The sequence below is a fragment of the Crinia signifera genome, chromosome 1 (genome assembly GCF_055691185.1).
Source record: "Crinia signifera chromosome 1, ASM5569118v1, whole genome shotgun sequence".
Taxonomy (NCBI): domain Eukaryota; kingdom Metazoa; phylum Chordata; class Amphibia; order Anura; family Myobatrachidae; genus Crinia; species Crinia signifera.
In genome coordinates, this window is record NC_139217.1 from 266027921 (window position 1) to 266172099 (window position 144179).

The 144179-nt window shown below is 44.6% G+C and overlaps 3 protein-coding genes across 10 annotated transcripts in view; 2 read left to right on the forward strand and 1 right to left on the reverse strand.

Moving 5' to 3' along the window:
* Nucleotides 1-54569: 54569 nt before the first annotated feature.
* On the forward strand, nucleotides 54570-93741 carry DAZAP1 (DAZ associated protein 1). 8 transcript variants are annotated; one of them, XM_083182899.1, is made up of 14 exons: nucleotides 54571-54710; nucleotides 56925-56942; nucleotides 58627-58667; nucleotides 74320-74486; nucleotides 76042-76107; nucleotides 76313-76426; nucleotides 79394-79442; nucleotides 81577-81659; nucleotides 83746-83899; nucleotides 88312-88341; nucleotides 88433-88582; nucleotides 88678-88854; nucleotides 89200-89258; nucleotides 93259-93395. In XM_083182899.1, exons 1-13 carry the CDS (start codon nucleotides 54682-54684, stop codon nucleotides 89235-89237), a joined length of 1116 nt encoding a protein of 371 aa, XP_083039025.1. In that variant the 5' UTR covers nucleotides 54571-54681; the 3' UTR covers nucleotides 89238-89258; nucleotides 93259-93395. The 8 variants fall into 8 exon arrangements, with proteins under 8 accessions (XP_083039017.1, XP_083039025.1, XP_083039034.1 ...); XM_083182908.1 differs by having other exon boundaries at nucleotides 88445-88582; XM_083182873.1 differs by lacking the exon at nucleotides 89200-89258 and having other exon boundaries at nucleotides 93259-93741.
* A 27429-nt stretch (nucleotides 93742-121170) lies between these two features.
* RPS15 (ribosomal protein S15) lies at nucleotides 121171-126120 on the forward strand. The gene is made up of 4 exons (XM_083182946.1): nucleotides 121171-121292; nucleotides 121782-121867; nucleotides 123177-123411; nucleotides 125975-126120. Exons 1-4 carry the CDS (start codon nucleotides 121290-121292, stop codon nucleotides 126086-126088), a joined length of 438 nt encoding a protein of 145 aa, XP_083039072.1. The 5' UTR covers nucleotides 121171-121289; the 3' UTR covers nucleotides 126089-126120.
* Nucleotides 126121-141908: 15788 nt separating this feature from the next.
* The window catches only part of LOC146074629 (gap junction beta-1 protein-like), a 5517-nt gene continuing 3246 nt past the window's right edge, over nucleotides 141909-144179 (reverse strand). The window contains exon 2 of the mRNA XM_083182958.1: nucleotides 141909-144179. This exon is cut by the window's right edge and continues 478 nt beyond it. Within this exon, the coding sequence (XP_083039084.1) occupies nucleotides 143963-144179 (217 nt within the window). The 3' untranslated portion in view covers nucleotides 141909-143962.

Sequence of the window (144179 nt, forward strand, 5' to 3'; positions counted from 1 at the left end):
AAAGATGGGACATTCGTATTTGTATTTACAAATACGAATGTCTACACCATCGATAGGATACGACAGGAATCACCATTCAAAAGAATGGTGGTTCCTGATTTACTAAGCAGCTGTATTGATAATACGGCTGCTAATTGGTGTAAAACAGGCACTAAAATACGACAGGAAAATACACCTTGATCAGTCAGATCCGTGCAGGCTTTAGTGTAAAAAAAATAGAAAAATAAATAAAATAAAAAACAGCGTGGGGTCCCCCCCACAGCTGTAACCAGCACCAGGCTGAAAGAGTCGGGGCCGGTGATTAAAAATCAGGGAACCCGACAAATAGGGGTTCCACGATTTTTAACAACCAGCCCCAGGATCCAGGTCCGGGGCTGGTTCCCAAAATACGGGGGACAAAATTACTAGGTTTCCCCCGTATTTTAAGAACCAGCCCCAGGCCAAACCAGCCAGCAGGGTAATGCCACAGCTGGGGGGAAACTTTTTATACAAGTCCCCCCGGCCAAAGCATTAACCCTCTGACCAGTCAGCCTGGCCAGGGGCCCTGGGGGAGTGGGGACCCCCCCAATAAAGGAGTCCCCCCCCTCCAGGACTTACCTGACCAGGCTGAAGCCTGGTGCTGTCCCCGGTGGCCCTGTGCGGTGGCCACCGGGCTGATACTGGTGTAAAAAATATGGTGCGATTTTAAAAAGTGCGAAAAACTCATTCTATTATATGTCACCCTTTGTGTGGTATTTTTTAGTTTTTTGGTGGGGGGAGGGGGGCAGCATCAAATTACTGCCTTGCACCTCTCCCTCATGTGGGTACCGACACTTTGACACACATGCTGTATATCATCACACACACACACAGGGGGAAATTTACTAAAGGAAATTTGTAAAAAAAATAGGTGTATTTGTATCCAGAACCGAAAATACGGCAATTCGTATTTGTATTGATGTGCTATCAATACGAATACGAATTGCCGTATTTTCGGGATAGTAAATGTCAAAAATAAGTATATTTCTGGATACAAATACACCTATTTTTTACAAATTTCCTTTAGTAAATTTCCCCCACAGTATCACACACACTCACTGACTGGTCCCCAGTCCACACACACACACACTCACACACTCACACACACACACACACATTACCTTCTGGATGGGGACCACAGGAGCAGCTACTGCAGACTGCAGAGCCAGGGCCAGGTAAAGTTGGGGGCGTTGTCTAATCACGGACCCCCTTGGCCACGCCCCCTTCCGAAAATGCTCTTGCTGCAGCCGTAGCCCGGAAGCAGGTACCACTAACCAGCCAGGGAGTGGGGGCACTTAGAGGCACTTGCTGCTGGGGGATCAGGGTAGGGTACACACCAAAGCACCGTGGGAGGAGCTGCGTGTGGCCGCGCATGCGCAGCAGCCCTCCCGCTGCCATTTTTAATCTGGGCAAAACACTGTGGTCACGGTTGAGCGGTCCACGGCCCAGACAGGGGGGGGTGGGGAGCAGCCAGTTCTGGGGTCTTAATGGACCAGCCCACCGGGATATGGCCCGGTTTCCCAGTGGGCCAATCCACCTGTGCTGGGATGTGTAGTTTCACAACAGCTGGAGGGCCAGAGTTTGGACATGCCTGATCTAAGTCTTCACCTCCATACTTTTCCTTGAGATATACTTCCCTAATTTGCTGCCGCCTCCTTGAGGCCTCCAGGGAAAGCAGGGAACAAGCCCACTTTCCCAGGGCGCTGGGAGGACCACCTGATTTTTTGGAGCCTCCATTCTGGATTGTTAGGCATGTATACCTTAAGGGGTTTAAAAGTGGGTGTGATGTTTTGCCTGGGGTGCTGAGAAACCTTACACCGGCCCTGCTCCCAGGAAACAGCTGACTACCACCAGGGCTGGTGCTAGGGTGTCCGACGCCCTCCTGCAAACCATACATTTTGCACCCTTTCACATTGCCATTGCAACAAGCTGCAGCCCAATTGTGGGAGCGTATGCAACATGCGATCCTATGAAGGATCTCGGGTGCATGTACATGTATGCTTACACCATCTCAGTGCTGTGTCCGCAAAATGTTGCAGGCACTAAAGGTGCCCATACACGCTGCAAGAATCTCATACATTATGAGCTAGATCGCATCGCGCTGCATGCATGCAATGTGTGTTCAATGCGATCCGAAAGCAGTACAAAAAGTATGTGCAGCACATACCTTTTGTACTGTGCGATGCCCGCAGGAGTGCAAATCGCATCGCACGCTGCTATTGCAGCGTGTATGGCCACCTTTAGGCACATAACCCAGCCCATTATTTACAAAGTGTCTAAATTAATATAAAAAAAATCTACAATTATTAAAAAATTGGTTCTAAACATGTATAATAAAAGAGTCACTGTTCTTTTGCTGTTTAAGTCTTGTGCAGACCCTCTTCTTCTATCTGCGCAGGCATGATGCTGAGGAGATGGAAGAAGAGGGGAGGAGATAGAGGGGGTGGAGTGTTGAGGACTGGCAGTGGCACTGGCACAGCACAGAGAAGAGGGAAGGAAGGGGATGCGGCGCCGCTGCCTGTTCGTCATTTGATTGACAGCTGACAGGCGCAGGGAGCAATGGGTAGGGAGCGGATCCGGACATGATATGTCATCCAGGCATTCACAGACAGTGCTACATGCCTCAGCGCAAGTGTCCATGAGGAAGAGGGGGCAGGTCGGAGGAGGAGGACAGTGTGTGCACAGTGCAGGGAGCTGCTCAGCCTCTCCAAACTGCCGCCCGCTGTCAGACAGGCACTGCGGGCGGCATGCAGGCTGTGTGCACTCACGGTGCAAGGAGCAGCTCTTTATACTGCCGCCCGCCTGCTGTCAGACAGGCACTGCGGGTGCGTGCAGGAGGCAGTGACAGTGAGGGCTGAGGCAGCTTTAGCAGAGCAGGGAGGTAGACAGCGCCTTTTCAGCATAGCGCCTCCCTGCTTTGCAGGAGCTGCTGAGTGGGTAGCGCCGGCCCTGACTACCACACTGATGCCTACTTCCTGTCAATCACCTTGCGATAGTAGGCTTTAATCGCAGGGAGGTCTCGCACATGCATACTATGGGCCATATGCATGCATTGTCTATCAGCCGACGTGCAAATTTGCAGCCGCGTCAACAGGTCTGAATTGACCCCATGGGTGACAAAGCAGCACCCAGCCTGGGAACCACAGTTGTAGTATGTTGTTGCTAAATAAATTGATCCCTGATAAATGGTAAATGGTAACTGTTTCTATATAGCTATTTCTACAACATTCTAGATTTTAAGCAGGTACTGTATGAGCATCTTTATAGTATATTTAATCTTACAAACAGTAGTGGCAAGATAGTCACTGCATTATAATATACTAGAGAATAATGTTAAAAGCATAGATGACATGGTATGCGAACACATTGGGTAAGAGTTAATTTAAACCAGTTTTGATTTTGCAGTGTAAATGATTGCTGCTTTAAAAACTGGAGATTTCTTACCAAATCTCTCACTTTCTGAATCTCTCATCCTATTAATCACACGTTATTTTGAAGCTGTATGTGCCCGAGAGCATAAATATTGCATTTTTTTTAGGAATCCTTCAACTAGAGTACACACCACAACTGTGCAGTCTTTAAGATGGATCTATATATATATATATATGTCATTGGAGTTGACTTTGAAGTAATGTCAGCACCATCATTTCATGTTTTGGAGCATCTATGGAAAATAGAATGTATCGTGAGGTGAACAATGGGACATTCACAAGAATAAAGCATATATATAGCATTTACTAACAGCACATACCAATGAATACAGCATCGATAGAACATAGTCATATATGGCCATGATTTCTCTGGTGGTGTGCTCATTTACTATCATTCATACTGCTAAATTCAGCTGGTACTTCAGCAGAAAATATAACTGAAAAATACTCCTAATTTTCCAGGCATATTTGTCTGAAGCATGCAGGGATGAGTCCGATCCGTGCATAGGTGCCGATTCTGTGGGTGCTTGAGGGCCCGAGCACCCACGGAAATTGATGAGTAGCCACTCGCTCAGCAGCGGCCCACTCGCCCGTGTCCCACTGCACTCCCCCTCCCTCGTCTCTGGCACAGGTACTGTGTGGGCATTTATGTACCTGTACTGTGTGGGCATTTATGTACCTGCACTGTGGGGGCATTTATGTACTTGGCACTGTGGGGGGGATTTTTGTACCTGCACTGTGTGGGCATTTATGTATTTGCCACTGTTGCCATAATTTGAATATTGGAGACAACTGTGCTGCGTAATATAAATCAGTATTATTTTGTGGCCACGCCCCTTTCCCATGAAGCCACTCCCCTATATTTTTGGCTTGAGCACCCACCAGCAAAAACATAAATCGGCACCTATGGATCTGTGCAATTCTTCTCTGTGTAAAAAAGTAGAAAAATAAATAAATCATTTTTTAAAAAGGGCGTGGAGTCCCCCCTCCCAAGTATAACCAGCCCCAGGCTAATTGAGCCAGTCCTGGTTGCAGAAATACAGGGGGAAAAATTGGATATTGGCCCGGTCATGGTTCCCAAAATATGGGGGACAAAAGGATTAGGGGTTCCCCGTATTTCAGAAACCGGCACCGGGCTCAAACAGCCAACGGTGTCATTCCACAGCCAGGGGACACTTTTTACACAAGGTTCCCCCGGCCAAAGCCTGATCACCCTGGTCGGTCAGCCCAGAATGGGTCCATGGGGGAGTGGAGACCCCCCCCAATAAGGCCCCCCCCCCTCCAGGGGAACCTAGGGCTGACTCTACCACCCCTGATGGAGTTAAAAGTGTAAAAATTAGAAGAAAAGTATTGGGTTCTGTTGTGGAACTACAAACCCTAGCAAACCTCTCCCGGCATGCAGGGTCTTGGAGAACCACAAGTCCCAGCATGAGGGACATTAATGGGCCCGCTGGTTTTTGTAGGTCTACAACAGAACCAACACACACACATAATGTAATACAGGTGGGCTAAAGCTACATTTGTATGAAATCTATAAATTTATTTATATATATATATGTGTTTATAATTCTGTCCAATGGACCGGCACTCCGTAAACAAAATGTAATATAACCTGGTTGCCTTCCTCCAGTTCTGTGTAGAGCTGTATTAACAAGGGGAAGATGAGGCGGCACTCCAAGGGTTTAAGAAGAGACTGACACGGCTGTGTTCTGTATATGTATATGTGTTTATATATATATATATATATGCAACAAAGATATAGAGTGCGCCTTTGTGTATGTCACCACCACCACCATAAAGCAGGTGTATATTTGACACTTTTTCGTAGTTTATACAATTTATTAAAAATAAGTAAAACAATTTTTCAGCAATATTTCATTCTTATGTAGTCATGTTTTCATCATTCCAATGACCCAACGCGTTTCGTCGCTAGGACTTCATCAGGGGTACAAAAAATGACTCAATAGAAATAAGCTTTCAGCTTAAAAAAGGAGACTGGTTCTTCCTTAGATCTTGAACCGGTTAAGGTAATTTAAAAATCCGCAGCGATGTTGAATGGGGCAAAATAAGGTGATGTATGGAGAGGAAAATTCATCTGTCCTCTCACAGTAATGTGTCTCTCCTATCGCACCACTCCAATGCCTGCATATATATTAAATATATATTAAATATTAAAAAAATAAATATATATATACAGTATATATACAGTATATTACAGTATATTTTTATGTGCTTACAGACAACAGAAGGGTGAAATTAAACCAACAAACAAGACAATATATCATATATTATTATATATACACTGTATTCTGAAATGAAATATATATTTTCAAATTATCCCTCAACTGGTCCACTTGCATCAAGATACATATATACTAGAAACTATATGAACCTGAAAACCAGGACAGTGCGCGCCGAAGACGCGCGCTAAAAATTTAGGGCATGGGGTTTTTTTTGGAGGGGGGGGGGGGGGGGGGAGAAGTGGTGTGGTCACATAGTAGTATCAATTCACATTATAGCACACACCGTAATGCCCAGTACACATTACAGCACACACCGTTATGCCCAGTACACATTCCAGCACACACCGTAATGCCCAGAGCACATAACACCACAAACCGTAATGCCCAGTACACATTATAGCACACACCGTTATGCATGGGCGAATTTAGGGGTCAGGCCACCCCTAGGCACAACATTTTTGTGCCCCCCCCCCTATTTTAATGTAATCATATATGTATATACATTGTTATTTATATATTTCATAAAAATGTAACTATAGCCCACCTTAATATTTTTTTAAGCACTGTGGACTGCTCACTGTACGGAGGACCCGGAGGGAGGGAGGCACTTATTAGTACAGTGATTAGCACAGTGTCTCCATCAGTCTCTCTCCGCCTCACACACTGTGACTGACTGAGCGCAGGGAGGATCTGTGCTCCGCTCAGCTTAGCTGCTGGATACACAGCAGCCAATAGACTGTGTGTGTGTAAAGTAGCCAATGGGCGGGAGCCGGCAGCAGTGAGCCTGAGCCATTTCTGGACGCGGAGGGGGACCGTCGGACCCAGCCACTAAGCGGTGATGTAATGTGCATGGCAGAGTGGGTGGGCAGCGGCGGGTCACGAGCGGCGCTGCCGCCGACATATGATAATTCATGTCTGGAGCGGCAGCGCTCGTCACTCGCCACTGCCCACCCACTCTGCCATGCTCCTATTTAACAGAATGTCAGCCTGCCTGCCGCCCTTAATTGATGCCGCCCTGAGGCCGGTGCCTCACGGGCCTAGGCACAAATCCGGCCCTGCCATTATGCCCCCCAGTACACATTATAAGCAATGGTTAATTGCTGCTGCCACTGGATAGAACACTGTCCCTGAATGATACACAATATGCCACACACTGCAATGTCCAATATGTCACAAACATACATCCCAACACTAGAGGTAGAGGGTTCACCTACTACCGTGGAACTCCTGCGAGGCTACATCCCCCATTTTTTCCGCTATGAGGGCATGGTCAGCTCTCTAAGAGCTGTAGCCACATGGGGTGCGGCCATGGAAAATGGAGGTGTGATACACATATGCCCCCAATAGTGCAGTGCCAGATACACATGACCCCAAAAGTGCAGTCCGTGATGCCCAATATACCTATGCCGCATACTGTGATGCCCATTATAAATATGATCCGCACTGTGATGCTCCATTATACATATGCCCCTCACCTGGATGCTCATTATACATATGCCACACACATGATGTCCATTATACATATGCCCCACAACGTGATGCTCCATTATACATATGCCGCACACCGTGATGCCCATTATACATATGACACACACCGTGATGCTCCATTAAACTTATGCCACACACATGATGCCCATTATATATATGCCCCACAGCGTGATGCTCCATTAAACATATATGTCACACACATGATGCCCATTATACATATGCCCCACACCTTGATGCTCCTTATTAATGAGCATCAAGGTGTGGGGCATATGTATAATGGGCATCATGTGTGTGGCATATGTTTAATGACTCATTAAACTTTAATGAGTCATTAAACATATGCCACACACATGATGTCCATTATACATCAGTAGGTATGCAGGCTGGAGTCAGACACAGTTTTAAAATTAAACATCGATTACCAGATGCAGGGAGATGATTGGGAGGAGCAGCGGCGTTGATGGCATGTCATGAGGCATGAGGGAAGGAGGGAGGAATAAAGCGCGATTTCTAGCGCTGGAGATGGGAAGGCAAGTGCTGCTGTGTGCTGTTCCTCACTTGGCGGCAGGAGGTCAGATAGGCCCTTATTCTGATCTGTGCGGCCAGATCAGAATATGCGGCCAGGACCGTGCAGGCGAATCCCCGCCTTCCATACGGATCGCCACCTCCGTCCGTACGCGGATATGTGGCGGTCCGCATGAAAGTGGACGGGGATACGCCTCCTCCATCTTTGGAGCAGCCCCTGCATTCGATGGTCGCCGACCATCGAATGCAGGGCCGCACGCTCCACCAGCTCCCGCCACCCTAGACCACACGGACACTTGTCCGTATGAAATCATGTATGGGGGCGGGCAGCTGACATCCGGCGATGTCAGATGCCCGCCCCCTACACATGCGTCACGGCTTCATTACCATGCATACGCCCAGCGTTTGCATGGGAACGCCCATGAAACGCGGGGCGTATGCATAGGGTAATGAGGCTAAGTAGCCCTTCACGCCCCTCTCCGCCCCCTGTGCGGCGTCTAAAAAAAAACGTACGGCGAAACCGCTTGCACATGCGCAGAGTGACCTCTGCACATGCGCAGACGACAAACATCGGCGGTACGACCGCAAGCGGAAAACACCGCACCGATCAGAATAAGGGCCATAGTGACCTCCTGCCTCTCCGCCGTCGGGAAGCGCTTCATCGCTTGACGGCAGGAGGTCACTATTTGGAGGTAAACTTTACCGTAAAGTAAGTGCCGAGCCACTGAGCACCCGGCGAGCTACCCGTCGCTCGCAAGCGACGGATTAGCGAACAGAAGAACATTGCTACAATACGGCGGCCCAGCAGCGGGACTCGGGCTACATCAGTCCCCGAAACCCCGCTGGCTGTCTCCCAGACCTGACAGCGCCCCCCCCCCTCCAGTGCCCGGTGCGCGTGACCCCCCAGCCCCCCCCCTAGTTACGGCCCTGCATACAGTAAAGGAGGAGCAGGCTGGGGGACATACAGAGAAAGATGGTCAGGCAGGGGAATATACAGTGAATGGGGGCAGGCTGGAGGAAATACAGAGAAGGGGGGGCAGGCTGGGGAATATACAGTGAAGGGGCAGGCTGGGGGACATAAAGTGAATGGGGGCAGAGTGGGGGACCATTCTGATGTGATTAATGATTCAAAGAATGTCAGGCTGAATTGTAGGACCCCCACATTTTCACCTCACCAAAACTGGCCCTCGTCGCAAAAAGTTTGGACACCCCTGACCTAGACCCACGTTGACCTTGCTACCCGTTGACCTAGTGTTGTCGGCCCAATGCTTGTAGACCTAGTTGTTGTAGACCTAACAACCCACACCCAATCTCTGAGGGCACTAATAACAGGTATAATTCTATAGACAATTAACGAGTCATTTAAAAGGCTTTAATAAAATGAAATTTACAGTCAAATTTACAGTGTGTCATGTGACCTCTGGCTCCTCCGGCCACGCTGCACGATGATGGCCTTGGGCACGCCATGAGCGTGAGTCTGAGGATCATAAATGACTGATTGGCATGCAGTTAGTATTCTCGCCGGGCATTACAGTAGGCTGCACAGCCTGGCCGGCCAACCTATTCCAGATCTGCACCCACAGTCCCGGCTCCCGCCGCAGCCATGTGTCTCTGTGCCCTCTCACCTGCCTGGGCGGCACTAAGCCCAGGCAGGTGAGCCTCAGCCAATGAACCAGGCCGTGGCCCCATTGGAGGACTGATTTGGAGCAGGCAGCAGCCAGCAGCTCACGATGAGCTCAGCCTCAGACCACTTATTCATTTACCAAATGAGTGAGGACCTCAAGGATGCTGGGGCGGGCTGAGCCTGCACCAGGTTTCATGTTAAATACAAGGTTGCTGAATGTCCAGCTAGTTCTAGTGTGCCCCCCCTGGCTATCACTGCCCCAGTAACAGTAGCCTGTGTTCCAGGCTTCACCAATGCCCCTGCTCTAGGATCCAAACTGCTCCTGCCCTCAACATGAACCCTCTCTGCTGCTTCTGCTGCCCTTAATGATAGAGCATGCAACCCCAGTCATAGAGCATGAAACCCCTGGTAAAACATGAAAAACCTGGCATCAAGCAAGAAACCCGTACCAATGAGCATGTAGGTTAATGGCACTTATGTGGCATAAAATGTAATAAGCATTCGGGTGTGTGGTGTTATATGTAATGGGCATTACAGTGTGTGGCATAATGTGTAATGGGCATTATGGTGTTTGGTTTGGTATAACATTTAATGGACATTACGGTGTTTGGTATAATGTGTATTAGTATTATGGTGTTTGGTATAACATATAATAGGCAGTACTGCCGCCGCAGGAGCCCCCCACCAGGCAGTCACATAGTCAGCGTCCTGTTCCCAGTAAAACCACCGCTGGAGCCCCCCCACTGGGCGGTCACACAGAGCACGTCCTGCGTCCTGGAGACCTGACCGACATCACCACTGGACCCCTGGTAGGTCTCTGTCTTGCATCCCCGCGGTCCCGGTCCCTGCATCCCCCAGTCTCTACCTCCTGTTCGTGCTTCCCCGCTGTCTCGGGCCCTGCCTCCCCACAGTCCCTGTTCTGCGTCCCCAAATTTTGGCTCAATCTGTTTGACATTATGTAAACTTTGTCTCAATTCATGTGGCATGACATGAATTTTGGCTCAATCCGGGTGGCATGACCTGAGTTTAGCATATGGGAACACCCAGCGTTTTATGGGCGTACCCATGAGAATAATGGGCATTCTCATGCTAATGAGTCCATGATGGACATGCAGGGGACGAGCCCACTTACCCCCAAGTGTATATGCATATGTAAGGTTGCGTAGAGCAACCTTACATATTCGTGCACCTTCCACATCTTTCCATGGTCGACGACCATCGAAAGATATGGGAGGGTCACAGTGGCATGCGAATGGATGTTTATGTAAAACATCCATTCACAACCATTGCGAATTCGCATCCAAACGAATGAACCAGAATAACACCCCTAGCCAGAAGCTCAGAGAGCCGCTAGCCATACCCCCACAGCGACAAAAACAGGGGCATGGCCTTGCGGGAATAGGCAAGGCCCCGTGGCACTAGGCCACGCCCCCAAAATTTCCGGGATCCCTCTTCATGCCTGGCCGTGTTGGGAGGTATGGATATATATATCTATAGATATCTATAGATAACATGAGAGAACCACACTCATTGATGGTGATGTCCACGGGTGCACAATCCTGAAGAGAATTTTCATATGAACCGTATATACTCATGAGACATATACCAGGCAGCACACTTTTGCCAGGGAGTGATTAGAAAGATTGTACCCAGAAACCCCCCCAGGAGTCTAAGGAACCACAGCTGAAAGCTGAGGGTCCCCTCTTTCCAAGGATATAAGAATTGTAAAAATCAGCCCTTGGGAACCGGAGATATCTGACTTCAAAGCAGTGGTCCCCATCCAAGCCTGTTAATTGCTCTTCCCAGTCAGATATTTTAGGTTCTGTCTGACTTAGCATTTTTCTGAGGGTATATTCCAAAAGCCGGGACACTTCCCCTTTGAGGGACTCTAGTAGCTTGTCTCTACTGTTCCCAGAACCAGAGATATTAGCTGTCAAGCAGCTGGTTACTGCTCCAGCTCCACACACCTGGTATGTAGTTTTATATACTCGTTGGCAGATTGCTCTGCCTCCTGTACTCTGATCCCCTAGTCCCCAATACCATGTGGTAGGTGGGATTCTCTAGTTTTTCCATTCCAATCTAAGAAATCTATTTCTGGGAACTGGAGATATCTGCAGTCAAGCAAGCTGTCCTCCCACCAGAAAATTATGAATAATGAGCCCACTCCACTATACATCCCTCCTCTGCATATTAAACATCCCCTACCACCCTGGAAGTTATGTATCAGGGCCCCTTCATTCAGCCCAATGCCCCCTTCTCCCACCCCATCTCCCACCATCTGTGCAGTAAAGGGGTAATTAGTGGAAATTACTGATCCAGGCCCTACATGCTGAGCGGTTCATATAATACCCTCTACCACCCGCGGGACATCAAAGCTTCCCCACCCCTACCGCTGGAGGATCGGTAGGGGCCCCAATACATTGCTATGCCCAGGGGTCATACACTGCGGTTGACGCCCCTGTATGTATGTATGTATGTGTGTGTATATATATATATATTTATTATTATTTATATACATTTGGTCTATCTATAATACTTATTTAACTGACTCGGCATATACTGGGTCACCTAAGTGTCCATCTCCGTGCTTTGCTCCCCCCCTCTGGAAACCCCCTTCTGAAAATCCTGCGTTTGCCACTGCACATGTACTAACTCCATACCGGTTTGGAGTTAATACATGTGGGACTACAATCTTTCTGGTCACTCCCTGGCAAAAGTCCCTCTCAAGTACAGAAAACTTTACAACAATTGCGCTGGATGACTCTAGGCAGCCCACACTTCACAGAAGAGGTTTTGACTGTCCCTCTCAAAAACTGTGCACAACAAGAGATGGTTGTGAAGTGTCACTGGCGCTCAGAATACTTTTAATTTAGTCCAGAAACACTTACACTATATTTTTCTGTGCAAGCATACTTCTGAGGAAGGAACGGGAGTTCCGAAATGCATTATGCCTATGTCCTCGGCAGGAGGAGAACTTTTGAACGCACCACGCACTTTACCAGGAGTGAACACCGCCAGAATTCGTTTGGGATCCCCTTGAACAGAGAGTCCGGAACCTTTGCCAGAGGAGGATTTCCAGAACTTAGAAAAAAGGGTTTGGTCACCAATGTGACCTTTAGAGTGCGCCTGGGAGGAGTTGAGAAGCCAAGGCAGCAGTTTCAAAATTGGGTTGTCAATCCCAAACAATGTATAGCAGGAAAAAAAATATAAAAAAAAACATTATGCAGACAAGAGGTATATTGTACAACAATATACCCATAGTCTGATATACATATGTATACTGAGAGGCCCATCATCATTTGCCTCCCCTCCCCCGGAATTACTACAAAACCAGCTACCCTACCCCCCTTGTCCGTCTCTATCCTCTGTCCCTCCCTTTTCCCTCCCTTTTCCCTCCCATCCCTCCCTCCCCATTCCTCTTGCCCCAATATATCCACATCTTCCTCGCCCCCCTTTTTTTTTCCTCCTTATTTTTCCTCCCAACAAAATAATGAAATTATAAATATATATACCCCAGAATAGTAAGTTGACTAAAAAGAACAGTCCCTTTTTGCACTGTAACTCTGTTTATTTAAATAAATTCCTAATATATCAAAAATTCCCATTATGCAAAAATGCAAGTATGCACAAATTCTGACTACGGAAAATCTTGTTAGGCTACATTATATGCCATTTAATGATGTATACTATATCTAATCCAGATATGAAAGGCCATTACTCCATATACAGTAAGAACGGACCTGTTCCTAATATGAGAAGTGTAAACAGATACACACGTCCAAATATCCATTCTTATTCCTGTACTAATATTGTTTATAACATGCTATGTGAGTTACTCTGTTTATACATATTTTTTGTATTGTACTAAATGTCTGATAGTATACTAAATTGAAAAAAATCTCATCTGACCCGATACATGTATATATATATACCATCTCTATATATATATTCTTCTATATGTGTTTTCTAAACAGTATTTCACATGCTCAATCTATGTCCCTGAATAGAACTATACCCAATTGATATGAAGAATCCCGAATGATTTTGATTATAACATTGTACAATCGCACATGCGCTCTCCGAGTAAAAGGATGTATATAGTATGGGAACCAAAAGCCTCCTTGCTGTATCCCCAGAATAAGGAGGACATATAAATAAGTAACACCCAGCAACACCTTAGGAAGAGTCCGGGAATAAACTGATCCCGTTGTGTGGGACCCGGAAGTTCTCTTTCCGCCATATTTGAGAATGTCATAGCAGTTCACAGTACAAGCCTGAATACATAATACTGGTGGAACGCATGTGCGGTTCACCTGACCCTGGCACTGTATAAATAAATAAACTGTATTTTTTGTATTTTAAAACACTCGTTTGCGAATCAAAAGGTCACCATCAGCTATAGCTTTGTCTCCTATTCATGATGATTACCTTATATGTTGAATTTGCACATGAGATTAGCTCACATCAATTAACATGCAACAGGTGGTAATTGTTATCTCCATTGGAGAAGGTATAAAAACACCACCCCATTATACCAGAAGCATCACCTTGATAAAGCTTATACAGCGAAACGCGTCGGTGAAAGAGACCCAGGACACCCACAGCTAAACCTGCAGATACAATTCAACCCTGTGACCGGACCAGCCTCTTGAAATCCATCCCCATCAGCCTGCCACTTGGGACCTCACCATCATACACCAGGTAGAGCACCTCCAAACATCTGGCGCTCCCTGGTCCCCAACAACACTATTCCAGGTAGAGCACCTTTCTAACATCAAGGAGCTCCCTGGACTGGAGATCATTTCTCTCCTAATAAGGCTTCCAATTGGGACATCAATATAGAGGCATTCTAGGAACGGACTCGGGACTGTGCAGCATATTGTGGGTGACTATACCTCTCACACATCACGCATTGTGGTATCAATGTTTTTATAAGATATGTAATCCTTTTAATTTTATATTTTACTTCTTATTAAATTTATCATATATTTTTTACCATTACCTGTTGCATGTTTTAGTTTGAGCATGGTTTCACCCCCCCTTTTTTTTCCTGATTTCCAGAACTTGGTTGGTGAGACCTGGATAAGGCTGTGGACAACTTTATCACGCATTAGTGATTACATGCTTGTTTTAATCCCCTATTTGTGAGTGCAATGTATAAATAAATCTTTTTCCCATTTCCAAGTGGTCTTGCACTACTGGTGAATTTCTATTGCAGATTGTCAATGAGAATATGTGGTGAAAAACGAATTTAAGGACTTAGAGAAGGACACTTGCACAGAAAAATATAGAGTAAGTGTTTCTGGACTAAATCAAAAGTATACTGAGCGCCAGTGACACTTCACAACCATCTCTTGTTGTGCAAAAGTCCCTCTCAACCAGAAAAATCTATTTGGAGCATTTGCATGTTATTTTTTCCGTTTCATCAATGTGGAATTTTTCCTGATTTTAATCAATGAAGAACCTTTTGAAAAGGAATCATTGAATCTAATAAATGAATTAATTTGAATCATCCCCTGATGAAATCGTCAAGACTAAATGCGTAGGGTTTCTCAAGCATCCATTTTATTGGAAAAATCACATGTGCTTTGTTTTATATAATTGTTTTTACAATATTGTGATTCTAATGCAAATAAAAATGCAGCATTCCTCTATGTATAAGAGGTTTTTACCTGAAAAGGTGGTGGTTTCATCAATATTCATAGTAGCGCACTCTGGCCCTTATTCTGGTTGGTGCGGATATTCCCGCTTGCGTACGGGCCGCCGATGTTTATCTTCTGCGCATATGCAGAGGTCACTCTGCGCATGTGCAGGCGATTTCGCCGCAAGGATTCTCTATACGCCGCACAGGGGGCGTAGAGGGGCGTGAGGGGCTACTTATCCTCATTACCCTATGCATACGCCCCGCGTTTCATGGGCGTTCCCATGCAAACGCGGGGCGTATGCATGGTAATGAGGCCGTGACGCGTGGGTACGGGGCGGGCATCTGACATCGCCGGATGTCAGCTGCCCGCCCCCATACAAGATTTCACACGGACAAGTGTCCGTGTGGTCTTGTGTTGCGGGACCTGGTGGAGCGTGCGGCCCTGCATTCGATGTTCGGCGACCATCGAATGCAGGGGCTGCTCCCACCATGGAGGAGGCGTATCCCCGTCCAATTTCATGCGGATCGCCACATATCCGCGTACGGACGGCCGTGGCGATCCGTATGGAAGGCGGGGATTCGCCTGCACGGTCGGAGCCGCATATGCGGCTCCGGCCGCACCAACCAGAATAAGGGCCTCTATTATTTGTGTATATTTATCTATCTATTGCCCCTTACTAACAGGGGGGCCTCATGGAGGTGTCACTGGTGCTCTATAGCACATTCAGGTACTTTTTTCATAATATATATATATAGATTCAGTTGTGCTCATAAGTTTAAATACCCTAGCAGAATTTGTGATTTTCTGGCCATTTGTCAGAATGAATGATAACTCACAAACTTTTCTTTCACTCATGGTTAGTTGTTGGGTGAAGCCAGTTATTGATAAACAACTGTGTTTACTCTTTTTAAATCATAATGACAACAGAAACTACCCAAATGACCCTTATCAAAAGTTTACATACCCTGGAGATTTTGGCATCATAACTTCCACACAAGTTGACACAAAACGGGTTTGAATGGCTACTAAAGGTAACCATCCTCACCTGTGATCTGTTTGCTTGTTCAGGAGTTTCTGGTCTCCTGAAAGACCCTTGTATCTTTCATCCAGTACTGCACTGACGTGTCTGGATTCTGAGTTATGGGAAAAGCAAAAGAATTGTCAAAGGATCTGTGGGAAAAGGTAATTCAACTGTATAAAACAGGAATGGGATATAAAAAAGATATCCAAGCAATTGAGAATGCCAATCAGCAGTGTTCATACTCTAATTAGGAAGTGGAAAATGAGGGATTCTGTGGAAACCAAATCACGGTCAGGTAGACCAGTAAAAATTTCAGCCACAACTGCCAAGAAAATTGTTCGGGATGCAAAGAAAAATCCACAAGTCACTTCAGTTGAAATACAGGACTCTGAAAAAAAGTGATGTGTTTATTTCAAGATGCACAATAAGGAGGCATTTGAATAATAATGGACTGCATGGTCGAGTCGCCAGAAGAAAGTCATTACTATGCAAATACCACAAAGCATCTTGCTTACAATACTCCAAACAGCACAGAGACAAACCTCAAAACTTCTGGAACAAAGGCCCTTATTCAGGTTGGATCGGGCGGTCGCATGTGCGGACGGACCGTCCGAAAGGATCGCTTACTCTTTCGGTGAGCGTGAGTCCGCCCACAGAACATCTGCACACGGTCGGTGGGAAAAGCCAGCAAATGGGGAGTTCATGCATATGAGCATACGCTACCGTGCTCGGACGTATCTCATCCTTTTCGGTCAGAAACTGAGCGTGTTTCTCTGATCGTAATAGGAAGCGTACGTCCGGTCATGGTGGTGTACGCTTCACATATATGGTCCAGCAATGATTCCATTTGAAGTTACCTTCTAACCTGGACCGTTGGGGTGCCTTGAGGGATTCAGTATTGAATCCCGGCGGTCGGGATCCCGGCGTTCAGAATCCTGACGCCGGAATCCCGACAGCCGAAATGCCGACAAGGGGGGGACGTGGATCGCCCCCCCTTGCGGGCTCGCTGCGCTTGCCATGCAGCGGGCCCGGTGCCTCGCTACGCTCGGCACACTAATTTATTCTCCCTCCAGGGGTGTCGTGGACACCCCAGGAGGGAGAATGTGTCGGGATTCCGGCGTCGGGATTCTGAATGCCGGGATCCCGACCGCCGGGATCGTAACTGCATCCCGCCTTGAGGACTGTGTTTGGGTTCCTGTGCTGAATGTGATGATACAGCCATAATTGTGTGTCCCAAAAAGAGGAAAAAATGTGTGCCCTAACTCACCTTACTGTAACATGTCCAAAACTGTGGCCATTAACCATGTGGATGTCGTTTCCCTCAATGGGTTGCAATATGTAATAGTTTCATGATGTGTTATGGAGTCCACAATCAGGAAGACGCAAACTTATAGTGATTCATATCATACCAGCCACAATGCTAACTTTTCACTAATAATGATGTGTGGTAGCAGAGACCAATACATATGTAGTAGATACAATTTTTTTTATTTTAGAAATTTAAGGTGGCAGGACTTCAAGCGTGCCCTGAAGAGAAAGCTTACTGACCGGTGGAGGCACAGCCTGTCCACCGGGTGTGGTGCGCGTTAATTAGCCGACCGATTACAGCCCTACTCAGCCGGATGGTCTAAGAATGCTAGGGAGCAGTTTTTGCCGGACCGATGGTTTAGAGGCAAAAGTGTCCCGACCGCTCGCCGAACCAAGCGGATGCAGCTCTGTGTAGTTTGGGTACATGCCCCCGTGTACGCCCAGTTTCACCCTGTTTTCTAGCCTCTCCCATAAAAATGCCCAAAATATGGCCACTTTGTCCATCTATGATCGGACTCGTCTTTTTGATCGGCGACTCTGTCTGCTAGTGGGGTGCTGTCGTCGCACATGCGCATTGCGCAAAAATGCAGTCCATCGCACACGTAGCGGACCGATTCAACCAGAATAATCTCCAAAGTCATTTGGAGTGATGAGACCGAAATTTTACTTTTTGGCCACAATCAAAATGTTATATTTCGAGAGGAGGAGGTGTGTCTAAGATAGACAAAGGAAGAACAAAGAAGGGTTTTTGGGGCACACTTTTAAGTAATTTCTAAGAAAGGAAAGAGGAGCGCTCCAAATAGTGCTTTATCTTTTATTTTTCAGAATACATTTAAAATATCCGACATGTATGTACAAGTTGGTATCACGTACCGCAAGAGACGGTTAGGCACAACCGCGGGTGTTAAACAGCGTGAATCTTACTGCCCCAAACAGCGTTGTACTCGGATCTGAGAGCTCTCACCACTCTCTTGTCCAACACGGAATTCTGACCGACCAGCCCTCTGACGAAGTCCTTGTGACGAAATGCGTGGGGGCGTGGCCTGGCGTCGGTCAGAATTCCGTGTTGGACGAGAGAGTGGTGAGAGCACTCAGATCCGAGCAGCCTGCTTAAAAAACAAGCAAAAGTGATTACCCATTTAAAGGAACTCTCACTACAGGTGGAAGGAATTGAGACACCTGACTCTCTGTTGCATACAGGAATACACCCTGTATCGTTTTGATCCTTACACAGTTTGAATATTTATCTTTGCGCATTGTCATTTTTTTCTATATATATATATTATATATATATATATATATATATATATATATATATATATATATATATATATATATATAGAGGAGAGGGTCGGCGTCACTCTGGGCTTTAGTCAACAATGTCAAAGAAGGACCACTGGAGACCTGGTTTGAACTGCAGTTCAAACCAGGTCTCCAGTGGTCCTTCTTTGACATCGTTGACTAAAGCCCGGAGTGACGCCGACCCTCTCCTCCATATACGAGTATGTTCACCCGTACCCATTTCGGAAGGCACCCGGCCAGTACCACTCTGTCTGTTACTGAGTGCCGGTCTCCCACAAGTCTATATATATATATATATATTTTTTTTAACGATTGTGGTATTAGCGCCTTAACCCCTCTCAGTCTACCCTTTTTCCCTGAGTGTTAATAATTAATTTTAACACAGCTTAAGAGTCTTTTCTTAATTCAAGTCTTTATATAAGCACCGTCCCTCCTCTCCAGGGTGGCAGCTCTTCTCCTATGTGTTTCCTATCCTGGAGCACTTTTAAATTGGATCTGTAAAAGAGATGAGAAACAGCGCCTCCTAGTGCAGTATCTTCAAATTTACTTGATACCCTTCACCACAAGTGAGAGTTTTCACCCCAACAAATTGAAGGAGTACCGTAAGAGGTGGTCCTCAACCACCTTTTTAGAGCCTGTTTGTATAATGCCCTCCCAGGCAGATGTTCACCGTCCTGGTTACCGACTTCTCATGGAACCTTAATACACCCCACTGTTATACTCCTCAAAACAAGTGGGTGTGCATTAAAAAAGCAAAAAGGAGATGATAGTGTAATATATCAAACAACAATTTTATTACACCACACAGCGACAACTCAGTTGCCCTTACAATGTTTAAAATGAAAAACAGCTTATCTGAAGAGTGCTCGGCCAGCACTATTAAGGTCAGTCAATGTCCATAAAAGATATCCCCAACGCGTTTCGTCCTCCGCACATTACTGCTGGACTTCTTCAGGAGTGCCTCAATGCTAGCATGACGATCCCCATATTTATACCTCCATTAATTCCCTCAATTACACAGTAACGCCGGACACCGGGTATAGAACTTCCGGTTTCCGGGTCTGTGAGGCGCACATAGAACGCACGCGTCACTTCCTGTGACGCGCGTCACTATATTCCCCCTATTGGAGCGCACATTCTCTCCGTGCGTTCTCTTATTCAGCTGTATGTGTCCGGCTAGTGCACGTCACTTCCTGTGACGCGCATCTACCTATTTCCGGCAGCTGGAGCGCACAATAAGACTTCTGCGTTCCAGCTCCGGAGTTTACTTCCGGATAGCGGCTTATCAGTACTCATCTGGCATAACGTCAGATCGCTGTTACTAGGTTACTCACAGACGCCAAAAGACACACCATTTTTAGCCACAATAATCTTATACCGAACTCAGATCTTTTTAGCAGTTCCTTAACGGAATTCATTTTATTCACAATTCACAAAATCTTTTACTCTGCGGATCTCAGTATGCACAGGAGGGTTAAACGGTCACAGTGCCTACCTCCCCGCATAATTATCCACCAATATATTGCACAAGATAGTTTTGTAGATATAATACATATGAATAATAATAATAAATATGACAAAAAAATAGTTTAAAAATAGTTTAAAAAGGCCGGACAAAGTTCCCCTCTTTAAAATGTTATACCAAGAACTAAATATTAAAAAGTATTAAAAAAGTATAAAAAGACTTATAAACTCATCATAAAAAAGGTGCAATCTCATAGTTATCATTCAGGCCATTCGGTGTTAAAGTGTCAAGTGCGTGAATCCAGAACATTTCCCTTCTGGACAGCAAATTCTCTCTATCACCCCCTCTGGGGCCCAGTGTTACATGTTCTAGTACTTTAAATGTAAGGTCCTCCACCGTCCCATTATGATATCTATTAAAATGTTTTGGGATCGTATGTGTTTCTATTTTATTTCGGATTCCTCTTACATGTTCTTGTATACGCAGTTTTAATTGTCTCTTTGTTTTTCCCACGTACTTCAATCCGCACTTGCACTCCAACATGTATATTACCCAGCACGTGTTACAGTTAACGAGGCTTTTTAATTTGAAAGACTTTGACCCATCTGAGCTTGTAAAACTTTTCTGGTCTCGATGTGCAAATTTGCAGATGTTACATTTAGTGCATTTGAAAAAGCCTTTCACTTGGTCCCAAGCATTAGTTTTCATAGGTTTCTTCTTTGCCAGCATACTGGGTGCTAGTTTATCTTTAAAATTACATGCTTTTTTAAAAACTATGTCTGGTTTGGCTGGTAATATTTTATTTAAAATGGGATCTAATTGTAACACATTCCAATGTTTGTTGAGTACCTCTCTTATAAAATTGGCCTGTGAGTTAAAAGTGGTTATAAAATTCAACCCATCTTTATTCTTGGTTTTTGATTTGTACTGCAGCAGATCATCCCGGTTGAGTGTTTTTGTCTTTTCCAGAGCTTGACTCATTACCTCTTCCGGGTACCCCCTCTCTCGGAACCTGTTCGTATATATTTCCAGTTGTTCATCACACACTGCTAAGTCTGTGCAGTTCCTTTTAATCCTTGTGAACTGAGATAGTGGGGTGTTGGTCTTCCATTGTTTTTTATGACTGCTTTTAAAATGTACATAAGAATTGGCATCCACTTTCTTAATATAGTTCTTGGTGGCAATTTTCTTCCCTTCTTTCATTAATACCAGATCCAAATATTCCAATTGCTCTTTGTTGGTCTGGTAGGTAAATGACAAATTGTAGTCATTCACTTCAATCACATTCATGAAATCTTTAAAATTCTCCTCTGTGCCATTCCAAATTATTAAAATGTCGTCTATATATCTAATGTACAAAACTATCTTTTCAAAAAATGGGTTATGTCACACGTAGCCGCGACGGAGCGCGGCGGGTACAGTACTCACCCGTCCGCGCCCGCCGCCGGCTAGCGTGTGCAGGCTCCGGTCTGCGGTGTGCGGGTAGCGGCAGCTCTGGGTAGGGATGGCAGCAGTAGTGGTGCCGGGAGGCCGGCGTCGCCATCTTGGTTGAGGGCAGGAGACAGATTGGCCCAGAGTGGAGGTTCCCTCCTCATCCTGTGCTGACAGCCAATGGCAGCCATCCCCTGGGGATATAGGGGATCTGCCTAGGCTGTTCAGTGTCAGTGCAATGAGTCTTTGGAGTCATTCACAACTCCTAGCTGATTCCCGGATCCTGGCTCTTTCTCTCCTGACTCTGGTGCCTTGCTCCCTGCATCTTGCTACAAGGAAGTTTTCTCCTGACACCAATGCTGCAAGTCCTACCTAGTGCTTGTTCCTGCTTGTGTCCCAGAATTACCCTGCACAGCTTCCCGCTGTCCTCCTTCATACAACTCATTCATTCCATCATCTTTCAGTCATCCGGATCCATTTCTTCTGTCATCAAATCAACCTCCTTCCGGATCCTCATCTATGTACTCTGGCTCACCAAGTATACGTTTCCAGATTTCCCTGCCCGTTATTAGTATTGTGCTGGACTCTATTTAATTTATTCCAACTGTCACTTAAAGAAGTATTTGAGTGAAGTTTATCATTTATGAAATCCGTTATTAAACCTGCACGTTTCAATCCTACTCCTCCTGGTCCGTCTCCGGTTCCTGTGCACCACACGACTCCATCCAGCCCTTTAGCCGTGACAGTTTGCACTGACCCGATGGAATCGGGTGAAGCACAGGCCTCCATGACGGATGTTCTTCAAGGCATCATGGCTCGATTGGAACAAGTAGAGACTACCCAGCGTCAAGTGGCTCAATTTCTCCAGACCTTGTCATCACCTCAGGCGGCTCCCTCAGTTTCAGCAGCACCAACCTCCGGAGCTTCGGCCCCTGCTGCTCCCCCTGGGCCAGCTGCTCCTCACCAGCTACACCTGTCAACCCCCAGTAAATATGACGGGTCCCCGAGGGGGTGTCGAGGATTCCTGAATCAATGTGACGTCCATTTTACCCTCCAGCCTTCCAATTTCCCCTCTCCCAAGACTCGGGTGGCTTACATCGTGTCCCTACTGGCGGGTCCAGCCCTGGAGTGGGTGTCCCCCCTTTGGGAGCGTGCGGATCCCATCCTCAATAACTATGAAGAATTTGTGGCCTCCTTCCGTCGCATCTTCGACGAGCCTGGCAGAGTGTCCTCCGCAGCCACGGAGATCCTAAGGATTCGTCAGGGCAGTCGCCCAGTGGGACAATATGTCGTACAATTTCAAACCCTGGCTTCCGAACTCAGATGGAACGAAGAGGCTCTCGTTTCTGCCTTCTGGAACGGCCTAGCCGGGCGCATCAAGGACGAGTTAGCAACTCGCGATTCTCCTTCCACCCTGGCTGAACTCATTTCATTATGTAACAAAGTCGATCTGCGACTCCAAGAACGCCAACTTGAGAGGAATCGCTCTGATCGCCTTCGCCCTCGATTTCCTTCCAATGTCGCACCAGCCTCCAAACCAACCCCGCCTCCTGCGGTGTCAACAGATGAGCCCATGCAAATCAACCGCTCCCGTCTCTCTCTCGAAGAGAAGTCCCGAAGACGGCGAGAGAATCTATGCATGTACTGTGGCTCCTCAGCTCACTTATTGGCTTCCTGCCCGCTGCGGCCGGGAAACGACCGCTCCTAATCTCCCCGAGGGAGGTCCGATTAGGAGTCTTGCTTCCATCTCCCTCTTCTTCTGATTCCACCATTCCGGTTACCCTTGTGTGTCCCCAAGGGAGAAAAAGAGTTCAGGCCCTATTGGACTCTGGAGCAGCGGGAAACTTCCTTTCTTCTTCTTTTGTTACCCAACATGCCCTGCCTGTGCAACCCCTGGATCACTCGCTGGTTCTCACTGCAGTGGATGGGAGTCGAATTCGTAGTGGACAAATCACCCATCAGACCACCCCGGTGACACTGCTCATAGGAGCTCTACATCAAGAGACCCTCGAATTCTTCATTCTTCCACAGTCCTCACACCAAATGGTCCTGGGCCTTCCCTGGCTCTCCAAACATAACCCACACATCGATTGGACCAATATGGAGGTCAAGGCCTGGGGAACAGATTGCCAGTCTACTTGCATTCCTCAGATCCTTCCGGTCTACCAGACCCATCCACAACGTGAGGGTAACTGTCCTTCATCCTCTTCAGCTCCACCCTTGTCGATACCCGCACCATATCGTTCATTTACAGATGTATTCAGTAAAGGTGGTGCCGACACCCTGCCTCCTCACCGTCCTTGGGACTGCCCGATAGAGCTGGTGGCCGGGAAATTCCCTCCTCGTGGCCGCATCTATCCCCTGTCGCTACCTGAGACTGAGGCCATGTCCTCGTACATTCAAGAGAACTTAAACAAAGGTTTCATTCGACCATCTACTTCTCCGGCCGGGGCCGGGTTTTTCTTTGTGAAAAAGAAAGATGGCGGTCTTCGGCCATGTATCGACTATAGGGGCCTGAACGACATCACCATTAAAAACCGCTATCCCTTACCCCTTATCGCAGAACTATTCGACAAGATCAGAGGGGCAGCAATCTTTACTAAATTGGACCTGCGAGGGGCCTACAATTTGATCCGGATCCGTCCAGGTGACGAGTGGAAGACGGCTTTTAACACGCGCGACGGCCACTATGAATACCTGGTGATGCCCTTCGGCCTTTGTAACGCCCCCGCTGTCTTCCAACAGTTTGTAAATGATATCTTTCGGGACTTGCTGTACCACTCCATCGTAGTCTATCTAGACGATATACTCATCTTCTCTCCAAATCTCCAACTTCACAGACAGACAGTGTCCGAAGTCCTACGACGTCTTCGCCAAAATCAACTGTTCTGCAAGTTGGAAAAGTGCGTTTTTGAGGTCACGTCCATTCCATTCTTGGGTCACATTCTCTCCGCCACTGGGATAGAAATGGACCCAGAGAAGGTGAGAGCCATCCAAGACTGGGCAGCCCCCACAACACTCAAAGGAATTCAGGGATTCCTAGGGTTCTCAAACTATTACCGGCGATTTATCCGGAACTTCTCTACTATCGCTGCTCCCCTCACTGCTCTCACTTGCAAGGGAGCTGATCCAAGCCGATGGTCGCCAGAAGCATCCTCTGCCTTCCAGCAGTTAAAGAGAGCATTCATGACGGCACCAATCCTCCTCCAACCAGACCTCGACAGGCCCTTCATTCTCGAGGTGGACGCATCCTCGGAAGGGATCGGGGCCATCTTGTCACAAAAAGGTGAGGATCAAGAATTACACCCTTGTGCCTTCCTCTCCAAAAAATTCCTCCCAGCAGAGAAGAATTACCCCATCGGGGAACAGGAGTTGCTTGCAGTCAAAACTGCGTTAGAGGAGTGGCGATACCTTCTGGAGGGGGCACGACATAAGATCACCGTGTATTCAGACCACAAAAATCTGTCCTTTCTTAAACAGGCTCAGTGCCTTACTGCCCGCCAAGCCCGTTGGGCCATGTTTTTTGAACGCTTTGATTTCCAAATTAAATTCCGACCTGGAACCACGAATACTAAGGCAGACGCTCTATCCCGCTCCTTTGAGACGACCTCTGACCTAGAGACACCTCCTCGTCCAATCCTCGATCCGCTGGTCTTCGCCCAAGTAACCGTACAGCCATCTCCTCCTCCAGGTAAAACGTTCGTTCCCCCCGAACTTCGCAAGAAAATATTGTCATGGGCACATTCTTCCCGCTTCGCAGGGCACGCAGGAGCACAAAAGACCTTGATGTTCCTGTCACGTTCTTATTGGTGGCCAACCATCCGCCACGACGTAACCAACTTCGTTGCCTCTTGTGTAAGATGTGCTCAGCATAAAGTGCCCAGAACAACTCCCGCTGGTCCTCTCCGCCCTCTAACCATTCCCACAGAACCATGGACCCATCTGTCAATGGACTTCATTTGCGAACTACCTCCCTCAAAAGGTCATACCGCAATCTGGGTAGTGGTCGACCGATTCTCGAAAATGGTCCATTTTTTCCCACTAAAAGGTCTCCCCTCTGCTCCAGTACTGGCTCAGCTATTCATCTCAACCATTTTTAAACTTCACGGACTGCCCAAAGAGATTGTATCCGACCGCGGAGTACAGTTCGTTGCAAAGTTCTGGAGAGCTCTCTGTGCCGCGGTACAGGTCAAACTCAAGTTTTCCACTGCCTTTCATCCCCAGACCAACGGCCAGACAGAACGGGTGAATCAGGACTTGGAGGCCTTTATCCGACTGTTTGTCTCGTCTTCCCAAGATGACTGGGTGGATCTTCTCCCGTGGGCAGAATATATGCATAACAACTCCTATCACTCTTCCTCCGGAACCACCCCCTTCTTTACAGTATTCGGCAAACATCCACGATCTCCGGATTTCTCAGAATTATCCTCTTCCGAAGTCCCTGCAGCAACCACTTCATTACAACGCTTTGCTAAAATCTGGTCGGATGTCCACACCGCTCTTCTTAAATCTTCCGCCCGATACAAGAGGATGGCAGACAGGAAAAGAAGGGCAGCGCCCAGATTGAAAGTCGGAGACCGGGTATGGCTGTCTACCCGCCATATACGCCTCCGTCTGCCCTCTATGAAGCTGGCTCCCCGGTTCATTGGGCCATACCCTATCATCCAAGTCATTAATCCTGTCGCTTATAGACTTCAACTTCCTCCTTCCCTAAGGATTTCGAATTCCTTCCATGTGTCCCTCCTCAAGCCTTTAAGGTTGAACTCTTATCAAAAGAAGATTCCCAAACCGCCCAAGATTAACTCCGAAAGTGGGGCTGAATTCGAGGTAAGACGCATTATAGACTCTCGTTGCCGCAATTCTCGTACCCAGTATCTGGTGGAATGGGTTGGGTTTGGTCCCGAAGAGAACTCTTGGGTGGATTCCATTGATTTGCACGCTCCAAAACTGGTAAAGCAATTTCTCCAGAGAAATCCGCACAAGGCCCATAGGCGCCCTGGGGTCACCCTGAAAAGGGGGGGTACTGTCACACATAGCCGCGACGGAGCGCGGCGGGTACAGTACTCACCCGTCCGCGCCCGCCGCCGGCTAGCGTGTGCAGGCTCCGGTCTGCGGTGTGCGGGTAGCGGCAGCTCTGGGTAGGGATGGCAGCAGTAGTGGTGCCGGGAGGCCGGCGTCGCCATCTTGGTTGAGGGCAGGAGACAGATTGGCCCAGAGTGGAGGTTCCCTCCTCATCCTGTGCTGACAGCCAATGGCAGCCATCCCCTGGGGATATAGGGGATCTGCCTAGGCAATGAGTCTTTGGAGTCATTCACAACTCCTAGCTGATTCCCGGATCCTGGCTCTTTCTCTCCTGACTCTGGTGCCTTGCTCCCTGCATCTTGCTACAAGGAAGTTTTCTCCTGACACCAATGCTGCAAGTCCTACCTAGTGCTTATTCCTGCTTGTGTCCCAGAATTACCCTGCACAGCTTCCCGCTGTCCTCCTTCATACAACTCATTCATTCCATCATCTTTCAGTCATCCGGATCCATTTCTTCTGTCATCAAATCAACCTCCTTCCGGATCCTCATCTATGTACTCTGGCTCACCAAGTATACGTTTCCAGATTTCCCTGCCCGTTATTAGTATTGTGCTGGACTCTATTTAATTTATTCCAACTGTCACTTAAAGAAGTATTTGAGTGAAGTTTATCATTTATGAAATCCGTTATTAAACCTGCACGTTTCAATCCTACTCCTCCTGGTCCGTCTCCGGTTCCTGTGCACCACACGACTCCATCCAGCCCTTTAGCCGTGACAGGTTATTACTGTATATGCTCTTCTGTTCCCAACTTCCCATATGTAAATTTGCGAAGCTGGGTGCAAATACAGTGCCCATGGCAGTTCCGCATACTTGGTTAAAAAACTGCTCTAAAAATTTAAAATAATTATGACTCAGAATGAATTTGATCAAAGTGCAGATGAATTCCTTGTGTGAATTCTCCAGTTCATTGTCTGAATCTAGGAACTCTCTGCATGAATTGATGCCTTTGTCATGGTCAATCGAAGTATAAAGCGATTGCACATCCACCGTTGCCCATAAGTATCCGTCTTCCCATTCAATATCTTTCAACATTTGGAGGACAGCTGTTGTATCCTTAACATACGACTTTAGACCCGGTACGTATTTTTTCAGAAATATTTCTACATATTCAGAAAGGCCTGCCGTAAGGGAATTGATCCCCGCCACTATGGGACGCCCTGGCGGATTCTGCAGTCTCTTATGAATCTTAGGCAAAAAATAAAAAATTGGGATCACTGGATGGTTTTTTATCAGAAATTGGTATTCATCTTTGGTAATTATTCCTCTATGTAATGCCTGCACCAAGATAGGTCTTAATTCATCGAGATATTCGGATGTGGGGTCTTTCTGTAGTTTCAAATATGAGTTCTCATCGCCAAGGAGTCTGGTTGCCTCATCTTCATAGTCCTGCCTATTCATAATGACCAATCCTCCCCCTTTATCCGCACTTTTCAAAACAATGTCCTGATTATTTTTCAGTGCTTTGAGTGACCCCCTCTCAAAGTTAGTTAAGTTATTAAATTGTTTAGATTTTTTCTTAACATTTTTCATTTTTAATTCCCTGCTCACTAGCTCATAAAAGACATCCATTTGCGTACTTTTAGATTCTAGCGGATAAAACTTTGATACAGGTTTCAAACCAGATTTAGAGCTTATTTGGGGGATTTGTGTTTCCTGCTCCTCTTTTTTGGCGAAATGTCTCTTCAGTGTGAGCTTTCTCATGTATTTATTGAGATCAGTGAATACTTCAAAGTCATCCATATTTGAACTGGGGGCAAAGGATAATCCCTTGCTTAATACTGATACTTCCATGTTGGTTAAAGTATGACTTGAAAGATTATAGATCCCTCCATCCCCCATGCTATAACTATTTAGTTGAGACTTTATTTTAGATTCCTTTTTCTCTTGTATTCGGTTAAGACCCCTTCCTCTTCTTCCTCGTCTTCTCTTGACCTTCGTTTGAGCGGTGTTGCTCGATTGACCACTTCTTTGATAATCGGTATTCGTGCTTGTGTGCTTCCAGAGGCCACTACTGGTAAAAAACTGGCTGGTCTTACTTCCTCTGGTTGGTTCCTCAAAGCTTCAAAGCGATTCCTGGTTTCTGGATAACCCCTCTTCGGTGTGTGATTTCTGTTCTGTGTTGTCCTCTGTCTTTGGGGGACAGTTCTCCAGTCCTTGTACTTCCTCTGATTATAGTGGGATGTCTCCGTGGGTATAAACCCATTTTGGTTCCCATTCCATTTCTTTATTTTATTCGTGTCATAGTCATGCTTATCTCTTTTATGTTTCTTTTCTTTTAAATGTATGACCTCTTCCTCAATTTTCTCTAGTTTTTTTACTAGAACCGTCTCATTGATTTTAAAATCCTCACTGTTCTTATGTTCCTCCATCTCCACTTCTTTTGCTTTCAGTTCTTGTTCTAATCTTATTAGATCACGATTCTTTTCATCCACTATGAGTTTCATCAGTTTAAGTGAGCACTCATGTAACACTAAGTCCCATTGTTTGGTAAATTTATCGTCTGTACTAGTGAACGTGGGTTCCTTCTGTACCCTTAATCCTCTCGGGATCCTGTTACACTTAATGTATTGTTCCAGACTGGCGATATCCCACCATGTCCGGATCTCTTTTGAGAGGATTCTTTCCATTTCCCAAAATTTATCATCCAGGCTTTTATTGGCCTGGGGTAGCATTATATTACTCTCACTAAAAATTCTCTGACAGACATCTTGTCTCCTAGAGACTCCTGCTCGGGATTGAAACAGACTCATGTTATTATGTATATATACGTATATAAGGGGACCTCTCCTATCTACCTCTATCCCAGATTCTTGATAGGTGGGGAAGGCTGCTAAAAATACCCTTTTTGGATACAGTTGTAAGCTTTTTAACGATTGTGGTATTAGCGCCTTAACCCCTCTCAGTCTACCCTTTTTCCCTGAGTGTTAATAATTAATTTTAACACAGCTTAAGAGTCTTTTCTTAATTCAAGTCTTTATATAAGCACCGTCCCTCCTCTCCAGGGTGGCAGCTCTTCTCCTATGTGTTTCCTATCCTGGAGCACTTTTAAATTGGATCTGTAAAAGAGATGAGAAACAGCGCCTCTTAGTGCAGTATCTTCAAATTTACTTGATACCCTTCACCACAAGTGAGAGTTTTCACCCCAACAAATTGAAGGAGTACCGTAAGAGGTGGTCCTCAACCACCTTATTAGAGCCTGTTTGTATAATGCCCTCCCAGGCAGATGTTCACCGTCCTGGTTACCGACTTCTCATGGAACCTTAATACACCCCACTGTTATACTCCTCAAAACAAGTGGGTGTGCATTAAAAAAGCAAAAAGGAGATGATAGTGTAATATATCAAACAACAATTTTATTACACCACACAGCGACAACTCAGTTGCCCTTACAATGTTTAAAATGAAAAACAGCTTATCTGAAGAGTGCTCGGCCAGCACTATTAAGGTCAGTCAATGTCCATAAAAGATATCCCCAACGCGTTTCGTCCTCCGCACATTACTGCTGGACTTCTTCAGGAGTGCCTCAATGCTAGCATGACGATCCCCATATTTATACCTCCATTAATTCCCTCAATTACACAGTAACGCCGGACACCGGGTATAAAACTTCCGGTTTCCGGGTCTGTGAGGCGCACATGGAACGCACGCGTCACTTCCTGTGACGCGCGTCACTATATTCCCCCTATTGGAGCGCACATTCTCTCCGCGCACAATAAGACTTCTGCGTTCCAGCTCCGGAGTTTACTTCCGGATAGCGGCTTATCAGTACTCATCTGGCATAACGTCAGATCGCTGTTACTAATTATGCGGGGAGGTAGGCACTGTGACCGTTTAACCCTCCTGTGCATACTGAGATCCGCAGAGTAAAAGATTTTGTGAATTGTGAATAGAATGAATTCCGTTAAGGAACTGCTAAAAAGATCTGAGTTCGGTATAAGATTATTGTGGCTAAAAATGGTGTGTCTTTTGGCGTCTGTGAGTAACCTAGTAACAGCGATCTGACGTTATGCCAGATGAGTACTGATAAGCCGCTATCCGGAAGTAAACTCCGGAGCTGGAACGCAGAAGTCTTATTGTGCGCTCCAGCTGCCGGAAATAGGTAGATGCGCGTCACAGGAAGTGACGTGCACTAGCCGGACACATACAGCTGAATAAGAGAACGCACGGAGAGAATGTGCGCTCCAATAGGGGGAATATAGTGACGCGCGTCACAGGAAGTGACGCGTGCGTTCCATGTGCGCCTCACAGACCCGGAAACCGGAAGTTCTATACCCGGTGTCCGGCGTTACTGTGTAATTGAGGGAATTAATGGAGGTATAAATATGGGGATCGTCATGCTAGCATTGAGACACTCCTGAAGAAGTCCAGCAGTAATGTGCGGAGGACGAAACGCGTTGGGGATATCTTTTATGGACATTGACTGACCTTAATAGTGCTGGCCGAGCACTCTTCAGATAAGCTGTTTTTCATTTTAAACATTGTAAGGGCAACTGAGTTGTCGCTGTGTGGTGTAATAAAATTGTTGTTTGATATATTACACTATCATCTCCTTTTTGCTTTTTTAATGCACACCCACTTGTTTTGAGGAGTATAACAGTGGGGTGTATTAAGGTTCCATGAGAAGTCGGTAACCAGGACGGTGAACATCTGCCTGGGAGGGCATTATACAAACAGGCTCTAATAAGGTGGTTGAGGACCACCTCTTACGGTACTCCTTCAATTTGTTGGGGTGAAAACTCTCACTTGTGGTGAAGGGTATCAAGTAAATTTGAAGATACTGCACTAGGAGGCGCTGTTTCTCATCTCTTTTACAGATATATATATATATATATATATATATATATAAATACACACATAATGTTGTGAAACAATTATTTAATAATAAAGAACAATAAAACAATTGCTACCGATTAATCACTGCGTCTAGGGCGAAAATGATTGACGTGTGGTATCCAACTAGAGATTATACAAAAAGTGGAAGCATACAATCCTGAATATTAATAATCAAATATAATTTCATACATCTCAATGACATGGATTGCAGTCATAGACACTTTTAATATTGAGGGCACAGTGGAATTAGTTATATACAGACATCTACTCCTCCCACTCCCGTGTCCAAGACTTCTCTCGCATTGCCCCCCTGCACTGGAACAACCTCCCGCCACCCATCAGGCTTTCTGATTCCCTAACCTCCTTCAAGCACTCCCTCAAAACCCACTTTTTTCGACTAGCCTATCCCTCCTCCTAACCTCTTTTGATCCTCTTATCCTGCCTCCAATCCCATCCGTTCCTACTTATCCTATTGTTTTTCATTTGTCCACCCACCTCCTTTTAGTATGTTAACTCTTATGAGTAGGGCCCTCCTTCCTCACGTACTCACCCTACCTCTTTACCTCACCTGTTCTCCTGTCCTGTTCTTCCCTTCCTCTTCTTCATCTTATATATCTTAGGAAGATTTGCTCCCCCCCCCCCCCGGCCGACCAATTATCTCGGCTTGCGGGTCACTATTGAGTCCGATATCAAAATTCCTTGACCAATTTGTGCAACCTCTTATTCAAAAAGAAGCAACCTTCCTGAGGGACACCAACATGCTGTTGGAAAGGGTCCATGAACTCACTGACCTTCCAAGGAGTGTCCTATTATGTACCATCGACGTCGTGTCGCTCTACAAGAGCATCCCGCATCCAGAGGGCCTCAAATCTGTACAAGATTATATCACAAATCATCCAGAGTACCATGGTCCACATCCAGAGTTATTTATGGGATTACTGGAGATAACATTTAAAAAAAAAAATTCATGTTCAACGATGAAATGTTCCTACAACGCCAGGGCTGCGCCATGGGGTCCCATGTGGCCCTGGCGTTTGCCATCATCTACATGTTCCAAACGGAAAAAGAACTAGTCCTAGACAACCAGAACTTCATGAAGCATGTTAAAATCTTCCTAAGATATATAGACGACATACTAGTCATCTGGACGGGCCCAAAAGAAGAGTTTACGTCCCAGATGGAATAAATTAATCTGGTACACAAATCCATCAAATTTACCTATGCATGCAGTAATAAATTATCTGGATGTTCTGCTAGCTTGGGATGGGGAGAGAATCACCACGACTGTCTACCACAAGCCCACTGATTGCAACAATTATTTGCATGCTACTAGCCATCACCCAGTGTCGTTGAAGAAGGGACTCCCCTTCTCCCAATTCCTAAGGGCCATCAGGATATGCCATAACACCCAGACCGCCGAAAAAGAGATTGATAATATGATTGACACAATTCCAAGCAAGGGGGTACAATGCAACAGAACTCCTAAAAGCTAAAAAGAAAGCATTCGAACAAGGCGGAGCAAAAATCGACAAAAAGGGCAAAGACAAGACAACCAAAATGATCTTCCCCATGAATTTTATGTCAGAGAGCAATTCCATCGGCAACAAGACCAGAGAATTATGGCCTATTATCAACACAGATGCACAAATAAAACCACTGGTCAATTCAAGAGTGATGATAGCCCACAAACGGGGCAAAAACTTGAAGGACTTACTTGTACATAATGATGTAGCATCTCCATCACAAAACCTAGAGGCTCATTTTTTAAGCAAAAAACATGGATGCTATAAATGCATCGGATGCACTACTTGTAGGTATATGGAGCCTGGACCATTTATATACCACCCTCATTCTGGCAAGAAAATCCAAATCAAGCAAGTATTGAACTGTCAGAGTAAATTCATCATCTACGCTTTGGCTGCCCGTGCAGCCTGGTCTGTATAGGTAAGACCACCTGCAACATCAGGACCCGTATGGCACAACACAGGATGGCAATTAGAAATGCCCTAGAGGGGAAAGAAGCCGACCAACCGGTCGTAAAACATTTCAAATTACACCAACATCCACTGGTATCCTTGACCCATAATGTGATCGACCAAGTTCTCCAGTCGAAAAGAGGAGGGGATAGGGAGAAGAAACTCCTACAACTCGAGGCACAATGGATACATTGGCTGAACACCGTGGCCCCGATGGGACTGAATGAGCAATTGTCCTTTTCTTGATTTTTTATAGGACACTAATGGTCTCTAGTACAGTTGCAATCTGGTCCAATTTTCTCACCAGGCATACCCTTCCCCTTTTAGTGAGGGTAAAGTCTTTAAAGTTAAAAGATCCTCTTTTCTTAATGTTTCAGCAACTCGGCACCGTGCCTCCTATTTCCACTCTTTATTCTCTCCATAGGAGTCCAGTATACAATAGAGACCGTATAAGCCCTTTCTCCATATCTAGGAGTTCTAGCCACACAACATGCCGGATTGTTGAGATTGTAGTCAACATAGTATTGACATATGCCCTTAGTTTTAAGTGGGCTAGTAGCCCATGGTAATTAATTAGATAATCCTGCATAATAGGGAACAATGTTAAATGGGCCATAAACCCCCCAAAACACCCTTGAACAGTGAAATGTCCCCCCAAAAGTATTTTACGCCACCCCACGATCAACGCAAACCCGAAGCGTGGCGAGCGCAGCGAGCCCGCGAGGGGCGGCGGTACGCGTCCTCCGACCTTTTCATACCCCCACTATCCACGTCGGCGTGGAGTTGAGAATAGAATAGTGTGGCGAGCGCAGCGAGCCACCGAGCCCGAAGCGTGGCGAGCGCAGCGGATACCTGTGAAGCCCGCGAAGGGACGCGTTTACCTGTGATGGTATCCGCGTCCCCTCGCGGGGCTCGCTACGCTCGCCACACTAGTCTATTCTCAACTCCACGCCCACGTGGATAGTGGGGGTATGAAAAGGTCGGAGGACGCGTACCGCCGCCCCTCGCGGGCACGCTGCGCTCGCCACGCTTCGGGTTCGCGTTGATCGTGGGGTGGCGTAAAGTACTTTTGGGGGGACATTTCACTGTTCTGGGGTGTTATTGGGGCTTTCTGGCCCATTTACCATTGTTCCCTATGATGATTTGGTGAAATTGAGGTATTTAACATTGTTCCCTATGAGAAATCGGGGGCATCGCGGGTACATTGAGCCATTTAACATTGTTTCCTATGAGGAAATCGTGGGCATCGCGTCTGGACCATTTAAGGCTTTTTTAGCAGCATACGACGCGACCGACGCGATTTTGACTATTTTCAATGCATTTCAATGGGAAAATCGGGGGTATCGCGTCGGTCGCGTCGTATACCACTAAAAATGACACACGATGCCCGCGATTGTGGCCGTGCTAGGAAACAAGTACCGAACATTTAACTGTGTAAAAACTTGGAAACGGTTTCCTTTTTTTATCATTTCCTTCCCTGTCTCTTTCACATACATATTACCCTTATATAGAATTGTTCACATAGATCTTATCTTTATTCATAAATACACATTGCTAGAGCAATTATAATACACACAATCTTATGTGACACAAACTTCCACCCCATAGAAGAAATTATACCCGCTCAGTTGACACAGACTGACCATGTTGATTTATTGCACTCACTAATGCACATTTGTCTTTATTATTAATCAGTACATTCACCATGAACTTGTATGCGGCAGCATGGTTTTGTAAAAAGTCCATTTGTTATATTCACAGCACCATGGAGTCATGTTGCCTAGGCAACCAACCGGAGCTGAGTCTGAACGATCGTGATCTCTGACAGCGAGACCTGCAAGCCAGCCGGAGTTTCCCAGTCCCGGCGGCATGGGGCGTCCCCATGGCAACGAGCGGCTGCACGTCGGCGGCATGACGGCATCAGCAGGCGCCGCTGACGCACCAGATGCAGCGTGAGCCAGGTGAGACAGAACACTGCATAGGCAGGTAAGGAGGAAGCCAGAGATCTGACGCATCAGGCAGCGCCCGGCGGGGGGAGGGGCTTCATGACACAGGTGCAATTGATTCACCCTGTTATCTCTGTATATAACCAGTGTATGTTCACTCATCTCACTGTATGTGATCTGTTCTTGAAAAAAGTCACCCGACTGAAACGTTGGACACCACCACAGCTTGAAATTATTCTTATTGTGGTCACATTCTCTTATGCACCCTGTTTTAGCTAAGACTCCATAGCTTATGTTAACCATTTCCCTAGATGATTAGTGACAGGTGTGTTGGTAACTGCTCACATATAAAAGCATAGTGTGCTGTGAGCTTTAGACCAGATAGCATGCCTGGAATCAAACATTGATGTGATAGCTACTGTATGTGTATCGTAGCCATTTTCAGCGATAGTGTTAGGACCTGCAGAAAAGCGGGGTCCCGTGAAGGGGGCTGCAGGCTTAAATGCATTGATCAATTCATGAACCAAATCTCCACTATTTATTATCAGTTAATTTAGTGTGTGCAGAACCCCTACAATGTCTGTTTAAACAATGTGGTCACAAGCCATAGGGCACCCCAAAACTAGGAAAGGTGAGTGCCGATGTTTAGTGTATATATTGTATATTTTTTAAATTGGTCTTATTGTGGTCACATTCTCTTATGCACCCTGTTTTAGCTAAGACTCCATAGCTTATGTTAACCATTTCCCTAGATGATTAGTGACAGGTGTGTTGGTAACTGCTCACATATAAAAGCATAGTGTGCTGTGAGCTTTAGACCAGATAGCATGCCTGGAATCAAACATTGATGTGATAGCTACTGTATGTGTATTGTAGCCATTTTCAGCGATAGTGTTAGGACCTGCAGAAAAGTGGGGTCCCGTGAAGGGGGCTGCAGGCTTAAATGCATTGATCAATTCATGAACCAAATCTCCACTATTTATTATCAGTTAATTTAGTGTGTGCAGAGCCCCTACAATGTCTGTTTAAACAATGTGGTCACAAGCCATAGGGCACCCCAAAACTAGGAAAGGTGAGTGCCGATGTTAAGTGTATATATTGTTTATTGGATTAATTTTTTAAATTAATCTTATTGTGGTCACATTCTCTCATGCACCCTGTTTTAGCTAAGACTCCATAGCTTATGTTAACCATTTCCCTAGATGATTAGTGACAGGTGTGTTGGTAACTGCTCACATATAAAAGCATAGTGTGCTGTGAGCCTTAGACCAGATAGCATGCCTGGAATCAAACATTGATGTGATAGCTATGTGTATTGTAGCCATTTTCAGCGATAGTGTTAGGACCTGCAGAAAAGTGGGGTCCCGTGAAGGGGGCTGCAGGCTTAAATGCATTGATAAATTCATGAACCAAATCTCCACTATTTATTATCAGTTAATTTAGTGTGCAGAGCCCCTACAATGTCTGTTTAAACAATGTGGTCACAAGCCATAGGGCACCCCAAAACTAGGAAAGGTGAGTGCCGATGTTTAGTGTATATATTGTTTATTGGATTAATTTTTTAAATTAGTCTTATTGTGGTCACATTCTCATACACCCTGTTTTAGCTAAGACTCCATAGCTTATGTTAACCATTTCCCTAGATGATTAGTGACAGGTGTGTTGGTAACTGCTCACATATAAAAGCATAGTGTGCTGTGAGCCTTAGACCAGATAGTATGCCTGGAATCAAACATTGATGTGATAGCTATGTATGAACCAAATCTCCACTACTTATTATCAGTTAATTTAGTGTGTGCAGAGCCCCTACAATGTCTATATATATATATATATATATATATATATATATATATATATATAACACAAAAGAAATGAGAAGGAGCGCACAAATGAGCACAATATAAAACCAATTTACTAAAAGGTGTATAAGCTCACATACATGTAGGCAAACAACAAACGGCATGCAGGATATTCGCCGCTCACACGGCACACAGTACGAGGGACCTGGGCATGACTCCAATGGAACCCGCACAGAGGTGACAGCGGTGGCTTTCTCCAAACAGCAGATGGACAGGCGAATGCAGATCCGATATGTACTATGAAGTCCTATGACGAAACGCGTTGGAGCGTGATCATCTGACGTATCGGATCTGCATTCGCCTGTCCATCTCGCCCCCGAAACGTTGAATAAAATGTTCACAGAGTAACCAGCGTTTTCCAGTCCCTGAGTGCCGCCGTTCACAAGGAGCATATACAGTGGGTATCACCCCACCACAGGAAGGCACCTGAGCAAGACACCCCTCTCATTGGGGCAACAGAGTGCCGGGAACAAGTTTGGATATACATATATATATATATATATATATATATATATATATATACATACAAGCGTTTTGTGCCCGGCACTCACTTGTTCCAATAATTTCTTGCTGGGGGTGCCCTCACATGGCCTTTGCAGGTCCCAGATAAACCTCCATAGTAATAGCGGCACTCCTCAGACTTTTTGAAGGTAATAAAAATCCTTTATTGGCGCCCAACGGCGTTTCGGGGTGTATCCCCCCGTCTTCAGGGACTTCAAGAACAAGTGATATATACAAATCAAACATTTATATAGCATGTGTGACAATCAAAAAGTAAAAAAATGAGTGATCTCACCTATCCGGCGTCGCCGCCGGCTCCGGGTGCTCCACGCTGGCTTCCCCCGTCGCGTCCAATACACGTGGGACGGCGGCGCCGCACAGTGACGTCACTCCGGCCGGGACTCGTTGTTGCTAGGCTACGCCTGCAGTTGTAAACAAACGGCAGCCATTCTTTAAGCAGAATGCGATCCCTGCACATGATAAAAAACATTAAAGAGTTACTGATTAAAACATGATGATAAAGTTTAATTGGTTAAAAAAACAATACAATATTAAAAAATAAGTGTAAACAATGGACTCTCACCGGCTGGAATGGTCCACTATACAATAGCAGAAAAGGCATAAAAGGCATCAGATGCCTTGATAAAGGACACATAAGTCTGAAACGCGTTTGCAGAGGGGACCTGTGGACACTGGACAATACACCAGGACTGGAAGATTTACAGAAAGCATCCAGGGACGCCTGTGGTTTTGTGATCTTATGCGCTGTATGTCTGCTATTGTATAGTGGACCATACCAGCCGGTGAGAGTCCATTGTTTACACCCATTTTTTTATATTGTATTGTTTTTTAACCAATTAAAAACGTATTTCACCATTTTGGAAGTATATCTCTCTGGTTCTTCTATGTGGAACGACTTGGAGACGATTGAAGTATCCATTGGAATCATATCACTCCCTCAGACCCAAAGTGTGAATAGTCCACCATTGATTTAGTGGACCACAGCACGGGGTACGGTTTTCAACATATGAAATCTAGGTGTGGTAGAAACTGCTTTTGAAGATATCACACTATATGTGGTTTTCTCTCTCCTTTTATGTCACATGACATGAGTAAACATCAGAGACATCTGGGAAGGAGTGGAGTTTGGACACATGAATATAGGGAGCGCTTGAAAACACTGTCTGTATTTTTTCTGTACTTGTATATTTCCAGTGTGTTGGGTGATACACTTACCGGACAGTTTTAAGCTTGCTCCCAAGCGCAGTGGTTTATCTAAAAAAAATTCCTTTGACATTGCACCCAAATATAGTCCAGGGTTCCCACACTTATTAGTGTGAGATGTGAGGCACTTGCCTAAATAACAAGTATCCAAACTTTGTTATAATTTCAAGGGTTTTAATCCAATCGTGTGATTGTGCTGAGATTATCTCCTTTCATATGCTCCAACGTTTCGGTCCCTGCCTTGGACCTTTGTCAAGGAGCTTGGTATAAAGGAGTTTGAGATGTGCAAGCTCGGATTTCAGAGATCCGAGCCCCCACGGATGTCATCATTCCGAGCCCGATTCCGAGCAGCGCTCGGAGATTCCCACCTGACTCGGTCCGTCCGCGTGATTAGAACGTCATCTCCCGGCGTCGGATTTCGCGAGGCTTTATAAGCAGCTGCCGCGCGCCCGCCATCTTCACTCCAGTCAAGTAGTGGGTTGGGAGAGGGTGTGTTGGTGCTGCTGCTGGGGCTTAAACTTGAGGTTGAGCTTTTGCAATCGCTGGTGCTGTCTCTCAGTGCTGCTGTGTAGTCTAACTGTGTACTTGTAGTACTACTGTCTCCTCTGTGTGGTCTACCTCTGGTGTGCTGCTGTGCTGTAATTAATTATTTTATTTGCTGGGGCTGTCTCCCTCAGTGCTGCTGTGTACTCTGTTCTCCTCTGCTTAGGAGAACAGTCTAACTGTGTACTTGTAGTACTACTGTCTCCTCTGTGCGGTCTACCGCTGGTGTGCTGTGCTGTAATTAATTATTTTATTTGCTAGGGCTGTCTCCCTCAGTGCTGCTGTGTACTATGTTCTCCTCTGCTTAGGAGAACAGTCTAACTGTGTGTACCTGCCTGTAGTACTACTGTCTCCTCTGTGCTGGGGCCTACCTCTGGTGCTGTGCTGTGCCATTTATTATATATTAATAATTAATTATATTAAATAATATATATAGTCCACTGGTGCTGCCTGTACTGAATCTGCCAGTATTATTTAGTTACTCAGTCCACTGTTGCCACTGACAGTGCTACTGCCTACCTAGTGTACCTACCTAGTACATACTAGGCTGCTACAGGTAAATCTAATTTAATTCAAAAATAATACTTGTGCTGTGTGGGACTGTAAAAAAGAATTACATGCTGCTGGTGCACTGACGTGTGCCACTGCCAAGCAGTACATAATAATTAATTATTATAAATTCTATAGTAGTATTGCTGACGTATCTATCTACCTGTCTTGTGCCTAGTAGTACTGTCTTATCTACCTGTCTGGTGCCTAGTACTGCCATATCTCCCATCTGGTCTGGGGCTCACTGCCTAATAAATACTGCCGTATATCTACCTGTGTGGTCTGGGGCTCACTGCCTAATAAATACTGCCGTATATCTACCTTTGTGGTCTGGGGCTCACTGCCTAATACTGCCGTACCTGTCTGGTCTGTGGCTCACTGCCTAATACTGCCGTATCTACCGTCTGGTCTGGGGCTCACTGCCTAATAAATAAAATACTGTCGTATATCTACCTGTGTGGTCTGGGGCTCACTGCCTAATACTGCTGTATCTATTGTCTGGTCTGGGGCTCACTGCCTAATAAATAGTGATGTATATCATCTACCTGTGTGGTCTGGGGCTCACTGCCTAATAAATACTGCCGTATATCTACCTTTGTGGTCTGGGGCTCACTGCCTAATACTGCCGTACCTGTGTGGTCTGGGGCTCACTGCCTAATAAATACTGCCGTATATCTACCTTTGTGGTCTGGGGCTCGCTGCCTAATACTGCCGTACCTGTCTGGTCTGGGGCTCACTGCCTAATACTGCCGTACCTGTCTGGTCTGTGGCTCACTGGCTAATACTGCCGTATCTACCGTCTGGTCTGGGGCTCACTGCCTAATAAATACTGTTGTATATCTACCTGTGTGGTCTGGGGCTCACTGCCTAATACTGCTGCATCTGTATAACTGCCTGCTGGTGCATACCCACTGACATATATTAATTGCACTCCAGTGGCGCTGTTCTGTGACATAACTCCGCTGCAATGCCACTCTTACATGAGCCACGTGTTTGTGCCGCACACTTGTGTGGCTTAGCATAGTTATCCAGCTACCTCGGTACAACCTTTTGCCCTAAAAACAATATTGTGAGGTGTGAGGTGTTCAGAATAGACTGGAAATGAGTGGAAATGAATGTTAGTGAGGTTAATATAGCGTTGGAGCAAAAAACAACACCCAAATTCTGCGATTTTAGCAGTTTTTATGCTTTTTTAACAAAAAAATCAGAACCCAAAACCCCAAAACATCCAAACACAAAACACTTAGGAGGTGTTTTGCCAAAACCCATTAGAACCCAAAACCCTAAGGTAATCAGAACCCAAAACCCGAAAAGTGGCCGGTGCACAGCTCTAATATATATATATATATATATATATATACACACTTGCTTGAAGCTCATTTTAATCTCACCAGTACATTAGTGCATTACAGTGGGTACAGGTCGACGTTTTGGTCCAGTGCAGGACCTTTTTCAAGACCCCCTTCCTGCTCTCTCCAATGTGTAACTACCCCAAGCCTATAGTGGACCTTATATAGCAGCCAGTAACACCTGTCAGCCACTCCCCCCATGATTAGGGAAACATGTGTGGTTAATTATACTCTGCAACTTACATTGAGCCACATATACCTTTTGCAAGTCGCACTAATGAATACCAACACTCAAATTTATATACAGAACAGAGCTGCTACAGATATATTACCTTCTGTCTTAGTTTATAAGGCATCAGCGTGTCCCCCGGCGTGCGTTCCACAGGGCGGAAGTGTTCGGTCGGAACTGCCCATACGCGCATCACTTCCGGTTTCCTCTGCCTTACTAAGCTCTGTGGAACGCACATCAGCATACCTCTGCGTTCCACAGTGCGGACGCTACATATACATTATGCTGCTCTTTACTCAGGTGCATATACTTATGCGCTGAACCGCACAAACATTGTTTCTGCGTTCCACAATGCGGGGGCTGTGTATTACATAGCAGCTGGAACGCACGGCCATTACTTCCGCGTTCCATACGATATGAGCCTCAAATCCATGACAATGTGATTATACCCTGATACACCCATATTATTTTAGGGCTACTTAACCTTTATCTCTACTATGAGCCATATATTGGTATTACTATCACTATATCTAGATTATGTTAAGGCTGATTCCCTTTTAACACTATAGTTCACTGTATGCCATAACTAGGTCCACATTATAGGCACCACCACTGCCTAATAAATACTGCCGTATATCTACCTTTGTGGTCTGGGGCTCACTGCCTAATACTGCCGTACCTGTGTGGTCTGGGGCTCACTGCCTAATAAATACTGCCGTATATCTACCTTTGTGGTCTGGGGCTCGCTGCCTAATACTGCCGTACCTGTCTGGTCTGGGGCTCACTGCCTAATACTGCCGTACCTGTCTGGTCTGTGGCTCACTGGCTAATACTGCCGTATCTACCGTCTGGTCTGGGGCTCACTGCCTAATAAATACTGTTGTATATCTACCTGTGTGGTCTGGGGCTCACTGCCTAATACTGCTGCATCTGTATAACTGCCTGCTGGTGCATACCCACTGACATATATTAATTGCACTCCAGTGGCGCTGTTCTGTGACATAACTCCGCTGCAATGCCACTCTTACATGAGCCACGTGTTTGTGCCGCACACTTGTGTGGCTTAGCATAGTTATCCAGCTACCTCGGTACAACCTTTTGCCCTAAAAACAATATTGTGAGGTGTGAGGTGTTCAGAATAGACTGGAAATGAGTGGAAATGAATGTTAGTGAGGTTAATATAGCGTTGGAGCAAAAAACAACACCCAAATTCTGCGATTTTAGCAGTTTTTATGCTTTTTTAACAAAAAAATCAGAACCCAAAACCCCAAAACATCCAAACACAAAACACTTAGGAGGTGTTTTGCCAAAACCCATTAGAACCCAAAACCCTAAGGTAATCAGAACCCAAAACCCGAAAAGTGGCCGGTGCACAGCTCTAATATATATATATATATATATATATATACACACTTGCTTGAAGCTCATTTTAATCTCACCAGTACATTAGTGCATTACAGTGGGTACAGGTCGACGTTTTGGTCCAGTGCAGGACCTTTTTCAAGACCCCCTTCCTGCTCTCTCCAATGTGTAACTACCCCAAGCCTATAGTGGACCTTATATAGCAGCCAGTAACACCTGTCAGCCACTCCCCCCATGATTAGGGAAACATGTGTGGTTAATTATACTCTGCAACTTACATTGAGCCACATATACCTTTTGCAAGTCGCACTAATGAATACCAACACTCAAATTTATATACAGAACAGAGCTGCTACAGATATATTACCTTCTGTCTTAGTTTATAAGGCATCAGCGTGTCCCCCGGCGTGCGTTCCACAGGGCGGAAGTGTTCGGTCGGAACTGCCCATACGCGCATCACTTCCGGTTTCCTCTGCCTTACTAAGCTCTGTGGAACGCACATCAGCATACCTCTGCGTTCCACAGTGCGGACGCTACATATACATTATGCTGCTCTTTACTCAGGTGCATATACTTATGCGCTGAACCGCACAAACATTGTTTCTGCGTTCCACAATGCGGGGACTGTGTATTACATAGCAGCTGGAACGCACGGCCATTACTTCCGCGTTCCATACGATATGAGCCTCAAATCCATGACAATGTGATTATACCCTGATACACCCATATTATTTTAGGGCTACTTAACCTTTATCTCTACTATGAGCCATATATTGGTATTACTATCACTATATCTAGATTATGTTAAGGCTGATTCCCTTTTAACACTATAGTTCACTGTATGCCATAACTAGGTCCACATTATAGGCACCACCAAATACAAACAAACATGAAACATATACATTAAAAACATCACATAGTGTGTATACCGGACGCAATAATCACACTTTACATATCACAAATAACAACACAGCTGAACAGCGCATAATCACAAAAAGACACTCAAAGGGTTAACCTCATTAAGCCCTTTAGGGGCAATAGTGTCCAGTCTCATGATCCATTTTGCCTCCTTCCTCAGGAGCAAAAGTCTCCGATCACCCCCTCTCTCCAGGGGGGGCACCCAGTCAATAAGCATGTATGTCATGGCAGACACTGATGTCTAAGTTTGAGAAAGTGGGCTGCCACCGGCTTATCAGTTGTAGACGTGGCATAAGCAAGTCGAATTGAGGACCGGTGTTGGTTCATCCTCTCTCTAAAAGTCCTAATTGTTTTTCCCACGTATATGAGCCCACATGGACATTTAAGAATATAAACAACATGGTCCATAGTGCAGACCAAATGGTGCTCAATTTTAATCTTCATTCCCAAATGTGGGTGGCAAAACGTACTGCCCGTAATTAGGGCCCTGCAGGTCGTGCATTTCAAACACCTGAAGCAGCCTGTCTTCTTCTTCAGCCAGTTTTCTCCTCCGCGTGTATACCGCATATTCGGACGCATGAGAATGTCCTTAAGGTTTTAGCCCCTTTTCGCCCCAATCAGGGGGGGAACACCGGCTATCGCTTTAAAGGCAGGGTCAGTTGCCAATACTGGCCAATGTCTCTTGATAGAACTGGTGACCTTATTGTACCCACTATCGCACTTCATTACCAGCGTCAGACGATCTTTATTCGCTCTGGTCTTCCTGGAGGCATCTGGGTTTGCGTAGGTTCCTCTGGCTTTCACCAGGCTACGACTAATGTCTAAATTTCTGTAACCTCTCTCCTTGAAGCGGTCCTTACATTCCTCTAGTTGTATCTCTGCTTGGGCAGGGTCCAAGTTGTTACGAAGTACCCTGAGGAACTGAGAGACTGGCAAATTTGACTTTAGCTTCTCTGGATGGTGACTGCTCGCCCATAGCAGGGCATTCCTATCGGTGGGCTTTCTAAAGAGGGTGTATTCCAAATGTGAATGTCTGTTAATCACAGTAACGTCCAGAAAATCTATTTTGCAAAAATCGGCATTAGCTGTGAACCTAACTGGACTTTCCAACGAATTCAGCTCCTCCACCATCTCAAAAAAAGACTCCTTTGTCCCCCTCCAATTTACAAATAAATCATCGATAAACCTTTTGTAATGCACTATTCTTTCAGCGTACCTTTGCAAAATGTGGACTTCATATTCCGCCATATAAAGGTTGGCAAACCCTTGCGCTAAATTAGAACCCATCGCAGTACCAGAGGTCTGTATAAAATACTCCCCCTGGTACTGAAAATGGTTAAGCGTAAGTACTTTATTAATCATGTCACAAATAAATTCAATGGGCGGTCCTTCTTATGGGCCACGCACCAATGCCCGTCGTACGGCCTGTATACCCACATCATGGGGTATTATTGTATACAGGGGTTGTATACACTCTGGGGGAGGACCGGCACTCAAGTCCCAAGTTTTCTGCTGTGCCTTCCATTGGAATTAGTATGTACTATAATCCAGTTACATGGGTCGGCAAGCTCCTTTAACTCATCCAGTGCCTGGGGTGTCCATTCAATGGCTTGAAAAACCAAACATAAACAGCGGGTATATATTAGAATGCACTCACCAGGACTAGATTATGCTTAAAAGAGTTTAATTTCTCACATGGGTTACAGCGACAGTTGTCAGGTCATGTGTTGACGTTTCGCCCGCGCTCTGGCGGCCTTCCTCAAGACACCACCAATATCGCCACCAGCAAGCAAGCCCAGCTGTCGCCCCTCTGGACCACCATTAAATAGCCAGCAGTAATGAATCACTCATAGGTCTCCTCCCCTCATTAGCATACAGGCCGGAAATGACGCATAGTAAATAGTACCTAATATATACACACACACATATATAAGCAGAAAGCATCTCCCCAGCAATGCATCATAAAGTAATTAACATACCACAAAGCGCTGAACCGCTCACTCTGATTCATGTTAGCATCTCCCACCACACAGAGGGGTAGATTTATTATAGCGGCGCAACTGTCCGTTTTTTTGGGACGGCCTGGCCCCCCTCCTGGGGCCGGCAGTGTCCTGCGGCAGGGGGGGCAGTTGGGAATCCCCCCAGCATGATAGAATAGACGATGTGCAAAGACAACATAAATGGGGCGTGGAACTAATTTGCATTGCCCACACCCCTATTTACACAGGCCATGCCCCCTTTTTGAGCGCTCCCTCATCCCAACTTCAAAATTTGGGAGGTATGATCTATCTATATATATATATATATATCAGTGGCGTAATTTTGTCCCAGTTGCCCAGAGGCAAGATAAATATTAGTGCCCTCCCCCCCCCCCACACACACACACACACTACCTTATATAAATGTATGTATATTATGTTGAAATTAAAAAGTGTTACATCTATGGACATGGTAGGAGGGGGGAGGCAAAAGAAGCAATCTTGATGGCATTCAATTAACTGATTCAAACTTGTAGGGGAGATGAGGTGTTTAGATAGAAATCACAGGGGCTAAATCTCCGCAATACATGAACTATATCTCAACTATTTATTATTGTAAATGAATATAGTGACTGCAGAACCCCTGTGAATTATATATATATATATATATATATATATATATATATATCCAATTTGAAAAAACGGCACTCACCAGGGCTTTTGAATATTCACAGGTAAATAGCTGGATTTTTATTCCATATCAGGAAACAGCAATTCAAACAAGGGTCAGGTCGACGTTTCGACCACGGAACGTGGCCTTACTCATGACCTCCTCATGCAGGACAAGACAGATAAATCCCTATCAACAGGCACCAGTATTTAAGGACCAGACGGTCCCACCCACTAATCAGCATCCTATCATGGCAAAAACCCTTATTAAATCTATTAAACATCGTGTGTGTATCACCAAAGGCAAACAATATGTCCATACATAAATCGCAATCGTCATATATTACTTACAGTTTAAAAATAGGCACAACGCTGTTCCATAAACCCGGCTTCTAGCACACCTTACTCGGCGTGCGTTCCATCTAACCGGAAGTCACGCTATCATGCGTGTAAATGACACGGAACTTCCGCCTCAGTCCACAAACCAGCTTGCGCGCCACACAGCCCAACTGTGAAGCGCACCGCCATTTTTACAGCGCATAATACAACAAAAAGCCCTTTCATTTTAACCAAGCGTTCCATACTCACACCATGGAACGCACGGCCCTTATAATATTGCACTAAGCCCGATAGCACATTATTTCGCTGGTGATCTCACACACGGTACTCTTATACTTTATTCATATTAACCATAGATTTAAGGCACCTGAAAAGCCCCAATACTGGTACCTGTTGTCACATTAAAAACACAAAAAACTATCGATATATATACACACCAATGGTCCATCATCGATAGCGCAGCCCCCTATCCCACCATCGGTGTTAATTGGGAACCTGCGATACCGAATCTGACCATCGGTAACATACATCTACAACAGGCCTCCAACACTAAACTAGAAAATTGAAAAAATCAAAAAAAAGATGAAAAATATTTTTTGAAAAATATTGTGAAAAATATTGAAAAAAAAATTTTGAAAAAATTCCTGAAAACAGTTCTCTCACTCATCTCTCTGAGAACTTGTAACAATAGTTATAGCAGCGGTTCAGGCTAATATCTTCTCAAAAATTGGTTCTTAAAGGCTCAGTTTTTAGAGGAAGATGCCCAGGTGATTATACTAATTAAGCCCTTTAGGGGCTACAGTGTCCAGTTCATGAATCCAGCAGGATTCCCTTTTCAATGAAAGTAGGTCCCTGTCACCACCCCGGCGTAGTGGAGGTACCCAGTCGATCATCATATATTTTAACATCGACACTTGGTGTCCCTTCAGAACAAAATGTGCAGCGACTGGTTTATCAGTCTTCCCCTTTTCGTAGGCCAGACGTATGTCGGAGCGGTGTTGTGTCATCCTTTCTCTGAAGGTTCTCCTCGTCTTCACGACATACATCAAACTACAGGGACATAGAAGGATATACACCACAAAGTCTAACTGGCAGTAGAGTCTATGTCGCAGCTGGATCCTCTTTCCTGTTTGCGGATGTGGAAATGATCCACCAACCATCAGAAACCTGCACGTGGTGCATCCGAGGCATCGGTAGCACCCATTCTTACGTGCAAGCCAGTTTTTATCACCACCAGCTTTGACATCATCCATACTGGCATTAGTGCGGTACAACAGATCTTTGAGATTAGACCCTCTCCTTATGCCTAATAAAGGCGGTCCATTTCTGGCCTTGCTGAGATCTGGATCGGTCTTTATTATCTCCCATTTCTTTTTAATGGAACGTTGTACCGTGCGCAATCTTGTATCACATTTGACACTGAACAAAAGTCTATTCGTCTCCTGCCGTTTCTCTCTTATAGCTTCCCTAGCAATGAGAGACTGTGCCCTGGTGAGGCATTTATTAATTGCACCCAGTCCGTAGCCACGTTCACTGAATCTTTGTTTAACCTCCTCAATTTGGACAGCCGCCAGGTCCCCTTTCCGAGTTATTTCTTAGGACCCGCATAAACTGCGAAACTGGCAGACTGTTCTTAAGGGGCTCAGGGTGGTGACTTGTCGCAGACAAGAGGGTGTTCCTGTCTGTTGTCTTTCGGAACAGTGTATGGGCAAGCCTCTTATCCTTCTTGAACACATGTACGTCCAGGAAGCTCATTTGTTGTGGGTCAATTATAGCTGTAAATCTCACCGGGTTGTTGAGCGATTTAAGACTTTCAACCATAGTCAAAAAAGATTGCTCACTACTCTGCCAAATAATAAAAATATCGTCGATAAATCTGCGATAATATCGAATGTGGGGCCCGAACACTGGCATGATCTGGGTACGCTCATAATCATCCATGAAGATATTCGCGTACCCAGGCGCCAGGTTCGAGCCCATCGCAGTCCCAGACCGCTGAAAAAAGAACTCCCTGTTATACATGAAGTGGTTCTGTTCTAATACAATCTTTAGCAAAGACAAAACAAATTCAATGGGTGGTCCTGAGTATGGACCTTTGCAAAGACATCTCCTAACCGCCTCCACACCGTCACCATGTGGGATGACGGTGTAGAGGGAGCTGACGTCCATCGTTGCCAAAAAACAGTCATCAGGAAGTTCACCAAGGGCCTTCAACCCCTCAAGGAAGTGACCCGTGTCACGTATGTAGCTATCTAGTTTGCTAACACATCCTTGCAAATAAAAGTCAACCAGTTGTGCAAGTGGCTGAAGGACCGAGCCCCTGGCCGAAATTATCGGCCTGCCCGGTGGGTCAATGAGGGACTTATGGACCTTGGGCAGAGTATATAGTATTGGGCAGACTGGGTGCTCAACAGATAAAAAACCGGCCAGCACCCCGTCTATCCAACCACTGCCCAAGGCCATAGATATCAAGCAGTCAACCTCTTTTTTAACCTTCATCATAGGGTTGTATGAAAGTTTCTCATACGTGACACGGTCACTTAATTGTCTCTGAACCTCTTTGTCATATTTCACCAAATCTTGGAGGACCACAGCTCCTCCTTTGTCTGTCTTCCTCACTACTATACTGTAGTCCGACCTAAGTGTCCTCAATGCTTCTCTTTCGGCTCCTGTCAAGTTATCAAAAGATATTTTGTCACTAACAGCATTCACATCCTCATTGACCAACCTTAAAAAGGTTTTGATGTTAGGATTATTCGATACAGGGTCAAAGGTGCTGGGAGATTTAAATTTCACTCTCTCATTCTCACCCTGCACACTATTGAACATATCCCTGTCTTTATCCTTAGAAAAAAACTCATTGAGTCTCAGCTTCCTACCCATTTTGTAATGGTCCACAGACCAATCAAAACTATCAAACTTACACGTGGGTACAAAGCTGAGACCCTTTGAGAGCAAAGATGTTTCTGCAGTGGTCAATTGGTGACTTGATAAATTAAATATCAATTCTTGCTGGCCCGTTTCCTTCCCCTTTGGATGCTTCCTCTTCCCGCCCCTCCTCGGGTGCGGTCTGCTTTCTCTGGATCTAATTTTTGCGCCCTGGTCTTCACCCCTAAAAAAGCACCTGTTGGTGGTCTGGAGCCAGCTGCTTCAGAATCAGATGCTGAGTTTGAGGTGGTTGTATCAAAATTATATTCTCTTTGGAATCTCCTCTGGCGGAATCTAACCGGGCCTCTCCTTTGGTCACCGTCGCCGGATAACCACTTGTACACAGTATGATTTTTATAATCCTGCTCGACTATGTCGAGTTTCTTCCTCTTAAAGAGGATTAATTCCGCTTGGTATTTTTCTATCTGTGTACCCAGTTTTTCCAGCCAGGGTTCGGTTTTATCAGAGATCAATACTGGTGTATGTTCAGCATCAAATTTAGTAATCTCCTCCTTGACTTTAACCAATTCTACTCCTACTTCCTCTACCACAAGGAGTAGGAGATCAAGGGAACATTTATTCAAAATGCTACACCATCTACTGCAGAAAATGGGATTTCTGCGACCTATCGTGGGAATATTTGAGATCCTAAAACCTCTGGGGATACGTTTTGACCGGAAGTATTTGGACAGAAACTGTCAGCGCAGCTTTAATTCTACTTCCCTCCTTTTTAATCTATTCAGTTTATTATAAACCTCATTTGGAGTTAATTGGGGCAAAGAATTGAATTCCAATTGATCAAATAAAACATGTCTCAATGATAACTGTACATTTTCAGCATCGCTTAATAATGTATCACTGAGGAAGCCCTGATTAGTCGACATTATACAGTTAATTGACAAAATCTACCTGGAGCCTTTACAAGCCTGAAGATACCAGGTGGACAAAAACCACAATCAAGACTAATTAACAATATACTATACACAAGACAAATACATTAATTACATAAATTGGAGGCCTGTTATATACAAAACATATTAAAACCGCTCTAGCAGCCACCCAAAAAATTGGGAAATATCCTCAGTCCCATGAGGAAAAAAGTAACATTATAAGCATTCGTGGCAGAGTAGCAAACAATGTCCTTTAGTAGCAATAGGTCCAAGGGCAGCTTTTCAAATGAATTAAGCAGTCCAAGTTGCAGGGTGCACAACCAAAAGAGAAAAAGTCACTTTCACTCCTTTTATAGATACTGGATTGGGTCAGCACACACTTAAATATTCTGGCATACGCCTGGGATCGCACATCAGTGGTACCTCGTTGGGGCCACACATATATATCCAATTTGAAAAAACGGCACTCACCAGGGCTTTTGAATATTCACAGGTAAATAGCTGGATTTTTATTCCATATCAGGAAACAGCAATTCAAACAAGGGTCAGGTCGACGTTTCGACCACAGAACGTGGCCTTACTCATGACCTCCTCGTGCAGGACAAGACAGATAAATCCCTATCAACAGGCACCAGTATTTAAGGACCAGACGGTCCCACCCACTAATCAGCATCCTATCATGGCAAAAACCCTTATTAAATCTATTAAACATCGTGTGTGTATCACCAAAGGCAAACAATATGTCCATACATAAATCGCAATCGTCATATATTACTTACAGTTTAAAAATAGGCACAACGCTGTTCCATAAACTCGGCTTCTAGCACACCTTACTCGGCGTGCGTTCCATCTAACCGGAAGTCACGCTATCATGCGTGTCACTGACACAGAACTTCCGCCTCAGTCCACAAACCGGCTTGCGCTCCACACAGCCCAACTGTGAAGCGCACCGCCATTTTTACAGCGCATAATACAACAAAAAGCCCTTTCATTTTAACCAAGCGTTCCATACTCACACCATGGAACGCACGGCCATTATAATATTGCACTAAGCCCGATAGCACATTATTTCGCTGGTGATCTCACACACGGTACTCATATACTTTATTCACCCCTATATATATATATATATATATATATATATATATATATATATATATATATATATATATATATATCCAAACCAAAAGTGTTATATAGCGCCCTGTGTATTGGTCAGGATAATTCCTGTCTTTCCTTTACAATATCAAATGGACCATAAATAATTTCAAAGTAGAAAACATTTATTTAAAACATTTAAAACAGAAACCTCATAATATCTTATGAATGGTTCTTCTAATACAGGTGTATTCTTGGTTTATGGATCACAAAAGTAGTCAATGGTTACCCAACGCGTTTCGTCTCTTTATGAGACTTCATTAGGGGTGTAAATAGTATTGTAGTGAATCTTTTAAATTCTCTAATCGACAGTCTAGTACGATTGTAGTGGTAGTTTATCCGGTTAGATATTCAAAATGTATACTTATTATGTCTTTTAGTATCGATAACTTTGTTGATTAGTAGTGTATGTTCAAGCTGTTTGGCTACGGTAGAATTGGACCCGATTATCTTTAGTTTGAGAAATGATATTTGAGAAACAAACGGTGTCCGATAAGGGATTTGTAGAACTTCTATTAGAATCTTCGGATATTAAGATACCGTTAATAGAGATAGTTAGCTCTAAATCGATGGTCGGTTTTTAAGTATTGAAGTGTGGTCCCATTAAAATATAATCAGGGATGAACTCAAGTTCTAATATGCGATCTCCTTGATGTATATTCGATGATCTTAAGTATGTTCTAAAAATCTTAGGGCGATGGGCGGTGCCCAATTTAAAATTTGTGAAACTTCTATTGGAATGGTTAGGGTAATTATATACCGTATAGTGAGATAATTCACTCTAAAAGAGTGGTAGGTTTTTTAGTATTGAAGTGCAGTCCCCTTATAATATAAACAGGGAAAATCTCCAATATCCAAATTGCGGTCTCCTTGAAGAACACAGGAGTATGAATGTGGTCTATAATAAAAGGAAAATGACCTTTCTGGCTCCTGGAGGTGTGTGCTCTCCTGTGTCCAAACACCAAGGTGTTTGGACACAGGAGAGCACACACCTCCAGGAGCCAGAAAGGTCATTTTCCTTTTATTATAGACCACATTCATACTCCTGTGTTCTTCAAGGAGACCGCAATTTGGATATTGGAGATTTTCCCTGTTTATATTATAAGGGGACTGCACTTCAATACTAAAAAACCTACCACTCTTTTAGAGTGAATTATCTCACTATACGGTATATAATTACCCTAACCATTCCAATAGAAGTTTCACAAATTTTAAATTGGGCACCGCCCATCACCCTAAGATTTTTAGAACATACTTAAGATCATCGAATATACATCAAGGAGATCGCATATTAGAACTTGAGTTCATCCCTGATTATATTTTAATGGGACCACACTTCAATACTTAAAAACCGACCATCGATTTAGAGCTAACTATCTCTATTAACGGTATCTTAATATCCGAAGATTCTAATAGAAGTTCTACAAATCCCTTATCGGACACCGTTTGTTTCTTAAATATCATTTCTCAAACTAAAGATAATCGGGTCCAATTCTACCGTAGCCAAACAGCTTGAACATACACTACTAATCAACAAAGTTATCGATACTAAAAGACATAATAAGTATACATTTTGAATATCTAACCGGATAAACTACCACTACAATCGTACTAGACTGTCGATTAGAGAATTTAAAAGATTCACTACAATACTATTTACACCCCTGATGAAGTCTCATAAAGAGCCGAAACGCGTTGTGTAACCATTGACTACTTTTGTGATCCATAAACCAAGAATACACCTGTATTAGAAGAACCATTCATAAGATATTATGAGGTTTCTGTTTTAAATGTTTTAAATAAATGTTTTCTACTTTGAAATTATTTATGGTCCATTTGATATTGTAAAGGAAAGACAGGAATTATCCTGACCAATACACAGGGCGCTATATAACACTTTTGGTTTGGATATTTGCTTTTTGATCTCTCTAGTAGGGGATTAAGTGTTATCAAGCGACCAATACAGCATAGCGCAAATTCTGGAGATATTGTACATTATATATATATATATATATATATATATATATATATATATATAGAACTAGAAGGATTTTGAAAACAGGCGCTTCATAGTGCAGTAAGCGTTTTTAAAATTGTATTTATTCAGGTGAAAATGAACAATAAAACAGGGATAGGGTAGACATACCAGAATGAGCGGTCTCGACAACCGCAGTACATACAGCATAAACGTGGTGCAGGGCACCGGAGATACGGAGCCGGTGAACACTCAATGCACCTTCTTAGTAACTTCGATGACGAAACGAGTTGGGGCGTGGCCTAGCGACGTCACTACTAAGAAGGTGCATCGAGTGTTCGCCGGCTCCGTATCTCCGGTGCCCTGCACCACGTTTATGCTGTATGCACTGCGGTTGTCGATACCGCTCATTCTGATACGTCTACCCTATCCCTGTTTTATTGTTCATTTTCACCTGAATAAATACAATTTAAAAACGCTTACTGCACTATGAAGCGCCTGTTTTCAAAATCCTTCTAGTTCTATATATATATATATATATATATATATATATATATATATATATATATATATTTATTTATATATAGTTCAACAGTTTGCAAACTATAGATAAACACAGTTACAGCTGGTGCCTGGTGGCCTAGAGATTTGACTCCAGAAAAATGGCGTCTTTCCTGCACCCTGGACAGTAATTACACATTGTCCTCTAGTGTACAATAATTCCCTGCAGTGTGCGCTCTACGTGTACGTGATGACGGTGACGCTGCCCCCTGCCTGGAAACCCCGTAGCCTCGCGCTGTGTTACCGTTGGTCGGAGGAGCTAGTGCTGCTGAGAGAAGCGGCAGAGACACAGAAGCGGCTGAGGAGAAATGAACAACCAGGGCGCGGACGAGGTCGGGTGAGTAGCTGAGGGGTGAGGGAGCCAGGGCAGCTGGACCCGAAGCGTAGGATGGGGTAACTGCGGGGGTAAGTGCTGTGACCCTGAGAAAGTGTGAGCGGCTGCGCGGCCTGGGCGGGCAGGAAAGCCCGACTGAAGGCAGGCCGTGCCGGTGATTAGGCCTCCGTGTTCCGGAAGACACGAGGGAAGGGCATAAGCCATGGCCAACTGCGCACCAGCTGCTTGCTGAGCACATGTGCCGGGGGTGTGAGAGACATAGGCGGGTGTTACAGGGCCCCCTCATTCACCCGGCACCCGCGCCCGGCTTGCAGCACGCGCCCCCTGCTTTGCCATTCGGCGGCCGGCGGTGTGTGAGGGGAGCATGGCTGCAGTAGGTGACTGAGTAGCCCAGGGCTCCATCCAGCCCAGCACATCCAGATTCTTACGGGAGACCTGCTCTGTATTTGGCTCCGAGGTTTTGGCTTAATAACCGGTCTGACGGGTTCTTCCATTGTTTGGCAATTTACATCTGCGGCACCTGTTTATTCTTCTGATGAGTAGGAGGTGTAGGACCTGCACACACACACGGTGCCCAGGCAGCCCCATGGGGAACCCAGAACTGTGCGAGGGGTGGCCCACGGGACTCATTCTCCTATTCCCAGCACTATTATCAATGTAATCCCCCCCTGGCTTCCCTAATGAGGCAGAAGGCACACATGATTGTTGCTTGACTATTTTTGGTTTGTTTTCTTTATCACCTGCTGGTTGTACATCTAGTGTAAAGCATAAGGGCATGTTTTTCAGAAACAAAACGCAGTTGTAAAAGAAAATTAAAATTATATTGTATCTTATATTGGTACATTTTTATGTACCTGGCAGTTTCTGCTTACACAAGCAACAATCCAATCTGCTTAAGATCTTAATATGTATACTTTAGAGCAGAGAAGGGAAAGGGGGGATATGATAGAAACTTTCAAATATATCAAGGGCTTTAACAAGGTACAGGTGGGAGACATTCTTCACAGGAAGAGGAGCAGCAGAACACGAGGACATGCACTGAAACTAGAGGGAGGAAGATTCAGGGGAAATTTGAGGAATAATTACTAAACAGAAAGCGTAGCAGATAAGTGGAATAGCCTACCATCAGAGGTGGTAGACGCGAATACAGTAGAACAATTTAAACATGCTTGGGATAGGCATATTGATATCCTTACAAAGACATAAGGATCAAATATGGTTTGAGGTAACATGTTTAAAAAAAGGGGCAGACTAGATAAGCCAAGCAGTTCTTATCTGCCGTCAAATTCTATGTTTCTATGTTTACCATAGCAATTCAAAAAATGTGGTATTAAAAGAATCTAAACTATAGTCGTTTACCAATACAGCACTTTAAAGTATGTTATTTAGAAACACATGCAGCTGACAGTGTAATTTTACCCAAAACTACTTCAGGTTGAGAAATGTAGACTGAAAGATGGGCAGCTACCTGATCTCTACCATACAGCATCCCTTGATGCCCCTATATTACCCAACCAAAGATTTTCTATTTCCTTTGGGGTCCTGGTGCACGGTCCCTTGCACCGTCCCACCCCTGAATGCCCCCCCCCCCCCCCCCCCCCCCCCCCCCGCTCAAATGCTGCCAGACTGTTCCTGATGCTCAGGCAGTAGCTCGCTGCTGTCTGCCCACTTCTGCCATCTCCATGAGCATTGCACACCAGGCCGCCTGCTTTCAGAGGCATCCCAGCTAAACGCACACCCCTGCCCTCACTGGTAAGTGAATGTGCGGCGCAGCCTCCTTGGGGGAGTGCGGGTAGTGGGGCGACATTTTTTAATTTAAAATTAGGGATGCCAGCTTATGTATATTATATGTATGTATATTATATCAGACCTCAATAACCAAATTAGTGTGCCTATTGAGCAACCCATACATTATCACAAGGTTCATCCAACATGTATTATAACATAGGCTAGCAACAAAAGAAGGTCAGTGCCATAGCTTAATCAAAGGTTTTCTTCGGTTCAGATCATGGTGTAATTTATTTTCTGTACAACAATCAAATATAACAAAGCAACATGAAAGCCTCCCACACTATTGTCTTTTTACATGACCAGTCTACAAATTGATATATGTGACATTTATCCTACCGTCATGTACAGGATATTTGTGAAAGCTTTACCATTCTGATTTTTTTCTGTTAAAACTTAACTCATTGTTTTTTTTTTTTTTTTTTTCAGAGAAGATGATTGTAAAATGTAAGTGTCTAAGTAGGCACATGGGTCCATGAACTTATCAAAGATTGTATTGGCGAGATGTTATAGCATTTAAGGTCACTGCAGTTGCGAGACGCTAGGCAAATTATTAAAGCAGCAATCATTTCTAAGGTAAATGATTGCCGCTTTGAGAAAAAGTAGTTCAGTCAGCATTCCACACCTCTGGTAGATTTGGGCACTATAACATTCCACCATATGTGTTTTTGACCAAAAATGTATATATTTTGGGTCCAAACAAAGAGGGGTATGGTGGTGAGCCATGAAGCTACAAGTAACTGTTTATCAGCCATAATCATAATTACATTTCCAAATAGGTGCATTTGGGGATCCACAACTAATTGTCTCATTTATACCCAGAGTTGGACTGGTCCAAGGGGAACTGGGGTAATCCCCAGTGTGCCCATCTAATGCAAAGCCCCCTACCATGTGAGGAGTGTGCCCGTCTGACTGTATACAAAGTAAGACAACCAGACAATGACAGGTGGTGATGGGCACCATCCAGAAATACTATTGCAGTTTCCAGAAATCCAACAAAACAATGCTATTTTTTTTTTTTTATAGTAGGTCATGTCATACATTTCCTTAAACAAAATTATAATTAAATGAGCACTTAGATACACATTCCAGCAAGTAACGGAGAGTTTCCGTCAAAAGGGGGGTGCGTTATCTTGCAAAAGCATAGGTTGTGCCAGGACATTAGTTGGACGGCTTTTCTAAGGTTAGTTTTGGTGGATTCTGGCAGGGACTTCACATATGGCAGCCAAATTGCAAAAAAACTTTTTTGGGTACTTGTGTACTAGCACGGCGCCCACGATATTTGGTCGCACGACATATCGCATTGCATGGCATACACCCGATGCAAAATTGTATAAGCCCCCTATACGATGTTTTATTGTATAAGCACCCTAATGGGGGCTTACAATATTCAATGCACCCCCACTATGAACGTGAACCCGAAGCGTGGCGAGCGCACGCGTATTACTTTACATGTATTCCGTGGGGCTCGCCATGCTTCGGGCTCGGTGGCTTGCTGCGCTCACCACACTATATAAAATCAACTCCATGCCAACGTGGATAATGGGGGTATGAAAAGGGCGTAGGACGCGCACCGCTGCCGCTCGCCACACTTCGGGTTGGCGTTGATAGTGGGGGTGCTTTTAACATATTAAGCACCCAACACGTTTAACTTATAGGGGCCACTGTTAACGTGGGAAAACCCATTAGGGTGCTTATACAATTTTAAATCACATACCATTGTATATGCAATAGAATGGCATACAATTCGATGGTATACAATTTAAAATTTCATACCATCGCATGCCTTATGGTTTGCGATGCGATGGGCGCCGTCCTAGTACACAAGTACCCTTTTTTGCCTTTGCATCTTTGAGTGACATCTCCAGCCAGTCCCGGCAATGCTAGTTTAAGGAAAATGCTGTTACTCGCGACTAAACAGCCACACACAGTACTAGCATTCTACAAATTAGCGGGCACTGATTAAAACAGCTCTGGGAGCTCTCTCCCGGCGCTATTCACAGCATGGCGCATATAATTAATGTCCCTTGCGACTTTGGTTGAGGGTGACTGACATATAGTAGTGGTTGCCTTAGATCTAATGTTCTTTAAATCATGCTAGAAGGTAATTTATTTACCCTTTGTTTTGCAGAAAACTTTTTGTTGGTGGCCTTGATTGGAGTACAACGCAGGGTGAGTGACCTAGTTTTAAACGTCTTTTCTAAAATTGTGCAGCTGCTGGTGTCGAAGTTTCAAATTTTCTAAGAACAGGTGGTTTTGTGTTATCTTTTTAAGAAACCATTACATTATTTCTAGTGCACTTTTTTGTTAAGTGTATATTAGAAATTAATATATATATATATATGTATATGTATATATATATATATATATATATGTGTGTATGTATGTATGTATGTATGTATGTATGTATGTATGTATGTATGTATGTATGTATGTATGTATGTATGTATGTATGTATGTATGTATGTATATATATATGTATGTATATATATATATATATATATATATATATATATATATATATATATATATATATATATATATATATATATATATATATATATATATATATAGACTTTGTTTGTATGCCGGGCACACCTCCGAAAATAATCAACTTTGCAGGTGCCTTCGTCCAGGGGTAGATACAGACTTCGAAATGACGCGGCACTCCAGACCAAACAATCGGTGCAAAAAGACTTTATTTTTCAAGCAGCAACGTTTCAATACGTGGGTATTTTCTTCAGGCTTAACACACAAGTGAATGAAACTATATTTATAGCAAACAGGTGCATCCTGCGTCAGTGGGACCACCCACCAGCGCAGCCACGTACAGGTGAGATTCCACCCCCTCCTCTGCCTCAATGCGGCTGATTGGCTGGGGTCTCACCTGAAAGTGTCATACAGGCAATCAGTGATAAAAATACTGTGCAAAAAGCAAGTTTATAAAGTACATATAGAAAAGACTAACAAATATACATTATTTAAAAAGACATCTCCAACAAATATATAGAAAAGGTTTATTATCTAGCCACCATATCCTACCCAACAATTATATAGAGAAAAAAGCGCATATGAATATGCGTAATACACATATATCTTTTAAACGTGTATGGTGAACATATAATAATTTTAGTGATGTCTGCATATTCAACAGACCAATATGAATATAAAGAAGAAAAAATATATACAAGATAAGAAAAAATATATAGGTATACAAGGGGGAGAACCTACTACCAAGTGAAAGACGAAAGTAGGGAAATACTGGTTCTCAATATGACTAACTGCCATCAAGTCATGAAATATAAAATTATTATATACACACAAGGATTTTTTGAGATCAAATATCTTATTTGCTTATTTATAAAAGAACATTAATGCCTGAATATTCATTAAGTCCCCGCGGGGATACCGTACCCAATCTAGCTATCCAGCGTGCCTCACACTTTAATAATGACAGTCCCCTATTTCCACCTCGAAGTGAGGCTGGAATATGGTCTATCATTCTATACTTTAAAGAAGACAGATTGTGTTTAGCCTCAATAAAGTGGCGGGGGACCGGCTGGTCACTCGACCCTTTACTAAGTGCAATGCGTATCGATGATCGGTGTGCTGTCATCCTTTCCTTAAAGGGTCTCTCGGTTTTCCCGATGTAGGAGAGCCCACACGGACAAATAATTTGATACACGGTGTGTGTGGTGTTACATGTCAACAAATGTCGAATGGGTATCGGTCTCCCAGTTTGGGGATGATTAAATGAGGGAGCCTCATTTAATCATCCCCAAACTGGGAGACCGATACCCATTCGACATTTGTTGACATGTAACACCACACACACCGTGTATCAAATTATTTGTCCGTGTGGGCTCTCCTACATCGGGAAAACCGAGAGACCCTTTAAGGAAAGGATGACAGCACACCGATCATCGATACGCATTGCACTTAGTAAAGGGTCGAGTGACCAGCCGGTCCCCCGCCACTTTATTGAGGCTAAACACAATCTGTCTTCTTTAAAGTATAGAATGATAGACCATATTCCAGCCTCACTTCGAGGTGGAAATAGGGGACTGTCATTATTAAAGTGTGAGGCACGCTGGATAGCTAGATTGGGTACGGTATCCCCGCGGGGACTTAATGAATATTCAGGCATTAATGTTCTTTTATAAATAAGCAAATAAGATATTTGATCTCAAAAAATCCTTGTGTGTATATAATAATTTTATATTTCATGACTTGATGGCAGTTAGTCATATTGAGAACCAGTATTTCCCTACTTTCGTCTTTCACTTGGTAGTAGGTTCTCCCCCTTGTATACCTATATATTTTTTCTTATCTTGTATATATTTTTTCTTCTTTATATTCATATTGGTCTGTTGAATATGCAGACATCACTAAAATTATTATATGTTCACCATACACGTTTAAAAGATATATGTGTATTACGCATATTCATATGCGCTTTTTTCTCTATATAATTGTTGGGTAGGATATGGTGGCTAGATAATAAACCTTTTCTATATATTTGTTGGAGATGTCTTTTTAAATAATGTATATTTGTTAGTCTTTTCTATATGTACTTTATAAACTTGCTTTTTGCACAGTATTTTTATCACTGATTGCCTGTATGACACTTTCAGGTGAGACCCCAGCCAATCAGCCGCATTGAGGCAGAGGAGGGGGTGGAATCTCACCTGTACGTGGCTGCGCTGGTGGGTGGTCCCACTGACGCAGGATGCACCTGTTTGCTATAAATATAGTTTCATTCACTTGTGTGTTAAGCCTGAAGAAAATACCCACGTATTGAAACGTTGCTGCTTGAAAAATAAAGTCTTTTTGCACCGATTGTTTGGTCTGGAGTGCCGCGTCATTTCGAAGTCTATATATATATATATTTCTCTTTCAATGGTCCTGGTGACACAGCTCAACACTGGGATGTAGGAGGGTCCGAAGGAGCCAGGCACCTATCCTAAAGCTTTAGAGGGTAGGCTCCTCCCCTACTGCATCCCTGGACTCTTCAGTTCGTGTTAGGTGCCCACTGGAGTGGGTGCTATTCTAAAGGGCTGCAGGAGCAGCCGAAGAATTAGAGTAGTTAGGGGATTTTTATTATTTTATTAACTATTACCCTAGCTAGGTAGGCACAGTGTGAGGATTTTCATAGTGAATCCTCACACTGCTAGCGCAGCAGGAGCTGACAGAAGCGCGTCCTGTCAGCTATCTGTGCACAGGGTAGACGCTGTCTGGTCTCCCTGTGCTGCGCTCATAGCCTCTATTAAGAGGCTGCCTGGGCTCCGGAGCTGCCTGAAACCGGCTCCACAGTTAGGTGGGGATCATGGGGGACAGGCGCTCCGTGATGGCGGCGGCCATTTTATGCGGAGCTTACACGCTGAGCTCCTGACTGAGAGGACAGCAGCGCTGTGACAGGCATGTTCCAAGTGGTCCCCATTTGAGGGGGAGACACTGGAACAAGGAAATCCTACCTAAGGAGCGGCTAGCTGGGGGTGGTTGGCGCCAAAAGGTCACGGACCCCGCAGCAGCAGGGACTTTGGTCTCTTCCTTCACTCTGACTTTGGCGCCTTTCAGAACGCTTGCAGCGGAGCTGAGCTGGCGAATTGATCCTGGCAGAGTGACTTGGATTTCCTGGGCATCGCTTCCCCGCAGAGAAACCTACAGACAGCTAAGTGACTGGGTGCATTGACTTTGTATAAGCGCTTGTACAATTGTTTGCACTGTATATACTGATAGATATACAATTATCACTTGCATCATGTCTGAGCATCAGGCTGTGGTTTTGGGGGAGGGAGCCCTTAATGCACTGAGCGCGTGCAATGTTTGCACACAAAAGTTTGTCCCTGAGCAGATGGCCAAGGGGGGCTTATGTATTACTTGCGCTGATGTGAGACCCATGGGCAGCGATCCCCATAGGGCAGAGCATATGGAACCTGCGTGGGCCAGGGCCCTAGGCAGGTCAGTAAACGCTTTGGTGCAGCTTTTGGACAGGCAGAGTGATGGGCTGGTAGAATCACAGAGACCTATGCCATCATCTCAGCAGTCGTCTGGCTCCTTGCCTCTTACCCAGGCAGATCCTGCACTGATTCAGGTGATGCAGGATACTGCAAAAGGGATTAACAGGTTCAGTGAAATGCTGGACAAAATGGATGATGTGGCAGGGACCCCTAGAAGGTCTTATGCTTTAACTACTGTGGTAGATGAAGAGGAAGGAGAGTATACTGACATCCCCTGGGATCAGGGTGATGATTTGGAAGAGAACTCTGCTGCTGGTATAGAGGATCTCATTGTAGCTGTGAAGCAGGCTTTAAAGCTGACTGTGGAGGATAAGACTCCTGTTAAGGGTGTTTTTAAGCGACAGCGGAAGGAGGCTGTTACTTTTCCTTCAGATGAGGGGTTACAGGAATTATTAGAAGGAGCTTGGAAAACTCCTGATAAGAGGCTTCAGATGCCTAAGCGATTCCTTAGTCTGTACCCCATGCCAGAGTCTCATGCGGTGCTCTGGGAAAAGGTCCCAGTGGTGGATGCTTCAGTGGCACGTTTGTCCAAGGCTACTGTATTACCAGTACAGGGCGGTGCAGCTTTCAAAGATTCTGTGGATAAAAAGCTGGAGGGAAACCTCAAAGCTATCTTTGAAGGGGTGGGGTTTACCTTACGGCCCCTTATTGCTTCAGCCTGGGTCTCTAAGGCCATGATAGAGTGGGCTGGTGAATTATGCACCGTGCTGCAGGCTGACCCTGGTGCATTACTGCTTGCAGAAAAGATTAAGGCAGCAGCAGAATATGCAGTGGAAGCAGAGGAGGAAGCTATTAAAATGGCTACCAGAGTGTCCACAGTCTCCATTAATGCCAGGAGAGTGCTTTGGCTTAAAGCCTGGGAAGCAGACAATGAGTCCAAGAAGGCTCTGGAAACATTAGCCTTCAAAGGAAAGGTACTCTTTGGTACCGAGCTAGAGGAGATTATAAAACAGGCCACGGGCGGCAAAAGTACATTCCTGCCGGCCTCCTCAGCAAAGCAGATGTCAAGATTTTCTGCTTTTAAGCCGTCCTTTCGGCCCTCCCCTAGAGGTGGTGCGTCCTTTCGAGGACAGTCTTTCAGGGGAAGGTTTCAGTCCTCTAGAGGCAAGACACAGAAGTCAAAATTTGGCTCTTTTCACAAGAAGCCAGCCACAAAAGGAGAGGATAAACCCTCTGCATGACTGTCAGGGGCTTCGCCCGACAGTGACAAAAGTGGGGGGGCGTCTCACACTCTTCAGGGACGCTTGGACTGCTTTAGGCCAGGATGCCTGGGTGTTAGATATTATAACACAGGGTTACAAAATCCCTTACAGAGGGCCGCCTCCGAAGAGGTTCATCCCCACATCCTTACCAAAGGAGGCACGGCTTCGTACAGCTCTTGTGAGAGCAGCTCACTCCCTTTTGGAGAAAGGGGTGGTTACACCAGTCCCCAGGGCAGAGTGGAAGAAAGGCTTTTACTCCACGCTGTTCCTGGTGCCCAAACCAGACGGGTCTTTCAGACCAATACTAAATTTGAAATCCCTAAATGTTCATTTATGGGTAGACCATTTCAAAATGGAGTCCCTACGGTCAGTACTCCTGAGTCTGGACCAGGGAGAATTTTTGGCGTCCATGGATGTCCAGGACGCATATTTGCACGTTCCTATACACCCGGAGCATCAGACCTTATTGAGGTTTGCCATAGGAGACCTGCATTTACAATTCCGGGCGTTACCCTTTGGGCTAGCAACCGCGCCAAGGGTATTCACAAAGATAATGTCAGTAATGGCGGCGGTGCTGAGGCTCAGGGGAATCACAGTCATACCCTATTTGGACGATCTCCTGTTCAAAGCAGAGTCAGCAGTCATGCTGCAGAGTCACTTGGCAGAGGCCATCAGTTTTTTGCAGGCTCACGGCTGGATTTTAAATTTGCAAAAATCTCAGTTGGTACCGTCGCAAAGGCTCCAATTCCTGGGAGTCATACTAGACACCCATCTTCATCGGGTATTCCTCACGGAGGTAAAGGCCAGGGATCTGGTCACCCTAGTCCAGGAGATTCTCAGGGCTCAGAGCATTTCAGTATGGAGGTGCCTCAAGCTCCTGGGGAAGATGGTGGCGTCATTCGAGACGCTTCAATTTGCCAGGTTCCACTCTCGGAGGTTCCAATGGAACATCTTGTCAGCCTGGTCAGGAAACACTTTGACCATGAAATCCGAGATGATAGTGCTGTCTTCGGACACCCGAGAATCCTTGAAGTGGTGGACAGAAATAGATTCCCTTCAGTGGGGTCGGTCATTACAGACCTGGGACTGGTTGATAGTAACTACCGACGCCAGTCTCAGGGGCTGGGGGGCAGTAGTCCTGGATCTCAGGCTTCAGGGCCTGTGGACGGCAGAGGAATCAGCGTTACCAATCAACATCTTGGAGCTGAGAGCTGTCTGGAAAGTGATTTCCTTGGCGGGAGACAGGTTACAGAACCTCCCTTTGAGGATTCAGACCGACAATGCCACAGCTGTGGCGTATCTGAATCACCAGGGAGGTACACGCAGCAGATTGGCCATGTGGGAGGTGTCCAGAATCTTCCTATGGGCGGAACAGAATGTTCCAGCTGTATCGGCTATATTCATCCCAGGGATAGAGAATATAGAAGCCGACTTCCTGAGCAGGGAGGAGCTCAAGGAAGGGGAATGGAGCTTACACCCTCAGGTGTTTCACCAAATCACTTCGAGGTGGGGAACTCCGGATGTGGACCTGATGGCATCCAGGATCAACCGTCAAGTGCCCAGGTTCTATGCCAGAACAAGGGATCCACTAGCGGAGGCAGTGGATGCCATGACTATTCACTGGCAGGGAGATCTCCTTTATGCATTCCCACCTGTACCAATGTTACCGAGACTTCTGAAGAAAATACAAGGGCAGAAGGTTCCAGTGATCTTAGTGGCCCCAGATTGGCCAAGGAGATCCTGGTACTCGAGGCTTCAGAGGTTGTCTGTGGACTCATGGCGTCTACCTCTGAGACCAGACCTTCTAAGACAAGGCCCATTCAATCACCTGGATTCAGATCGATTGATTTTGACGGCCTGGCTATTGAAACCATCATTTTAAAAAGAAAAGGGTTTTCTGACGCAGTAGTACAGACGATGATAAAGGCCAGAAAAGCTGTATCTTCGGCAAATTATTATAGAGTCTGGAAGACTTACATTCGATGGTGTGAGAGAAGAAAGGCTCATACATCTCATTTTAAGCTATCAAGAATGATGGAATTCTTACAAGATGGTTTTTCATCGGGCCTAAGCCTTCAGTCACTGAAGGTGCAGATCTCGGCCTTGTCCATCTATTTCCAGAAAAAGATAGCCATTTTGCCGGAAATTCAAACTTTTTTACAAGGAGTATCCAGGTTGAAGCCTCCATACAAGCAACCAGTGGCACCTTGGGATCTATCACTGGTTTTGGAATGCCTTCAAAAGGCACCTTTTGAACCTTTAAGGTCGGCTGACTTTAAGTTTCTTACGTGGAAGCTAGTGTTTTTGTTAGCAGTAGCATCTGCTAAAAGAGTTTCAGAGTTGGGAGCTTTATCATGTAAATCTCCCTTCTTAATTTTTCATGATGACAGGGCTGTTTTAAGAACAGTGCCTCAGTTTTTACCGAAGGTGGTATCTACCTTCCATTTAAATCAGGAGATTGTTCTACCTGTGTTTCAACCCCCAGAGGGTTCTAAGAAAAGGGACAAGTTGAGAACTTTGGATGTTGTGCGTGCCTTACGCATATATGTGGACAGAGTGAAGAGTGTCAGGAAGACTGACACATTGTTGGTATTGTATGACGTACACAAAATTGGTTGGCCTGCATCTAAGCAGACTATTGCTAGGTGGTTGCGGTCTATGATAGCCTTTGCTTACACCAAAGTGGGTAGACCAGTACCGGCCAAAATAAATGCGCATACCACCAGGTCAGTTGCCACCTCTTGGGCGGTTCGACATGGGGCCACAGCGGAGCAGGTTTGCAGAGCTGCCACTTGGTCATCTGTTCACACATTTGCCAAATTCTATAGATTCCATGAGTTCGCGTCGGAGGACGCATCATTCGGGCGAGCAGTGCTGAGAGCTGCAGACCTGAGCGTACCCTCCCAAAGGACCGGCTCTGGAACGTCCCAGTGTTGAGCTGTGTCACCAGGACCATTGAAAGAGAAAAAGGGATTTTTGTAAGAACTTACCGTTCGAATCCCTTTCTCTGATATGGTCCTGGTGACACAGCGATCCCTCCCTTACGCTCAGTAAGTATGCCAGAATTTCATGATGTTCATGTTAAAATGGTTAAAAGTTAACAGTTTCTGTTATAAAATGTGCAGATAATGTGCAGGTGTTTGTACTGAGTTAATGTATTCCAGTGGCTTTGAAAGTTGAACTGAAGAGTCCAGGGATGCAGTAGGGGAGGAGCCTACCCTCTAAAGCTTTAGGATAGGTGCCTGGCTCCTTCGGACCCTCCTACATCCCAGTGTTGAGCTGTGTCACCAGGACCATATCAGAGAAAGGGATTCGAACGGTAAGTTCTTACAAAAATCCCTTTATATATATATATATATATATATATATGTATGTCCAATAAAGAAGGCACACTGACAATACCAGAACTGGTGTTTAGAAAAAAAAGTGCTGTATTGGGCATAAGCAGGCAGAAGCTCTGCTACATCGAGCGCTTTCGGGGATTCACCCCGTCTTCAGGATAGCAGCCCACAATCGTAAAACAACAACAGTGTAACCCATCCCCGATCCCCACCTAAATAGTAAACTAATTGCTCACCTGTCCAGGCGCGCGTCCCCAGTCCTCGCTGCATGCAATGCCGGAAGTCCTGTGTCCCGCACTTCCTGGTGTTCTGCCAGTAACACGGTCCTGTTCGCAAGCCTTGCGTTCCAGGGCTGTAGCTTCCGCGTGTCACCAGGTCAGAGGGCACCCTATATATATAAATTTCTTTCGCAATAATTATACTACACATGTCTGAACTGAATAGTGTGGAACACATGCACTGTATTTTAAGTAATTCATTGGCTTCTGAGCTTCAATGAATTAACCTGTATTCCCAGCAGAGATGGCTATTGGCCACATTAAGAATGAAATAGATGCACCTTACTATACCTTGCTAGTGATTGAATGTTATTAACCCTTTGAGTGCCAACATCTGTGAGGCGCAAAAATATTTGCAAAAAAATTCCAGAGTGGCTCATATTTGTCTTATGAATTCAATAAAAAAAGTTGTGTAATAAAACATTATTTTTCATTCGGCCTGTAGTGGATGCTTGGGTTTTTTTTTGTAGTCAGGGATGGAGCACCAGGCACCAAGGAGAATACATTTCTTTGGAAGTGAATAGAATAGAATCAACCTTATTGGCCATGTGTGCGTGTGCACACTAGGAATTTTTTGTGGCTATACAGTGGAGCATCAAGCAGGGATGAAAGGGGGGGGGGGTACATTACATACATCACATTGAGACATTACATGCGGGGAACAGTGCCAAGCTGCACAGCGCCCAGGCAGCCATCAGCGGTGCCACTGGTCGCTGCAGCAGCCAGGTAGGTAACAGTATGAGCAAAGACATCGCAGTTAAAGCCTAGACAGTATAGTTATCACACAGGGGACACAAGGTTACATATGGCTGAGTGCACAGATCCTAGGCAGCCATTTGCGGCGCCAACTACATGTAGGAGAACCACAACAAAAGAAGGGATCAACAGCACACAATAGGATGGCCCCTTTAGGCTGTGGTGGTGGTGGTGGTGGGGGGGGGGGGTGTCAGTGTGTGAAACATTGCCGGGGGGGGCTACGGGGGCCATCCTCCTTCGTCTCACCCCACCTCTGGCTGCGGTCCTCTGGTCCGATGCAGTGGGGGCAGCATCCTGCCATTGCCAATGGGGGAGCGCTGCCTCATCCTGCATCGGGGGCCACAGGCGCGTTCACGCTGGAGGGGGGGGGCACAGCTGCATCCTTGCCGGGGGGCCTCCTCTGGATCTTGAGCTGTGGCTGTGGGCCTCCTCTGACCTCCTCTCCCGACTATCTCCGCTCTATCTGCGGTCCCCTCTCCAGATCTTCTTGCGCAGCGGCCTCCTACGGGCTCCCCTCCTGCTGCTCGCTCATCACTCTCTACGTTCTCTGGATCTCTGGGTAGCCAGGGATGGGAGCTCCGGGTGATGGAAGCCATGAGCCCCGCAAGTGTGCGACCATCCATGTGCAGCCCATAGATCCCCCCCCCCCCCTTACAACCCTTTCTGTGCTCCAGAGACCTTTTTATTTACTTGCTGCTTTGAGGAACAGGGTGCCATTTTTAAACAGAACCTGGCCTCTGCGAACACTGCTCTCTGCCGGCCCACTGCGGATGTTCCCTTAAAATCTGACTGGGGCTACTGCCTTCATCAGCAATGAGGAAATTGGATTTCGGCTAGCAGCTTTGCACCCTCCAGTCACTCCTCAGGTACTTCTCAACCGGTGGAACTGGCTTGGGTCCAAGGCCTGACCCAATCTGTACAGAGTTTTGTACAGGTGTCATATTCTCTGCAACATGCTTTAGGTGCCCTACCCTTAAGCACTACTGTACAGCGTGGCACCTCACATGCCTTAATTAGGGAAGGATCTACAACTGAGGATTCCTCAGATAAAGAGCCTCAGGCAGACGCACTGCTTGAGGATCATGCCCCAGCTGAGGATGTTACCATGATGAGGATCATATGACTCAGGCCAGGGTGGATAGTCTCGTTAAATCTATTTGGCTAATCTTAAAAATTAAGGACACCAATTCTCAGCCTCCTTCTAAGGCTCTTGTTTTAAACTGAAAAAGATGGATCCAGCGGTATTTGCCTCCAAAGTATCGGCGGCCATTGTGGCAGCAAGATGTGCTCTTTGGCTCAGGTATGGAAACCCGATAACTCGAAGTTGTTGGAAGCCTTACCATTCTCCCTATCTGTACTCTTCGTGCTGGAATTGGATAAGATTATGGCTTCTATCACTGCTTCAAAATCAGCTTTCCTTCCTTCTAGACAGTTAAAAATGAGGCAACAATACTTTTTTGTTTCTTTCGGCCACAAAATAAGGTGAGAATCCAGCCCCCTGCAAGGATTCAACCCTCCTTCTCAAAGCCACAGAAGAACAAGCCCTGACAAGGCTGGGCTGGTCGTCGCCAAGCCCATAAGCAGGCTGAAAAGCTTGCTGCCTGACACCAAAATCCCGTTCTCTGCTGTCTCGAAGGTAGAGGTCAGCTTCTTCAGTTTGCAGACAATTGGCTAAACTCAACATCGGACTCCGGGGTGTTGGGTGTGATCACTAAGCTATTCCTTCACGTCTAGGCCTCCGACCCAATTCTACACCATGGGTCTTCCAAAGGACTCATTGAAGGCCGCCGCCCTTGAGACAGCCATCTCAACTATTAGTCACTGGTAATAATTCCTGTTGTCCCAAGCAAATGGGAACAGGTTTTTATTTAAATCTCTTTATGATCAGCAAACCGAACGGCTCATTCTTTCCAATACTTAATCTAAAGAGACTGATCCTTTTTCTTCGTGTGCCAAATTTCGGATAAAATCCCTCTGGTCCATTCTACACTCCATTGTGCCGGAAGACTTTATGGTGTTCCTGGATGTACAGGACTCGTATCTCCACGTGCCCATAAGACTGGCACACCAGTGTTTCCTCTGGTTCGCGGTATTGGATCAGCACTTCCAATTTCAGGCCCTACCATTCAGCCTTTCGACAACCCCCTGCGTTTTCATAAAAGTAATGGTGGCTCAACTTCACCTTCAAGAGGGAAGAATTCTTCCCTATCTCAACTACCTTCTCCTCTTGGCTCACTCAAAGATTCTTCAGTCTCATTTACAGTTAACGATGGACCTACTCCAATCTCAAGGTTGGTTGATCAATTGGAGGAAATCCAGCCTCACCCCAACTTCCATGATACACCTATGAGCGTCCACAGACACACACAGTCTTTCTAACCTGCAACAAGAGGATGGAACTGCAGACCTTGATACGATCCTTTCTAAAACACTGCAAAGTATTGATCCACATGTGTATGAAGGTGGTTGGGAAGCTTGTGTACAGCTTTCCCATGGTGGAGTTTGGCCAGTTCCACACTCGACCTCTCCAACTTGCCCTACTGGGGCGTTAGAATCGCTTCCATCTCAAGACACAGTTGCTGATCTTGTAACGGGATATTCGAATCTGTATCTCTGTAATGGTGGCTCAATTCGTCCAATCTCACCAAAGGTTGCTCGTGCGACAGTCACAAATGAGTGATGGTGACCAGAGATGCTAGCCTGCACGGATGGGGGGCGGTGGTGGTGGAGAATCACTCCTTTCAGGGGCGTTGGTCCTGCCACGAGGCCACCCTTCCTATAAATATCTTTTTATATATATATATGTGTATGTATGTATTGCCAATCGGGGACGTTGCTTCACTACAGGTCAGTGCGCATCCAGTCAGACAATGCAACGGGCATTGCATACGTGAATCACCAGGTTGGCACAAAAAGCTGATCAGCAATGAGAGAAGTCGCTCCCACTCTGATATGGGCTGAAAACCATTTACTAGCCTAGTCGGCATTTTACATTCCCGGGGTGCTAAATTGGGAGGCAGCTTTTCTGAGTCAAATGTTCACTCGGGGATGGTCCCTTTTCTGTCAGATCTTTGGGGTCATCCTCAGATGGACCCAATGGCCTCCCAACATAACAGGAAGCTACCCTCTTACGGCTCCAGATCAAGAGACCCTCAAGATTGTCTGGTAGATGCCCTGACGGCTCCTTGGTTGGAGGATCTACTTTTGTGTATCCACTTCGGCGTGGAGATGATTTTATAAACCCCGAAGCGTGGCGTACTTTACATGTATTCCGCGTGCCCTCTCGGGGTTCGCTGCGCTTGCCACACTTTAAAAAATCAACTCCACGTCGGAGTGGATAGTGGGGTATGAATAGGTCTGGAGGGCGCGTAACGCGGGGCATGCTGCGCTCTCCACACTTCGGGCTGGCGTGGATAGTGTGGGTTTCAAATGGAGGCATTTGCCAGTATGCAACATTGAGCACTGGCAAATGCCTCCTTTATTGTGCATGAGACACACTTGCGTCCGCATAACCCACTTTGTGCAGGAGACGCACGTGCTAACTTACCCAGTCTCCCTGCAGCAGACACGGGCAGGGTTGCTGTATCCTGCCGCAATAATTACTGAGAAGCAGGAGCGTCTGAGATGCACCTGCGTCTCAGACAGCTGGAGCGCCTCTCTGCCGGCACCTACATGATCCCCTCTCAGCCCGTGCAGGGGATCTGGCGGTTACCGGCGCTGTGAGAGGCGCTCACTAGGCTTGCCGGGGACAGAGCCATGAACGATGGGGACAGAGCCGGGCTACTGCTGAGTCACTGCGCTAACTACGCTAGGCAGCCTTTGGGCTACACTGACAGCGTAGCTTAGCCTACGCTGAAAACGTAGCGTAGGCGGGCGCTGTGCTATTACACAAGTACCCATGTTTCAACTGCCGACCTTCGGTGGTTAATTTAGTTGACCCAATGACTCATACCCCACACTGACCAGAACTGAATTGCCCCAAATGCATTACAGCCACTGGGAATGTTGCTGCATAAGTGTTTGCATATAAGAGTTTTGTGCCAGGCAAGGAATGGTATTAGATTATTATGAGGATGTTTTCGTGTCACCACATCCCCATATTTAACTTTCAAGAGGAGTATTGTTAATTGGGTACTTGTGTATTATAGCGGCGCCCCCGATGTTGGTCGTACTATGTTTTTATCGCATTGCATGCCATACACCCGATGGCATGTAGTGTCCCCGCTAGGCTGTTTTAGCAGGGCGCTGCGCCCTGCCCGTTTTTTAAAGGGCAGAATGCGCCCTGCCCCTCTAGCAGCGCCCCGCTAAAACAGCCTGGTGCCTGCCCGACTCCTTGCACGGGGAAGCCCAGCGCCGCCTTAGACTGCGATGCCTAGCGCTTCCCCGGCATCAAGGCACCTTCCCCCTGTGGTGACAGCATCTTCAGCGCGGTCGGGCCCGCCCACTTTAGTGACGCCGCCGGGCAGGCCCGCCCACTTTACTGACGCCGCCGGGCAGGCCCGCCCACTTTACTGACGCCGCCGGGCAGGCCCGCCCACTTTAGTGACGCCGCCGGGCAGGCCCGTCCACTTTAGTGACGCCGCCGGGCAGCCAACCCGCAAGGGGCGATGTGACCGACGCGATTTTTCCGGCACGGCCACCCCGATGGAGATCGGTGTGGCCGTGCTAGGAAACAAGTACCGAAAATTGTATAAGCACCCAAATGGGTGCTTACAATGTTAAATGCACCCCCACGCCACCCCTAAACCCCCCCCCCCCCCCCCCCCAACATTAAACGTGAACCGGAAGCGTCGGCGTGGAGTTGAGAATATAAAGTGTGGCGAGCCACCGAGCCCCTTCACAGGTATCCGCGTCCCCTCGCGGGCTTCACAGGTATACGTGTCCCCTCGCGGGGCTCGCTGCGCTCGCCACACTTTATATTCTCAACTCCACGCCGACATGGCTAGTGGGGGTATGAAAAGGTCGTAGGACGCGTACCGCCGCCCCTCGCGGGTTGGCTGCGCTCGCCACGCTTCGGGTTCACGTTTATAGTGGGGGTGCATTTTAACATTGTAAGCACCCATTAGGGTGCTTATACAATTTTTAATCGCATCGCATTGTATGCCATATACAATGTCATACAATTTTAAAATTGTATGACATTGTACAACATCGCGCGATATCGCATACCATCATATGCCTTATGGTATACGATGCGATGGGCGCCGCTATAATACACAAGTACCGTTAATTATTTGTGAACTCAGTACTTCACTTTGTACATTCAATAGCTGGAGTGTTCTAGTTAATCTCAGTAATGTGTACATATTGCAAAAAGATGTGCACTGGTTGTACATTTTGTCTACCTACATGGATCTGTTAATCTGATTTGAAGGTTCCTATGCCTGTAGACCTTCAGCAAAGTTTGGCACACATACAATGCAAACACTGCAAGAGTATATCTGGCTTGTTTTGTTTGTTTTTCTTTAATACCTTAAATCTTTTTGAATTTTTGCCCTAAGTACTTTTGATGTTCTGGACAGGCATAAGAGCGTGACATAATGTGCTTATACTTTTACTGTAATGTTACCTGTTAGCAATGGTGGGACTACACTCCTGTGGGAAAGGAACCCAGTGATGCAGCAAATGTGTCTACAGATAAATGTCACTACAGATAAATCTCGATCAGTGCAACGGTATAGACCAGAGCATTTCACTTAACACACATATTTTTTGCTCTCATCAGCTGCATATTGGAAATAGAAGGAAGGCGTAAATACAATTTAACAATGAAACTTGTGAAATGAGTGAGTCCCACCTGGCAATATTGTAGAGGGGGCATCTGTGGCTATTTCTATTGATTGCATTGTTGCTTTATGTGGGCTCGAGTAACTGCAGGACACATCTCTGCTTGCCTTCCTAGAGTGCAAGCAGAAATGCTCCCTTAATTTGCCTAGGGCCATCTAGGCAAAAATAAATGCTACGATCTTTACGTGCCAGTAGTCAATTGCGGGTCATTTTTTTTTTTTCCATGTTGGCAATGTTGTTGGGGAGTTAGGAAGGTCCCTTGACATCCATTTTAACTCTATCTTAGTTTATGTTCTTGAAATTGTTGGTAATTTGAATTTTATTTTAGTAGTGCTTTAATCGTGAATGTCATTCCAATGGAATCTATTTTGTTTGTTAATGATGGCTATGGGTACATTCATAATTCAAAATTGACTTTGTCCCCCACATGCTTTGTACAGAAACCCTGCGCAGTTATTTCTCCCAATATGGTGAAGTCGTAGACTGTGTGATAATGAAAGACAAAACAACTAATCAGTCAAGAGGCTTTGGATTCGTAAAATTTAAAGATCCAAATTGCGTTGGAACGGTCTTAGCCAGTAGACCTCATACATTGGATGGCAGAAATGTAAGTATAAATCTGTAGCATCAGGTTGTTGTGTCAGATACCCATTTCACACTAAACCCACGTTGCAGGTTATACAGATTGTGACCCGGGTTTAACCTTTCATATTACCCAGGTCGAATTGCCAGGTTGGTCAACCCAGGTGATTAGCTGTTGGCCTTTCACACTGCATCTCGACCCGGGTCATACGTCGCCGTGTCCAACACAGCATTAACCCGAGTCCGAGGTGTCATGTGAAAGGGGTATAAGAGTTGGTTGTTTTATTACTGTTCTGGTTACTTGAATTTACAGTGACTTTATATTTAAAGTGAGCATATGGTAAGATTATATATGAATTTTTAACATGGTAAGTGTGTGATTTATCTTGTTTCTGTTTATCACTGTTCCCGAAGGAATTATTATAGGCCCCATACCAACCAGAAATAAACGGTGCATTTGGCAATCGCTATAACTAGTGTTCACAATAGCTTAAAAGAACACTATTTAGAAATGAATGTGTTCAACCAGGTAAATGCAGGAAACCCATGTAAGCTGAAATGTGTATGGTGATGCTTAGGTATACTAGAGGTTTATGATCAGTTGTGCTTAGTTCCCAATAGTATATGATCACTTCTCTTCGAAACAAAAGTATGGTCTGGGCCACAGACCATTAATAATCAATCTTTGGCATCACTACGAGAAAGTAACCATCTTTTGTTTGGAATACGTTAAATACAATAATGCTACACAACTGGTACTATGTACAATATGGATAAACCAAGAGTAGAAGGGTTTCTTCGGATTTGCTTCAAAATTCTGCCTAGTCATGGCTGCTTTCAGTTAAGGCTATATAAAGCTTGGGTGGGGGCTCTCACAAGCCAGCCCTGTATAGATGTTTCCCTCTGGACCTGGGAGATGAGTACATTTATCTGCACCTTATTGTGTTGGATATAACTGCACAGTGTACAAACTCCTGGCGAATTAAGACCCTAGGCAGGTGGCTGCAATAACCCTAGGGAAGGGGGGGGGGGGGGGGTATTGCGCTTACTTGGGGAAAAAAATAAATATCTACAATAGTGCATTGATATCAGAATTAATTATGCACATTAAAAAAAAAGCATAATGGATGATTTAGCACGGTTGTAGAAATTCAGGGGCTCTGGCTCCACCATTTTATTTTGAAGACCTATTAATGGCAATGTTGCAGACCAGCTTCACCATCTAATAGAGCATAGACCTTTGTTTTACTGGATGGTGCAACCGCCCTGCATTTGTACATCATTTTTCATTTACATAACAAAGGTTGATATTTGTAAAGTGAACTGATCCACAGATGCTCTTCGATTTTATATTTAACATAATATATATGTTCAGTTTAGTGGTTCTTATTGCTTATTTTTATTAGTGTTTACTTTGGTTTTAAAGGGCAGACTCAAGGTTGCTTGCATTTTTTTTAAGAGCAAGTCAGTATTTTTCAAAATTTACCACCTCTATTAGTATATGTTTAAAATCAGTGGTTATGAGCTTCAATGCTAACTGTGAAATCAGGTGTATTGATAGAACAATACTTTAATTACAGATTGATCCAAAGCCATGTACGCCCCGGGGAATGCAGCCTGAGAGGTCGCGGCCTCGAGAAGGATGGGTAAGAGTTGCATGTTCGAGAACATTATAATCATTGAATGGTGACTATGGAAATTAAATGTAGAACAATATTTGTATTTCAGGCGTTTAATGCTGAAGTTGAATGAAGAGCTAATATTTTTACACATAGCTCTTGTTTAAGTTTGCATGATTCAAACATGAAAGTGAGTGTGTGACTCGGAAATGTGTTTTGTTTACTTGTACAGCAACAAAAAAGTCCCAGGGCTGAAAACAGTAGGAGTAACAAGATTTTTGTTGGTGGAATACCCCACAACTGTGGCGAAACTGAACTTAGAGATTACTTCAAGCGTTTTGGAGTGGTAAGTCCATTTGATAATTTGTAGATGAGTGAGGTGTTGCTGAGGATACCACCTACCATTGACACTTTATTTTAACAACTTCACTTACCAGAAATATATGGTTTACATACCATATATTTTTCTCTTATGATAGTTATCACTGTATTTGGCATTGTTTAACTTGTGCATTGTCAATAATTTGCTTATGTGAAATGTACGAAAAAAAATTTGGGTATTTGCCAGGGCAAGCAGTACTTTCCCGTGTCCTGTCTCAGTGTGAAAGGGTCTTTGTGAAATTCCCAGGTGTTATGCCCTGGGAATCAGACACAGATTTTTTGCAGGGTTTTTCCTGGATAATACATGGGTGTATGGCAGTGTGAACAGCACAGACCCGGGGTTTTCTCATAAAATGCAAAATAGCTAGTTCATTGGGGGATGTAATCATGTGATACAAATTTCCCAACACCCAATCAAATTCCACACACTTGTTGGAAGGCAGACCATGGAAAGCAGTGTGAAAGGGGCAGACACGGGAAATTCCCGGGTCTGAGGTGCAGTATGAAGGGGGTCTGGAAAAAAAGGAATAAATTCCTTTTGGAAGGAATTGCGCTAGGGAGAGTGAGAGCAGCTTGATGTTATATGGCAGAAAAAAGTACAAAGTTTAACAAGCGCTAAGGAAGAGGGGGTGGGTGGGTACCGTAGATATAGAGTGGAGAAAATAGATAAAGTAATGGTAAAACTGAAAATAAGTAAAATTATAAATGAAGGGGGTCTGTTGAGCTGAGAAGCTCTGTTCCCCCTCCAAAAATCCAGCAAGAAAGTTATTGGTATTCAAACACTGTTGTAAAAGCACATCAGCATCACACATACAGGTACATACTAGGACAGGCATGTCCAAACTATGGCTCTCCAGCTGTTGTGAAACTCCAAGTCCCATCATGCCTTGCCACAGTTTTGCTATTAGGGAATAGTGTTCCTTCTAGGAACTAGGGCGGGAGGGGGTCGTACCGGGTCTGCCGGCGTCACTGTTTTGGGCGTGCCCGGGCCGCCGACGTCACAAGAGGCCGGCGGCGTCACGCACAGGGGCGGGCCCGGCCGGCGGCGTCACGCACAGGGGCGGGCCCCGGCTGGCGGCGTCACGCACAGGGGGCGCATCCTGGCCACCCGGACGGCTGTACACTTCCGGGAAAGTGCCGGGCATCGCTAAGTACATTGACGCTGGGCTTCCCCGATCACAACAGAGGGGACAATGCAGGCTGTTTTAGCGAGGGGCAGGGCGCATTTTGAACTTTAAAAATCGGGCAGAGCGCAGCGCCCCGCTAAAACAGCCTAGCGGGAACACTAGGGAATGTTAATACTATGGCAAGGCATGCTGGGGATGTGTAGTTTCACAACAGCTGAAGGGCCATAGTTTGGACATGCCTGTACTAGGGTTTTGTCAGGAGCCAATTAAACTAACCCTATATTTTGGGAGTGTTGCAGGAAACTGGAGTAACCCAAGGGAATTTGACCCCCTAGCATTTACACTATTGTATTTTCCCAGAAAAAAAGCTTCTGAACCACATATCCAATGTCAATTCACTTGAAATACAATTGGGGTGTCTGTATGGGCCTATTTGGTTTAAATTATCTTTTGAACTATAGGGACCATGTGTATTTAATTCTCTTTTGAGGTTAAGCGTTTTAAAATAACCACCATTCACAATGTGGCCCTTTTCCATTCCTCCATAACCCACTGCTTCCCTATCACAATAGCGCTCACTTCAGTTACCTCACGTGGCGGCCATTTTGCCATAACTTGCTTGGGTCCTGTCTTTTTTTATTTTTTTTTTTATTATTGATGATGGGTTCCAGGAGCAAAATAGTTTGAGAAACCCTGCTGTAATGTTATACCCCTTTAAGACAGAAAAGTCTGAAAATCCCGGCAAATACATGGCATTTCAAATGCTGTGTCATTTTGCCGGGAGCAGACTGACCCCCCTTCACACAGAAGAACAAATTACCGGGTTGAAAATTTCTACCCAGTAATTTGCTGAATAACACTGGTCAGAGACACAGGATTTATGACACGGGTATGCCCTTTCACACAGAAAAAGGACCCGTGTTATTCACGAAATTACCGGGTAGAACTGCTTCACCCGGTAATTTCGTTTTCTGTCTGAAAGGGGTATCATAGAGTTCATATTTGAGGCCCAAATAGAAGTGATATTTCCACTCAAGTCCAGTGATCTAATGGCAGTATGGGCCTGGTTGAAAACTTTTAAGAGCTATTAATACTGTTGCAGCTATCTAGTCAGACAGAGGCACTTCCATTTTTTTTAGAAACCTAGCTGTTCAAGGTGCCACACTGGGTGCTGATACTGAGAGATATTGGAATCCACCTATTAGGGGTTAATTAAGGGTTCGTGTGCAGGCCGTGCCCTGATATACCCTTGTTTTGCTAGAAAGCTGGCATTGGCTTCCAAGACAGCCCAATTTAGCAACCTCTTAAGAGGGCATGGACAAATGCATGATGATTGGGCTGATGTACCCACTGTTTACATCGCTCATTCGACAACTCATTGTTAGAGGGTGGGACAGGCCCTAGTAGTGGTTGTTGTTGAGCTCTGGTTACGTAGGTCTAGGTTTATTCAGCAAGTTGCTGTTTCTGCTGTTGCTAATTCAATCATTATTTTTAGCATTCTATACTCTGTAATTTTATTTATGGTTATTCTTTTGGCTATATGACCATATAAAGACAACCCAATATGCATCTTTCGTTTCTCTTTATATATTATATATATTTCTCTAGGGTTATCGGAACAATTTGGTCCACATCTTCCTTGATTTTACATGAGAATTAGTGTTCCAATTATATAGTAATTTATCCCTAAACTCAATATTTAATTTTATGGCAAGTAATATGGAGCTATGGTTAGGGTCAACATGTGTTCTGGAAGTGTGTGCAGATTTTTGTTTAATTGTATTATATTTTCTTGTGTTTTACAGGTTTCTGAAGTTGTGATGATTTATGATGCTGAAAAACAGAGGCCACGAGGTAAATGAAGGCTGATTCATCTTTCCAATTTCTATCATTCTCATCATTTAGATGGCAAACAATTTTACATTAATTAAAGCTTTCCACATTGCCTGTCTGCACATGCCCAGGGATTAATCCCTGCTCCATTCTGCATTGGCAATGTTTTCCTATTCTGTACAAACTGACAGCATTTGTAAATTGAACTGGAAATGATGAAATGTATAATCCGCAGGTCTACTTCTGCTGCAGGATGCATTTGGGTCATTTGCAAGCTGTGACGTTTGTGTCTCAGACATCTGACATTTTTCACTTTACATAAACTTTTTTTTTCTAGCTGCCATCTTTGCTTTTTCCTTTGTTACATATGGATGGTCCTTCTGAAATAGCAACACACCAATCAGAATACCGGCTATTCTGCATTGTGTGTTCGGACCATTGTGCAAGTGTCCCTTTGATGTAGTCTGTTATAAAATTCCCTCCTGAGCCCAGGTCACATGCTGGTACTGGCCACAGTACATCCATCGCCTGTTCCATGCAAACAGTCAAAATTGTTTGCCTTCTCAATGCCCTCCTAATCATTTCATCATTAAGACCCATATGGTTGCGTGCGCCTTACATTTTAAGCTAAGCTAAGTTTATAGTTTGTTCATTTTACATTCTTACTCATGTAAGTTACAGTAAAGTACAGTATTGTTAAGTTTGTTTTTGTTTGACTGTGATTAATGTTATCTCTCTAGCTTTTTTTCTCTAGGTGTTTAAGCTGTCACTCAGGTACAGGCCAGTTCTGTTAGATAAGACATGGGCACGATGAGTTTGGGGTGTAAATGAAGTGTCGGCTATATTTGACTACACGGTCTGAGCTGTTGTGGCTTTTTTATGTATTTTAGGAACTATGGTGATTCTTTGGCTTCAAGGTCCATCTACTTTTGTGTATTTCAGCAAAGCTTTAAACTTAAACAGGTCTAGTCTAGGTTAATTTTCCCTGTACTGTTCCTTCACACACTCCAGTTATTCTATGTTGTTGTTTTTTTTTTTACATTAAATATTTTGTTTAAATATCGAACATTGGGGTAGATGTATTATAAAAAAAAATACTAAAAAAAGCAAGAGTGATGGTGATAAACATTCAACCAATCAGCTCCTAGCTGTCAAGTTATAGGCTGAGTTTTAAAAAATAGCAGCTGATTGGCTGGATGTTCATCTCACTTTATCACCCTTGCCTTTATCTCATTTTAACGCTTAATACATCTCACCCATTATTTGTAAATGGCAAGAAAGCGTGCTGATGATCTGTTACACCTGTGTCTTGTTACTCAGCATTTTACACAACAGATGAAAGGAACTCCAGTTTATAGTAACTTTCTGGATGTATGTTTATACTACTGACTATAATAGATTTTATGCCTGGTTTCACTTGACCAAGAGTTATAGATACGGAATTGATGAACTGTTTAAGAGCTTGACTTCGAAACTGACTTGATATCACTGGTTTTCTGCGTCATTCAGTACAAGTTAGTGGTTTAGGTGCAGCCCTGCTGTTGCTTCATTTACACCTCACTCCCTGTAGTGTGGGAAAGGCAAACGTCCTCTACTGAGTATTATTTTCATATGTTGCTGCTGACTGCAGGTTTTATCCTGCTGGTTCTCAGCTTGGCCTGTATCTTTGTGTATTCATATAGCTTTTTCTCCAATACAGACTCTGGGCTTTCCCAACACTGTTGGGAAAGCTTTGACAGTCCTTAACTGTTATAGATATTGTAGCTTTGTTTAACGCTTTAGAACAATATATGGCTGCTGTCAGCACTAGCTGCAAGTGAAATGCCACCAAGGGGGAAGCAGCAGGACAATGCAGCGACTTCACAGCACTTATTCCTCACTAAGGCGGTGAGGAAGAAACACTTTGATTTAAAAAAAAAAAAAAATGCTTTCATTTAATCAGTCACTAGGGTAACGCTTTGCCTCCTGTGACTAGAACAATTATTTTTATTCCACCTCTTCAATTCTTATCACAATGCTTACAAGAAAGCTGTGCCTGGATTTGCTACAACCTGTTCCTGCTGCTGAGGCCTTGGTTCTGCTCCTAATACTGTTCATCATCCTGTTTTGTGTCACAACACCCTGCTACCTTGATTCACTCTTCGTCGTTGGCTAGGTTTTGGATTTATAACTTTCGAGGACGAACAATCAGTGGACCAGGCTGTCAACATGCATTTTCACGACATCATGGGCAAAAAAGTGTGTAGTTGTAGTTTTATTTTACCTTAAGACTGAACTAAGTCTTGGGTAGCAGTCTGTCCTTGGTGATTGGCCAGTAGTATATTTTGCACTAGGTAGCTGTGGGGTGGAAGCATAGACCATTATATTTATGGTGTTTGACAAGAATAGTGTGAGGTTTAACATTTAATTTATTCAGAATCCAGTGACTAATTTTCACTTCACGTGTCACTGGTGTTGTGTCAGGAAACATGGCCTTCAATGACATTCTGCTACCTGAGGCTTGGTTTGATGCCACTCCTTCTGACGTCATGTGTACTTCAAATTTTGACTAGGGGTATGGGCTTTAATACCTGATCTCTTAGTTTTACTTATGTTTTCAATTTCTTAGACCTCAGGAAGGACTGGTTGCTGTTATTGTTTCATTATTGGGTCACTTACTGTTAATTTTTGGTAAAAAGAAAAAAATGTTTTTTAGTAGTTTAACCATTCTGCAGTAAGGTGATCTATTCATACTGTGTTGTAGTTCCATCTCCCACATAAAGAACTTTTAGTGAAGTTTAGGCACACAAATAATTACAAGTTCCAAAGAACCTTGTGTTTCTTGTAGGGCAGTCACCTATGTTTGTCCCCTTTTACAATATAGATTGGGTGCAGCTTACATCAATACATTTGATAAAATTTCAGTTTGTTTGCAACAAAAGCTTATTTTCTATGTTAGACTTTGTTTAAGAAATAAGATAACAAATATATCCTTTAAAATGGAAATTCCCATCAATATTTGAAAAGCATTTTAAAGACTATTAAACACAAGTGGAAGTTTAGACCTGTGTGGAATATCCAACGAAAAATTAGTTCCAAAAGCTTTTATACATTTTGTCTGATGGCAGGGATATCTGTCACGCTCCAGTCCCTGCCTCAGTCTTTCCCCCAAGCAGCAAGATTACTTGCAACTACATGTATCTTTTTTAAGTATGTACCAATTAATGAGAAGACCAGTCTGTATAGTGAAGAAGCATATGGTAGTTTTTTTCTGGTCTCTTCTAGATGTTTCTAACCTGGAAATTTAACCAACAAAAAAAAATGGTACAGGTTGAAAGTGAACAAAGACATTGGAAACCCTGCTGTTTACCCTTAGTGTCAGACCCTAAATAAGTTCAGTTTTGGGACCATGTTTCAATATTTTGGTGCCATTTGAATTTTGTTTTTGACAAAATAAATTGATTTGGAGATGTGCTGGCATTAATAGTAACTTTTTTAATGGCACTTATTTCTTCAAAATGAGTACAACTAGTACAGTGGAAAACATGGTGCACAGGCTACAGCAAAGTCCAGATATATTAAGTCTATTTCATGTTGTCCCTATAAAACTCCAGTTGAACGCTTTTCCATGCATGGATATACAACACGTAAAGAAAACATTGTTCTGCTATAATCTAATGTAAACTAATTTCAAAGGAAGCCGCTTTTTAGTATCGCCAACATACATTAAGGACTATAAATCACCCGGGTAACAACACAGTATGAAGACTATGCTTCTTATTGACCAAACTGTCCATTTTGTATTACTTGCATGTTTTGTTTACTTTTTTGTTAGATATAGTGTAAGATTCTCTTACCACATCCATTCCCTCTGACATTATTTGCGAGTTAATTAAATTGAGATTCTTAAAGCGTTAGCCTGGGGAAGGTAAGTCTTTATCTTCCATTAGTTATTTCTGGTACAGCCAATCAGCAGTCTCCCTAGAAACACTCCAACTCCATCCTCTTAAGAGATTCTCATATCACATGGAGTGCACTTGTATCTTTTTCTGGTGAACACCAATAAAAATGCCTTAGCTGGACATCCACAGGGCTGTACCTGAATATGGTTTTATACTTGTATTTTTTTTATTTATTTATTTTGAGCCATGTTAATAATCCCTAGTTTACCAAACAATTTATCAAGCCATATATTGTACATGTTAAGTATTTCACTGACCCACCTATTTATATATAATTAAAGTAATAAGCTAAGTTTAGTTGTAAGTATAAGTTTGGGTACAGTGGGAGGGGAGAGGGCAGGAACCATTGAGCTATTCTTTGACCACTTTCTGCCTTTCTTTAGGTGGAAGTGAAACGTGCGGAGCCTCGTGACAGTAAAAGCCAATCGCCTGGTTCTCCAGGATCCAACCAATGGAGTAGTAGAGCCATGCAGAGTGCAGCCAATGGATGGACAGGGCAAACTCCTCAGACGTGGCAGCAGAGTTACAGCCCTCAGGGTAAGACTCCGGGAATTTTATTAAATACATTTTTAAGAGCATGAAGGGTATTATCTGGGCTCCCATGTTAAATGCACCCCATTTTTTTCATACCCCTACTATCCAACTACGCATGGAGTTGATTTTATATAGAGTGGCGAGCCACCGTGCCCAAAGCGTGGCGAGCGGACACGGTCTCATAAGAAAAACGGGAGCCCAGATATTGCATAAGTACCGAATGAAGTTTAGGATGTTATACCAAATTTTACTTATCTGCTTTGGTAACAGTAAAACTTTAAATATGAAATTGCATAAATGACTTTTGGGGAAAAAAAACAGAATGGGAAATATTTACCCTTATGTTAAATTCTTCAGTTATTACACAATAATTAACACTTTATAATTAAAGCAGGATGGTCATACATTAAGTGCCGCAAGGGATCCGCAGCACCCAGTTAGAGTACATAAAACAAGAACCAGTGATTGACATTTTAAGACCGTATAAGACAAATGCAGGTCATATATACATATATGCCCAGACAACACTGAACTATGTGGCAGAAAACCAGGGGATTTGATGCTTTCTATGGGACTATGGAAAAGGTTTAAATTAGATAAGAAAATGCTTATGAAGGAAGAGAGGGCCCTGCATGTGAGAGCTTACATTCTAAAGGGTAGTGGTGGAAGAATTAAAATGAAAACATATGGTCAACAAGACATGTTTAAGTAATGGAGAACTACATTTTAGTTTTTTAAAACCATTAAGATTACACTGGAATTAGTACTTAATACCCAGTGCCTTAAATATTTTGATGGATCGGAAGCCCTTATTTTTGATAAATGTTTTACTGGACTGAACTAGACAGTCACACATACTTGATTAAATAGGGCAAGCAGTAGTTTGACATTTAGCAAAATAATGATTATTGGATGCTTAGTGGCTACAAGTAAATCATTCTCTGACTTTTTACCTTCCCTTGGACTACATTTATGTTTGGTTTTCCTGCTTCTGCCTAGTTTTTGTTATAGCCTTGTTTGTGTCCATATTATATACTGTATTTCTCCACTTAATGGTTTTCTAACCAGCTCTTTTGCGGATTTTACTTTTTAGGTAGCATTAGATCTAAGTAGCATACTGCCATTTATCATAGTAGTTAAAAGCCCACCAAAATGATGCCCTAGTACCAGCGCAAGTATACAGGTGTATACAATAGCTCAGTAATGTTTTTGTTATTTGGTGGTTTAGCAACACTAACGTAAACTTGAACTGTTGCTTAAGCGGTGAAACCGGAATATATAAAATACCTTAAAATGCATTATTTGGATAAATATAAAAAAACGTCTGGTGCTATATTTTTAAGAGCAGAGAAGGACCCTCTTGAAGGCCAAATTTTACATCTGTAATTCATATGATAGTGATCTATAGCCAAAAAATAGGAAAAGGGCAGTGGTGTACTTCAGCCTTTCATCAGGACTGGAAAACCTAAAGGCATAACCTCTGGTAAGGGATAAAGGTGCCCATACACTGTGATGTACACTGTACCCTTGAGCTGCCTGGGACCTACATCACGTGCGGTCATTTCCCTAGCGGTGTATCGCATGCACCCCTCTCCCTGCCGCTGGGAGCGGGGCCAAGTCAGTGGTCGAACAGGCAGCGGTTCTGACCTCCGTTTCAGTTCCAATGCACTAGTACCTCAAACACACCCGATTTTAAGGGTTAAATCGGACAAGTGTATGGACACCTTAAGAGGTCAGTTGAAAGGGCTGAAGGACTCCGCTCACTTACTAGGCAGTATCCGTGTAAGGCAAGAAGCTGTTCTTTGAAAGACTATAATCTAATCTGTGCTGGTCCCAAGTAAGGGGCAGAGCCAAAAGCCTGCCAAAGTTAAGTCTCCTTTTGCTTTAAAAGAAAAGCCTGCTTTTATCTGACCAGAGTACCATAGCAATGATTTTATATTTCCTACCCATTGAAAGCAGTAGGGATGTTTATTTCTTTTGTATATTGTCTGTATTTTAGTTTATTCTCCTAATTCCTGTTTTACCCACTGTCCATTGTATTCTGTCTTTGTAATGTCTGACAAAAAGGCTGAATCCTCATCTTCACCTAGGCAGGTGGTATAGCAGGAATCTGACTCTTACCTGAAGAATGCAAATTAACAGAAGATTCTTCTCTTAAGGGCTTGAGGCAGTGTCACACCCTCAATCAGAACACATAGGATCTAATTTCTCTTACAGTTTCTTTTGAAAGACTCAAATTTTTAGTCCATGTGGGCCTAACCTGATAGAAGGTTTAAGATCTTAAGCCAATTATGATAATTTTTTATGTCTTAACAGCAGCAACATGCTCCAAGACCAATAACCATTTATATTTTAAATGCTGTCCTGCTTAAAGATATCTTGGATAGGTGTTAAAAAGCCTTTTTAACATCCTTTTTTTGTTTTTGTTGTGATTTATATACTTTGTAGATCAATTATGGCTTCTGCCTAATTAGTCCAGTGATAATTGGTGAGGAAAGCTTTCTAGAGGTCTATATAGGTTGAGTATCCCCTATCCGAAATGCTTGGGACCACGAGCATTCCGGGTAGGGGAATTTTTCGGTTTTTGGAATACATTTTTTTAGCCATACTTACCTGTCCCCTGATGGTGTGCGGTGGTCCCTAGGCGTCCACGCAGTCACAGGGCGTCCACAGCAGACCTCCGGCATCTTCTCCAGGGTCTCCAGCGGTCCCAGGAATGCATTGCGCGAGTGTGTGCGCGCACCGGTGACGTCACCGGCACGCGCGCACACACTCCCGCAATGCATTCCTGGGACCGCTGGAGACCCTGAAGAAGATGCCGGAGGCCTGCTGTGGACGCCCTGTGACTTGGTAAGTATGAAAAGAGGGGATGCGGTCATTTGGTCTACTGCATTATGGTAGAAAGTCATTAGGTCGACATGACTCTAGGTCGACATGGGAAAAGGTCGACATGATTCTAGTTCGAAAGGTCATTAGTTCGACAGGTCATTAGTTCGACAAGGTCATTAGTTCGACATTGTCTATGTCGACATTCACAAGGTCGACATGGAGTTTTTCACTGTTTTTTGAGCCAACATGTGCCGACAGGCGGTATTTCAACCCCTACCATCCACTAGGGCGTGGTGGGAGAATAAAATAGTGTGCCGAGCGCAGCGAGCGATGCGAGGGGATGCAGTGCACTTTAAACTGTGTCCATGTCGACTGTGTTGACATTCAGGTAAAAAAACAGTGAAAAACCCCATGTCGACCTTGTGAATGTCGAACTAATGACCATGTCGAATTAATGACCTGTCGAACTAATGACCTTTCGACCTAGAATCATGTCGACCTTTTCCCATGTCGACCTTTTCCCATGTCGACCTAGAATCATGTCGACCTTTTAGCATGTCGACCTAATGGATTCGACCTAATGACTTTCTACCATAATGCAATAGACCAAATGATCCCAACCCGAAAAGAGTCTTAGTGGGGTTAAAAAAAAAATATATTTTTCGAATGATTCCAAAAACCACAGTTTTTGGAATAATTCAGATAAGGGATGCACGGATACGGGATACTCAACCTGTACTCCATTAAACTCAGAATTAAAGCCTTGAATGTTGGCCATTATTGTGGATTAGTATTTTGGCCTCAGCATGACAGACCTTTTAAAGGTGCTCATACAAGTTGTGATAACGCATCGCATTGCACACTGCTTATCGCAACGTGTATGGGGGGCACCTTTAGACATGAGGCTCACCCAAAAGAATACTGGATTCCCTTAGGTGGAGCCATCACCAAAGGAGTTAAAACTTCTTCCTGGCTGCAGCACAGGCTCCTCCTCCCCAATACCCTGCCTGCAGCCCCAGCAAGCCAGTTAGTTTGACAGTTCTTTCTAAAAAAAAAAATCTAGGTTTTGGTCCTTTCAGCTTTTAGGAAGACCAGGGAAAACTACTTTGCTATATATGGATGCCCACAAAAGGAAGACCAACCTCAAGCATTTACATCTTGTTTCACCATGTGGAGTAGACTGGTGTCACGATGAGTATCGGTCTATTACAGGGGACCGCATTTGTTAAACCTGTGTAATGTAGCATCCCCCGCGCACCATCCTCCAGCCGCCCTGCTTCCTTTTTGATTCCGGCAGCCGCCAAGATCGAGGCGTCTGTATGCCCCTTTAGATATCCGATTGACTTGCTTTTAACTTGATCATGTTCTGAATGGATTAGTGTTAAGCCTTTAACTAGTTATAACGTGGCCAGCTCAATAAAGACATTTTTTAAATGTATAATATATACTATGTACACTCAATAATAGAACTTTATGTATGTTCAGAAGATTTTTTGATACTTTTCTAAATGACTTGACATCCATTTTGCATTTCATGGTGTGTGCCACTTACTAATTTTTTTTTAATTTGCTTGTTTTACCCTTAGGTATGTGGATGCCAACAGGACAGACAATTGGTAAGTTATCAGCCATACGTTTTTAAAATGATTGTATGACTCGGGCAATTCACTTCATCCTCTCCTACCTTCTTGGTTCTTCCTAATGTAGTCTTCTCCACAGGCGGGTATGGGCCTACTGCGGGCCGGGGTGCTCCTCCTCCACCTCCGCCTTTTACTCCCTTCCTAGTGTCAACTCCTCCTGGAGGCTATGCTGCACCACAGGCCTTTCCACCGGGATATGCAACGCCACCTCCATATGGTAAGTGACATATTTATTTACTCTTATGACAGACCCTCCTGTAAGGGAAACTAATCCCCAGCCATCCCTGTATATTTTTCGCTGTGTTATTGCAGGCTATGGCTATGGCCAACCCCCTCCCCCTCCTGATCAGTTCGTCCCATCAGGAGTTCCTCCACCGTCTGGTACTCCTGGAGCAGCGCCATTGGCGTTCCCTCCACCCCCAGGGCAGTCAGCTCAGGATCTCAGTAAACCCCCTGGTGGTCAGCAAGACTTTGCTTTTAGCCAATTTGGTAAGTGGTGTCCTTGTACAAGTTCTGTCCCTGTTTATGTCATTTGGGTTTGGCTGGGTGGGCTGACAGTCTCTTGAAACACAATCTGCTGCCCAGAGAACTTGCTTGGAGCCTTACTTGTGTTTTATTAAAAATGTACATTCGAGACTTACTGCCCTTTCATCATATATATAATACACTCCCATGTCCGTCCCATCCATTACCATAAAATCAGAGTGCACCACTCCATGTCTAACCTTGCCATGCACAAAGCCCATTGCCTGGCTGGGTGGGATAACAGGTTGGGGTTGTAGTGCATGCCTTAACCATCCCACGTAAAAAGCCTGAAGAAATCACTCTTTCCAGGAAATGCCTGCTTTGTGAAATTGTCCGAGTGGATTTGAGCTCTCTGAAGGACAAAAAAGGTAAGAGATGGTAGGTAGTGGTAGAACATCCACCCTGATTTGGAGGCTTGTGGGCATCGCACACATTTACAAAAAGCAGTCTGACCACCAGCTGAAGTGACACAGGCATGTCCCAAACAATTCATGATACCCATATCTCTAGAAATTCTAAAGTGTAACGAATGTTTTCTGCTTGGATATCTTTTTACAAATATTATTATTTTTTTTTTGTTATTTAATTGTTGACTTTTTATTTTTGTCTACATTGCCGAATATTAGTGAGATCACTGTGTCCCAATGACATTTGGATACTTACATTTTAAACTGCATTGAATCCTTTGCCTGAGTGAGGATTGTAGGATAAGAGCCATGAACCCAAAATGTATAAACTACTATTAGTAAGCCACAGGTATAGAGGAGGAGGTATGTTTCAGAGCGACTATGTATTTCAGTTCTGTGTTATACACATTTCTACATGGCTTCGGTAAACTTTCAGCTGAACTTCATAAAAATAACTACACTTAGCCCCACAAATGATAATCCTGAGCAACAAAGCCCAAATGTTGTTTGCCTGTGGTACAGGCAGGATCTTGGGGGATCCACAACAAGATAGCATTAACACCAGTGTAAGTTACTCTTGGCTACTGGTTTTGTATATTTATTTTTATTATTGTTTTGGTATGAGTAGACTTCTCCTTAAACCTCACCACCTGACTCTATATACATAGTATGTGCTTTTTGAGGTTGATCTAATTATGTATTTTTTCAAAATATATAATTGCATAGTGTCTGTAGTAGATAACATTTTTAGATTGAAATAATCTGAAATCCTTTATCTTTAAGCATGGTTTAGAGCAAGCCATGATATGGTTAAGAGGATTAGAGTTTGCTACATATAGCTATTATGAGACAGGCAGACCTTAAGGTGCCTACACATGGTGCGATGGTTGCCATGATATGTGCCATTAATCTTCATAAAGACTTAGATATTAAATTGGGAATAGTTTTAAGATGTAAAACCGAAAAGTGTGACAACAGGTCGACCCCAAATGGTCAACAGCTACAAAAGGTTAAGTTGAAAATGGCTGACAAAAAAAAAAAAGTCAACAAAATGCTTTTTTGTATTTTGTATTTTTCACTAAATATGTGCCAAATTTGTGGAAACACGTACGCTCACAATGTTTTGGACCATTTCACACGCTCTGGTTTTGACCGGATGACAATAAGCCGGACGGGTAAAAGCAGTGCTGAGATTATAATTAATAGTGAGAGTTTAAGGGTCCTATCACACGTGCTGGCTGCCATGTAGCAGCCGGATCTATCCCCTGAAAAGTGCAGTGTCCATGTTAGCATGATGGTGACTAACACAGGCAGGTGGGGCCTTTCACATACACACCGTTTTTCAGTGTGTAGCTGCAGCTCTTCCACGCCCCCCACTGTGACATTACATTGAAACCCTGCCACAAGAATTAATATGACAAGCATAGAAGAAGTATATAAGTATTTTATGTATTTCTTATAAGCACATCATTAAGTCTGGCTAAAAACCGGTGCATGTGAAAGGCACTGCCATCCGGCAAAAATAACAGACGAAGTTTGTCTATCTTCTTGCTGTTTTTTCAAAACCGGAGTGTGTGAAATAGCCTTTCAGGTTACTGTTCCCAATATTACGCTGGATACACACTATAAGATTATTTATCCAATCTCAAACAAAGGGGAGGAGACCTGGCCTACAGTCAGGTTACATTTGTTAAAATTCACAAGGTGATATGCAAGCAGAATGCTGCCAGGATTAATGGCAATAACCTTAAGTACAGTAGACTCTGTGGTATGTAAAATAAAGGACATGTGCAGTATTATGCAATCCTGAAAAGAGAGGAAGGAAACTGTATAAACAGATTTATTAATGCACATAAACTTTTTACTGGTGACAGTTATTATGCACAGTTTGGCGTGAAAAGGGGGTGAGGTTTTGAGGTGACAGCCTAGCAAGGCTGTGAGTCTGAGACAGTTTAAATAAACCTCAGTGGTGGTAAATGGAAGTCTGCAAGCACAGACAAAGTCACTCTGAGCCGGGAGGAGACTTATGGTGTGTACACACTGTCAGATGTGCCTTCAGATACTATCCACGATCCGATCGGATAGTATCTGAAGGCACATCCGATTTGCATACAAGTAGTGCAGATATGTCTTTTTATATGCATCTTCACCGATAAATTCCTATTGAAGTATTTTGAGTGCCGCCTCTATGTCCGCAGGGAGCACACCAGCATACCACGGATTGGTGATATATATTTGATTGACTGTCTGTTTTTTACTTTAGATCTAGCATCGGTATACCACCAGAAATAAATATTTTGACCCTTTATAGCAGATTTTTCATTTATTTAGACCCTTTATAGCAGATTTTTCATTTATTTAATGTGAAGTGTTAATTTTTAATCCCATTGGTGCCCGATGGTGATCCATAAGTGCACATTTACTAAGCAGTAGATTTACAAAACTTGATTTTTACATTATTTTACTAGCCATATTTAAAAAAGCAATAATACATACAAAATCAGGCCAATTGTTTTGGATTTCATGTTGCCTTTTTTTAAATACAGAATGCTGAATTTGTAAGAATCAAGTGTTTTGTACACTGATTAGTAGAAATGTCCCATAGGGGGTATTTATCAAAGCCAGGAGAGAGATAACATTGTTAAAGTACCAGCCAATCAGCTTCTCTCATTTTTCAAACGCAGCCTGTAAAATGTAAGGTATAACCGGATTTTATGTCACATTTATATCTCCATTGTGCACTTAATTAAATGCCCCAGTTAGTTTCTCATATTTAGATAATTACAGCAGTCCCACTAAACAATAATAAAGTAGTCATGTGGTGATTAGTGTCCTGCAGGCAACTGTTAATGTTTTTACTTCAGCTCATGGCTTTGGTGTTTCCCTCTCCTTATGTGTATGTCTACTAGAGTAATTATTTTTACTATTTGCATGTATATAACGTTTACAACAGTAGAGTGTAGCTTTGATGTACCGGACCTTTGTGTTAAACTGCCAGCAGTGTAATAGCTGCACAACAGTCTCTTGGTGTAAAGCTAAATACAGTGGGATCAGCAGAAAATGCATTAGAGCTTGACCTTTGTTACTAATGTACAATGTATTTAGGACAACATTAGCCCAGTTCTCACACACAAGGGGAACGTTATAATCGGCCAGTGTGTATCATGTGGACATAGTATAAACTTTGCTGTTGCATTTAAAATCTACGTGTTTGGTATTTAGTGGGACAAACAGAATCATGTAGATTAAAAAGCTATTTTCTAGGGTACTTTTTTCAATTCTACGATTTGTAACCTGGAGAGAAACCATATAAAACAGTGATTCTCAACTCCAGTTCTCAAGTCCCACCAACTGGTCATGTTTTGAGTTTGCTGCGTCAATAATTATCCCCCCTCCTTTCACTGACGTATATTCCCAAAACCTGATGAGAACCACTGAACTAAGCAAAGCCCCAATTAGGTGTAAAAAGTGTGTAGGTCAGTGACCTGAAGTGAGCTGAAGATGTGAGCACCAGAGTACATGGGTTGTGTGTTTTGGAATTGAGCTTTGAAGGGTATTGGCTGCCCCTTCACGGTTATAGACTGGAATTTGCTGATAAGCCATATGTATAACATCAAGTAGATTGGCTTGTTGCAAAGCTGCCAGACTCTGAGCTTTTTAAAATTCCTTACTACAAAATAGGAGGGTTAGAACCATTGAAAAAGAAAAGGAATTTTTAAGTGAGTAAACCAAAAGAAGTTTGCCTGTAAGTTGTTTTTTATGCTTAAATGCTGGCTACAATGGCTATATGCTGGTAAAAGTGATGCAGACCAAGGTGCAGGAAAAACTTCATGCATTATGTAGTTTTTTTGCATCTCCATCTATTCCTAGTTTGCAATTACTCCATAGTTTCTTGCTGAAACTGCATGAATTTGTTACCTGTATAAATGCCTAATCTTTTCTTTTTCTTTTTTTACTATAGGATATGGACAGGATATGAGTGGGTTTGGACAGAGTTTCTCTGACCTCAGCCAACAGCCCCCCTCTTATACGACAGGACCCACTACACCAGCATCGGCAGGCCCGGCCGCTGGGGGGAGTGGCTTGGGACGAGGGCAGAATCACAATGTGCAAGGATTCCACCCTTATAGACGTTAACATAAGGGAAACGTGTGCACAGTGGAGACTAGGACACATCCACCTCTGAACTTGTGACAATCGCCTGGTGAAGACACATCCTGCTAGTAGAGACTTGTGGAGGTTGTAAGTTTGAAGGAAAAGCTGTGGGTGTTTGGACAAGAGTTTTTCCATCACTTTTGACCCAGCAGCACAAATAAAGCCAATGAGTCACTGGTTCCAAACAGGGTTTTGAAAACATCTGCAGCTTTAATGGAACTCTTCAGGTTTATTGGTTCGTTTTTTTTTTTTCTTTTTTTTTTTTTTTTTTTTTTTTTCTTTTTTCTTTTTTTTTTTTGTTTTTTTTTTTGAGGGAGGGGGGGGGGGGATTTTTTTCTGAGCCTTTGTTTTACCATAATTGTAGACTTTTATGTTTAAAGATATAAAATATATACATTTAAAGATTGTGAATTTTTTAAAAGAAAATTTTCTACTATGTATGCAGGTTTATTTTTTAATTTAATGGCAGGGTTTCCGGTGACACTGGAGTTCAGAAGAATTTTAACTCCTTGCTTCTAAATATATTTTTTCTTTTTAATTTTATTTTACTTTGGGGGTTGTGGGTTGTTGAGTGCAATAAGTCAACATCTCCGAATTACCCAATGAATTCCTACTGAGTGTAGTTCTTGATTTTGTTACTTGACATGAGGCAGAATGCAGGGAACAGCCACCTGCTCCAAAGTCACAATGCAGAGACTTGAGTTGTGCCCCTTGCTTGTTGCATCTCTTTTGCAGATTTTGTTCGGGGTAATGGAGCCATCTCTAGATGTAAATTCCTCAGGCTGAAGGTGTGCAGTGCATTTTGCACTAACTGGTGAATACCTCCTGGTTTGAATAAAGAAAATAAATCCTTTTGGATTAAAACTTGTGTTCTTGTGTTTTTTTTCTTGTGAAGTACTCCGATATTTTAATAGCTGTTTCTAATAAATGGTTTTACTACTTGGATACAAAACCCTTAAGTTAACCAAGAACATATACAAATCATAAATGATAAACTAAAGCCTCGTACATACTTGGTGTGTTTGCCAGTGTGTATAAGGAGCGGCTATGTGAAAATCGCTCTGTGCATACATACTGAGTAATTTTTCGCTCCTCCCAGTGGTTTTCACAGGGGGTGAACCACTTTTCATCATACAAGACTATGGAAAGTGGTTCAATTGGCTGGTAAAGCAGCCTGATGGATCGGGATAATACAGGAGCACACATCAATGCTCATCGCAGGGGCATAAACACTGGTCGGTTGTGTGCTGGAAGCAGCTCAAAACACTGAAAATTAACTACTTTCAGCTCAAAATCCAGTGTGTATGGGCCTTTAAGATGTCATGTAAATGGGAGGATAAAATTCTAATTGCTGAAGATTCTACATTATACCAAACCATTTATTACATCAAAATTGGAACATATAAACCTAGTGATGAAATAATTATGCAATTCGGTCAGTGTTTTTCTGAGGTCTTCAGAGTCCCCTCAGCAAATGCAGATACTACAGTGGAGGCTGGGGATGGTCGCATGCACATGGAGCTCCGATTCCCCCATCCACGGAGCTCCAACATCCCCGGCCTCCGAAACAGCGTGGTGGGAGAGGGCAGGGGCAGCGCTGTGGCCCTCCGGGTGCGAGTGCAGAGAGCCCCTGGCGCAGGACGGCCAGTGAAGAGCAGCACGGCGGCCTCTCCGGCAGCACCATTTGCCTGTGTGTGGGTGCTCCCCCTCCGAAAGAGGAAAGGAGCAGGGCAACCAGGCCAGAGACGCGGACCCCCGGCATTGAGCGCTGAGACAGAGCCCCTAGCGCAGGATGGCCAGGTGCAGGCAGGCAAAGGGCACAGGGACTGTATCAGCTCCAGCTGTAAGCTCCAAAGGGAGGAGGTATGGCTACACCACCTCAACCCGGCCTCACGGACCTCCCCCTGACTTCCCCCGGCCTCAGGGACTCCCGCTCCCCTACCCCCTCCGCCGCCACCACCCACGCTGGCTCTGCCTCCAGTGAAGATGGCCTGTTGTGCCTTTCTGCTGTGAGCAGCATGAGCAAGATGGCGCCGCAAATGGCTGCCTAGGAACTGTGCACTCAGCCACATACACCCCTGTGCCTCACCTGTCTTGTGCACTGCACAGCAATGTATATCTGTACTGTCCCTGCTGTATTGTTGCCTGCCTGGCTGTTGCGGCGACCAGTGGTGCTGCCTAGGCGCTGTGCTGCTCGGTGGGTAGCTGTTCCTTGTTTGATAACTGTACCTGCTTGTATTGTTACCCACCTGGCTGCTGCAATGACCAGTGGCGCTGCTGACGACTGCCTATGTGCTGTGCAGCTCAGTGAATATGTTCCCTGCATCTATAACCCCCAGGGTACATCTAGCCTATACCTGTATGTGTTCTGTATATCTGTACTGTCGCTGTTTAACTGTACCTAACTGGCTGTTGCACAGCAATCCAAATCAAATTCCTGGGATGCACAAGTATACCTGGCCAATAAAGCTGATTCTGATTAGGGTAGTGCTTGATCATATTATACAATTGTCTACATAATGAGGGAGTAGTTGTTTTACTAATACAATGTATACGCACAACACTGCTCCCCCACTAAACCTTTAGTGCTCCTCAAGGACACAGTTGGGGAACCACTGTTGTAAGCATTTGTGAACGCTAGATTCTAAATAGCTTCTATTTGTTTTATTTAAGATTTTAAGAATTTTATGTTTTTTTTTTTTCATTTTGTGTGGCCCTCATCCATTCATAAAAGTTGTTAAATGGTCCCATACCTGAAATAATTGCCCACCTCTGATCCACAGCATTTTAAAATCTAATATGCATGCAATTTTGTCCACAGAGGATTATGTACATTTACAATAAATGTAACAATCTAATTGAGGGGGTGTAAATGCATATGCCTCATGGAACCATGTGATATTCACAGTCCAAGTTTCCATGGCTTAAGGACATGTCTTAAGGCCCCCCATACACTAGTAAGATTTGGCTCCAATTTTCCCGATCCCCATGATCGGGCCGAGAAATCGGCCCAAATAGAATGTTTGACATAACCTCTGACCTGATGCGCATCTGGTTGGACTCTACAGATTGAACCTGCTGGAGGTTCAACCTATCAGATCAGGCTCATCGCGGGTGCTTTTTAGCACCCACAATGTGAGTCCAATTTGTAGGTGTAGGTGTACACACATGTGCAGTGGCAGGGAGCTGGTAGCGGCAGGTGTGGGGTGTGAAGTGGCTGCAGAATTTAAAAATCTATTTTCAAAAGACTAGCTGGCCGCCGATTGGCTGAGAGAATTGTCAGCCAATCAGCTTCCCGGGAGTTTACATGCAATAAATTTCATGTAAAATAAGAATCCGCTTTATTGGCCAGGTGTGCTTGCGTATACTATGGGTTTGTTTTCGGTTTGCTGTACAACAGCCAGGAGGGTAACAAGTAAACAGTATACAATATAAACAGGTGTGGGAACATGGCAGATCAAGGGGTAGATTTTATTAAGCTCAGTGAAGTGATAAAGTGTCTGATTATAATCACCGGCCAATCAGCTTCTACCTGTCATTTTTCAAACCAAGTCTGTAACTTCACAGGTAGGAGCGGATTGGCCGGTTATAAGAAACAGACTCTCTATCACTTCACCAAGCTTAATAAATCTGCCCCCAAGTGCAGATTGTCCTTAAGACAAGTTGGACTAGTGTATGGGGCAGCCTAAATTATTCAAAGATAAGCATCTGTGATACAAGGGAATAAAACACAAGACATTGTTAGGTTTCAGTTATTTGGTCCCATCCACATTGTTGGTACACTGATGTGCAGAATTCAGTTTGCTAATCCAAGACGTTTGCAGTGGTAAATGCAACATTCTGAATCCTATGGGAAAAGCCAGGTCCAAAGGTTTTGTATTGCGGCAACTCACAAATGATGAGAAAATGTGTTGCATATCCCAAGATGCAAATAAGGGGGTGGGGCCAGACCTGTTCCTTCCCTAAAGCTGGCTACACACTAGAACCGCAGTTCTCAAACTGTGGGTCCTGACCTACTCAGCATGGGGTTGCGACTCCATTTTGCTGACTGTCAGGCTGATGACTTTTCTAATCTCAGTCAGTGATTCAAGGAGTCTGAAAGATCTGTTGAATTGTCTGCAGCGGCGTAGCTACGTTTTGGGGGCCCCCCGCCGCCCATTCAAACCCCCCCCCCCCCCCCCCCCAATCCCCTGCAGCCTTACCTTTCGCGCTGGTCCCGGCGGCTCCGTTCTTCTGCTGAGGACCACCACAAAATGGCCGCCCCCATACAGCAGACCGTTTCAGAGAACTCTGTGCTAAATGGGGGTGGCCATTTTGTGGTGGTCCTCAGCAGAAGAACGGAGCTGCCGGGACCAGCGAAATAGGTAAGCCTGCGGGGGATTGGGGGGAGGTGTAACTATAGCACCGCAGCTCCCGGCGCCCCCATATGCACAGTGGCGGGGGCTGCGGTGCTATAGTTACGCCACTGATTGTCTGTTATTTTAGCCTCCTCGCATCATGTTGTGCCTCCACATTGCTGCCATGCATGTGCTGTTGGGGTCCCGTAATTATTTTTATTGTATAATGGGGTCCCAGAGCAATATAGTTTGAGGACCCCTGCACTAGAACATTATCTGTCAAATCTTTCTGTTTGGCAAAAAATTTTTTAGTATATGGGAGCAAATGACTATTAACCATTTGCTACCAAAGGCTGAAAAATACGCAACAATGATCATTTTTAATTGGATTTAACCAATTTGAATGACCTGTTCTTCAGTGTTTGGGAGCACATGGTTAATTTTCATTCACACCCATACATCTCCCAGGCCGACAAGCATTAAGGTTGACTGCTGAAGGTCGACATGCATTTCTCATCCTAACCCTCTGTTTATGCTCACATTTATCCCTGCTGTGTCTGCCCCTTACCTTTTAGAACAGTGGTAGCCAACCCTAGCCCTCGAGAGCTACCAACAGGTCACATTTTCAAGACAACCTAGCTGCTGCACAGCTGCACTCATTAATCACTGACACATTTTAAAAGATCCACAGATGGAGCTAATGAGCTCACTTGTGATTCTGTGAGGAGACCTGCAAAACATGCACTGTTGGTAGCTCGAGAGGACTAGGGTTGGCTACCCCAGTTTTAGAATGTAAGCTCTAACGAGCAGGGCCCCCTCTCCTCATTTCTAAGAATATATCTCTGCAACTGTTCTAATTGCATCGGTGTCCGCTCTGCAACTGTCTTTTATTTACCATGTACCTGTCCTTATTTGCATTTATACTGTAAATCACTATTTTCTTGGTTTTTTTGCTCATCTATGTATTAAATTAGGTATTTGGTTGTATTGCGCTCCATTATGGGGTGGGGATGAGTGGGGGAATTGACGGATTGGTTGGTGCTGCAATCTGGGGTTTGTCCACAACCCTATAGGTACTGGTATGTGTAGATCGATTGTGCACTCATGCGGGGTTGGCGGTGCAGGTTGGAAGGGCGGGGGAGAGTTGGGCAATAACGATTAGGTCAGTTTGGGGGTGAACGATTAGGTTTATTGAATGTTATTAGTATTGGGGTATGGCACTCCAAATGGGGTGCTGGAATCACTGTGGTCGTCACCACAGTGTCATATGTCTATTGTCAGGCGCTGCAGAACCCTTGTGGCGTTATATAAATAAACCAAAATGACTGGCGGTTGACCTGCATGAAGGTCGAAATGGGTTAGGTTGACAGACATTAGGTTGACATGGGGTTTTTCATCTTTTTCTCCTACGGCCAGCAGGGGACACTGCAGTCATCACGTGTGGGATAGAGTGGGTGCATTGGAATCGTCGGCACTTTAATAAAATGTAGCATTTGGCTGTGGCTGGCTCCTTCCCTCTATCCCCACCCAGACCCCAGTCTTAAAAATGTGCCCGGAGGAGTCGGACTCCCGGGCATACCTCTCCCTTGGGAGATTAGCGTTTTTTCTTAATTTTAATTTTTCTTTTTCACATTTGAGGACAGGCAGACTCCTGTTGAGGGTCTGCCTGCTACGAGGGACCTGGAGGGGTCCGATCGGCGCTGCATGCGGTATCCCTCCGATTCCCGGCCACCAGTGCTTCCGCGCTGGGGACCCGCCGCACGCGGCTCGCGTTACGGGTCCAGGCACCTCCCCCGCACCTCCAGGATGTTCACCTTCGGGTAAGGGTGCTGTGCGCCATATGGGGGGTGGTCTGACTTGCGCACCGACCGCAGCTTAGGAGACGGTCAGCCTGCAGCACTGACATATTTCAGCAGTACTCCGGCCAGTTTGTACTTGGCGCCATCACAGGCGCCCCCTCCTCGACTACAGGGACACTGTAAGTCTCAGAGGGTCTATTACACACACTATTGGGGGGGGGTTGTGGCTCCTCTCTCCCTGTGGTCACCCGGGTCGAAGTGAAGACTTACTGTCCTCACTGTTCTCTAAACTGTGGTGTGTGTGTGTGTGTGTAGTGGTGTGTAAGGGGTTTTCTGTGTACTTATGTCGCAGGACAGGATGGCAGGAAAGGCCACTTCAAAGGCAGCGCTTAAAGTGTACACCTGCAAAACTTGTGGGGAGCAGTACACCCAGCACAAAAAGGGTGTCTCCCTGTGTGAAGCATGTTATGCTGCGGTGGGGGGCTCTGTCCCTTCCCAGGCTCCCTTACCCCAGACGGCTACCCAGGCTCCTGCGGATGCCTTTCAGTCTGTCCTGGAAAATTGAACTGCTGAACTAGCAGCTTCCAGAAAAGACAGAGAGATTTTTCAATCTCAGCTTGACAAAATAGCATTGGCTGAACCTGCATGGGCTAAATCCCTCATTCAGTCTCTGGATTCTCTCTCAAACTCTAGGGTGGGCCCTTCTCAAAGGAGACCTGCCTCCCCTGCTAAACGGAAGGCTATGCCTACCCTGTATATGGCGGACACCTCTGACAATGATTTGGTTGAGATGTTTTAGAGGAAAGGGAGTTTGTCACAGATACAGCGCCAGCACAAGATTTCCTCCAAGGAGATACCACTGAGGATATCTCTAAGGGTATTGAGGGTCTGATAAGAGCAGTTAGGTCCACGCTTAATTTGGAATGTGCGGAGACCCATGCACGGGTATCCATTTTTGGCCGTACTCAAACCGCCTTTGTGTTCATCCAGATTCTGAAGAATTGGATAATCCATTGACTAATATCTGGAAAGTTCCGGATTAGAAATTCCAGTTATCTGCACGGCTCAGAACTTTGTACCCATTTTCTCCATAATCAAGGGAGAAATGGAAAACCCCTTCTACTCCAGATTTTCTATCTAGAGTGTCTAAGAGAACCACTCTGCCGATTCCAGGGGCGGTATCTCTAAAAGAGGCGCCTGACCGCCGTTTGGATTCCACTTTGAAGTCCATTTATACCACGGCGGGTGTATTATTACATCCGGCACTGGCCTCCTCTTGGGTCGCTCGGGCTATGGAAGTGTGGGCCTCAATTAGTTTCTGGTCTCAAGCAGGGTACTCCACGGTCTGAGCTTCTGCCTTTGGCAGAAAGTATTAGGGACGCTTCCACATTTATAGGGGAAGCTTCGGCGGATGTATTCGCCCTGGGAGCAAAGGTATCGGCTTCAGCCGTTCTCGCCAGACGCACAGTCTGGCTTCGGTCCTGGCAGGCTGAAGCAGAAATCAAGAAGGCAGTGGAAGCCCTTCCATATGCTGGAGGGGTTCTTTTTGGCCCAAAACTTGATAAATTGATATCTCAGGCCACTGGCGGGAAATCAACCTTTTTGCCGTCTGCTATGCCTCCCCCTAAGCGTCAATATATGGGCCGTGCCTTTCGTGGCACCTCGTCATTTCGTGGCAGAACCAGAGGTGGTTTTTCTTCCTTCAGGTGACGCAGAGGCAGAGGGGCCAGGACATCCACTGCCATTGCTGCAGCAACCTGTAAGGACCCCAAGCCCACTGAGAAAACAGTGGCATGACAGTCTCTCAGCCCACGCAGGAGACCCCACGGTGGGCACAAGACTTTTGCTGTTCGCGGAGACCTGGAAGACCCACTGCAGAGATGCATGGGTGTTTCAGATAATCTCGCAAGGATACAGACTTCAGTTCACGTCACCGCCTCCAGCTCATTTTTTCCCAATGGGTCTTCCAAGACTACCAGAAGCACGTTTGGCTCTTTGCGGAGCGGTTCAGGGACTGTTGCTCTCAAGAGTTATTGTCCCAGTTCCCTCGCATCAGCAGGGGCTAGGCTTCTACTCAAGTCTTTTTGTGGTCCCCAAGCCGGACGGCTCGGTGCACCCCATCCTGAACTTGAAAAACCTCAACGAATATGTTTTGTACCAAAAATTCAAGATGGAATCTATCCGTTCTGTCATAGCGTCACTCGAACAGCAGGAGTTCCTTATGTCTCTTGACATAAAGGATGCTTACCTGAATGTCCCCATTTGGGAGCCTCACCAACTCTTTCTGAGGTTTGCAATACAGGACCACCACTATCAGTTCAGGGTTCTCCCTTTCGGCTTGGCATCGGCCCCCAGGGTCTTTACCAAAATAATGGTGTCACGCTAGCAGTAGCACCAGCTGGAGTGTAACGGAGGCTAGGTGCCTTGATGTAAGGTTTTTGCATAGACGACAGAAGGGAGGGATGCAATTGGATAAAAGAAAACCAGTTTCAATAAAGATACTGCGATACAGGAGATGAACTGTGGCACAAAGGTAATACTGAAGATATGAAATAACCAGAGTCAATGATATATAAAACTTATTGTAAAGTTCGTAGTGGATGGATAACGAGGTTGAAAACTGAAGATGACTTGAAGTGTAGGTTTGAAGAATAAACGTAAACTTGAATAGTTGATTAGAAGGATTTACTTGAAGAGATGATTGAATGACAGATTGGATGAATAAATGGTTGGACGATTGGACGATTGGACGGTTGGATGATTGGATGATTGGAAGATTGGATGGTTGATAGGATGAATCCGGGAAGTATTGCAGCAGGCCTGAGTAGCTGTGACCAGGGAGAGTTGCAGTGGAAGTAACCGTCAGGTGAGGAAAGGGTGATCCCCTTTGGGGGGCTAACCTTGTCCGGACCGTAGAGGTGGCAGCAGGGTTCTGCAGGTGGATGGTCTTCACAGCAGGCGAGCAGGAGTGGATTCAGTCTGGAGATAGCTGACAGACAGCAGCGCTTTCAGCAGGAGTGGGAGTCAGATACCTAGGGAAAGGACATCATTGTACTGACTGACTGTTTGGCCCAGCTGGTCAGTATTTAAAAGGAGAGCTGCACTGTAATTGGCTGAAGGTAATTGGTAGTGCAGCCTGGTTGGAGAAACCAACAAGATGGCCGCCGCCAGGCAAGGTGACAGGTTTCAGAACCAGGAAGTGTGTGCAGTACACTCTAGGCAGCGTGTCCAGCAAGGCCCAGGCAGAGTTCACAGCATCATGGCGCCTCAGTGTGGGAGGCATGGGTGGCAGACATGTTGGTCGTGACAAATGGCCTGTATGATGGCGATTCTGCGTCTTCAAGGAGTCACTATAGTGACATACTTGGACGACTTACTCATCAAGGCACCGTGTCAGGAAAAGCTGGTAGCCGACGCCTTGCTCACGTGCACATTCATGACCCAAAACGGCTGGGTCCTGAACTTTAAAAAGTCTCACCTGACTCCATCTCAAAGACTGACCTTTTTAGGACTCCACTTCAACATGGTGGAGGAGACGGTCTCACTTCCGTTGGACAAGATTCTGGCCTTACAGAAAAGAGTCAGTACACCTTTGTATGCGCCTCCTGGGGATGATGGTGGCCTCTTTCGAGGCCCTCCCCTACGGACGGTTACATACCAGGACATTCCAGGGCAATCTTCTGGCCCAATGGTCAGGGTCTCATCTCCAGATCCACCAGAGGATTCTCTTGTCCAGAGAAGCTCGGATATCACTACGATGGTGGCTTCACACCCCACATCTGTTGCTGGGTCGCAGCTTCAGCCCTCGTCAGTGGACAGTGCTCACTACGGATGCCAGCCTGAGAGGTTGGGGGGCGTTCACCCTAAACACCAGGTTTCATGAAGATGGTCCCCTCAGGAATCTCGGTTACCCATAAATATCCTGGAGCTCAGAGCCATTCAGTTAGCCCTCTTTCAGGCGCACGATCTGCTGAAAGGTTTACCTGTCAGGATACAGTCAGACAATGCGACAGCAGTCGCCTACATAAACAGACAGGGAAGGACCAAGAGCAAGGGGGCGATGAAAGAGGTTCGCTTGATACTACAATGAGCGGAAACTTACTTGATGGGATTTTCTGCAATATTCATTCCCGGAGTGGAGAATTGGCAGGCAGATTTCCTCAGCCGCCAAGACTTTCACCCAGGCGAGTGGTCCCTCCACCCGGAGGTCTTCCTACAACTGACACAGCGTTGGGGGATTCCGCAGACCGACCTCATGGCGTCCAGGTTGAATCACCAACTCCCACTCTACTGTGCCAGATCGCGGGACCCAGCAGCCCTGGCGGTGGACGCTCTGTCCATTCCGTGGAATTTCGACCTGATCTACACCTTTCCTCCGTTTCCCTTACTACCACGGGTACTCAAACGGATAAAAAGAGGGTCCGCTTCCGTGATTCTCATAGCCCCGGACTGGCCAAGACGAGCCTGGTGTTCAGATCTGAAACTTCTACAAGCAGATCTTCCTTGGCGCCTTCCTCTCCGGCAAAACCTTCTTCAGCAGGGACCATTCGTTTACCAAAATATTGCCGCAGCTACGTTTAACGGCGTGGCTGTTGAGGCCGACCTGCTGAAGAGATGGGGAATTCCTCCGGCGGTGGTTCCTACCATGATAAAGGCCAGGAAGGATGTCACATCGGTCCATTATCACCGAGTCTGGAAAGCATATATTGCCTGGTGTGAGCATCGCTCTGCCCTGAAAGCGATTTTTAGCCTGGTTTGGCTTGTGGAGTTTTTACAATCGGGCCTTGATAAAGGTCTCCGGTTGGTTCTCTCAGAGTGCAAATCTCTGCTCTTTCGGTATTTTTTCACCGTAGATTGACCTTGATGCCGGAGGTACAGACCTTTTTGAAAGGAGCTCTCCATCTTCAGTCACCTTTCGTACCACCCTCAGAACCTTGGGATTTGGAGCTGGTTCTGAATTTCCTCAAGTCGGACCTCTTCGAGCCGCTCGATAGGGTGGACATTAAGTATTTAACTTGGAAGACGGTCATGCTCTTGGCCCTGGCTTCAGCCTGATGGGTGTCGGAGCTAGAGGCTTTGTCCTATAGATCACCTTTCCTTGTGTTTCACAGGGATAGAGCAGAATTAAGGACTAGACGAAGGTTCCTCCCCAAGGTTGTCTCCTCATTCCATGTGAATCAGCCTATTGTTGTTCCAGCCTTTTCAGAAGCGGCAAAATCATTGGACGTTGTGAGGGCCTTACGTACCTACGTCTCTCAAACATCTTCTTTTCGGAAGACTGATAGCCTTTTTGTCCTTTACAGGCTGAGAAGAAAGGTTGGCCGGCGTCAAAACAGACACTGGCTAGGTGGCTCTGCCTAACTATTCAGGAGGCTTATGCGCGGGCTAGTTTACAGCCTCCTGTCAGGGTTTGTGCTCACTCTACCAGATCAGTACTTGCTGGGCAGCAGCTCAAGGAATTTCCCTTCAACAGGTGTGCCGTGCGGCAACCTGGGTGGGGTCCAACACTTTTGCTAAATTCTACAGATTTGACCAGGTTACCAGGGAAGACTCTTCCTTTGGTAGGGCAGTTCTGCAGGAACCTCAGCGCTTGCCCTCCCGGGTTTAGTGTTTGGTATTATCCCACACGTAATCACTGCAATGTCCCCTGCTGGCCGTAGGAGAAATAAGAAATTTGGTACTTACCGATAATTCCCATTCTCCGAGGCAGCAGGGGACACTGCACGCCCGCCCGCCCGCCCAGCGCTGTTCCTGCCATTCTGTGTTCTGTGACTGCTGTGTGTGGATTGTTGCCATGGCATCATGTTTGTTAGGGGTTACTCTGTTTGTAACTCTCGTTCTTGTTACTGTTGTGTACTTATCTTATACTAACTACTGTTCTTTTTTGTGTTCTATATACTCTACTACTGTTGCTATGCCTCACCTCCTCCTCTCTCGGACACAGTTTTAAGACTGGGGTCTGGGTGGGTATAGAGGGCGTAGGAGCCAACCAGAGCCAAATGCTACACCATTTTATTAAAGTGCCGACTCCTTCAATGCACCCACTCTATCCCACACGTGATGACTGCAGTGTCCCCTGCTGCCTCGGAGAAAGGGAATTATCGGTAAGTACCAAATTCCTTATTTTTCTTTCTTTGAGCCAATGTGCTGATAGGCAGTATTTCATAATATATACAGATTTGTTTGAACTTTGCACTAATTTTTAATTAGCAGCAGGTCTCCCCAGAAGGCAGCCTTTAGGGTAGTAGAAACATATATAGAACAAGTTAAGGGTGACCAGCGCTTAAAGGTAGAGATAATATAATAAATTATCTCTAATAGTGGATGTCTCCAAAGTCCACTCTATAACCTTTGGTGTTGTTTTCAGACCTTCAAATAGAACCGCTGTATGCCGTTCAGAAGGAAGTTAACTTACTTTAGGTTTCTCTTCAGTGGTGCACTCAAAGGTATCTTTATGGTAACTCCAAAATATAAACAGATAAGAACTTACTTTATAGTTCTAGCTCGCATGCCCATCAAGGTATCTACAGTATATCCCCTGGTCAGCAGCCGAGACAGTCAGAGCGGTTGTAAAAAGGATTTATTCCAAAAGACAGTCCAAATACAAGGATAAAAGATTATACAGACATGGAGTCGGGAGCGGTGGGACGGAACTGTGGTAGATAACGCCAGCCAGTCCTGTGTTAGCCGTGCTGCTGTATGCGGCGTATTAGGATGAGTATGTCTGTACCGTCCGTCTGTACGTCCTTCAATGATGTGCTCCTTCCTCCCTCTGTGGTAAGCGGTAGATCAACTCGTTTCGGATATTTCAAATATCCTTTTTCAAGATCTTGAAAAAGGATATTTGAAATATCCAAAACGAGTTGATCTACCGCATACCACAGAGGGAGGAAGGAGCGCATCATTGAAGGACGGACAGACGGTACAGACACACTCATCCTAAGTAAGTTAACTTCCTTCTGAACGGCATACAGCGGTTCTATTTGAAGGTCTGAAAACTACTCCAAAGGTTATACAGTGGACTTTGGAGACATCCACCATTAGAGATAATTTATTGTATGATCTCTACGTTTTAAGCGCTGGTCACCCTTATTCTTATTCTATAGGCAGTATTTCATGCCCTACCATCCACTAGGACATGGTGGGAGAATAAAATAGTGTGCCCGAAGCATAGCAAGTGGACCTGGTGCACTCTTTGTGTTCATGTTGACATTTGGGTAAAAAATTCCATGTTGACCTTCCCCATGTCGATCTAATGCTTGTGTCGACCTACTGTCCCTGCCGACTTAACCCATGTTGACCTTCAGTCATGTCGACCTTAAATGTTTGACCTAATGCTTGTAGACCTAATACATATGATCCATACCCATCTCGAGATAGAATGGACACAATCTTATAGGGTGTATCAAGCACAATTTGTGATTTGCTCAGAGACCAAGGTTGCAGGCAGAGACCTAGCTAAACTATTTGGCTCCAAGCCAACAGTTTAAAATGTACGCCCCCAACATAGATTTAAAAATGGTGTGACCCTGCACCACCAGACATTGGCTATCACAGATTAAAATAATTTCTGATTCATACCCCCTTACATTGCTTATTTAGGAGAAGTCAGCTAGTAGAAAGAATTTCTTTACGGTCAGAACAGTCAAACTCTGGAACTCTCTTCCCAGAGAGGTGGTAATGGCTGGCTCATTAAATGCGTTCAAGGCAAAGTTGGACAAACATTTACTGGAGAAAAACATCCATGGGTACAAATAAGAAATATAATCTGTCTGTAAAATACCAGAACCTACCAAATCAGCAATGGATATCTATATCAGGTTGAACTAGATGGACGCAAGTCTTTTTTCAGCCTTACCTACTATGTAACTATGTAAGTTGCCTGCGATCCCCAGCCCCATGAGCTGTCCTGGATGGTAGGATCGCATGCCAAATATTGCATGCTTTTGCATGCAATCTGTTGGATTACTTCCAAGCCTGCTTGGCTCAGAAGTAATCCAACAGATTGTTTCTGCAGCTGGTGCAATGCACATGGAACCAAGCTTTACAATGGACCTGCTGTCAATTACATTGCAAGGTCACAAAAGAATGCAAGGTAACCACTAATCAAATGAAGTCCTTTCTCACATAAGCTGATGTTCATGAGTTTACCGGAGGACAGGAGGGCACTGAACAACTGGTGTGCATGGCAGGATTGCAACGAGAAAGCTGCTGCTCTCTGAAAATAACTTTGCTACCCATTTGCAGTTTGCTAAAGATCACCTCGACAATCCACACTGTTTTGTGGACAGATAAGGCCAAAATAGTACTTCTTGGTTTAAATGACAAGCATTATATTTGGATAAAGGAGAACACCGCATTTCAGAGTAAAAACTTCATCATGTTATGAGCCTGCTTTCTGGCATATGGCCTAGAACTACTTGCCATCATTGATATGACAATAAATTCTGAAATTATACCATAATATGCTAAAGGGATATGTTAATAAATATGTCTATAAGCTGCGTCTCAAGAGAATTTGGGTCATGCAGCAAGACCATAACCCAAAGCATACAAGTTATTCGACCAAAGAATGGTTAACCCTGTTGTGGTACCATGGAGAAGGTTATGTTGACAGTACCATGGGGTCAAATTGATCCAATGATAAAAATATACTACTGTATATCATCAGAATAAAAACACTTAGAATATTTAGTTTTTCTCTAAATATAACAAATGTTTGTACTCAAATGTCGACAAACAGAGGTATAGTTGTCTTTGGAACTTTTACATAGAAGCAGATACAGTACAGAACATTTATTATAAATCCAAATATTGCAATCTTCTGGCTAGTCAATGTCACAACATCTGTTATCATGGCCTCATATTAAAAAAAATAATTTATTATTCTTCATGTATATGGTGCACAAGTTACAGAGTACATAAATGAATAAGCAAAACAGTGACTTACAATTGAATACCATAAAGCAGTGGTTCCCAAACTGTGTGCCGTGGCTCCCAGGGGTGCCCTGGGTTGGTGGTCTAATGCAAATTCAAATTATCTATGGTCAATGTAATAAGGAAAATCAGTGCTTGTGACTTCCAGTTATAAAATATGTGGATAAACAGATATGAATAATGTTCACCACATAACTGGGCGACATATAAGCGCAACTTATTTAATGTAATTTTCTCTACCGTCCAATGGGATACTGGGTTCAATACTATGGGGATAGAGATCCTCCACAGGAGAGACAGGCACATTAAAACTTTCAGAGTGGGTGCACTGGCTCCTGCCCTCAATCTCCCTCCACTAGTCAGTTTAGAAAAATGTGCCTCAGGAGAGGCAGTGCTTCGCTCATACAGACTGGCATAGGGGGATTGCCGCTGGACCACCAGGGATACCCATTGCCGTTTTTACTACTGAAAACGCTTCTGCCAGTATAAATATCTGGAAGCGCCAGCTCCGTGTACAGGGGGCGGGGCTTCACTCAAAGCAAGACCAGGCTCTGCTGGGCGCGCTCTGTCTCTGTTTCCAGCTTCTTCATGCTTCCAGAGGTCACCATTACAGCTCCTCAGTGGCGTGGTGGATCCTGATCCTTGCAGCGGCAGAGACAGCAAGTTAAAAAAGCGATTTAGCGCTGCAGCGTTATCTAGCTTTATATATTTACAATTTCTTTGATTTCTCACTGTGTTATGCAACCAGCTCTCTCAAATCTGTGAGCTAAGGTTTAGGGTGTACTGGTCCCCCATATTGCTCTGATTTCTACCCCACTGGCTAGTTAAGCACTTGTTTAACACACTGCAGTAGTCTCTAACACATAGAGTGTACATATATCTTCATACTGTGTATAGTTACAGTTTGACTGAGGTGTGTGTGTGCGCTACTGTGTGGTTTAAAGAAATTAACCCGCATGGTGTGCAGCACAAAATTCATACCAGCGTCACAGTCACAGGTTACCTGTGAAACATGTATGTTACCACAGCCTAGTGTTGTGGCCACGCAGGTCAGTGGGGTACCCCCACAACTTGTTGGGGGGGTCGCAGGCAGATAGTCAGGAGCCTGCTTGGGCCAGCAGCATAAAAACACTGCTGGACTGTTTCTTCCCAGCTGTCTACTAATACTCAGAAGACACAGAGAGTGCAGAAGGAACTGGCCATTTTGTCTGCAAGGGTTGATATTTTCACCCCTCCGCCTGCACAACCTCAGAAAAGGCCTGCTGCTGCAATGGCCCCTGATAATGAGTATGATGAAGACATCCTAGAAGAAGGGGAGGAGGAGGTTGAACAGGATACTGTTCAGGAACAGGCTCCGGCACCGGGGTCTGAGCCCTTAATTAGAGCCATTAGGGAAGTTTTAGAACTTCCTTTGGTGGAACCCACTGAAGGGGATCCTTTCTTTATGACCCAGAAAAGACAGCCAGTGTATTTTCCTGAGCAAGCGGAGTTAGAGAATGCATTTAAAAGTGCTTGGCAGAACCATGAAAAGAGGTTCCAGCTCTCAAAGCGGTTTGCTAATGCATACCCTTTCGATCCTGCGGGAAGAAAGAAGTGGGAGGAGCCACCTGTGGTGGACTCGTCAGTTTCCCTCCTTTCAAAGAAGGTACTGCTATCAGTCCCGGGTGTATCCACTCTCAAGGACGGTGCGGATAGAAGACTTGAAGCTATGCTCAAGTCCATGTACACAGCTAGCGGGGCTTCCCAACGCCCAGTACTGGCCAGTTGTTGGATGGCTAAGGCCATTTATACTTGGTCCATGCAAATCCAGGAGGGTTTGTTGGGGGACATGTCTGTGGCTCAGATAGGTGACAATCTGCGTCACATTCAGGACACGGCAAGGGTGCTTTGTGAGGCACAGAAAGAAATGGGCGCAATAAACACGTGCAATTCAGCCATGGCTGTATCGACCCAGTGGGCACTGTGGTTGTGTCAGTGGATTCTAAGAAGAGTGTGGAAAGCATCCATTTCACAGGTGAGAGGCTCTTTGGAAGTGAGCTGGATGACTGGATTTCCAAGGCTACAGCAGGTAAATCCACTTTCCTCCCATCAGCACCCTCTATTGTAAAACGCACTTCCTCCAAGCCTGCTGCATGTCTGTGTCCACCCACCACAAGAAATTCTTGAGGTGTGAGCTCGACTGTTGCACTTCAGCCAGGTGTGGGATGCCTCTTGCCTAGATTCCTGGGCCAGGAGTCTTATTTCGCTACTAACACACAAACTAGAGTTTAAACACTTATCCAGCGCTCTGTTGTAGCTTTCTGCTGAAACCTTTTAAATCAGCCAATACTCCACATGCAGGGAATATAGAGAAAATATCATGGTGTAGTAAAGCATGAAAATTTAATTGACATTACAATATAAAAACAATCCACAAAAAACTTAGTTCAATCAGGTTTTCAGCATAAGAGATGGGTAATTACCAAATCACGGGAGAACTGCACACAAAACTGTTCAACAAGCATTTGTTACATGTGCAGGGTCAGGATACCGGTTCCTCCTGTCTCCTCCTGTGTGTTGCTGGTCTTCCACGTGCCTGGTTTCCCCTCTCCGTATAGCTAAAAAACGAGTCTGGATGCGGGCTTCACCGAAGCGTTTCTTCCCTGTCCGGGGACTTTATCAAGGTGTGCCTACCGCCCGCTGGTTCCGGCTCTTTATACCTCGTTTGTCCAATCAGAATCTACACGGCGGCATGGATGGATCTCTAGACATATTGTGCCTACAAGTCCCACAATCCTTTCCGTTACCGCCGTGGTATACGCTATAGAGTGCACCTGTAATTTATGGTATATAGGCAGAAAATCAAGACCACTAAAAACACGGCTCGGAGAGCACCTTAGAAATATTAAAAAAGGTGTAAGGACCCATGCCCTCTCTGAGCATTTTAGGGTACATCACGGAGCTGTGCTTCCGGAATTAAAATGTTCTGTGGAATAAGACATATTAAAAGCAACATGAGGCAAAGAGACCTGAAATCAGCTTTGGCAAAAGCTGAAATGAAAACAATTTATGAGCTTGGGACCCTCATACCAGGGGGTCTCAATGCTGACTTCAAAATAAAATGGTTCCTTTGATATCCTATATACAGCACTTGTGCACTTTTTCTTAAAGCACTTTTCATAAGCTTCTCTCCAGCACCTTAATCACTCTGCACTTGATTGTGGGACTTGTAGGCACAATATGTCTAGAGATCCATCCGTGCCGCCGTGTAGATTCTGATTGGACAAACGAGGTATAAAGAGCCAGAACCAGCGGGCGGTAGGCACACCTTGATAAAGTCCCCGGACGGGGAAGAAACGCGTCGGTGAAGCCCGAATCCAGACTCGTTTTCTAGCTATACGGAGAGGGGAAACCAGGCACGTGGAAGACCAGCAACACACAGGAGGAGACAGGAGGAACCTGTATCCTGACCCCGCACATGTAACAAATGCTTGTTGAACTGTTTCTCGCCGTGTATCTCTTATGCTGAAAACTTGATGGAAAAAAGTTTTTTGTGGATTGTTTTTATATTGTAATGTCAATTAAATTTTGATTTTCATGCTGTACTACACCATGATATTTTCTCTATATTCCCTGCATGTGGAGTATTGGCTGATTTAAAAGGTTTCAGCAGAAAGCTACAACAGAGTGCTGGATAAGTGTTTAAACTCTCATTTTGTGTGTTAGAAGTATTGGTGAAGGTCTCAAGGAGAGCCTTGTTTTCTTGGTTGTTCACGCTGTTCAGCTGCACTTTGCGCACGTTTCCTTCTGTCACAATCTTTTCTCTCGTCTTATTTCGCTAGGCTACAGGCTGGAGTTCCCCCGAAGATATTTCAGGTCGGCCCTTCCAGCCTCAATGGAGGATCGGATTCTCCTTCATGGAGCTATTCACAAGCTCCTTCAGTCAAGGGTAATTCTACCGGTTGAAACAGAGGTTTTGGATTCTGCACACTACGGGTTAATTGTGCCCTCTATTTTTCGGGCCTATGCCGCTATTGTGCTGATGTTTATATAGCAAGGGTGCTATCCTATCAACTGGGGGTCAATATTTAAAAAAAAATACAAGAAAAAAGCAGTTGTGAGCGGATGCACTCCTGTCTGAAAAATTGGACGTTTCTTAGGTTTGTATTAACAATTCTTCAACACAATCTTTATTTCCAGCACATATATGTATTGTTTGTCCAAGAATTTTTAACCCCTTCAATTTCGCATATTTGATGGGTATCTCCTTATCAGGATCATACTAATAAAGATAATTGGAGTTCCCATTTTTTAAAAGAATTGTTTATAGAAACCTAAGAAACGTCCAATTTTTCAGATAGGAGTGCATCCGCTCACAACTGCTTTTTTCTTGTGTTTTTTTTTTTTAATAATTCTACCGGTTCCAAGGCAGGAACAAGGTCAGGGATACTATTTGAACCTGTTCCTTGTGCCAAAGCCGGGCGGTTCAGTAAGGCCCATTCTGATTCTAAAATCACTGAACCCCTTTTTTCAGGTGTTCAAATTCAGAATGGAGTCTCTACGTTCGGTAATTGCCAGTCTGGAACAAGGGGAGTTCCTAGCCTCCATAGATGTAAAGGATGCCTACTTTCACATCCCGATTTGTCCCCCACATCAAATCTTTCTAAGATTTGTGCTGGGAAATGACCATTACCAGTTTCAGGCACTACCCTTCTGGCTGTCTGCGGCTCCGCACTTCTTTACGAAGATACTGGCAGAAATTATGTCTTACCTTACCTAGATGACCTGCTGATCAAGGCAGGTTCGGAAGAGGCCTTGAGGAGTGCACTCAATCTGACCATGCAGCTTCTAAGAGACCACGGATGGATTTTAAATATACCAAAGTCCTCGTTGATCCCGAGCCAAAGAATGGTGTTCCTGGGCATGATTCTGACAAGACATAGGGGGAAATTTACCAATATGAAAAACCTAGTTTTTCGTATTGGTATTTCCCCTACGGCTGCAAACGACTGTTTTAGTCGTATGCAAAGTCGTGTTCCGGAGGGGAAATTACAAAGCAGTCAGATACGACTGCTTTGTAACCCTCTGATGGTTACAAGAGAATGGGTGGGAGGGGTCTGCACGAAAGATTGGAAATAAAGGTTTGAAAGAGATAGGAAGATTGGGAAAGAACTGACTATAATATGAAATAATTAGTTGCTAACATCACCCTCAAGCCTATGCACTAAGCAGTGGCCTGAAGACACGTGATGGTCAGTGGTGCACCCCCGAGTAAAAATAAGTTTAATTGTAAACAAGAAGAGAAAAGAAACTCGGGTGGGGTGCACTCTTAATCCCCAATCTAAGTGGCTAAGCTGCTCGAAAAAAGTTTTACATGTTTTTTATATTTTTTAATGCCAAGTAAGAAAAAATTAATAAAAAAAGTTTTTTTTAGAAAAAGTTTTTTTCAAAAATTTATTTACGTTTTAATGTTCTTAAGTTGTATTAATAAAATCTAATGCTGCACAAGAATTTTGTATCCGAGTGGTTATTTAGTAAATATTTTTTAAACTATTTTCCTGTAAATAATTTATATGTATACAGAAATAATACCAGTCACATTACTATCATAGTGTTGGTGCTGATGTGAATCACATGTAGTGATACACATATGAGAATTCATTGCACCAATTTTTGATACCAGCCCCATTATTATTGTCTAAAAAATTATTTGCAAATAAAGGCATATATTCTGTATACATATAAATTATTTACAGGAAAATAGTTTAAAAAATATTTACTAAATAACCACTCAGATACAAAATTCTTGTAAATTTTTGAATTTTTTTTTGAAAAAAACTTTTTCTAAAAAAAACTTTTTTTTATTCATTTTTTTCACTTGGCATTAAAAAATATAAAAAACATGTAAAACTTTTTTCGAGCAGCTTAGCCACTTAGATTGGGGATTAAGAGTGCACCCCACCCGAGTTTCTTTTCTCTTCTTGTTTACAATTAAACCCTCTGATGGTGTAACAATTCGTATTAGCGGCACATATATACGGCCGCTAATACGAATTCGTACAGGCAGTCTGCATGGATCAGTCAGATCGACAGGACATACGACAGGAAAATGGTGTTCTATTTTTCTGTCGTATTTGCGTGGGTGTTTCACACCACTTAGCAGCCGTATTATCAGTACGGCTGCTTAGTACATCAGGAACAATGGTGATTTCTGTCGTATCCTATCGATGGTGTAGGACATTCGTATTTGTAAATACAAATACGAATGTTCAATCTTTAGGACTACGAATTGTTGTATTTTTGGGATTGTAAATCCCGAAAATACAAATTCGTAAAAAAAGTGTATTTCTCCCTACGAATACACCTTTTTTCTACGAATCCATTTTGGTAAATGTCCCCCATAGTATCCAAAATTTCTTACAACAGGAGAAAGTGATAAGTTAGGCTCAGCATGGGTTCATCAAAAATAGATCGTGTCAGATTAATTTAATTAGCTTGTATGAGGATGTCAGTAGGGGGCTGGACTTAGGGAAATCTGTTGATGTAATACTGCTTTAAAGCTTTTGACACGGTGCCTCAAAAGGTTATTATTGAGACTAGGTAATTTAAGGTTAGGAGATAAAATTTGTAATTGAAATAAATACTGGATGCACAATCGGGGACAGAGATTGGTGGTAAATGGCATAAATTCCAGCTGGGGTAAGGTGCAAAATGGAGTCCCGCAAGGTTCAATATTGGGACCCATCTTGTTTAAAATATTAATTAACGATATTGGAAGTGACATAGGGCCTTATTTTGGTTCACTCTTTCTGACAAAATCCTTCTTAGATGGACAAAACCATGTGCACTGCAGGGGAGCATATGCAAAATGTGCAGAGAGAGTTAGATTTGGGTGGGGTTTTACTTCAAAGTGAGATCTATATTGAAGTGTAAAAATAAAGCAGCCAGTATTTTCCCTGCACAGAAACAAAATTACTCACCCAAATCTAATTCCCTCTGCACATGTTACATCTGCCCCCCTGCAGTGCACATGGTTTTGTCCATTTAAGAAGTATTTTGTCAGAAAGAGTGAACCAAAATAAGGCCCATAGTGAGTAAAATTGCAATATTTGTGGAAGACACAAAATTGAGTAAAGAAATTAACTCAGGAGAGGATGTGGAAACACTACAAAGTGACTTAAATAAACTTGAAAGGTGGAAAATGCAGTTTAATGTTGAAAAATGTAAAGTAATTCTTTATGGGTAACAACAATTAACAAGCTACTTATAGGCTAAATGGAGTTATTATAGGGAATTCTGCTGTAGAGAAGGACTTGGGGGTCATCATAGATGAAAAATTGGGTAATAGTGTACACTGCTCAAAGCAAACCGGAAACTGTCATGGGGTATGGATTTAAGGCATTGTTGAGACCACACTTGGAATATTGTGTTCAGTTCTGGGCACCGCACCTTACATTCATAAATGAATTGGAACAGGTACAGAGAAGGGCGACTAATCTAGTAAAAGGTCTCGAATCACTAGAATACAAAGATAGGTTAACCAGGCTGAATATGTTTTCACTGGAGAAATGGAGGTTGAGAGGTGATATGATTAGTATGTTCAAATACAGGATTGTGAATCATATGGAACTGGGACATGATTTGTTCACTAACAGGCCTATACTTAGGACACACAGGCATGTACTGAGGTTCGAGGAAAATAAATTCTGTACTGAATTAAGAAGAGAGCAATAAAATTCTGGAACTCATTGCCGGTGGGGGTGATTACAGCAACTACTGTTAATGAATTTAAATCAAAACTGGATACATTTTTGGCCACTAAGGGAATCCTATAGATAAGACTTTCTCAAGTCCGTAGTTACAAGTTAGATAGGTTGAACTCGATGGACTAACGTCTAACGATGGACTAACGTCTTTTTCCAGCCTTAATTACTACGTATGTTACTATGTTTGTTAAATGTTCAGTTTGAGAAAGTGCTGGGATATCCAAGAAGAGATAACAGAGAGACATTTGGAGACACAAGTGAGAAGACCAGGAGAATGTTCAGGGGACGAAAGGTAGTTTTGAGTGTCTACAACCTTTGGGACGTGAGCAACTCGAGACAAAAACAAAGGAACAGTACAGGGAGACAAAACAACATTACAGTAAATAAATAAATAAATAACAGAGATAGATTACAGGTAAAATGATGCCACAGTTCAATACACATTACAGCTTAAATGAAAGTAACTCTGGTTTCCTCCCACAATCCAAAAATATGCTAGTAGGCTAATTGGCTCCCAACAAATTAACCCTAGACTGTCTGTGTGTGCGTGTACATGTGGTAGGGAGTGTAGATTGTAAGCTCCACTGGCAGGGACTGATGTGAATGTTCAACTATACTCTGTAAAGCGCTGCGGAATATGTGTGCATTATATAAGAAACTGTTAATAAATAAATAAAGTAGTGAGTACTTGACCAATGTGCTACTAGGGGCTGGTGGCCAAAGATGGAGATGACTATGCGGACGAAGATGGTCTCTGAGTGTTTGCGTATGGAAAAGCTGTGAGTGAAATGTGAAGAGAAGAGGGCTTTGACAACAGTAGGGAAGAGGGCCCTGCTCTGAAGAGCAACAGACAGATTACATGAGGTGCAAGCAAGTGGGAGGTGGCTTGATGGCAGGATGTAAGCAAGCAGAGATGGTCAAGGCGTGTGGCAGGGGTCCAGCCCAGGACAAAGTTATGCAGCGAAAGAGTACACTTTGATAAATTGGTGAGATTTCAGTGCCCGTTTGAAGCTTTGCAAAGTCGGGGAGAGTCTAATGGAAAGAGGGAGTGCGTTCCACTGAAGGGGCACAGCACGGGCAAAGTCCTGAAATTTAGCGTGAGAAGCAGTGATCAGGGTGGCGGAGAGTCGACAATCACCTGTTGACCGAAGAGGGTGGGAGGGAGTATGAAAAGAGATGAGGTTGTAGATATATGGAGCAGTGGAATTAGAGATGGCCCTTTATGTATGTGTGAGGAGTTTGAAGAGGATTATGTAGGGAATGGGAGCCAGTGCAGATTTTGTTGAAGGGGAGCGGTTTGAGAGAAAGATAAGCCTGGCTGTGGAGTTAAGGACAGATTGGAGAGGAGCCAGAAGGGAGCAAGCGAGGCCGGTGAGGAGAACATTGCAGTAGTCAAGCTGTGAAATGACCATTGAGTGGATGATAAGTTTAGTTGCACTCTGGGATAGAAAAAGCCTGATGCGAGTAATGTTGGAACCGACAAGAGTGGGCCAGAGCTTGGATGTGAGGTGCAAAGGAGAGGGAGGAGTCAAGAGTGACACCCAGGCAGCGGAGTTGGGCAATGGGGGAGAGGACGGTGTTGTTAACAGTGATAAGGATATTAGTAGGGGGTGTAACTCTAGGTGGGGTAGAGATAATGAGTTCAGTTTTCTCAATATTGAGCTTCAGTGAGTGCTCAGACATCAAGGGGGAGAAGGCAGAGGGGACAGTGCCTGATGAGAGAGCGAGATAGAGGAGGTGGGCTAAATGGTAACAGGCAGAGAGAGAGATAGGGGAGGAGGTGGTAGGGTATAGGGTCGGATGGGGAGATGGTGATAGTGCCAGATTAAGCCTTTGAGGGTCCCGGAGCACTTTAGACAGGGGGGGCCCCCTTGCACTTGTCATTACAGGCCACAAACTGTATGGGAGAATATTACACTGTCAAAACACAGAGTACAGGCAGTATAAACTTGGTCAATGGGTAACTGCCAAACATACATACCATATGAAAAGCCTGTGCTTTTTCCTCTGCACCTTACTTTGTAGGACTGTAGGAGACCTCATAGGCTCAGTGATGCCTCTAATTAAAAACCCTCCCATGACTAGGCTGCTGCTGCTGTTCTCAATGGGCCTAAGAAGCATGTAATGAGCTCCACCAATCAGAGCTCAGCACAAACCTCTCAGCCTCTACCCTCTTGTGCAAAGTGTCATGGCACTTAGTCAACTCCCAGTAATGCACTGCACACTTGTGCAGTCAGTGTGCCTTGGCACCCAATGCTCAGCAGCATTAATCATTCTCACATTGGCAGATAGGTGAAGCTTCAGCACTACCCCACTCCCATGCACAAAAGTTTAGCTAAAAAAAAATATATATATATATTTTTTAAAATACATGCCTACCACAGGGGGGCCCTAGCTAGAGGGTATTGTGAGGAGGAGGTGGCTGGTGCTGATAGTCTGGGAAAGAATCTACAGCAGAAGTAAGGGATATATTATATAGGGAAGTGGCTTGTTCAGGACATGAGAGGGAATAAGAGGGAAATGAGTCAAAGAGGGAGAGGATAGGGAGACATGTCTCCAACTGACTATCTGTGATCTCTTCTTGGATGTCCCAGCACTTTCTCAAACTTAACATGTCTAAGACTGAGCTTTTTCCTCTAGCCCCACTGTCTTGGAGAAATCCTTGACTCCTCTTTGATGCTTAGTGATGGGAGTCTTAGGAGGTGAAGATGGAGAAGCAGATAGAGATAATTTAAAAGAGAGCAGGTGCTGGTCAGAGAGGGGAAATGGTAAGTTGGAGAAATCATACATATCACAACAGTAGGTGAAGACTGAGGATGACCACTGTGAGAGACCAAGTAATGTCAGAAGAGAGATAGTGAATGAGCCAGGAAGCAAGGTTGTTGAGAAATTTTGAGGGAGTACCAGGGTGGCGGGACATTACAGCAGGTTGGAAGATGCATATAGCAGGGACCTCAAATGTAGAGAGATGGTTCTGGGGGTATGAGTTGGAAGGAGTAACTATAGGGTAAAAGAACACCAACCCCACTACCATGGTGGCCCCAGGTCAGGGTGTAAAAGAAAATGTGAGGCCCCCAGCAGAGAGAGCAGCAGAAGAAGTAGTGTCAAAGGGGGTAATCCAGTTTTCAGTAATCACTGGGAGATGGAGGGAGTTATAAATGAAAAGGTCATGAGTGGATACCAGTTTGTTAGAAACCGATCTTGCATTCCATAGGGCACAGGATAAGTTGGGGTCACTTTCATTGCAGCTTAAACCATCTTCAACATCACCCTTATCGTCAATATTGAGGTCACTTATGTCGCCTAAAATCACCATTGTGTTACACTATTGGGTACTTGTGTATTATCACAGCGCCCATCGCATTGCATACCATAAGGCTTAATATGGTATGCAATGAGATGAGATGTGCTGCGATGGGACCCGCTCTTATACAATTTAAAATTGTATAACATTGTATATGGCATACAATGAGATGAGATAAGATGAGATTTTAAATTGTATAAGCACACTAATGGGTGCTTTCAATGTTAATTGGCCCCCCTACAAGATTTTTAATTGTATAAGCACCCTAATGGGTGCTTACAATGTTAAATGCACCCCCACGCCACCCCCACTATCAACGCCAACCCGAAGCGTGGCGAGGGGGTGGCAGTTGGGAGACCCCCCAATCTAATAGAATAGACGCTGTGCGCACAGCGTCTATTCTCGTATGAAAATGAGGTTGCGGCTAATTAGCATAAGCCGCACCCTCATTTGGTTCGCCGCGCGAGTGTCCCTATATCCCCAACACAGAAGTTGGGAGGTATGAAATACTACCTATATTACATGGAAGGTACAATGGGGTCCGTTTGACCCCGAAACGGAAATAAACCTAAATAAACAGAAAGACACGAGAACTGGTGAACATGTGCCACATTGTAGGCTTTACAAAAAATATGTGAAAGGCAAGGTCACTTTTTGTGATAGTTTGCAAAGAGGATAGTGGATCAAAGAGGAGTGGGATCACAGAGACCCCCCAGTAGTAGTACCACACCAGGGTTGAAGGCCAAATCCTGATCTTAATCCAATCAAAATGTTGTGGGTGGCCCTGAAGCAAGCAATTCTTGGGAGGAACCCCCCCAACATAACAGAGTTGAAGCGGTTTTGTACAGAGGGGTAGGGTAAAATTCCTCCAAGCCGATATTCAAGACTTGTTAACAATTACCGGAAAGGTTTAGATGCAGTTATTACTGCACATTGGAGTCATACCAGATACTGAATGCAAAGTTTCACATACTTTTGGCGCTCACAGATATGTGATTTTATATCATTTTCTGCAATAAAAAAAAATACATTTTTTGTCTCACTTTTTTTTTTGGATCTTTCTTAGGACTAGACCTAGGCAAAATTTCAGCAGAAATATAAAAAATGATGAAGGTTTCAGTTGTTTTAATAAAAAGGAAATGAGGGAAGAGGGCCCTGCTCGTGAGAAATTACATACTCATTCAGGCTGAAGTAGCCTCTTTAGATAGGGGCCATAGTAGCTATATCAGGATTAAACACTACACAGCATACAGGGTAGTATTGTACTGCAACAAAACACGTCAAATTATTGCCACTTTACCAATATTCCTTTACTAATACACCACAGTAATCGCACTGCCTCGACGTCACTTTTTGTAGTTCACTAAAATAAATCTTAAGTATGAAAAACGTTAAACACAGTGTACACACAGCATTGTGCATGCTAATTTTAGATTCTGGGCTCTCTACCAGAGCCTGTGCTAAAGAACAATCTATCTGAACCGAATCGTGCTGCTACCGCGCTAGCACCAATCACATCATCATCAAATAGATTCATCAACATCATCATCATCACTTTGACCCAACCAATATGGCCGCCAGATAGCGTCACTGCGTACCGTTACTACCGTACCCCGGATGTGACGAATAATAATGCGTAGTGGAAGCGCCCTACTTCTCGCGATAACAGTAGCGCGCAACGAGATCTCTCTCTTTTCCCCCAAGATCTTGACAAGATGGTGGGTGATGTTTCTGGCTGTGGCTATAATCCGAAATCATCCGCTCCTAGGGACCGCTGAGCGTGTGTCACCAAGCGGGTGGCGGCCATTCTCCCCGTCCTGTGCCTTGCCGCCAGCGTATGGGTGCCGGATATTAGAACAACGTAGTGTATAGGGATGAAACCTCGCTGGGCCCGGGGGAGCCGTCCTGTTACTATTAATGCAGCGTCCCCGGCTCTCGGCCCTGCGCGGCCTCCGAACGCTCGTGTCATTGTGTGTTTGAGTGCTGGCGTCGCCTGGCCATGTTCGCTAGACGGTTCCTTGTAGTCCTTACTACATAGGTACCGCGCCGAACTGGCAGCCCTCTTGTATGATACACCGAGGCCAATCCCTCGTTGGTATGTAATTAATTACAGCCCCGTGTGATGTGCTGCGCCACTTGAGTATTGGGGACTTCCTCATGTTCCGGCTGTGTACTTTACATGTGCCCTGTACTGTGTTCTCCCGCAGGCGGACGTTGAGCAGAAGAAGAAGAGGACCTTCCGGAAGTTCACATACAGAGGAGTTGATCTGGACCAGTTGCTGGATATGTCCTAGTAAGTAACTTACTATGAAGTCTTTAGAGAGCATGTCACTGGTTTAGCTGCAACTAAACATTCATTGGCATATATTCAATGCCGTGGGTGACTTTTTGCTCGCAGTCACCGCTCACCCTGTCAGTATTCAACTGACCCCCCTCATTCGCAAATTCCCCCTCGCTCCGTTTTTTGAGCGAGGGGGAATTTGCGAATGTGCCTCCAAAAGCTGCGAGAGCCGAGGCTAATTACAGCGAGTTTGCTGCACTAGCTGCGGCTCTCGCAGTTTAGGGGAATCCTCGCCGTTCTGTGACTGCGAGGATTCCCCCGGAACGTTGCATAGTGCGAGCGGCCGGCGCGGGGGTTAAACTGCGAGGATCACTGGTTTTCTGTGATCCTCGCAGTTTAACCCCCTCGCCGGCCGCTTGCATCGGCATTGAATACTGCACAGTGTCTTAGCATAAGTACTCTTGTTGGTAGATGAAGCATGATGGTCTCAATTGTAGCTGGCACAGCACTGTATGAAATAAACTTATAAATGTTACTTCTACAGCAGGGGTGGCCAAACCTGTCCAAGATCTACCAACGGTTCATGTTTTTCAGGCAACCTGTGGATCTATAGTAGGAGTTAATGCAGCATAGTTGAATATTTGACCATTAGTAATGACTACAGCGGTGCACCAGCTAGGGTATTTGAGAAATGTGCAGGGGCAAACGCAGGATTTTCAGAAGCGGGTTTCCAGAGGGGCAGGGCAAAGCATAGATGGACACTTAGGTGACCCAGTATATGCCAGGTCAGTTAGTATTATAGGTAGACCAAATGTATATAAATAATATATACACACGTCAACAGCAGTGTAGACCCCCTAGGCATAGCAATGTATTGGGGACCCTACCGATCCTCCAGCGGTAGGGGTGGGGGAAGCTTTGATGTCCTGTGGGTGGTAGGGGGTATTATATCAACCGCTCAGCAATTTCCACTAATTACCCCTTTACTGCACAGATAGTGGGAGAAGGGGGCATTGGGCTGAATGAAGGGGCCCTGATACATAACTTCCAGGGTGGTAGAGGATGTTTAATATGTAGAGGGGTGTGTAGTGGGCTTATTATTCATAATTTTCTGGTGGGAGGACAGCTTGCTGGGCAGGCTGGGTATGTGTTCTGGTTACTCAGAACCCCCCCCTGCGTGCGCCACCGATGTGGACTGTTAGATCCAGAGTAATGGTTTGTCCACCCCTTTTCTGCAACCAAAAGGTTTTGTGATTGTGGGAACCAATGACTGCAGCCATTATTCCTTGCATTTGAAATGTGTGGCTTATTATTTTTTCAGTGAACAGATCATGCAGCTGTATTGTGCCCGTCAGCGCAGGCGTTTGAACAGAGGCTTGCGCCGTAAGCAGAACTCCCTTCTGAAGCGTCTGCGTAAGGCCAAGAAGGAAGCCCCTCCCATGGAGAAACCAGAGGTCATCAAGACTCATTTGAGAGATATGATTATCTTGCCAGAAATGGTTGGCAGCATGGTGGGCGTGTACAATGGCAAGTCATTTAACCAAGTTGAAATCAAGGTGAGAGATTTTGCAAGAGCATTAGTTAGGAGGGGCATATCATAGATGCAGGATTTATCCTGCTGCGGATCATGCTCCACAGGGAAGTTATTCAATTAACTGGCCCTGTGTGGAAAATATCTGGTAACCCACCACTTCCATGTAAAATGTAGACTCCTAACAGGTTTCCCGGTGAATTTAATGCAAAGGTTGGTACTTGTTTCCTAGCACTGCTCCACTGATTGTAATTGTATGCAATCGGGTCAATCGCATGCAACCAAATTGCATGCAATGCGATTGACCCGAACGACCCGATGGAGTTGATTTTATATAGTGTGGCGAGCCCCGCGAGGGGACGCGCATTACTTCAGACGTATTATGCGGGGCTCGCTGCGCTCGCCACACTATAAAATCAACTCCACACCGACGTGGATAGTGGGGGTATGAAAAGGTCGGAGGACGCTTACCGCCACCCCTCGCGGGCTCGCTGTGCTTGCCACGCTTTGGGTTGGCGTTCATTGTGGGGTGGCGTTAACAATGGGGGTGCATTTGACATAGAAATTACCCATCAGGGTGGGTATACAATCAAAAATTGGGTATGGGGGGCCATTTAACATTGGTTCCTATGTAAAATCGGGTCCATCGCATTGTATGCCATTATAATGGCATACAATGGACCCGATTTTTACATAGGAATTTAACATTACATACAATGATTACAATGTAAAATCGGGTCGGTCGCGTATAATGGCCTGCGATGGACCAGATTTTACATTTGTCGGGAAACCTCAAAAAAAGCCCGAAATCGGGTCCCATCACATACCTTAAGTTAAGGTATGCAATGGGACCCAATGGGCGCCGTGCTAGGAAACAAGTACCCAAAGGTTTGCTTTTAATGCAAATTTTTGCCTCTGGGATACCTGTAGCTAATTGAATCAGACAAGTGTGATCAATTAGCTGCTGGGTAGAACCTGTGGCTTATTGAATTATTGCTTAAGTCAGTGGCCTCCAAACGGTGTGCCATGGCATGCTGTTTCCTTGGTGGATTTACAGTGGCACCCTAGATTGGTGGTCCATGAACGGTTTTAAAATTGTTTATGGCAAATAATGGACAAACAGAAGCAAATCCTGTCCATTACCACATAACTGACATCACAAATTACATAAAGACATAGTGAAAAGTGTAAGAGTAAAATTCTGAGTTGGTTTGTGACACACATGCAGCAAGTAACTGGAAAACTGCATTCAATATGCATATGGAGCTTTGAGCTGGGGACACACCTAGGGATTTCTGTGCAGTATGAGCAAATGGTTGGTTTGTCATTTGCTATGTTTATATATGTTGGGAATTTGCTCTGTTGCACAGCTGACTCTATGTGTGAACGGCTTTATTCAGAAATTTCACTGGTACACACTGGCCAATTGACCGGCCCATATATTGATGGAACATTGGCCAGTTTGTAACTAGTATGCAGTTTTTCGGTAATATATTGGCAAGTGATTGAATCGCAATTTCTTCTCATACTTCACATTTACATGCATTTTACGTAAATAATTTTAGAATTTTATGTGTTCTGATTATTTGTTCTATGGTATTTCTTCATGGGATTTATAATATTTGGTGTTTTAAGTGGTCAGTTTTGTAGGGCTTGTGAAATATATGCAAGACACCTACATTTCCGTATCACCGTGTGTTAAAATGTACTCCCAATGGGGCATATGTATGAATGGGGCATTAACGTTTTAGAAATAACGGGTCCCGCTTCTCCTGCATAGCAAGAAGCGGGCACCCTTAATGAGCGAATGTATTAAAACACCCGCCGCAGATTAGAGCGGTTATGCCCAACATTAATGGCTCTCCTTATCGGTGCCCCAGGCAGCACTGCGCATGTGCGTTTCTTATCTCCCCATGGCTGTCTCTCTAGGCATGCGTGAGATCTCCAGCGTCCCTTAAGTGGGGATAGGACAACGCTAGCCCTGAGCTGGCGAAGTGGCTGATTTAACACCTAGGCGGCTGTTAATACATCGCCCCGGCAGCTAATTACTGGGAGGATTGAAGTGTTGCTCGGCGGGCTGTCCCTAGCACACGTTAGGTTCGCTGATAATACATCTGCAAAAAACGTATCTCACCCCCCAGTTAACTAGCATTAAGTGCAGAAACACACTTAATGCCAGTTCATACATCTTCCCTTTTGTCTCCATGGGTTGGAGAATCTTTCTGGTGGTGGAATGAGTAAATCATGGGTCTTCAAACTGTGGCCCTCCAGATGTTGTGAAACTACAAATCCCAGCATGTCTTTCCACAGTTTTAACACTCCCTTATAGCAAAACTGGCAAGGCATGCTGGGATTTGTAGTTTCACAACATCTGGAGGGCCGCAGTTTGAAGACCCATGCAGTAAATGATTGCATAAACCTTATGGGACTTTTGTTTTAATGTTCTCTTTTCACTTACTTCTGTCATCCTACAAATATAATGTTCTGTGGTCGGAGGGTAATGTGTGAATAATGCTGAGGCATTAAATTGCTTGTCTGTTCTGTATGAGATGTTGTTGACAAATTTTTTTTTTTTTTTTTTTTTACAGCCTGAGATGATTGGACATTACTTGGGAGAGTTTTCTATCACTTACAAGCCTGTGAAACATGGCAGGCCCGGTATTGGTGCCACTCACTCCTCCCGGTTCATTCCACTGAAGTAATCTGCTGTTTATGTAAATAAAGGCTTTCCAGTTACTACTGTCTTGAGTTTAATGTTTGTTTTATGGCTTGTACTTGTATCCATTGTGAGTACTAGCTAGGTTATGCTGCAAGCACATAAGTTCGCCAGACTCTTCTTGGCATATTGCTAATGTACATAATGGGCCTGCTCCTACAATGTATATTAAGAAACAGAACTAAAATTAATAAATGGTGCTTTGGGTGATGGCTGCAATAGTGTATTGTATACCCACCCTGATGGGTAAATGCCACCCATTGTTAACGCCACCCCACTATCAACGTGAACCCGAAGCGTGGCGAGCGCAGCGGTACGCGTCCTCCGACCTTTTCATACCCCCACTATCCACGTTGGCGTGGAGTTGATTTATATAGCGCGGCGAGCCACCGAAGCATGACGAGTGGACGCGGAATATATGAAGTAATACGCGTCTCCTTGAGGGGCTCGGTAGCTTGCTGCGCTCACCTCGCTATATAACATCAACTCCATGCCGACGTGGATAGTGGGGGTATAAAAAGGTCGGAGACGCGTTCCGCCACGCTTCGGGTTCACGTTGATAGTGGCCTGGTCGTGGGCCTTGTGGACACATTCACAACATCCAATATCATTCATATCTGACACATTAAGGACAACAGGAGTTAAGTAATAACTATTAATGCAAATTACAAAACGAAGAAATTTCAGCAATAAATAAATTAAAAACAATCAATGATTAAATATAACAATAATTAAAGAACAACAGAATGAATGTAATAATCATAAATACCCAGAATTACTTCATCAATAAACTTAGTGCGTCACCCGCCAGGCACTTTCTCCACACAAATTCCTGCATATAAGAATCAAGGTGATGGCGGGCTGTGCCCCGCTGGCGTTTGTTCCCCCATTTTGCACGTCCCCATAGTCTTTCTATATTTTGGGTATGTGCTCCAGTCTCTGGGTCAACAAAGTTAGATTTGTGATTCACCCTCAAATGATTATATCCAGCATGCTCAAGTTCTGTAGTGTTGTAGGCACGCCAGCAATCACTCACAATTGTCATCCCAGCCTCAATATGCTGTGTAATCGCGACCGTCAGGGTTGTTGCATCTTTTTTCAACAGGCATCATGAAGCATTTCCCTGTTCCACGGCACAAAGACCCACTGCTGTGGGAGAACTCTGCCGACATTTGCTTGTCTCTTCACAAAGAGCGACTCGTCAATTTCCACAACTCTGCCTGTTCCCCCAATGCGGCGTTGTGGCTGGGACAAGAGGTTGCATTGACATGCCTCCCGCATCAAGGCATTGTAGAACACAGCTGTCTTGTTAGAAATATTAAGATGCTTGTCGCAGAACTCTATTGATCACTCCAACAGAAAATGAACCTGACCATTTTCATGAATGGAAGTCTGCATCCAGGGTAAAACAGTGAGGCCTGCAGACTTTGCTTTTTGCCACAGCTTTTTACATAGCAGCGCCATTTATGCTCCTTTATGGACAGGCGCATCGGGTGTCCGTTTGGACAGGTGGCTGTCGCTGGAAGAAGTCCATGGTCCTGCAGGAACTGTACAGCATCCTCTTCCGTCTTGGGGAGGCTGAATATACTGCCTGACGAAGCCATACTTCAAGGTATCGTAAAATACGATGAAAGGGACAAAATGAACCAATATCCAAAGAAATCCGATCAAAATTCCAAAATAATCACCTCAAAAAAACCTTGTACACACCACCACAGCTAACCACTTATCTCCTCATAAAACTCCCTCAGAGTGAAATTGTGCCAGAGGGCGGGATTACAATTGGGCGGGATGGGTTATAATCGCATTACATACCATACAATAGCATGCAATGCGATTTTGTCTTCACTAGGACCTCCAGATAATTTCAAGGGAAAATGGGTTGAAATCGGGTCGCATTGCATGCCTTCGGTAGTGGCATACAATTTCAACATCGGGCGCCCAGATAATACACAAGTACCAAAAAATCCCTTAGCTGGTGCACAATTGTAGTCATTACCAACTGTCACATCTTCAAACCTGCTGCAGTCATTCCTACCATAGATCCACAGGTTGCCTGATAAACATGAACTGTTGGTAGATCTTGAGGACAGGTTTGGCCACCCCTTGCCTAGTGGTTAGCTTCTATTACTGCAAAAACAAAACAGCCATATATTAAATATATATTTGTGTGTAGTAACTGTTGTAATTCATCCACTGGCTGCCTCTGTAGGTTGGACTTCACTAACAAGTGCAGGGTATGGCATGTTTTGCATTTAGGATCATGCTTTGCCTAATCAAAGTCACTTTCCAACCTAGCCTCAGATTTTCATCAAATTTTAAGGGATGATAGATGACTAAAGGCCCCCATACATTAGGCCGACTTGTCCTTAGGACAAGTCGGACCCAATTCTCCTGTGAGCCACCCGGGAGCTCCAGGGCGCAGCGGGCGGTGAGGGTCAGGGGGTGGCGGTGCTCTTATCAGGGGGAGCAGTGGGGCGGGCAGCGGGTCCCTGAGTGCTGACCTGGCCGGGCGGTGATGATCATAGATATCAGCAGCGCTGCGGGAGTCGGGACGGGACGCTCATCGCGCAGTGGCGGGTATTAGATTTTAAAATACCTGTTAAATGACTGGCCATTCTCTGATTGGCTGGCTGAGAGCTCAGCCAATCAGAGAACGGCTAGTCATTTGACAGGATTTTTAAAATCTAATACCCGCCACTGCGCGATGAGCGTCCCGTCCTGACTCCCACAGCGCTGCTGATATCTATGATCATCACCGCCCGGCCAGGTCAGCACTCCCCGGCGCCGCCAGCTTAGCACTCAGGGACCCTCTGCCCTCCCCACTGCTCCCCCAGTGTCTGCATGCATATGCCTGTCAGGTGGGCAGGCATATGCATACAGGGAGGTCGGAGGTGATCGTATGTACTGACCGTCCGACCTCCCTGATCCGGTCCGATGTGCACAGGACCGCGCATCGGATCAGATATCACACACCTGCGATTTTGGGCCGATTTCACCCGAAAGTGCCGAAATCGGATGAAATCGTCCCAAAATTGCATAGTGTATGGGGGCCTTAAGTAACTTTCAGATACTTTTTAGCCCTCAGTGATACAAAAGCATTGCAAACCTGACCAAAATTGCAACATTTATGCTGAAAAAAAAAACCAACTGATAACGTGTGCTTCTAATTGTGGTAGAACCTTCATGTTGGTGTTCGGAAGCAAAGGGGCCATAGGTTTCATGAAGAAAATTTTGTTTTAAATTTTGACTTCTCTATTTCATGATTTGATCTTGGATATCTAAAGTATTATTTTTTTGTGTGTATAAAGTATGTTATAAAGTTAAATACAATCTCTTTTGGTAAAAATATATTGGGCAATTTTTCATCCCATGTCTTAGAAATGGAGCCACGCGCATTGCCATCGCCCTGAGGGAAAACCTGCTTGCACTGTCTTTCCTACTAGATTGTGGGGCTTTGCCTACAAACAATTTGCAAAGGCCTGCTGTGTGCATTGCAGGTGTACTGAGTGATTATGCGTTCGCCTGCCACTCAGCACAGGCTCCCCTGTTGCCCTGTGGGATGCCTTTGGAAACAGGAGCAGAACAAAAAAGTACAGCATTTGAACCATTCATGCACTAACCATGCAGCTGGTAACTAATTAGTGTTATGTTCAGCTGTCACTGTGGCAGGGAGCAAGGTCCAGGGGACCGGAGAGCATGGTCTGGGGTGGGAGAATATAAAAACATTTTATTCAAAAGACTGTTGGCTGCTGATTGGCTGAGATCTAGCTAATCTGTGGCTGCCCAGTCTTTTCGAAAAAAAATATTCTCCCACTGCTACCCTGGACCCTGCTCTCTGGTCCCCACCTGCTCTCCTGCCACTACCACATCAAGTGCCAAATCTAAAGGCCCCCATACACTAGGGCGACTTGTCCTGAGGACAAGTCGCCCCCGACTACCCCCTGAGCTTCCCCGGCAGCTCCCCGGGGGAGCTTGATAAGATTGGCACTTGATGTGCCATTTTTTACATGTGATAAATCGTCTCGTGCAGGGGACGCTGCGGGGGACAGTGACAGAGCCGCGCAGGGGGGCGCTGGGAGCTGTCAGTGCTGGAAAAAAAAAGCCCATACAATGAATGGGCAGCCTGTGATTGGCTGAGCGCTCTCTCAGCCAATTGCTGACTGGCTGAGAGAGCTCTCAGCCAATCACAGGCTGCCCATTCATTGTATGGGCTTTTTTTTCCAGCACTGACAGCTCCTGCCTCCCCCTGCCCGGCTCTGTCACTGCCAGCCAATCAGCGGCCGCCCGGTCTTTTGAATAGGATTTCTTCCTATTCTCCCGCCGCGCCGACAGTCTCTGCTCTGCAACGCCTGCGGTCCCCGTCTGCACTACCTCCGCCGGGAACCATCAATGCAGGGGGGGGGGGGGGGGGGGGGGGGGGGACAGGGGGGCTGTATATAAAGATATATCGGATCTGAACATCGTGGGTGCTAAAAAGCACCCATGATGGCTCAGATTCCGATATATCTTATGTTCTGCAGGTCCAACGCCGTGATCCGATGCGCGCGGGACCGCAATTTTTGGCCGATTTCACCCGATTTATAGGCCCAAAGGGCCGAAATCGGATGAAATCGGCTGAAAATCGCATAGTGTATGGGGGCCTTTCTCAAGCTCTCTCAGGAAGTTCAGGGGAAGTCAGGGCTGACTTGTCTTTAGGACAAGTCTGCCTAATGTATGGGGGCCTTTAAAGGTCCATATACACTGGGCGAATATGCCCAGCATGTATGGACAGCGATGTCCGCTGTCATCATTGGGGGGGGGAAGCCACTGACTGGCTTTCCCCTGGGGGGGGGGGGAGGGGGCTTTGCATAGCGCAGCGCTATGCAAAGCAGTCCTCACCAGCAGATGAGCGGCTTTCCTGGCGATGATACAGGAAAGCGGAGAGCAGCTGTTTCGTCTTTTGAACTGCCTTCCTACCATAAAGACTGCATGTGTACTTTCAATGTTGGATTTTTGTACATTTTTAAATGATAAAGAAACAAAGATGAATTATAACTCACATTGGGGCAGATGTATTAATCCTTAACAAGAGATAAATGCAAGGATGATAGAGAGAAAAGTCCAGCCAATCAGCTCCGTACTGACCTTTTTCAAACACAGCCTGTAACATGCACTAATGCTTGTTTCAACCTAATGACCCTGTTGACCTAAAGCCATGTCAACCTAAGGCCTGTTGCCCTAAAGCCATGTCAACCTAAGGCCTGTTGACCTAATGATCCATACCCAGGAAAGGCTGGTCAGAGGAACACATCGGAAAGAAGAGGCACAATAGGGGAAGAATTGGTCAGGGATCTTCATAGGTATGGGAAGGGGAGATGATAGGCGGAAGCTCTCGTAGGGCTGAGGCAGAGGAACATGTAGAGTTGGGAGATGATAGGTGTACATGGGAAAGCACGGGCACCCATCGGAAGGGGACTCAAAAGCATGTTTGGAGATGCAAGGGGCTGAGGTACATATGGGGAGGTGAGATAATAGGTTTAAATGGGGAAGCAGGTTGCAGAGTTACATACAGTGGGGCAAAAAGTATACTGCCACTGATTGTGCAAAAAAAAAATCCCATTAATGTGTAGTGGACATAGTTAAAACTAAAACATGATTTTAAAAACATATGTGTGCAGTTTTAATCCTCACAACATGTTAGAAGCAATGGTGCTACAAATCTGCCTCCAGCTTGCAGCAACAGTAAGCAAATGCAAACAGTTACAACTGGCAATAGATCTGAATACAGGTTGAAAAGTTTTATATATTTCATATAGTTCAGTGTTGCACCTTCAACTAAAGTTTCTAAATATAGCACCACAAAAACTGGTGGTGCCATCATTTGCCCACCATCACTTAAAGAAGGTGTAAAGTAAAAAACAAAACTGCTGCACTGCAGGTGGGACAGATGTAAAAGGTGCAGAGAGATTTATATTTGGGAGGGGTGTTTCCAAACTCAAATCACAGTGTAGGGATGGCAATAGCTGTGGCATCCAACACTGGCTGTTATAAATTTAGTGGTGTGCTGTTATCAATGGTTTCACCATTGTTGTTTGTGCGCATGTGGCTCTACTGACTGAGCTAGGGATTGGGCTTGCCTGTGAATTACAGCTCAGCCTGTGAAAGAGGCGGGACATCTCTTTCCAGTCTCTTAAGCACCATACACACAGGAATATCTATTTAGCACAGATTGCTTAGCACTCATCGCCCTATACACACATAGGGATGTGTGCTGAGCAGTCTGTGCTTAACCCAGTTTTTTTAACGCATATGCAGGTGATATATCTAGATCAGGCATGTCTGCTGTGGCCCTCCAGCTGTTGTGAAACTACACATCCCAGCATGCCATAGCTTTAGCATTCTTTATTTGCAAAACTGAAGCAAGGCATGATGGGATTTGTGGTTTCACAACAGCTGGAGGGCCATAGTTTGGACATGCATGATCTAGATCTTGACTGCATGTGCTAAATATCTTTGCTGGGGATGTGTCCCTCATTTCTGCTGAGTCTGAGCGGGAATCTGTGAGACACACTATATTAAATGTAGCAGCCTTTCAAATGCTAAGAAAGGCAGGAACTTCAGCCATTAAATTGCCATATAATGACCTGCAAAGGAGAAACACACCGGTGTCCAATTAATTGGTGTGTATAAAACCATCCCCCAAACCAAACTCCCCATTCCTAAAATTGACAAAGCCGCCTGAGCGCGGCGAAACGCGTCTTGAGGAGTCCATAGAGGAGGACTATCAGTTGAGGACCTGCAGGGCACTTGATCAACACTACTATCCCGCCGCCTGACTGACATTGATCCGCGGCAACCCGGTCCCACTGTGCACACTAACAGCCGGCTGGGAATCGAGTCCGGCAGCCGCTGTATACACAAGAGGTCTGCGCTGCAGATGTCAGCACACGTAAGTGCTGGGTTGATCCTGACTCAGTGGAGTACCGTTTATCTCAGCCAAAGTCGGGCCGCCGGCTGGCGCAGCACCCGGAGAAAGGGCTTAACAACACCAGGCATCTGGCTTGGTACATCCATCAGGCCAATTCACCTATGCCTTCATGATTAGAGGAGACAGCACCAAGTACCATTAAGGAGATCTTGCTATACATATGGTGTGTATCCGTCCTGGAAGCCCTGATCCCATTTGGAAGGATTTACAAAATTTTGCCCACAGCAACTTTGTGCGAGACTGAAACATCTGTCCACACCTGCCAATTTATCCACCCAATCAGGAACTGGTAACTATTTGTTACACCTTATGCATATGCAGTGAAATGGCTTTTTAATAATTTTTTTATTGAGGTTTTGCATGCATGCAAATTAGTGTTTTTTATACAATAATTTTGTGTGTTTATATTGTGTTTTTGTGTTATTTGTGTATATGCCCCCTTACACATAGAGGCTGACAGCTCTATGCAGCAGCCCTGAAAAGAACAGAGGGGGGACATACAAAGGCAGCTATTATCAATGGCTGGAAATGCCAGTGAGTGTTTAGCTTCAGCCATATAGCATTAATGGTTAATGTATATCTGCATGCAGGTAAAAATAAATGTATTTGCACCCACTGATGCAACAAAAAAGTTTCTGGCACAACTCCCCCATACATTAATGATACTTTCTTACATACATGCTCGTTGCCAGGGTTTCTTGCATGTTGCCAGGGGATTCTTGCTCACTGGTGCGAAGATTTCCCAGAACCTGTTACTTCCAGGTAATTCTATATATGCTGCACCACCCTGACAGATGCTAGACAGCAGCCATTTTTAGTAGATTCCATGCAGACAGCCAGGCCACATGGAATCTGCAGAGACCCTTTGCCCACAAGGTGCCAGCTCCCTCAAGCCACGGCTTGAACTGTGGTGGCATTGTTACACCACTGCTTGCACCCTTTCATTGCATCATGGTTTGTCCAGCTGCAAAATTTCTTGTTTTGTTGCTTTGAGAGATAAATTGCGGGCTGGAGACCGTTTAAAAACCTTATCCAGCCTACAAAGCACCTGGTGCTTATTTATAAGACCCACAGGGAGAATAATACGTATCCTTAGCACCTACTGCTGCACACGTCCCAATGAGTATGCCTATACTCATAAAATGGGTTATGCTGTGTACACACGGGGTAATATGATTGCTGGGGATATATTGCTAGCAATATATCCCCAGCAATCATATTGCTCAGTGTCTCCTTTTCATCAGCGATGAAAAGGAGACACTGCTACGGGGCGGAGGGGGAGCGCAGCAGCAGCAGACGCTGCTGCTGTCACTTTGATGGGAGGAGGGAGGGAGCAGCGGCACGGGGCTGGGGAGATCAACGCTGATCTCCCCGGCACTGACCTCCCAGCACATCGATCGCCGGGGAAAGCCGCTGGTCGCAGGAGCATGCTCCTGCGACCATTAGGCAGTGCACACGGGAGCGCGCAGCTGGCGATTTATCGCCAGCTGCGCTCCAAATCACTGGCAATATGGTCGCTCAGCGACCATATTCCCAGCGATTTTACATGAAATTGCACCCGTGTGTACTCACCTTTAGAAACACAAGAAAAAAACAGAATGGGGCTTATTGCACTGTTAGGTGTAATTAACCTCTGAATACTTCTGTCTGGACAAAAATGAAAACGGACACACTGTTTAAATAAAATAACAAGTTAATATATTCAAAATTTTTATTGGAATTGTAAAATCATATAACATTTAAACACAATAAAGATATAAAATATATTGATTGTTACACCACTGCTTGCACCCATTGCATTGCATCATGGTTTGTCCAGCTGCAAAATTACTTGTTTTGTTGCTTTGACCCCAATTTAGAATCCGCACCTAGGGGGTTATTTTAGTTCATTCTTTCTGACAAAATCCTTCTTAGATGGACAAAACCATGTGCACTGCAGGGGGGCAGATGTAACATGTGCAGAGAGAATTAGATTTGGGTGAGTTTTTTTGTTTCTGTGCAGGGAAAATACTGACTGCATGATTTTACACTGCAATATAGATCTCACTTTGAAGAAAAACCCCACCCAAATCTAACTCTCTCTGCACAAGTTACATCTGCCCCACCTGCAGTGCACATGGTTTTGTCCATCTAAGAAGGATTTTGTCAGAAAGAATGAACTAGAATAACCCCCCTAGTTAGGTAGCTAGTATTCCCTTGATGTAGCTAACTGTTTATTCATCTCCTTTTCCAAGAGCTTTGGTTCTTTTGGTTAGAGCAGTAAAGGTTCGAAGACACTATACAATCATACCTGAGAGATGATTGTATTACAATTTATTAACTACTGAAAGTCCAGATGAACATGCAGGATTAAGCTAGGTACACACTTGTGAAATCATACTGTACAGTATTTTCATTGTACTTTTACTTTCCATTTTGCTTACGTTTGGAAAGTCCTGACCAGAGTGCAGATTCCTGAGTATACACCTTTATAATCTATGTTTGATCCATGAAACTCTTCTGTATAAAATATCTGCTGCCAAGAATCGGAGGCAGCGCTGGTGCTGGAGAAGCATCTGACAGAAAGCGCATCCATACGACAAATTTTCTCTGATATTGTACCATTGAATCTGATGAAATGAAACTGCACATAAAATGTTATCTTCACTTGCGATCTGTTTTCACACAATAAAACATGCTCAAAGGTGTCTAACGATTATAGAGGATGTGTACCCAGCTGTACTGGAATTTACAGCTTTCAAACCTATCTGCTAAAAAGACTAAAGCTGGGTACACACTCAAAGATGTATGTGTCTGGTGGGAACAAACATCTGGTAATGTATGGGAGAAAATGACAGTCGATCAATTGCTCCCAAACACTGGATAATGGATAAAAAGGATAGTTTGGTTTAATCTGATAAACAACTTCAACCAATTTATCTGAATTACTATTGTTGTTTTCCAGCATTTGGAAGCAAATGTTTGGGTCTCCTATGCTCCAATACATTGCCAGATTATTGTTCCCACCAGATAGATTGGATAGATATATCTGTAGGTGTTTACCCAGGATAAGGACAATATTATTTACCCCTGATCAAAGCAATGGCTAATTGGGGATTGCTGTTTCTCCTGCCTTGAGTAAGCGAAGCAAAATCTCTGAAACAGCCTCCTTAGCTCCTTTTCCCAGTAAAACTGGCCTTTTTCCAGTTAAAGCACAAAGGGTTCACTGAAACTAAAGAGGTCATTCAGGTTGACTCGCAAAGCTTTGCGAGACAACTAAACGCCGCCCGCACGCAGGTCTGCCCACTGCCCACCGCAGATTGCACCCGCATGCATGCGAATGGATGTATTGCATAAACATCCATTCACAGATTGCGTGCAGGGGGAAATCATTCGATGGTCACCGACCATTGAATTATGTTGCAAGCGCTTGCAGATGGTAAAACACCTCTCTGGGGTTTTACATCTGTAAGCGCCCTGTGCAGCTGCCATACACTGACGTCAGCTGCCCACCCCCTGCACCTGCGTCACGGGTGAATTTCCATGGGAAGACCCAGTATTTTCATGGGAATTTCCTGTGGACGAGATGATGGCCCGTTGGCCCACGCCCCCCACCCGCACTGCTGTGTGCGAGTGGCCGGGAAATAATCAATTCGCCATGGCTGCTCACATCAAGCAGCTGCACAAGCGCATATATGTTTATGTGCATGTGCACTCGTAAAATATTGCTCTCCTTTGCGAATTTGCAATGGTGAGAAGGAACCTGAATGACCTCCTCTGTGTTTTTGGACAAAAATGTATATATTTTCTTTCAGGCGTACAAATTGGATATAACGAAAAAATAATTGTGGAAACCTCAAGAGAAAAATGAAGCCTATGAGTGGAGGAGCATCAGCAGGAATACTTGGCAAAATAGTTGGTAATGTGTACACATACAGGGGGTTATTCTGATTGATTTGCAAGGCTGCAAGTCCACCAAACCCCGCCCGATGAATGCTGGAACGCCCCCAACCCCCCCCCCCCCCTCGCAGCGTGTGTTGTCACGCACAGGCTGCAAATGGATGTTTAACAGAAGCATCCATCCGCATGCTACGGGGAACATCTAGATGTGGAAAGTGCACGAATATAAAAGTGACTTTCAAGTCACTTACATATACATGCTCGACGGAAATGGGCGGACAGTTTACATCCGGTGATGTCACCTGCCTCATTACCATAAGAATGCCCAGCATTCTCATTGGAACACCCATTAAACGCTGGGCGTTCCCATATGGTAATGGCCCCGCCCATTGCCCCATGCCCCTCTCTTGCCCCCCTTGCCCGCTATGTTGGGTGCGTGCACCCGGTGACAAAATGTTCCCACATGCGCAGAAATGCGAATGCGCACTAACAAAACATCGGTCCTGGTGGGAACACAGACTAGCTACGAACTGACCTGAATAAGGTCCACAATACACCTGGTGAACAAGCGTACAAAAGAGAACAAAACTGTTGAACTGGCCCATGGGATTCTCTGGTAAATATGTATTTATCTGACAACTATAACTCTACTATCTGTTACTCCTGCAAGCCTCTTAGGACTTTTATCCTCCAGCTTATTAGGTAAGTAAGAATGGATATTTTGTGACCATTTTGAAAAATATGCCTATACATACTGTATGTGTATTTTGTATTCACTTGCTCAGGAATCACCACCTGTGACCGACACAGTACTGTGAGAAAACTGCTATACTGCATATCCTCTCTCTGCAAGAGACACTAATTTCAAGTTCTGCATATACTGATTACACCATTAATACCCTGCATATGTGCCATGTCATGACAAACACTGTACTATGGGAACTACATTCAAGGCATCTTGCAGACACCTATAACATCTTGATATCATTACCTTGACACTGCTACTCTGGAGGGTCAAAAGCACTTACCCACAGTCCTACCCTATGGGATGGGCCCAACCTCATGCGATCTTGGCAACAATACCATAGGGGGGCCTGACTAGTACCTGAGTGGGGCATGCTCAGGGAAGACATGGTAGTATTGTTGGTATACCACTCAGTAATCATGCTCTCATTGCTACTTTACCAGTATACCCCCCCCCCCCCCCCCTCTCTGCTGGCAATCACTAACTAAGGAGAGACACCATGAGGAAGGATGGCATTGTCAGAAATGCGTTGGTGTTTTAGGACGCTGGACCCAGGAGAGACTATTATCCACCTTTAACATCTGGGTACATCACTGAAATCCTACTCATTCCGAGTGAGAAGTTAAGGGCTTCTATTTTTACCATTTTATCTTACTTTGGATTTTTTTACTTGTATGTGGAATAAATACTTTTTGGAGACAATTACCATCCCTTGTATCCTGATTTGGGAGGATCCCTACATTAAAGACACTGCTACGTGAACATAGGGACTGTTGTACAGGTCAGTTGATCTTCTATCTGAGTATGCTGGTTTGACATGTGAGGAGGCATTCATCCCAAAGAAACCCTTAAGGGCCCCATACATCAGCAATTAATTGTGACAATTTTCAGATATGGAGATGATTGCCACAATTAATTTTAGATGTGTGGGCTCCCCCTTTTGGCAATCCCAATCAAAATCGCCAATCGATTGCTTAATCAGGTTTTTAAACATGTTTAATAATCTGGTATTATCTGCAGATCTTTTTTATATGTGTGGGCATTCCCAATTCATCTTCTTCATCTATTTACATTATGAACAGCAATCGATTGGGCAATTTCCAGATATGAAGATGCAATCTTCAGATGGAAAAATCTGCCGATCACTGAAATAAATCTGTAATGTGTGGGCAAAGTCAGATAGATTGTAAAATCCATTTATCTGGCCAAAAAATCCCTATATCTGAAAATCCATAAATTGTGATTGCTGATGTATGGGGCCCATTATGAGAATATAGGGACCAGTTCCAAGATCAGTAAGATCACAAACCGCCCCTTGTACAGTGTATGACCGTTGGAGTGGGAGTTACTGGATAAAAAAGAAAATGCTATGTGCATATAGGGACCAAAACTCGGGTCAGTGTGGTCCAATAGGAAACCCCCTGAACCTCTAAAGAACATCGTGGGGTATCGAGAGAGACTATTTACATGGATACATGTTTTTTACCATATAGATCAGTGCCTGGTCACTATCCTATTGTGGTTTTTCTTGAGCTTGTAGACTGCTCACCTGATTACATGTACTTACCTTCTTTAAGTTCTACAAGACTGATGCTGTTGACACTTTGGTGGAGGGCAATATATTCACTCTTTTGCTACTTCCTAACCAACTCTAAATCCATGCGATACCCCGCCAACTCACCCGGCAACTCCCGGGAGGCAGGATGTATGGTATGCGGTCCCTTTGCATACAATGTATCATGTATGACCGCAGTCATGGCTGTGGGATCCGATAGATCTTTGGTGCAGCAGGTCCTATCTCCGGTTTGGATCTGATGCACACAGGACCGCACATCGGATCAGAATCGGAGACAAATCACATCCAATTTGACACTTTTCATACAATTTCTCGGCCAAGTCATTCGATATCAGATAAAAAAGGGCCCAAATTGGAATAGTGGATGGGCACCTTTAAGCATTCTTTATGATAGACATCTTACCTCATACGAATGAAATGAGTCATATTGTGAAAAATTGTATCACTTTCAAAGTTTCTGGATAGAATGCAAATGGTTGGAAGGTTCTCTACGACCTATAGCATACCTCTCAACTGTCCCGATGTTCGCAGGACCATCCTATTTTTGGGGGACGGTCCCGTGTGCCAGGGGGGGTGGTGGTGGTGTAGTTGTGAGTAGCGAGTATAGGCCACTCCGCTTGTCAATAGGCCATGCCTTCAAAATGTCTGCTTTCCGTCACTCACAAGTTGGGAGGTATGCTATAGGCAAGAGGAAAAATGGGTACTTGTGTATTATCACGGCGCCCAGTTTTGCTACGTACGGCTCCGTAGGGAAATCGCATCGGGTGGGCCATTTAAGAGTCATGCGATGCGATGCGATTTTTTACTGTAATTTATTCCCTGCTCTCTCAGCCCTGGGGCATCGCATCGCATCACATGACCCACAAAATCGCATGCGATGTCGGGATTTTAAATGTTGGTATTTTGACCCTGTCGGAATTTTGACCGTCGGGATTTCATACCGAATCCAGTTCATCTATAGTGATTTACATTTGGTTCTATATTAATGGCCACAAGACATGCATGTAGCCAAAGAGATCATTTGGGCAGCTGTATTAAACATGGATTAGAGATAAAGTGGAGAAAAAGTGGATGGAGATAAAGCACCAGCCAATTATCTCCCAAGTGTCATTTTCAAGCACATACATTGGCTGGTGCTTTATCTTCTTTCACTTTATCTCCACTTTATCTTCAGTTTCTCTCTTCTCTGGTATATATACGTCATATGTCGGTTGCGGGGGAATCAAGCCAGCTCACGGAGTGAGCTGGCTTGAAAGAGAGCAGGTAATGGCTGTATATTACAGCCAGGTCCCTGCTCTCACGGCCACGAGCGGCGAGTTCGCCGATCGTGGCCGTTTAACCCTTTAAGCACCGCGGGCAAAGCGCCCACAGTGCTTAAATAGCTGATCGGAGGGGGGGCGCCCCCCTCCGGCGCCGATCGGGGCCCCCCGCAGCGAGATCGGAGGGTGCAGACCGGTTGCCATGGTAGCCAGGGGTCTAATGTAGACCCCTGTGCTGGCCGTGTATGCATACCTATTACATCCTGCCTCAGGCAGGATGTAATAGGAAGTGCATAAAATCACTACGTTCAGCCATAGAGCTCTATGGCTGAACCTAGTACAGGCGATCGCGCCCCCTAGTGGTCAAGTACACTAGGGGGCCTTGTAGTAAAAGTAAAAAAAAAAAAAAAATAAAGTTTAAAAATAAAAAAAAAATAAAAAAATATTAAAAGTTCAAATCACCCCCCTTTCCCCATTTCCCAAATAAAAATAAATAAAAAATAAAAAAAATAAACATATTTGGTATCGCCGTGTTCCTAAAAGTCCGATCTATTAAAATATAACATTAGTTCTCCCGCACGGTTAAAGGCGTAAACGGAAAATAATCCCCAACGCCAAAACTACGTTTTTTGGTCGCATCGCGTACCCAAAAAAAAATAACTAAAAGAGATCAGAAAGTCGCCCATATCCCATAATGGTATTAATTAAAAAGTACACTTCAGCCCGCAAAAAATGAGCCCTCACCCAGGTCCGTGGGTGGAAAAATAAAAAAGTTATAAGCCGCAGAACATGGCGACGCAACGCAAATTAGAAAAACCGTAAAAGTTGCGATTTTTTTTTTTAGTGGTAAAACATAACGAAAACTATATAAGTTTGGTATCACCAGAATCGTAACGACCCATAGAATAAAGATAACCCATCATTTTAAACGAACTATGAACTCCAAAAAAACCGTAACCAGCGCAAAATTGTGCAATGGCGTTTTTTTTTTTTTTTACCCCACATTGAATTATTTCCTGATTCCCCAGAATATTATACGGTATAGTAAATGGTACCATTACAAAGTACAACTTGTCCCGCAAAAAAAAAGCCCTCATGTGTCTATATAGCCGGAAAATTAAAAAAGTTACGCTTATTTGAACGCAAGGAGGAAAAAAAAAAAAAAATTACCTTAAAAGGCAATGTCGTGAAGGGGTTAATGTATCTGCCCCATTGTGTTTTGTCAACAATGCTGGGAAATGACTGATGATTCAATATAAACATATCTATCTGTCATTCCTTTTTACCCAGAAATATAACAGCTACATAATGGGGACTAGGTGAAATGAGGGAGATTGCTTGACTAATCAGGGAGAGAGGGAGATTGCTATAATTTCAGGGAGTCTCCTGCGCAATGCAGGAGGTTAGGTAACTATGGCACAGGTAGTAGCATTCAGGACTACTTTGGATATCTCTCATTCATTTTATTTATGAATACAAATGCACAGTACATATTACCATTTTAGCATTCTGGTATTTACAGTTTCTGTTCCGAGCTGCTAATACTAAAAATATAAATTCAATATTTGTCACTTATAAGAATATATATTAGCAAATTGTATGTATGGACAGTTTCCAAAAGTCAGCTTAGTTATAAGTGAGCGGTACTCCTGGCATCCTGGGACTTGTGCATTGCAGATAGTCCGTATGTCCTTTTGGTCTCCTTGTGCCTCATGCAGATGCCAGCTCCCTCCAGTTATCTGCAGAGTCTTAGGGAAATATCTACAAGGTGCTGATCAGCTGCTGTTTTGTGTCTGGTAAGAGTATGTTGCAGGGCATGTTTCTCTTGTGTTCTGTAAACAGTGCAGGCTCTTCTATAATAAATCTCAGTGTCATTTTACAACACTATCATTTTAATGTTGCTGGTGGTTTTCTCATATTTTTATCTTCAAGAACTTACTATATCATTTTCTAGGTTCTTCAAGGTGAACCACATTGCAGTGCACATATGAGAATATATTGTGATTGAATTGCAGAGAAGAACCGGTCATCAGAAAAGTGTCACTCTAAGGTTAACAGTGTCTGACCGGTATGCGGTTAACATCTTGGCTGTTGGGATGCTGGCAGTTAGAATACTGGTACTGGAATCCTGACATGTGGCCAGAAGACCAGAGCCAGAATGCGGACACAGGGGTATATTCAATAGCTGTCAGAACTGCCGTCTTGTCGAAAAGATGGCAGTTTCAGACTTGAATAGGTTGGAAGGGGTTCAGCAATCTGTTTTGAATATCCCATGTCGGATCCATTCTGACAAAAGAATGTCAAAATGGATCCCACTACAATTGAATATACCCCAGCGACAGGGCCGGCTCTACCATTAGGCAGCTTTAGGCATCTGCCTAGGGCGCCAGGATCTGGGGGGGGCGCCACCAAGTCGGCAAATCAAAAATTCAAGGATGTCTATGAGGATCCTTGTACTTAATGCAGGTGGCGACTGTGGAACTTTTAAGACCTCTCACCGCCATACTTTCCCTTGAGAAATACATTGCTGCTACCCTCCTCCTTGTACTCTTTTGTGGGTGGCAAAGGGGAAATTGCAGAGGGCCTCCAGGGAAAGCAGGGGACTTGCCCATCTTCCTAGGGCGGCTGGGGAGACCACGTGATTTTTTTTTTTTTGGGGGGGGGGGGGGGGGAAGTTGGTTGAAGTTTTGCCTAGGGTGCTGAGTAGCCTTACACCGGCCCTGCCCAGCGAAGGAGATGCTGACCCCAGAATCCCGACTGCTGGCATCCGTATTGTAAGTATGCAGAGCAGGTTAGTGTTAAGCCGGTGTGTTTGGTTTCAGCACTAGGGGTGGACTTATGGTTAGGCTGTGGGGAGGGAGGTTAGTCACTTAAAGTGGGGCTAGGGTTAGACTGCGGGGTGGAAGGGTTACAGTTAGGATGCTGAGTGGGAAATTTAGGGTTAAGTAATAACTGGGAGGGTTAACCTGCAGGAATGGAGGGTTGGTGAATCCATTGGGAGGCTGCCGTCGGTAATCTCACCACCGTCATGCATCTCATCAATGATCTGCATGTAATCCTCTGACCACCATGATTAACCATTACATTGTTAAATGTGTATTTTGTATGTAGCTAGTTTGTTTACCACAATGTATAAGAATAAAGTCTGTGCAAATCCGCAGAGATCTCAGGCATAAATGATTGCTCTGTGTGGTGATGTCAGAAAGGGGAAGTATACCGACCTTTGATCACTAATTCCCTTGTATCCGTTAGAGACTCCAGCTCCTGCAGCTGTTACTGGGAGGGGATGAACTACGGTAGCTACCTGTTGGTTTGGGTGGATAAAAACGACCAACTATTCACATCAAGTAATAGACACCAATGTGGTTTTCTTGGTGACTGAAACAAAAATGTACATTATCTTGATTAACAAGATCCAGATATTGTATCCTCTAGAAGTGCTGCTTCTTACATGCTGACGGACTGGCTGAGGAACTGCTGACATGTTGTATGGGTAGCAGGCTGGCTATGAGCTCCCACAGGCATATGATGGCACTGGCTGCAGATGCTGTACACAGGCACATACTGAAGGTGTTCTTAATGGTTGGGTTTGCATCTGTACAGAAGACAAGACTTTCACATAGTGCAGAGTGGCACTGAACAGTCCTT

Coding starts and splice junctions, on each gene's coding strand:
- DAZAP1 (XM_083182873.1), top strand. CDS start 54,682: ATGAACAACCAGGGCGCGGACGAGGTCGG. Junction 76,427..79,393: donor ACTTCAAGCGTTTTGGAGTG/GTAAGTCCATTT, acceptor TGTGTTTTACAG/GTTTCTGAAGTTGTGATGAT. Junction 88,342..88,432: donor GCCAACAGGACAGACAATTG/GTAAGTTATCAG, acceptor TTCCTAATGTAG/TCTTCTCCACAGGCGGGTAT.
- RPS15 (XM_083182946.1), top strand. Junction 121,868..123,176: donor CAGTTGCTGGATATGTCCTA/GTAAGTAACTTA, acceptor TTATTTTTTCAG/TGAACAGATCATGCAGCTGT. Junction 123,412..125,974: donor TTAACCAAGTTGAAATCAAG/GTGAGAGATTTT, acceptor TTTTTTTTACAG/CCTGAGATGATTGGACATTA.